Below are 144179 nucleotides of genomic sequence, written 5' to 3'. Positions count from 1 at the left end.
ACAAGCACTAAGAGTGAACTAAATAACAGCTTTTAAAATAATAATAATAATAATTAAAAAGCATATATTTTTCAGGAACCATTAAGAAAGTTCAGGTACCAGTTGCGGAAGTACAGATTACAAAATTAACGATAGTAAACGACATTAAAAATGTGTAAGTATTAGAAATCGGCCAATTTGGAGACGTGATTGTTCACAGAGGCTTAGGTGTAAAGGGAAGGAAGACGGCGGTCATCTGAACGGGTCCTAAAGACGAAACTCTTTCATGTATCCTTTTTATCCTCTTGCTAACGGCAGCTGTGTGAAGGAGCGTTGCTTGTGAACGGGGCTTAAGAGTCCAAAGCTTCTTCCGCTACATTCACAATCTCGTCGGGTAAGACCGCCACGAGGTGACGGGCTACCACTTTAGTATCCTGAGGTGTAAGTGGTCGAAGTTTTTTTTTTCCGCCATGAAAATGGTAGAAATATCCGAGAGAGTTAAAATCACATCATAATAACTCAGCAAAATTATCACAAGTTCCAAGAGTAACCAGATTATCGTCGATGCAATAAAATCTACACATAAGCACAAAGCTGTAGCTAAAATCCAGGAGTGAAGCAGTTCAGTTCAGTTCAGTTAGCAATGGTCTCTGGCAGCATGCAGCGGATCCACCGCTTTAACTGCCTAAGTGAAGTAATGCCCTCAGGCGATGGAATGTGTGGGATAAGATGGATACATCCCGACTTATAGGCGAACCAACACGACCACTCTCAGTACGCAAGTGGAAAAAGACAAAAATCAAACATCTGGCAAGCCGTTCGAGCTACTGATTAAGAAAAAACAGTAAAGCAATTATAGTGGCATAATCGAAGACAAGCGTGATGTAAAGTTGAAGGAATGCGGACACAAGGAGATCGAATGTGAATTGAATGGCACAGAAGGAGCGTAGTCAAACAACAAATGCAGGTAAGCATTATACGTTTCGTAATAAAGTCCAAGTATTTAAAACTTTTAAAACACCGGGTTAATTTCCAAGCTTCAACATTAGATATAGTCAGTAAGTCTTTGATAATTAAAACAGAGTGAGTTGAAAAACACAATAGTAACAAGATACAAATTCGTGCTGTAAGTGAGCGCAGTCAGTTCAAGACCTCAATGAATAAAGTGCACAATAAATCTGTGTATTGGTGGGAGATTAAAATGAACGAACAATCAGGCAAAGTCTCTATCTTTGCAGAGGCACAGTCTACAATACACAAAAAATTAAACTCAAAGTCTCCATCTTTGCAAAGATTGAAAAATACACAACAAAATATGAAAAGTTGACAAAGTCTCTATCTTTGTAAGCACATTACACTATATACAAAATAAATCTTCATCAAAGTCTCTCTCTTTGCAGAGGCACAGTAATTAAGATATAATGTCTCTTGCATTTTAATTAATGTGAACAGTTCGAAGTAAAAATATAATTTAAAAACAAATTTTTTTACTCCATGTTAAGTAAAAACCCGTGGTTATGAAATACAGTTCGAAGAACACAGCACAGGATGTAAATCACTGGTGTTAAAAAGTCATTTGGCTTTGACGAATGTCAAAGTCCATGAAGATGAGAAAAGTAGCCTATTGGCTAAGTCCATAACATGTCAAAGTACGAGTAGATACACGTAGGTTAAAATCAAATCTTTGTAGTATCAGTAAAATCACATGAAAATCTTAAATCTTGACCAATTGGGGTTGTGAAAAATTCCGCCGGACCTTTTGGCCGCATTTTCCACTGTAGGATCGTAGTCAGTTAACTGTTTAAGATGGCTATATCTAGAATACTTATATTTGTTAAAGAAAGTGTGGCAGGTGGACAAAATTTGGTCGTCAATGAATTTAATCTTCAAATCTTTGTGTATTTGTAAATTTCAAATAAACCAAAGTGCATCAGCAATTTCTCTGAGACTCTTGTTTCGAAAAATCTGAAGTTTTCTACAATACGTTTTAAAGACTGTCAGCATAGAACAGAGCAGAACGGGTTAAGATAATGAATATTCTCTTCTCGACTTTAATACATAATTTAGATTTCCTGCCAATAAGCGGTAGAAGTGAGATATTAGTAGCAATTGCTTTATGAAGAGCTTTCATAGTATGTTTTTTGAAAAGTAATTGGGAATCTAATTCAACTCCAATATATTTGGTGCTAGAAACAATAGATACAGGTTGTCCATTACTTTAATATTAATTTCGACTGGAGTGAATTTTGTACGTCTTCTGAAAAGGAGGATCTTACTTTTAGAAGAGTTTATTTTCAATTTCCAGGTGTTCAGATAATGCGTGATATGATTGACAGCAAATTCAAGTTTTTCAATAACAAGTTGTTGTTTGAGAGATTTTGGCCAAAAGTGCGGTATCATCTGCATATTTAAAGATTCTAGAGACAGGGACAGGCATGTCACTGATATAAATGCAAAAACGACTAGGAGCGAGAACTCTGCTTTGAGGGACGCCACTTTTCATGACTTTTCTTGAAGGAAAGGTGTTATTTATTTTGACTTGAAAGGTTCTATGCTTGAGGTAACTTTTGATGAGCTTAATGAATTTAGTGGGAAATCGAGCAAGGTGTACATTGAAGAGCAAGCTCTCATGCCACATCTTGTCGAAAGCCTTTTCAAGATCTAAAAAACAACTGGCTACGGTATTTTTCTTAGTAAAAGCATCTGCAATAAATTCAGTCATATTGTTGCGTGCGTACGGGTTCGTTATGAAATGAATGCACAAGTCTGATGAAAAAGGAACAAAAATTTATTATTATCACAACAAAAATGCTTACATTTTCTCAAATTATCATGTAGTATTACAATATCTCACAGTAGTTATCTTTTAACTACTCAAATGTCCAATAGAACTTAATTCAAAACAGCTAAAGAACGCTAATCCGGGAATTCGCTATAATCGACAAGAGCAGTTTTCTAAACAACAACAAACTAAGCAACTACTACAAACTGAGATGTTTTCCTCCTTTTATAACATTTTAAAATCACGCGCTAGAATTTTCCAGTACTTTCTCGAAATCAAAAAGAGATATTTATTTATTTAATGCACGCGCTCTTGTATTTTCAATTTTCCGGCTTAGCTTTCTTTTAATATTCGTCACGCGCTGCACTTCGCGAGAAATAAAACCATTTAATTTATAATTGAACTAACATTAGCTTTTTAAATACCAAATTCGTAACACTGCCCCCTTCCCAAGGACTGCAGTTCCCGGGCAGTACAATTCCTGGACAGGAAGCTAAACTTACAACTGTGGCATAAATGCATTAATAAGCATTACATTACAATAATAAACAACATGAACAATAAATGCAATAAATAAAACAAATCAAATGCTATCAAATACAAATCAAATACTAAATGCAAATACAAATCAAATACTAAATGCAAATCAAATACTAAATACAAATCAAATCAAATACACATTTAAAAACAAAATGGACCATGGTCTTATACTATTTACAATTATTTACATTATGTACTATGGCCATAGTAATCAGCTAACCTGTCGTAAGAGTTCGAAGACTCACGGATCCGAACAACGACGTCATTCGTGTTCAGCACTGTATATGGACCATCCGAAGGTGACTGTAATTTAGGACTCAGTCCTTTTCGTTGAATCGGGTTCCACAACCACACCTTGTCTCCTTTGTTGGATCTATGCCTAGTAGCTCTTGTGTCACATCTGGTCTTCATTTTCTCCGTCGCCAAGTTGACTCGCTTTCGTGCAGAACGGTGCATCCCCTCAAACCGGGCCTGGGCATCTTGGATGTGTTCCTCAGGCGATGAAGGCGCATCCGTAGGGCGACTAAACAGGCGGTCACAAGGCAGACGAAGGTCTCGACCGAAGAGCTTCTGGGATGGAGAATAGCTGGCAGTCTTGCGTTTCTTTTCGACCCTGGTATGATTTCGGCAGCTTCCCGAGCTCGATCTTTCGGACAAGGCGTCGACATTTCCAGGCGAGGATCCCTTTTGAGGATGGATAGTCATGCCATCAGACGCTGAAAGCAGCTTATTGTTTTTGAAATCTAAGGAAAAATTGTATTTCCTTAAAAAGTCCAATCCGAGTATGCACGGATCTGTAATATCCGCCACATATGCCGTGTGATGGTAGGCGGCCCTTCCAAACGTGATGTTTACGTTTAACTTCCCAGTTATGTCGATCTTGTCACCAGACGCAGTCTGAAGGGTAACACAGGATGGCTTCCAAATAAGTTTATCTTTAAACTGTTCAGCTAAATCTTTCCTAATGATGGTAACATTAGCTCCTGTGTCAATGATCATATTGCAAGGAACTCCATCGATATTCCCATTGATGGACAGTCCGTTATTGTTGCCACTCACTATAGAGATCTTAAGCGCTTTAAAACAGTGTTTTTCATTATCTGGCAACCTCCGTTCCTTGATATGGTCATTAATTTGTTTCCTGCGTCGTTGCTCAGAAATTGTCTCAATTTTCGTACCCTGGGGTGTTCTGCAATTCTTTCGTACGTGGCCTTCAGCTCCACAGTTCCAGTACTTTGGTTTCTTGTCAGCCCTTTTCCTTCCCGTGGCATTTAATTGTCTGTTTAAATCGTATGCCTTATTTTCCGTGCTCTGGGGAGTTCTGCAGTTCCTTCGTAGGTGGCCTTCAACACCGCAATTCCAGCACTTTAGGGTCGGTTTCGTTTCACCACTATTCCGTCTTAAAGCATTCACTGGTCTTGTCAACTCATCCGTTTTATTATCCGTTCCCTGGGTTGTTCTGCAATGCCGTCGTAGGTGACCTTCAGAACCACATCTCCAACATCTTACAGCCACTTTGTTCTCACTGCTACTCCGTATCAAAGCATCGACTTGTGTGGATAAATCATCTAAACGAGCCATCAATTGGTCCCCTGGGTCGTGGATTCACACAGCTCTGACTGGGTAGCGATCTCTAAGAGTTGCTTGCTGGGCTGCCTCCAATTTCACGGCGTACAATAGAGCGCTTTTTACATCCTTTACATCTGCTATTCGTAGAGCCTTCTGTATTTCGGGATCCCGGATTCCATCGATGAAATATTGCAGGGACAGGATTTCCCTTGTTTCTGTCGGGCACTCCGAAAAGGCGTGATGTGACAGCCTTTCAACATCCGTGGCGAGCTCCTGAAGTGTTTCGGTGAGCTTCTGTTGACGGAATTTTAATTGGAGCCTGCTGTAATCTTTTAAACATTTCTCCCCGAAGCGCAGCTCCAAGGCGCCGGACAGAGCTTCAAAATCTAACCTTTTGTTTTCGGGAAGAGTCTGAAGGATATCCGCTGCGTCGGCTCTTAAAGAAGCGGCGAGATGACAGGCCTTAGCTTGGGAATCCCATCCATTCGCATCCTCAACGATAGAAAATTGTGTTTTATACACCTGCCAGGAGGTCTTTCCATCATATGTAGATAACTTCAGAGAGGGACGAGCAGGCATGGGTAGAAATTTAAAGCCATCACTATTGTTCCCTACCGTCGCTACGAATTTTTTAAAAATATCCACTTCTTTGGCTACTGCAGAAACCCTATCATCAATTTGTTGTTCGATTTGGTGTTGGACAGCACAAACTCTTCCTTCAATTCGTTCCTCCACAGCAGAAACTCTCCCTTCTATTTGTTCTTTAACGGAGAAGACTCTTTCTTCAATTTCTCCAACCTTACTTTCGACAGAGTCTATTCTACCTTCTATAGCCTTGAATTTGTTTTCTATTACTCAGGTAATTTCTCTTTTCATTTCTTCTTGACCTGCTTTCATCTCGTCTTTAATAGATTTCATCTCGTCTTTAACGGATTCCTGTCCCACTTTCGTTTCTTCCTGTCCCGCTTCAATCTTTTCCTGATTAGATTTCATTTCCTCTTTCATTTCTTCTTGACATGTTTTCATTTCCTCTTTAAATGCAGCAAAGGCTGATATCAGCTGTCTTAACTGCTCTTCCATCGCTCTTGTGATTGGCATTCAAATCCCACTTCTGACACCAAAAATTGTTGCGTGCGTACGGGTTCGTTATAAAATGAATGCACAAGTCCGATGAAAAAGGAACAAAAATTTATTATTATCACAACAAAAATGCTTAAATTTTCTCAAATTATCATGTAGTATTACAATATCTCACAGTAGTTATCTTTTAACTACTCAAATGTCCAATAGAACTTAATTCAAAACAGCTAAAGAACGCTAATCCGGGAATTCGCTATAATCGACAAGAGCAGTTTTCTAAACAACAACAAACTAAGCAACTACTACAAACTGAGATGTTTTCCTCCTTTTATAACATTTTAAAATCACGCGCTAGAATTTTCCAGTACTTTCTCGAAATCAAAAAGAGATATTTACTTATTTAATGCACGCGCTCTTGTATTTTCAATTTTCCGGCTTAGCTTTCTTTTAATATTCGTCACGCGCTGCACTGCGCGAGAAAGAAAACCATTTAATTTATAATTGAACTAACATTAGCTTTTTAAGTACCAAATTCGTAACAATATATAAAAGTTGATGAACAGTGCTATTTACTGGTCTAAATACAAATTGCTCATTTTCAATAATGCATAGAACAGAACAGAACTCTTTTTATTCTCAGTCTCTTTTGGGAACACGTTAATTTTTTTTTTTTTCCAATACTAGGCAAGAAGCTGGTTGGACGACAGGAATTTGGTTCCTTGGGATTTTTACCCGGTTTGAGAAAGGTGATATTGCTAGCATGCTTCCATTGCTGTAGATAATAGGTGTTGCGGCAAAGCCAGCAAACTATTAAAAATAACATTAACCTTTTGTGAATGGCATCACTTACGTTTTTGTACTCATAAATGTTTTTGCTTGTTCTATACCTTATTTTTATGTTAGAAAATAAATAATCATAAAATACTATCTCCTAATATCTGGTGCCTAAAAATCCATTTACGAAACAGGAACTTATACTTCCTACTGTTGGATTATTCTTGCTGAATTATTCTACTTCCGACGTTAAAACTTAGTTTTGTTTTTTGTTCTTTTCTACTACTCGGGCAATGGCGCCAACCGGTGAAGGTGTAGACAAAATGTCACAAATGAAACGAAAGCGGAAAGCCGTGCGAAGTAATGTTTTTCGCTTTTCTACTGAAATTGATACTTTGAACGGTGATTTCTCAATTGAGAAATTTGAATATATTTGTAACCGCTTAATAACTGCTTTAAATGATATGAAACTAATAACGAAATTCACAACTTCCTTTCTGACGATGAATATGAAAGTGATAATTTGCACTGTGAAAACTACATAGATACTGGTGAATCTACAACTTTCAAAGCACGAAAATGTATTCAGAACAAATTATCACCAACTGCAAATAATGTTACTGCTTCGAATATGGATACGAATGATTTGGCGATGACATTTGGCGACCCTTCTATTACAGCGCCTGTGACTCAATCATATACAGTTAAATTGCCAACAATTAATTTACAATCATTTACAGGAGACATTTGACAGTGGCAATGATTTTGGGAACAGTTTAAATCTTCTATAGATGTCAATCCCTTTCTTTCTTTTATTGATAAACATGTTTTCCTCAGAGGTTATTTAGACGGTAAAGCTAAACGCATGTTGATGAAATTAGTGTAATAGAAGACACCTATGAAACAACAAACAATTTTTGGTGGAAAGATACGGAAATAAAGATCGAATTATCCAGTCACAACTTAGATTACTTAGAACATTTAAATGTTATTCAAGACCCATCTCCTACGCATCTAAATTATCTTTATTAAGAAGGTAACAGAAGAATTCAAGCTGTAACTGCTCTGGGTGAAAATATTGAAGCATAGGTAGAATCCTAGTGCCAAAAATTATTCGTGCATTCCCCAATGATATTTTTTGCCGCTGGATTATCTATGCCAAGCGTAAAAAACTAAACGAAGGTAATTTAATTTTACTACATTGATGCAGTTCTTGACAGAAGAAGTGAAAGCTGTAGTTTCAGCACAAAGAGTTAATGGTACGTCTTTTTCTGATCACACCGTTAAGTGCAATGTAGAAAATTATGATATCAATTTTAAAACAGTAAACAAATGTAAGAAAATTTCGCCATTTTGTTCATTTTGTGCTACACAGGACATTGGCCTCAATATTGTGAAACTCTTACAACCTATGATACTCGTGTTCAGAAACTTAAAACTTCAAATCGCTGTTTTCTGATTACTAACCGTGGTCATAGAGTTTCAAACTGCGCAAGAAAAAATACTGCACTAAGCACTAAATGCAAGAAAAGGCATCGTGTTTCTACTCGTCCTTCTGTTGAAAACAATCAACTGCGGATAACTAACAGTGCTGTTAATCACATAACCTTTCCTAAAACAATTTTCACACATTTGCAAACTGCTCGTGTGTATGTTACTGGCCCCACAAGCATTAATAAATTAACACGCTGCATTTTAGATGGTGGTAGCCAAGCAAGTTTTGTTCACACAAACCTCATTGAAAACCGTAAGCTTCAAGTTGCCAGTTCTGCCTCACTTTCAGTTCAAGCATTTGAATCTTTTATTTCACAGCAACAACGTAGATATGTTCAACTGTCAGTTTCAAGTTTGTAGAGCAACCAAGCATTTTCAATCTCCGCATTTCAAAGCTCCAATTCCTATACTACACATCCTACTACTCCACCAGAAATAGTTCACTTTGCTCAGAAGAAAAGATTGAGAACTGCTGATCCACCGGATGACTCTTCACTGCCCATAGAAATACTTATTGGTGGTGATCATTATTGGCAAATTGTTTCCGGAGAAGCTCCAATCAAGCTTTCAAAATTTTTTGTTATGGCACCATCAGTGTTTGGATGGGTTCTCAAGAACAAAGAACGAATACTACAATCGCTGAGAAGACTTCTGTCCATCGAGTTTGTGTGCAAGTTAAAACTGATTGTTTAAATGATCAATTACATCGCTTCTGAGAATTAGACTCCATAGGGATACACGATGCGCAGAAACGAAGAATGACTACTCGCGATGAAGGAATTTTATCACAATTTCACAAAACTTACAACATTGAAGACAATCGAAGAACTGTGTCTCTGCCTAGAAAACCATTGGTCACACCTTTGCCTAAAAACAAAATTGTAGCGAAAAACAGATTTTATTCTCTTCAAAAAAGACTTGAATCTAGTGATGCGTTAAAGACACAATATGATAAATGCTTGCTGAATTACATTGAACAAAAGCATGTTTAAGTTTGTTCCATAGATGAATCCATTAAGAAGCCAGTATATTACCTTCCTCATCATGCTGTAAGAAAGAAAATGCAATCTGAAACCCAGTGGAGAATTGTGTTTAACGCTTCCTCGCATGCTCCAAGAATGACTTCACTGAACGACACCTTGGAAGCTGGCCCGAATCTTCTTCCTGAAACTATTGTTTGTCTACTAAGATTTCGATTACATGAATTCACTGTTACATGTGATGGTAAGCTAGCTTTCTTACAGTTCTCACTACATAAAAAAGATAGGGACGTCAGAAAATTTTTGTGGTGCAAATTAAAATCTGATTCCTCTCAACCAACTAGTTTTACAGATGAAATAACTGTTTACAGATTTACTCGTTTACCATTTGGCCTTACTTGCAGTCCGTTTTTACTCTGTGCTGCCACACGAGAATTGGCTGCAAAACATATCGCAGAATTTCCAGTTGTTGCACCAATGATAGATAAACATCTCTATATGGATGACTTTCTTGCTAGTATGGAAACTGAATCACGCATTATAATGCTATATCACGAGATCAAGAATTTAATGGCTCTAATGAAATTGCCTATGGAAAAATGGGCTGCATACTCTTTGAAACTCAAAGATGTACTACGAACACATGAAGAATCTCACAAAACAAAAACAACTGTCTTAGGTATTGGCTGGAATACAAATTCTGATACTTTGAAGAATGCATTCAAGACTTCTCCAGGTGTTTCTACAGACAAACCACTTACAAAGAGATGGTTACTCCACTGCATTGCAATATTTTATGATACCTTAGGACTTTTTTCACTGTTTACTATTCTTGGGAAAATCCTATTCCATACATGGATTTTTGGAATCAAGTGGGATGAATTACTACCTGCTAATTTATCAAATTTATGGATGCAGCTGTAAAAGAACTTGATGAGATTAGCTCCCTTCAAATTCCTCCATGCATTGGCATTTCATCACATGTTCATTTTGCTATTCTTGTGCTTTGTGACGCATCTGAACGTGCCTATGGTTCAGTTCTGTACATTGTTACCTTTAAAGGTGACTAATCGAATGTAAATTTAGTGTGTAGTCGCAACAAACTACCTCCTATAAAGAAAGTTACCCCTTACCTCGTTTGGAGCTCCTGCCGTCCCTGATGGGAGCACGATTGTTGCAATATTTCTGTGCTAAAACAAACATCTGTTCGTCAAATGCAACATTGTGGAGTGATTCTCAAGTTGTCTTAGGGTGGATAAGCAGTGACCACAACAAGTGGAAAACTTTTGTTAGCAAAAGACTAATAGAAATTATTTCCTATACTAATCCTTCACAACGGAAACATTGCCCTGGCAAAGTCAATCCAGCTGACAAACCTCGAGGTGTTTCACCATCAACACTAAAAAACCTGGAAATTTGGTGGAACGGCCCTCCATGGTTAGTCAAATCTCCAGATTATTGGCCTCTTTCTGATATTATTTCTAAAAATTACAGTCATAACTTATAAGCAAAGAAAGAAAACGTTCAGACACTTCACATCGTATTTACTCAACCAATCATAAAGGCTAGAAACTACAGTTCTTGCTTTCAATTGTTACGTGTAACATCTTGGATTGTTCACTTTATTCCCAACTGTAGGAAACAAGAAAAGTTAGTGAGTGAGTTACATGCCACAGAACTAAATCAAGCCCGTATTTATTGGATACAGACCGTTCAGAAAGAATCTTTTCCTTCAGAATATGAAGCTCTGTTTACAGGAAAATCACTCCTTAAGAAATCAAGGATAAAAAAAATTAACCCTTTTTTCAAGAACAATGTGATACTTCTTGGTGGTCGACTACAATTTTCTGATTTATCTCATGCTGAAACACATCCCATATTATTGGAAGGTTCTCATCATTTTACAAGCCTACTGATATGCCAAACACATTTACGAATGCATCATCTCAGTGTTCGGATTGTACATTCTCAGCTTCGTTCAGAATATTGGATATTAAGAGCAAGGCAAGCCAATAAAAGGGTGATAAAGACTTGCCCTCCATGTAAAGTACTGAAACAAAAGAGAAGTGAACAGATAGATGCTCCATTACCAGCTGAGCGAATTCAAATATCATCTCCTTTCAAAACTACCGGAATTGATTTTGCTGGACCACTCTACGTAAAAAATAATAACTCCGTTAAAAAAGCTTACATTGTCATCTTTATATGTGCTAAAACTCGAGCTATCCACTTAGAATTAGTTTCCGATCTGCGTACTGACGTCTTCCTACTTGCATTACAACGTTTTGTCTCTAGACGTTCATTTCCTCATACAGTGTACACCGATAATGCCACAACTTTCTGCGCTGCGGACAAAGAGCTGAAATTATTCTACGATACTATATCCTCTGCCAAGGCACAACAGTTTTATACCCACCACAACATCAAATGGAAATTCATCCCCCCCACGAGCGGCTTGGTGGGGAGGATGGTGGGAAAAAATGATAAACACAATTAAGCGACGCCTTCGGAAAATATTAGGTAAGGCTCTTTTGGATGACGCTGATTTGATCACTTTATTATGTGATATTGATGCCACTCTGAACAGTAGACCCATTGTCCATGAATACGGGATAAAATATGACTCTGAGGAAGCTTCAAAACCCTCGCACTTCTTCATAGGAAAGTAATTAACTACTATTCCTTCCAGCCCCACAAATCCTGAAAAAAAATTAAATCGTATGTGGAAGAATCGTCATCATTTGATGGGAAAAGATGGTAAAAGGAATATCTGATGGATTTGCGTACATTTCATCAAGTGCGGAATCCATCTGAAACAAATAAAATACGGAAACAAATAAAATCCGGATCCATTGTGCTACCACAAGATGTTAGACCTCGCCACGCCTGGAAAAAGGCCCGTGTTGAATAGCTAATCCTTGCCCGCGACTAGAAAGTCCGTACTTGTGTTCTGCGTACAATGGACTTATTCAATGGTTCTGCGTACAATGGACATTACGTGACCTGTGCAACTGGTCATCCCCCGGGATGTTGACCAGGGTGGGGAGTATGTTGTGGCAAAGCCAGCGAACTATTAAAAATAACATTACCCTTTTGTGAATGACATCACTTACGTTCTTGTATTAATAAATATTTTTTTCTTGTTCTGTACTTCTTATGTTAGGAAATAAAGAGGCATGAAATACTATCTCCTAACAATAGGTAAGGCACATGCAGGCGTTAATGATATTAGTAATCAAAACAATGTAATTAATAGAAAGAGCTTTGAGAACTTGATTTGAAATACCATCAAAGTCAGGGAATTTTCTAGGTTTAAGTCTTTTGATAATATTTTAAATTTCAGTTGTAGAAGTAAGATTCATATGTACAGTGCCGGTGTCTTCAGAAAGATAAAAATTAAAGTTGTAAACCTCTCCCTTCTTCCACTGTCACTAATGCTGTAATTTTTGAAGGTGTTTTCCAGATGGGAAGCCAAGACTTCAGATATAGCTTTTTCGGAGTATATTAGACCATTAGGAGTGTTAAGTGGGCCGATGTTGTAATCTTTATTTTTACGTAAGGCTTTAGAAATTTTCCACACCGTGGTATGGTAAATATGTATTATGTCTAAAAGATCATCCCAAGTTTCAGAGCTATAATCATTTAAAAGAGTGTGTATCTCTCTTTTTCTTTCTGTTAAGTATTGTTTTAAGAGTAGGATCTGCTGTACGACGCTAAAGTTTAGCAGTTCTGTTTTTATCTTTTAATTTTTTCAATGATACAATTAGGATGTTTTTTTTTTCTTGAATTCTTCCAACCAGGTAGATTTCTCAAGGGCATTGTGGATTTTGGTATTAATCCTACTGATCTGTTCTTCAATATGGGAGATGTCAGATAAAGCAGGATGAGCAGGAATGTTTCCTAAGTAATAAGTAAATATACACCAGTCTGTGACTTTTTAAGAGGTAAAGATTGTTCAAATCCATAATAAGTAAATTTGACAAGAAGATAATCAGATTGTAATTGGTGGATAACTTGTAAATAAGAAGTTTGTTGAACATTTTTAGTAAGAATGATATCAAGAATTTCACCCGTACCTGTATAATGATATCTAGTGGGATGATTAGAACCAATAATTTTAATATCATTAGTAAGAGAAAAATTATACTGGAAGTTTCCATTGTTGTTAGTTCTGCGAGAATTCCAGTGAGGATGCTTACAGTTAAAATCCCCAGCAACAATAACAGGGTGAGGGACATTAATGAATCCAAGTAGATCATTATAATAATATTGCATGAATGATTGTAAGCAGCAATTAAAACAAGAGGATCATTTGTACGAGAATGTATAATAATTGCAGTATTCTCAATGGTAGTATGACTAGTGAGAATATAAGGAGTAGTCTGGAGGTGGTTCTTGGCAAGAATAAGAGAACCGCCTCCGCATTTATGATGTCTATCAGAGCGATAAGTTTTATAGCCCTGTATCCTGAATTTATCGCTGGGATTCAAGTGTTTCGTTCACAAGAGAAATGTCGATATCATGATGTTTTAGAAAATTCAGTAACCTAAGATTTTTATATCTAATACCATTACCATTGAAGTAAGCAATATTTAAACTACTTGGTGAAGTTATTTGGATATTAGTATAATTATTGTAAGGTCTAAAATCAATAATTTAAGTTTAATAGCAGTTCAAAGGCTTTGAAACCAACTTGTAGTTTTTCTATTAGAGATTTACTTTTAATAAATCGTTCGAATAGTGATTTTCCCTTTTCGAAGAGATTTTTGAGCTACGAAATGAACTCCCGGGCGGAGCTACTCTGTTGGATCTTGAGTATTGCTATTCTGGGTGAGGCTTTTGGTGGATACAGTAGAAAATTTTCAATGTTGTTGATCGGTGGTTTTTTCCATCTTCGATTTTCTTTTTCTGCATCCTTTTGTGCTTTAAGTTGCTTAATATTGTCTGGATGCTTCTCACATCCACAATGTGAAGAAATATGAGGCCCGCCGCATAGACAGCACTTGCCCGGCAAATATCTATCTTTTTTACACGCAAAAGTGGTATGTTCTCTCCGTATTTTAGGCAACGCGTAGGGTGATCACAATGAGCCTTGCTGTATCCATAACGCTGGCAATTATAGCACTGCTTTGGTCTAGGGGTGTTATTAAATCTTGAGATTGTTGCACCTAAATCAAGTATGTCTTTGATTTTATAGATGCTTTAGCCAGCTAAGTTACGTTCCGTTTCAATGACAAAAGTCGGTAATTTGACTATTTCTCAATCAACCTTTTGGTAATTTGACGAATTAAAACAACAGGAATTTTATTAGCAATTAATTCTTCTTTAATGTCCTCAATTTTGGTGAGAGCCGGAAGTTGTTTTATAACAACTGTAATGGTTTTTTCTGCTGGTAACGGGAAAGCATAGTAAGATATATACTTTTTCGCCAACATAGTCAGTGGTTTTTCTGTAATCATCATATATCTTCAGTTTTATATGGATGTCTCCTCCCTTTTTTGAACGCAATCCATTTGCAGCGTGAACTCTTTTATTTTGTCCCAAATGAGCTTCCACTCCTGCAATCCAGAAATAATGATTTGTGGAATTCGCTTTAAAGTTTTATATGGTTTAGCAGAACCCTCTTGTGGTAATTCTTGGGAGTTTTGCAAACTTATAATATTAGTGTCCATATCATCGTCAACAGTAAGGTTAGCATATTTATTTTTAACAGAAGTAACTGAACCAGAATTACTTAAAGTTCTTTTGTGAACTGTTTTAGAGACTTTCCAGACTTCGTTAGAAGTAGAAGGTACACTATTAGGATAATTCATAATGGAATTGTTTAAATATGGATTACTCAAGTTAGGATGAGTATTTGCATTATCAGGATTATTCATATTAGAATTATTTGGACATGGGTTTGTACAGTTGCGCGCTTCCAACCTGCACGCAACAAAGTGGTGACTGCAGAAAACTGGAAACTAGACGGAGTCTTGAGAAGGGTTTAAGTCCCTTTTTAGTCAACTTTAGAAATTACAATTGCGTGCTCTTGACGCTCACAAACTACGCCGACCCGGTGGTAAAATAAAAATAAGAAACTATAAAGATAATAACGAGTGACTAACTACGAGGCTCTCTAAACGTAACTAACCTCACCGCGTTTTACAATACCGCTGATACTTCAGCAAACTCTGAATATCACGTTGAATGATTAACAATTGGCCGAGGCAAGCACACAGGCCGAAACGCGTGGTTCTTCAATTTCTAACTAGCCACCTCCACACTCGTGAAGCAAGAAAGCACACTTCGAACTCGTTTCCTTTCTATTTAACTCAGAATACTTCCCCTGATAATTTGAATCCTTGCGCGTTCTACTAAAATTTACATACTCTGGCATTGGCAGTTCCAGGGGAAAGTAAGGCTTGACAGGAAAGATAGTTTAAGCTTAAAATAAATGTTAGTTAAAATAAATATAAACCCTACATTTGCCGCTGCCAGAATTTGGAAAACTTGGAAGCAGGTCCTACAAACGACCTGTTGTAAAATTTCTACAATTCTGAACTAACTTTTAAGAGCCTCCTTTACGTAAAAACTTATGTCACAAAAGGTATACTAAATTTCCGTAGATACTTATTTAACTCTCTCTTCTTACAGCAACTTTTCCTGGACTTCAGAAATCAATCTTGTTCTTTTCCTTCCAGCATCTGGAAGGAATAAGTATCAGTATCTTTCTAAATACATTATAATTTACACTTTCTTGACACTGAATAAAGTTTTGTTCGTTTTATTTTTCTTAATTACTGCTTACTTCACATTCATTCTAGTATTCAAACATGAATTTAATTTTACCCTGGCTCTCCAACATGTGTGGTGTCAAACGGGAATATTCGTGTTTTAGTATTGCAACACTTCCCCTAACCACAATGATTTGTTAGAATTCAAAGACCAAATAGACACACCTTACTCGACATTCTAAAACTCGATGAGCTATTTTAACGTTCTTAAAATTCAAGTGTAGGTGGAGAACCCTACGAAACACATTTATCCTGACTTCCCCCTCATTCATCTTTAGACATGCAGGCTTTCGCTCTAAAGCATGATTTTATCTGCTGTTTAATACTTAAACTTTAATTCATTTCTTTCGAGTATTTACTTTTAGCATCTAAAATTTTATGCTTCTAGACTAAATTCTACTTTTACATAACTTTCAAGTATTTATGTATATTTACAAAATTCTAATATACATGATTTTTACAATTTGCCATAAAATGAATAAGAGAAAAATAAATTTTTACTTCACGTATTTTTCGCCAAGCTGGCGGCACTGAAACTAAAGTTCTCATTAATACAAGAATACGAAGTTATTTTACTTTCGGCCCAATTTTGGCTTTAACATAACAGAATTAGTCTTTCGACCAACAGGAACTGCTTGTTCTTAGATTTTATACTTAAAGAAAATAATACTTTTTGCCTTAGCTAAATAAAGTAAAACAAAACTAAGTCTCAACCGAAACATAGAACTTCGTATTTATGCATAGCATTTCGGAACAAAAGAAAAAAAAAATTATAGAAGATTTTAACTTATCTTTGAGTTTTCGATGATTGGAACTCCGTCATTCTTTTCTGGCAGAACGTTTCCCACGTTATAGGTTTCATGGACGTCAATCTTCTCCTTAATGACCTCAGAGTGTCGTCCACATTAATTTTTCGTTTTCGTCCTCTGCATGCTGGCCTCTTGGCGTAGTAGTCGTCGGGTTGCTGTCTTTTTCGTTTTTCCCCTGGACGGCTGGTCTTGGTGTCCTCCGGTCTGGAGTCATTCTTGAATATCTTCTGTTGGTGCTGGTCTTTTCGTTCCTGCTGCTGTCTTTTAATTTTCGGGAACTGCGGCCTTATTTGCAACTGACTCTCTGGCCCTGGGAGCGTTCTCCTTGATGTATAATTTCTACTGCGATACGTTGTAGGTGGTGTTTTCCTATTTACCAAGGTTTCTTTACGCGGTGGCTTTGCATTCTTGTTTTTCTTAAATGCTGGAGTCTGAAAGCTTTCGTTTTTTCTTTTCGGTACCGTCGCCTGGGTTGTAGAAGGGCTAGCTCTCTCTTCAGTTCTCTGCTTCTTGGGTGGTGGAACGGGTGACGTTATTTCTGGAACTTCTACTTCTTTTACGCTGGAGTTCTGCAAGAAACTTTTAAGGATTTCAAAATCATTTTGATTATAGTATTTTTTCATCTGGTCGGGACTTGCTTTACAGATTTCCCCTCACTCGTTCTTAAGGTACAATACGACTCCTTTGATTTCCTGAATTACACAGGGGACTTCCAATTTTGGAGCTAACTTTGCAGTAAAATTGTCTGGGGCACTTGATAAAGAAAATTTCCGTTTCAACACTTTATCCCCAACTTTAAAACCTGCTTCACGGCGTTTTCTATCGTAATATATTTTTTGCCTATTTCTTGCCGTATCTGAGCTTTTAAGAGCCTGGTCAATAAGTTTTTGCACATCTTTCTGTTTAAATTCTTGCTCTCTTTGTTGCACAAAGAATAATTTATCTAAAGGCGTAATTAACTTTCGGCCTAAAAATAATTCTGCTGGGGTTTTCCCCGTAGTATCGTGATTCGCCGTTCTTAAAGCATAAGTTAACTCATTTATGTCGCCATCCCAGCGCTTGTGATGTGTGCTAACGTAACTGAATTATTTTTATAATGTTTTTATTAACTATTTCTGCTATGTTTGCCTGTGGTCTATACGGAACCATTTTGATATGGCGTATGCCAAGTCCAGTGCATATGTTTTCAAATATTTGACTAATGAATTGTTTACCGTTATCGCTAATGACATTTATCGGTGCACCGTATTTTAAAATGTATCTGTATAAGAATGCATCTGCGATTGTTTTGGCTGACGCGCGTTTAAGTGGAACAATTTCTGTCCATTTGGAAAAATTATCTACAATTACTAAAAGAAAACGATTTTTATTTAACTCACTCTGGGGGAAGGGACCAAGAACATCTATGCCTAAAATTTCATTCGGAAATGTAGCGCAAATGTTATTTAAGTACCCGGCTGGGCTGTAATTAATATCATTTATTAACTGACATTGATTGCAGGACCTGACATACGCAGTTACTATTTTGTATAATTGCGGGAAATATACCGCTTCGCGTACCCTTTTTAAAGTCTTTCTGACCCCTAAATGACCCGCTGTTTTCGCGTCGTGTACTTCCTTCAAAATGCTTAATCGAAGCGAGGCTGGGATGACTGGTTTGTACTCGAGATTTTCGTTTGTTAATTTCGTATAAAATAATAAATTATCTATTATTTCATAGTTTCCTACTCTATTTCTTATCGCATCGATATCTGTATGTTCAAAGCTTTCGGGGTCTTTCAAATATGCATAGATACTTCCAAATTCAGGATCAGCTTTCAGTTCAGCGATAATTGTATCTCTAGAATCTAAAATTTTTGAAGTCCACACAGCACATTTAAGTTCATTACCTTCATCGTCCAGTTTTATAGGAGAAAGTGCGTTAGCTACATTGTTTTCCTTACCCGGTTTATATTTTATTATTAGATTATATTCTTGGAGTTTTAAAGCCCATCTTATTAACCTGGGCGTTAGGTTTTTCCCCGAGTAAAGTCTACCAACAGCCGCATGATCCGAAAAGACTGTTACTGGCGCTTTGCGAAATAAACTCGAAATTTGTGTACAGCCATTAATACGGCTAATGTTTCTCTCTCTGTAGCTGTATAATTCCTTTGTGTATGATTCAACATTTTACTAAAAAATGCCAAAGGATGGCTATTTTGCATAAGAACCGCACCCACCGCATAGTCCGACGCATCTGCTGCAATTTCCAGATTTTCGTCCCCCTCCGGGAATTTCAAAACAGGGGCATTGATGAGCGCTTCTTTTAATCTTTCAAATGCGGTATTTGCTTCCGCTGTCCACATGAATATACTTTTCTTTCTTTTAATTACTAACAGGACTTCAACAATATTAGCGAAATCTTTTAAGAATGACCGATAATAAGAACATAACCCAAGGAAAGAAGAAAGTTTCTTGGCGGTGTTGGGAGGTGGGAAATTCTTGATTACATTTATTTTTGAATCTTGAGTTTCTATACCCTTTTGCGAAATTTTATAACCGAGATATTTAAGTTCTTTAGTTGCGAACTTGCATTTTGAGGCGTTAATTGTAAGACCGGCCTCTTTTAATAATTTAAACCCTTTTTCTAGATCTTTAATATGTTGTTCCAACGTACTACTCGTTATAATTATATCATCTAGATAGATTAAAGTCGATTTTCCTAGGACAGGCTTTAGAACAATGTCCATAGCTCTCTGGAATGTTGATGGGTCCCCACACAACCCAAAGAGCATGCGTAAAAATGCATAAGTGCCCGATTTTGTTATAAACGCGGTTTTATGTATGTCTTCGGGTCTCATAGCTATTTGATAGTAGCCAGACGTTAAGTCCAAAGTAGTCATGTATCTAGTAGATTTAATGTTTCTAATAATTTCCTCTATAACCGGCAAAGGGTAAACTGGGAATTTAGTAATACTATTCAGTTTTCTGTAATCGATAGCAAACGTCCAAGCCCTTTTATCCGAAGGAGGAAACTCGTTCTTTTTCCTACATAGTACGACTACATAGTGGACTCGCGTACTCACTATTTATGGGCGTTATTATTTTGTTCTTTAACATTTCCTGAATATGTTCTTCGATGATTAGGTCTTTTTGTTTATCATAACGATACGGTTTAGTCCTACAAGGTTTTTCGGCAGTTAACTGTATCTGATGCGTAACTATTAGACAGCTACCAGGCCTTTCTGAAAACAAGTTTGAAAAATTACTCACCACTTGCTGGATGGCTTGACTTTCATGGTCATTCAAATGGCTAAGGTAAACTTGCGGTTGTTCCACAGGTTCCACTACCCTCTGGTTCATCTCCAGCACAATAGAACTGTCCTGAAAATTCAATTTGGCCCTCGCGGCTCTTAAAAACTCTATACCTAAAATAAGAGGATTTTGCAAATGTTTTACTACAAAAATTAATACTTTGAGGCTTTCCTCTTTTACCTGTATATTTAATGATATTTTTACGATGCAGTGACAGGTTTTTCCTTGCGCCGCTATAATTTCTGTGTTTTTGTTTTTAAATAATCGTAACCTATAAAAATTCTTTTTGAAGAATGTCTCGCTCATAAAATTACCTTCTGCTCCTGTATCGATGAGGGCTTCTACTGGTACATCGTCAACCAGGACTTGTATAATTGGTAGATGTGAGTTCTTTACAATGACCGTATTTAAGTGTCTTTTTGAGGGATTTTTAAAACTTCCGGAGTCTGGACCCTCGCTTTCACAGGCCCCTGTACTCGTTTAAAGCTTTCCTTTCAACTTCTGCCTTCTGGGTCCGCGGACGTTTGTTTTCAAATTTCCTTTTTGGGCTTGACCTTCGATGTTCGATGAGTTAGCTTGATAGCTCTTTCCCCCATAAGAGCGTTTTGTATTTCTGGTCTGCTCATTTGAAGATTGCCTTCGGGTACTTTGAGAATACGATGCCCCTCTAGCTTTTTCCGCTATTCTGCGATTTTGAAAGTTAACCGCCAATTCGAAGAGCTCCTGCAATGTGCTTGGGTTTCTAATTTCGAAGTAGTCTTGAACAGCAGGTAACAATCTTGGTAAGATTATTTCAATAATCTCCGCGTCGGGTTTCTTCCCATACAGCATATCCGTCAGCTTAATTTTTCGCAGAATAAAGTCCGTTAATTTTTCTATATCCCGTTAATAGAAACTATATAGTTCGGCTTCTAGCCTTGCTCGATCTTTCACTATGAAGAAGGCCTTTAATAACGATTTTTTGAAATTTTCAAATGTATATGTCTGGCCTCCAAATTCCCCTAATAAAAATTTGCCTATATTCTTCCACCATAGCGCGGCCTGTCCTCTTATTGCAGATGTGGCGATGACAACTTTTTGTCTTTCAGGCACAGTTTAGAGTTGAAAGTGATTGTCTAGGCTTTCTAGAAATATCGCCACCGAATTTTTTCCGTCGAAATTGACGTTTGGCTTGATTGACGCTCTCAACGTCTGGACCAGGTATCCAAATCCTTCCAATTGGCTTGCCATTTCTTGTTGTTGTCTCGCGGCTTCCATCCGATTTTCGGGCATTTCAGTTCGACAAGTGTTCGGGCGCCAATAATGGAATTGTTTAAATATGGATTACTCAAGTTAGGATGAGTATTTGCATTATCAGGATTATTCATATTAGAATTATTTGAACATGTGTTTGTACATTTGCGCGCTTGCAACCTGCACGCAACAAAGTGGTGACTGAAGAAAACTGGAAATTAGACGGAGTCTTGAGAAGGGTTTAAGTCCCTTTTTATTCAACTTTAGAAATTACAATTGCGTGCTCTTGACGCTCACAAACTACGCCGACCCGGTGGTAAAATAAAAATAAGAAACTATAAAGATAATAACGAGTGACTAACTACGAGGCTCTCTAAACGTAACTAACCTCACCGCGTTTTACAATACCGCTGATACTTCAGCAAACTCTGAATATCACGTTGAAAGATTAACAATTGGCCGAGGCAAGCACACAGGCCGAAACGCGTGGTTCTTCAATTTCTAACTAGCCACCTCCACAATCGTGAAGCAAGAAAGCACACTTCGAACTCGTTTCCTTTCTATTTAACTGAGAATACTTCCGCTGCGAATTTGAATCCTTGCGCGTTCTACTAAAATTTACATACTCTGGCATTAGCAGTTCCAGGGGAAAGTAAGGCTTGACAGGAAAGGTAGTTTAAACTTAAAATAATGTTAGTAAAAATAAATATAAACCCTACAGGTTGCTCAGATTAGTATCCGATTTAGCCTTTTCAAATTGCATTTTTAAGTGCGAAACAGTAAGATCATTCCCTTCTAATTTTAAGATACGTTCTGTTAATCTAACAATTGCTTCATCTAACCAAGGAGCTATGTCAGGGGTAACCTGCACCTCTCCATTCAGAATTCTATTTTTAGATAGATAAAATTTTCATAAACCTGCCTAACCTCCTCTAGTGTGTCATTTTTGAGGAAATATTCAAATTTGTCCCTATATATGACATAATCAAAATCATTCATCATAGAAAAATATCCTTATCGTAAATAAAGGCAACAGGGCATTGTCTATCATGAAATCAAATGAAAATCAAAGCAAACTTACCGAACGATGCTATGAAAAACTCAGGGCAAGTCGCGTTAAAAAGACGACCAACTCGAAGCAAATCCAAAGCCCAATCGATGAGTTGAAAACTCCGATCTGGACGTGATTAAAAAGCAAACAGCTCAAAGCAAATACAATATTTAAGTAGAACAGCAAAACTTCAGGAGCGAAGGAAAACACGTCTTATCAGCTCAATGCGCAGTTAAGAAGTCGGAGTGAAGCGTCAGATCTCCAGTGAAACGGTGTAGCACCAGGGTGCCTGGGTTAACGTGTACCCTACCCCTTGTTGAACAAGTAAGTTCTTTCGAATAATGTCCGAGAAATAACTAAGCAGAAAACTACGAACTAAAAGACACAAATTAAGTAAGATTTAGAAAAAAATAATTTAGGCAAATACTCTAATAACTGCAGTTCAGGAAAGCCATCGAACTGGTGAACAAGAAGTAATGATTACTCCGGAATTTAGTCTCTTGTTGCAGATACTATAAGTTTCTGGACAACTTGTAGGCTGGAACTCGCTTTTTCAAGGAAGTTGGTGCTCTGATACAGTTTACAGTCTAATAGGGTTTTGAAGAATTCCTGAAATTAAGAACCAAAAATCCATGAGATTATATCCTCTAGAGATCTAGTGGGGACTCTGGGCTTCCCCTGAACTTTATCGCTGTAGCGAGGTCTTCTGCGCCGGCTGATCGTCCTCCTTGACGTGCTCTGGAAAATTAGCAATCGATTGTTCAGGAACCGAGGGTCGCTGCGCCTCTGCCTCCTCTGTTCGTATCTTGCTTTGCAAACTGCACAATCATGAAAGCTACTGACATGTTCCCCCCTGCAAAAAACGCAGCGGAGCTTGTCCTCTGGTTTCTTTGGGCATACATTACTGTGATGTGGGCCACCAAACTTGACACATCTTTCCGAGTTATTACACAGGTCTTGAGATTGCCCGTACGCCTGACAACGAAAACTCGGAGTGAAGCATACAAGGCTTCTCTCTATATAGGCCTTGGTTAGGATCCACGAGAACCAATCAGAAACTTCGTGGAGACTGCTGACGTGTAGAGGCCGTTGCTGAACTATAATAAGAATGCACTGAAAAATTATAGCCAGTGCCTGCATGTTTCAATGACGTTGCGGATTTGGCATGACGTATCAGCAGAGGGGATGTTCTGCGTCAAAAGACAAAATTGAACATGAAACCGAATAACATCACACACAAGGGTAAACATGTGGCTGATGTAGCAACTGCAGGATAATCTTAATGACAATGCGTAATAACGTCAACAATTTGTAAACTGAATGCAACACGCCACAGATCCACGTAGTTGAATACGTAGCAATCCCGCTTGCTCCTCTACGAGTTCTTCTCTCCCTCCCCCGTGCGCCACAGAAATGCAGCGCCACATGGCCCTAAACCTGTATGTTTCCACTACTAATATTCAATACAGTGAGAACAATTTAAAAGAATACTCAGATGAAATAGAGAAATATACCTAATATTACAAAATAAAAGATGATTGGTTATTTTACTAAAAATAATGCTAACTGCTGATTTGCGTAAGACGTAGATGGTGATACAATATTTTCGTGTATAAAATAAATTGATAATCAATGTACGTAATTCTAAACCATACCGTGTTAAAAAAATAAAATACAACTGATCAGCTGATTATAGTTTGTTTAATTTTGGTTGTACCTAGAAAATATTTTCTACCAAGGTCTGTTTTCGTTATAAGCCGTGTTTGGAAATGTTAATTTTCCATCACTAGACAATTACTTCAGCTACGAAATAACAACTTCATGTTTTTACATTGCCTAGGTAAAAGAATCAACAAAAAATATAAACATTCTTTCCGTTTCCTGGTCTCTTATCTGAAAATTATAAAGATGATTCCTGAAGGCGCGCTTTGAAATGAGCAATAGTTCCTATTACATTGCCAGCTTAAATGGGAAGAATTGCCAGACCCGGATTTAGACTTGATAAGTTCCTAAGCTATTTGAGATATGGGGCACTTTATAAGTTCGTTATACTATATTTTAATTTTTTGAGGGCCCCCAAGAATGTGGGGACCTTAAGCTATAAATTGTGTAACTTATACGTAAATGCTGCACTGGGAATTGAATTTCTTTTTCTGGTCTTTTTAAGGTTAACTTTGTTTTTATTCATCCTGATACAGTCCCACTCTGGTGAGAGCGTTAATAGGCATTGATCATAAATTAGGCCATAAATATCCAGTTTTCATTTTCGCCGTATTCTGGGTCGGGAAACACAAAGCAACGAGTCTGTCTTTCAGATTTGATATTTCAGATTTCAGATTTATACTATATTTTAATTTTTTGAGGGCCCCCATGAAAGTGGGGACCTTAAGCTATAAATTGTGTAACTTATACGTAAATGCTGCACTGGGAATTGAATTTCTTTTTCTGGTCTTTTTAAGGTTAACTTTGTTTTTATTCATCCTGATACAGTCCCACTCTGGTGAGAGCGTTAATAGGCATTGATCATAAATTAGGCCATAAATATCCAGTTTTCATTTTCGCCGTATTCTGGGTCGGGAAACACAAAGCAACGAGTCTGTCTTTCAGATTTGAAGATCTATCCCTTTCAGGGGCGCAATGTTATGAATTTTTAAAAGTTATGAAAAAGTAAGCATGATGACATGTAGTGGTCCTATAGACAACATAAATGAGTTTAAATTTTTTTTTTCGTCCATCTTTATGGAAAGGGGTACCTGTTTCGCCTTGAATCCAGCGCCCGTCTAGAGCATTTAAGACTAAACATTTGCTTATTTATCTTTACTTTTCTGGAAAGTATATGGACGTAAACCAAATTACAGATTATACTAGTAAATTACTGAACAACTAATGAAGTAAGTAATATTTGCACAAACACGCATTTTTAATTATAAATAAAAAATTTAAAACAGGAAAGAAAACTTTGAGACAAAAAGTAACTAATAATGCACTAAATTACTTACATAAAAATATTTTTAAAAATTATGTTAAAAACTAAGAAAATTATATGTAAAAATAAAATAAATTTAGATGCATACAATCATTGTACTATGAATAGAAGCGTGAGAAAAGCGGCCGTTAAGAGAAGCAGAATAAAAACGCAACTGTGAGTGTTCTTCAGTGTGCTCTGTGTCTCTGTAAAATATAAGAAATGTTTTCCCTCTCTCAAAAGCCCAATAAATCCCCATCTTTGAAGCCACTCAAACGAAGATAAGGTGCAAATGTTTACAGCAGTGATCCGAAAGCAATAAACACAACTGCAAAAAATCTCGCGACTGCGTCATCTGATTCTTTCTTCCATGTCTCAGAGGGGCGGTGGTTTCATACTGAAACCGCAATGAAAACATTCAAAATTAAAGGTTTCCATTACTTTTTTGGGAACTAAGGACATTTCATTACTCATTGATGACTGCTTATAAAATATATTGTGGAAAAATTAAAAATTTTGGGGTTTTTTGTTTTTAAAATGGGTCAAAAGGAATAGTGTGCAAACCAAGCTATTTTTGAATGATTCGTATCAATTAATGGATGCCCAGAAAGGTTTGGTGCTGCCATCTGTTATCAGCTTTAAGAAGTAATTTAATTTTAGCAGCGGCTTTGAGAAAATGAAACCAAATTTTCTAAATTAAAAAAAAAAAAAAAAAAAATGTTGAAAATGCGGTTTCAAGGCGAAACCACCACCCCTGAAAGGGCTATATCATATTTAACCCCTCTACGTTTGTCTTGTTTCGGATGCCTGACGATACTTCTCAAATAGACCAGGCTTTCTCGGAAGAAACGGGAAAGTGGTTAGTTATAACATCTCACTTATCCATCTCACACGTCCACTCATTCATTTGGATGAATGCCAAAAGTTTCGATCAGTTTGGTGTCTCGAAGGGACAGATAAAAAATAGAGGACGCTAAAGATTTGACTATCTTTCTAACTCTCATATATATCACTTGGAACTGCTTTGTAATCAATGAATTAAGTTGTTGGATCGAAGAAGATGCTTAATGATTACATGAAAGGCAGTTTTGACCCACAGTGTACCGTAGAAGCCCAAATCAGCTTTCTGCAGCTACATGAAGACTTCAGTTTGCTACACTTCATGCTAGAAAACCTATGATTTGTGTACCATTCCGTTCGTATTCTATATAAACACACTAAAGATGGCGTCATAATCATGCTCAGTAAAGCGTAAAGCAATCTTTCTGGATTACAATTTACTTGTGAGTGCAAATATAGCCTGAATTTTGATTATAGATGCTTTACCATCTACTGAAAAAGAAGTACATACACCTCACCTGATTTTGCTTATGAAAAATCATATATTCTTAAAGGCGTTTGTCGTTTCATGTTTTGGGGGTGGGGTCATCAAAACGGTAACATCGATTTGTATATTTTTTATAGAAATTTTATTTATATTCTCCGTGTTCTTACAAATGTTAGGAATTATTGTTTAATTGCCGTCTGTCACGCAGCCTGGGAAATGCTGTCGTGAGACGCTCAAATGAACTATCGGTATTGGCCATTCTCAATAGATGCATAAGTTGCAAGCGTTTCGCCATTTGAACAACAAAATCATTCTTTTTTTATTCTGTAATATATAAAACTGAAATTTTCTGCAGTGAATAAACTGAATTTTTAGTAACAGAACACAACTATTTGGATCAGGCCTTTGAACTATATGTATAGGATTGCTGTTTAGGATTGCGTTTGGCATAGCTGTTGGATTGCTATTGTTTTTGCTTATGGTTGACAGTTCTTCGAATCCAACAACTCTGTATCAGTATGCTCGGGAACAGAAAGTGTCACTCGAATATATTGGCCAGCTTTATCACCAGAACTGAACCCGAATGAGCAGGAATAGATGCCTGCCCGATGAATTATACTTTGCCAAATGATCTTTTGAAATAATCTACGATTTGAAAAGTGAACTTTCGAATGACTGATGTGTAGTATTTCAAAACGTGATTAACAGTAGGTAAATGTAGGGTTTCCATTTTATCAGAGCTTATCTTATAGTAAAATATAGAAAGATTTAGTGCAGAGCAGATGAAACGATTTTTCCATTGTTTTTAAGTTCGCATTAATGATAACTTTCGAAATTAATTAACTAACAAACATGGTAAATTATTTGCATGTAAAATAAAGTTTTTCTTTAAATTGTTTCGAATTCTTTTTAAACACGTAAAATTTAAATTTTAATTCTGTCAATAACCTTTATTCCGAGTAGCAGTGTACAAATAGTTAAACACGACAATGAATATATTATGTTACTGAAATAAATGTTTACAGCCTATGTTTATATTATCTTATACTTTTTGCTATCATTTTTTTTTTATTTGGTGTTTTTTTTTTTTTTTTTTTTTGTGTGTGTGTGTGTGTCAGTTAACCATTTATTCTGATGTTTAAAAAGCGAAACAATGTTATTTTGTCCCTGCATAAGTCTTTTTATCCCTCAGCAGTAGTACACAAACCCAACACGTTGACACCTCAGATATTTTAAATGCTTTGATGTCACATTATGCTAAAACTACCTGAACATTTTGTGAAGTAAATCACTTTACTCTTGAAGAATAGTGAGGCCGACTAAATACACCTTTCCTATTTTTTATGTATCTTTTTTACACTGACAGATTCTCATTAAGAAAGATAAAACGAATGATAGATTGCAATTTTATGCTGAAACAAATAGGAAACATTCACTGAGAAGAGAGAGGCAGATCATTTATTTCCTTACAACATCAGTTCTCACTTAAGTTCATAAAAATCAATACTTACTCTGATTAATGCCTTTCCTTAAGATATATTATTAAGCACGCACGAAAAATAGATGCATTTGGATTTATGCAACTTGTTTACCCTAGTATTTTTAGAATGAAAATAAGTAAAACGTAGGAGGAGAGAAACAATGAGATAAATGCTGAAAGTTTAAATATATGGAGTATGTAAAAACATGTAAAAACTATATATAATTTTTTTCAAGTTGTTAACCCATGATAAGATAAAGGATTCCTTTTGGAAGGCTCCAGAGGCTATAGAACTTTTGGTACAAAATTCCTACTGTCATCTATCATTACTGAGATATAAATTCTGTGACTTCACACCAGATAATTATTTAAAGTAGGGGTTCTCAACTCTATGCCCGCTGATAGAATGGCGCTCGCCGATCGTGCCCGCCGCTGTGTGACCACAATAAAAAGTTTTGACCAACACGGATACCAGCACAAAGCATAATGCAACCGATCTCTTTTTTTTTCCCTCGCGCATTCGCAAACCTAATTTCCCATACTTAAAATCCAAAATGAAATGAACTGATTCATCTTGAGAACAGAGTTGCCAAACTGGGAGATAAAACATTAGTAATTTAATAGCTTTTAACACGCTGTATAAAAATAAGGCTACATCTCAACAAAAAGAATATTACAACTCGGAGTCTTACATCCGGTGTGGAACTTGAATGCAGCTGGTTTGGGCGATACTTCAGAAGCCTTAGGGAGACAAACAATGAGACTTACATTTGTATTTTTATAAAGAATTTGTATACTCTCTAGATTTTGTATGCATTACATAATAATTACTTTAAAAAAGAAAAAAATATTAATACAAGAAAATAATATTAAACTTTACTTTTTAAATTAAATATTTATTTGTAAATTATTTGTATGTAACTCTATCCAACTGTAAATTCACCTTCAAAATGCCAATGGTACCGCCGTCGAACAGTTATTTTAGAATATGCTCTTAGAGACTAAATGGCTGGGAACCCCTAATTTAGATATTGCCTTTAAATGTTTTATATGTTTATTTATTTGGGAACTAATTCCTGAGGGAAGAAAGTGTCTCCCTTGCAATTTGTGTGATCTGTAGAAAAGTTTTCTACAGTAACAATAATGCTTTTATTTTTTTAATTTTTTTCCTTTAAACTGAGCCAGTGTGGGGAAAAAAAGAGATTTTTTTCAATTGTAAAATATTACCAGTTGCTCAAATTTACAGAATTTCATGTTTGTAAAAAATGTATTTTTTGTTTTCAGTTGTAAAAAAAATATGAGTTGTTGAAATTAAATTGAATGCTTTTACAACTGGAATGTAGAAAATTTCAGTTTTTCTCTTTTAATTATTATTAAAAAATAATTAGTTGTAAAAAATTATGCAGCTTGTTTGTTTTTCTACTTAACTACTTCAGGATATCATGCAATCAATTATTTGAAAGCATAAGTTGCTAAAGCTGAATTCATTAGGGGGAAAGGCTACAAAAGCTAAAGATATTTTCAGCAAATGTGAATTGGAAGAAAAGGGAAATTTGTTTCACGATTGTCTATTTTTTTATCTTCGCAGACTGGAATCATTGGCCTGTAGATAAATACTGAAAAATACATGCAACTTATGGTATATTTCATTAAAATTGCAAATTAATTTTGTATTATTTCTACTTTGAAATTTGAAACATACAATTACTTAAAGTTACTTAACACTTACCAAAATATATTTACATATATTAAAAGGAATTATCACTGATATCGTTAATAGTAATTGAATTACATAATTAATAAATTTCCTAAAAATAGTCAAATAATAATTCTTTGCTGTATTCTGTTTTATTCATCCAAACGTTATGATGTAAAATTTGAATTAAAATTTAGTGGACTGATTAGAAATATAATTAAGCATGAAATGTAGGAGCTGAAGAAATGCGAAAAGATGAAACTATGCAGTTTTATAACTTATCCGAAGTTTTGATTTTGCTAACAAACATTTAGTAAATATAATGACAATGCATTTTTTTTTTTTTTTTTTTTTGCTTCTTTGTCAAAAAGCCTTCCTTACCTTTTGTTTAATAAACCTTGCTAAAAGTTCAATGGTTCAATAGGATTTATAGATGCAAATGAAGCTTATGAGGGTATGTATTTGCTTTTTGGTTAAATTATGTAATTTCGTCTTAAACATGAAAATAGCTTTTCAGCCGAGGTTAATGAGTTTTATTTTTTGCTTTATTATAATTTTTAACTCTTCATATTATTAGTTTTACTAAAGCAATATTTCGTTTTCCATAAAGTAATTGTTTACTATTTCGCTATTGACCAAAGAGCATTAATGTCTAATTACAGGAATTGATTCATAAGTATAACAAAATATTTCTTATTAGATAATTTGATAATTTGTTATTGCTTTGGCGAAGCTTCTTATTAGATAACCTTCTTATTAGAAGCTTCTTATTAGATAATTTGTTATTGCTTTGGTGAACTGATATTTCCTTTCAAAAAAAAAAAAAAAAAAAAAAAAAAAAAAAAAAAACATTTATTATAGAATTCTTCAAAAAGTGTATTCAAAAGTGTCTAATTTTTTTAAAGAGTTTAAAACACTGAAAAAAGAGTAACTAAACTGTAATACAACGAGACTCTTTCACGCATGTTTCTTGAATTCGGAACTGTTGCCCTTTTATCTTTCGTCTTTAATGCCATAAATGCATAAAAATTTCAATACTTTATTAATTAGAACATACCATTTTCGTTAAATAATATACGGATTAAAATCTATTAAGAAGTGCTCTTCCAGAAAGTACAATGAACGTAATCGCAAATAAAATGTAAGATAATTTAAATGAAACAGCAGTCAGTTATTAATTCTAGAACCACTGAATAGGTCAGATAGACAATTTCTAAATTTAATATCTTTATAGTTCTGGTACTATTTTAATCTTCAATATGAATTTGATTTCCCTAAAATAATTCAAATATGCTATTTATAAAATTTGAGAAAGTATATATGCTTCGGGTCGCGTTTTCAAATATTTACAACCTCGACAGTGGTTTACTTCACCTCTCTATAAATGCTACTTTGAAAACCTGAAAAAAAATTAATATTATGCTTAGTATTTTTAATAGTAGGATAAAGTAAAATGAATTAAAGAAACGGACATTGCTCGCCATCCAAAATGCAACACCATGAATGATGTATCATAGCCTTATTTTCTGTACAAATGATGTAAGATTACAAGGATGACTTTATTATCAAAATAGTAAACTCATTCGATTTACGGAAAAGAAAAAATACTTAGGCTATTTCGCGCATGCTATAGGTAACATTAAAAAAACTTACAAGAAAAGCTGCTTTTGTTATTTGGATAAAAACAAACATTTTTAAACTTACGTATCTTACATCTATTGGTTAGATACCTCCTTTTTAACGGTTATTGATGCATAGGTTAACAGAGACAAAAACAAAATTCTAAAGAATAATAAAATACTGTTAATCAAATTATTTAAGTGCATAATTATCCAGCATGGCTTACTAAACACATAACAATATTTGGAAAAAGAGTAGTGAATAAAAGCGAAGATTAGCTTAATAACACAAGTACACGTTTTTTGGGGTAGTTTCAAAGCACTTTTCACATACACCTACACTTCTGCTTCTAGCGAATAAACTTTTTATAGGAAGTCGATAAAACTATGCTTAGGACAAAATAATAAAGCTTTTTGCGATATGATGGAACTCTTTGATATTTTTTTGTCTTTTTTAATTTCGTTCTTTTGTGCTTGTTTTTATTAAGACATACCTTTCAGTTTTACGAAAATGATAATGATAATAATAATAATTTATTTATTAAATACGCCATGAAAGAATGCTATATATCATACCTCAAGCAATGTTCCGATTCTTCTTTACTTCTAACCTATTTTTAGAGTAATTTTAACGTTGTTACATTTTGTTTTTTTGCACACGTATCTCTTTGCAAACCACAAAACTTGCCATGCCATAACTGATTTTTTTACACGCTTGAGGAAAAAAAAAAAAAAAAAAAAAAACGTGAATTCAAAACCACTTACTCTGATTTCATAGGCAATGTTTTCATTTTATCTAATATCTAATTTCAAGTAATAATAATTTGAATGATAATTTATGCAGGAGAGGAAAAAAGACTTTTGTTAAATTATAGCACATCATTAGATTGCAAATTTGAAATGCACGATGTAATTTACCTCTTAGTATTCTAATAATATATAGTTCTTTGCATTAACTGTTTTGCAGTCTATATAGAACTTTTAATTGAGCTTTCACAAAGTTGACCATACAGTAAAGACATCGAATTTTCATGTGTTCTACACGCATGTGGGTAGCTAGACATAGTTTCCACGTGGTTCCGGGGTTCTTTACATTCGTGTTTGGTTGTTTTTTCTAGATGCGTTAGGAATTAAATATGGTAAATAGGAGGAAGATAATATGAGTCGTGCACTTTATTCAATGAAAAATGGTGACATGTGCGTATATGAGGCTGCCAGAACATTTGATATTCCAAAGGTAACGTTGCAGAAATATTTAAAGAAAACAAATAGTTTTGCAGTGAACTATAAAAAATTATAGGTAGCACGGGTGATGAAAGGCAGCCCGAAGAAATGGGCCAAGAAACTAATTTAGCATGTTTTTAAACTGCAGGAATTTTTACTTATTCCTGCATACTGATAATACTGCGACACTTGCGCACTCTTGCTTTCGAGATCGCAAAACCTTCTGGAACAAATTCTTACCGGTTTAGTCCAGAATGTTCCCGAACACAAGCCGAAAGCTATACAAACCGTGCTGGTCTGCAGTGAGGAAGCGTGTCTCTCATCAAGAGTGTGTGTGCCTTGTCTAGCGAGCTTATAGTCATTGAGCGAGTGTCTAGAAGTCTACCGCCGAGTTGGCCGTCGAGTGCACCGAGAGAGTCATTTAGTGCATCGTAAATTAGTGCATCGTCGAGTTTTGTCTTAGACTGTGATGAGTCGAGAGCTATATTCTTGTGTATCGTCGAGTGCATCATGTGGAGAGTCTTGAGAGTACGTGGAGTTCCGAGAACAACCAAACAGAGTTGGGAGCTGTACTCGGGTGCTTTGCAGTAAAGCTGTCTCCACCGTGATAGCCTGATAACCTGGAAGTTGTGTCGCTGATTGTATCAGCGTGTTTATAGTAGTTCATCGACGACTGTAAAACGTGTTTTGGAGCTGTCCTGACAATATTGGCTAAATAAAGTGTGTTTCGATATTTCATCAAGTAGTGTCGTCATTATTCACTCCAAATCCACACGAACCCCGTACGAACGTGAAGGAAGACTATAACGTAACCACTGGTGTCAGAAAAAGGAAAAACTTAACAGTATATTTCTCAAAAAAGGGAAGGTCTCTGGTCTGCCGCTTCAGTCAAGAGAAAATAATAGCTGGTAAGAAGTGATATTACATTATCCTTTTATAAGAAGACATTCTCGCACAAGCCTAACTACGTTTACTAGTGGACTGTCACATGACATGCAGGCTCGAGAGAGAGAAAATCTGTTGCAGGCATCTGTAGAATGTAATCAGAATCGCTTCCACCTGATGCATCAACATTGTTATCAAAAGTGAAAGATTTCTTTGAGTGAAATCTCTTCGATTTATCTCTTCGATCTCTTCTATTCAGAAAGAGACCTTCGATCTTTTCTATTCAGAAAGAGACAAATGGAAACGCACTGAGACTCTTGATGAAGCATGGGTCTAAACAAACGACTACATCAAGAAAATGTCTCTTTGTTATCGAAAACGAAAGGAAAGAGTATAATCCGGTAAGACAAAGTTTCAATAAAGGGTTACTGACTGTCGCAGGTTTCTCTTACAGTGAGAAATTAAAAATAGGAAGAGTCAGGGAAAAGTGTTCAAATCAAATTAACGTACTATCAAGATAATATTTATATCCGATATTTAGAGAATAGATTCAATTGTTTCATCCCAGTGTGTTTCAAAGAGTGAAACTTCATGAAGCCAAAGCGGCAATTCATATTTAAAAAAGTGCCACTGCATTCCTTGAAAAAAATTGAAGACGGTCAGAGGTATCGCATGTATGCTTTTTGAATGAGTTCTTGCGAAGTCCTCTGATTTTTCACCAGTAGACTATTGTGCCTATGGACTCTTGAAAAGAGCTATTTCTAAGCGCAAACTCACCAAGGCTGCTGGATTCTGGAAATTAGTGGAAGAGTAATGGAAACCAATACTCCTGGAAATTTTATGAAAAGCACTTCTATCAGTGAAATTCCAGTGTAGACTTACAGTATAGAACGCGGCTACATTAAAAAAGGGAATTTTTACATTTTATACATTAATTACACAGGCACGAAATCGTTCTAATAATGTGCAACCACACTCTGTATATTTTATTAATACAGCAAGCACATCTATATTTTGGCAAATTTTAAGAAAAAGATGATCTTGCGTAATAAGATGTAGGGATTTATATTTATTTTAACTAACAAGTAAAAGTTGAAACTTTTCTATTAGCCTTCATTCCTCTAATTGTCAGTGCCAAAATATTTAAATGTTGTAGCGCACGTGAAGGAATGAAAAGTTTTACTTTGAAGGCTCTAGCCGCCACCTCTGCCGTAGGTACGTTCGCTTATTGCTGGTTTAAGTGGCTTAATTGAATTTATTTACTCCCTGTAGTCTAGTTCTATCGTTTGTTAATATCTTCAAATTTTTAGTTTCGTTACCTGATTTTTCAGTCACCACTCAAGCAGAGGCGAAGTTTGTTAGCGCCGAGTTGACGCATTTTAAATTTTCAAAGATTTAATAAAGGGTACTTTAACCCTTCTTTTCTGTAATTTCCTGCTACTCCAGTTTCATTCAGCTCATATAAAAGTTTATAAACTGGACTATACAAAGAAATGTTTTAAAAGAAATGATTGCCAACAGATATTTTTAAGAATGATCTAGGCCAGGGAATGGAAGCATATTCTACGTCATAATTTTTAGCGACATCTGTTATTAAACTGTTTTACCAACTCATTGCCCTGTGTTCTATCATGTGATTTTATCCAACACATACTGAAATGGCAGTGAGGCTGGCTCACATCATAAGTAATTAAGAAATTGTTGACATGACAAAAGGACACATCAGCGCCCTTATCGATTGCCACTCGGACCCACTGACCGATGAAGATCTTCTTTGAGATGACAAAGTCTGCAAGTGAGGAAGAAAACGAAGAGGAATATGAAGAAGAAACTGAAAAACGGGGCCTTACCCTGAAGAATCAGCAACAATTGTGCAACATGGCAAGAGCGATGCAACAATTTGCACAAGACATTGACGACAATATGGTTCGAGCTGTCGAGTTCAACAATCGCGTTGACGGGGTTATGCCTTGTATATTGAATTTTGAAGGAAAAGAAAAAAACAAAGACAACTACCCATCACCATGTTTCTCTCCAAGGTACAGCGCCTCCAGCAGAAGAGTCTCGGAGTTAACCTATGCCAATGCCAATGATTTGCAAATTTCGGAGTGCTTATGGTTCAAAACCATGTACCTCCACATCAGAATTACTAAAAGTGAGCAGAAATAGGAAAAATTTTGCATAAGTAACTTACTTGATGCTCAATAGAGGGAGCCACAGGCGCGAGAAAGTTTAGAGATAGGAATAAGAACTTAAAACTTAAACATCATAAATTTTTTTATAAGTTTTTTGTACTTTTATATTTTATACTTTTTCTGGTTTTTATAATATTTTATACACGATACAAAACACTAAAGCAAAAAGCAGATAGGAAAGAGTTTACGATTAATAGGCTCATTGGCATGTGGCGTGTGTTGGTTAGTGCAAATAACATAAGGGAACGCCGTGAAAATATTCATAGGCAGATTAAAACCCGCGGGAGATACGATTCTAAGCGAACAGATTGATAACTTTGCTTGAAGATCTTGTTAGCCGGTGCTGGATGTAGAATAAGCAATTATATGGCAGCTCGTCGATGAGACGTCCTTCCTTCATGGCGCGGGAGCTGGAAATGAAGTTGAGAGGGCGTGTCTTGCCCTTTTCGATGGTGGGTAGAACTAGACCGTCAATCTCGGAATGCCTGCTATTGTTAGCTGGGCGAGTTCAATATACGCAGGTGAGAGGAATAGAAAGGAAAGGTTCCGGAATGTTTTCCAACGGAAATAATTAGATAGTGGAATAGCTTTCACTGATATGCTCACTGACTTATTCCCGAACCGCGGAAGGAGTTTCACTGCTTATTTTTATGCTCCATGTTTTATTGAACATTTTGTTTAAGGACAGATTAATTTTGATCAATTTATGAAACAAAAAAAATATTTCGTAGAGAAATACGTGTTTGCAATATAAAATTATATGCTTATTTAAAATTTGCTTAAAGGCATAGCGTTTTGGCGAAATTACATAATTTTGTTTATTCCAACGAAATTTAATATTTATCAGAACTCTTATTACGGTAAAGTAACAGAGTATTACATGAAGTTACAATACGTAACTGTAAAGGTTTTATTTACTTAAGGTATTGTAGAAAATTGTAACTTTAAAAAAAAGGGGCAGACAATCAGTAAGAATAATAAATAATACACTTACTAACGAAACGCTACCTACCCTCACAAAGCAGGAGCCCTTTCATAGTAGGCGCTCAATCCCGGAACGACTCAAATTCCATATACTCAAAATCCCTTTTCCTTTCTCCTCTTAGCTCATCCCTACTTTCACGTACCATACCTTCAAATCTTGTACTCTTCCAGTAAACAATAGAATTCGTTCCGAGATTGAGCGCCTACTGGTGGGTAGATGCCGGAGTTAACCTAAAGCTTCTACGAGTCAAGTGAAAGCCTCTCCTCCGCCACCAACACAACACTCTTCGCCTCTTAGAAAGCAATGTTGATTAATGTTTATTACTGTATAAGGTTCTGTAATTAACCTTATTAATTGGCAATGCCACGTTTAAGTAAATACGTATACTGTTGTAATTCTTGTCTTAAATGTGTAAAATATAAATACTGTTTACATATTTAAAACCATTCTTGTACCCGCATACACGAAAATCTACTTCGCGGTGTTTCAGCTTTCGCGGAAGGTTCTGGTCCCCATTAACCGCGAAAAACGACGGGATCACTGTATTTCCTTCCAGTCAAATATTATTTTTTCCGTCAGTCGTGCATATTCCATTGCGCATGAACGTAGAAAATGCGCGCGCCCCGAACAATAGCGATTTTCGCTTCTGGCGATAAATGTTTACGTCTTGAAAACGAGTTCCTCCAACACTGCGGGGCACAACAGTATGTAAAAGATGTGTCTTTCATGATTTTGATTGTAAGTACTTTTTTCGTTTCTATTTCAATCGAGAAATAAAGGTTTTAATGCCCTTAACTTGGCAGTCTTGATTTTCGCAATTGTCTGTGACATTATAATCTTCCTTCAGTTCCATAAAGGTATTAAACATTCACTTTTTTAATAATATTAATCACTTTGCATTACTGAAATTTGACTTTACTAAGCAGTCTTATATAAATATGACTTTACTAGGCAGTCTTAATTATTTTTCATTACTTGTAATCGCATATAAGAATCACGAATACCAGGAAATCTACGAAGGTGGAATGTCCAGTTAATACTGATATCTGCATAATAATAAGATGATGATGACGACGATGGGAAAAGGAGAAATAATAATAATTGTATTAATAATAATAACCAGCAATAATAATAATTATATTAATCTTAATACTTCGAAGATTTGCACTGTATTTTTATTATGATTAAAAAACAACATGAATCTACTAAATGTGTAGCAAATCGTACATCTGAGAGATATTCTGGAATGATTTTAACATAAGTAATTTGTACATAGCTGTTAGTGAATAAATGATTAAGCAACAGATCTCCTGTAAAAGTGAAGCAGATAGCTGTTTGTAAAGTTTACAAGATTGTTTTGAAGATCATAATTTATTATTGGGAATGTATTATTTTTATTTATTATTTTGCATCTGTAAGTAATGTATATTTTAATACACATATCTATTTAACGAAGTTATGTATTTCTGTTTTTAATCGCAGAATACACTCCCCATGGATTGAGTGAAACATCTGTAGCATAACTAATTGAAGGAAGGAAGTATGAATGGAGTATAACATCATTAATATTAATAATTTTCAAAATAACAACAGCACTAATAATAGTACTACTTTTCACAGCCGAAGATGCAAATGGAAAAGTATTCTAACTCTAGGATAACGTCTAGAATTTAACCTGAGCGATACTGATTTTACTTTAAAATATTAAGCTTGTTTCATTGATATTTTTTTCACACTCTGAGCAATATCACACATATGTACATAATTTTTTCTTGCTTTTTTTAATTAAAAACTTAAACAATTCTCCATGTATCACAGGGGGCATACAGAAAATAATATGAAATACAATATAAAAAATAAACAAAGGATTTTTTTAATCTTATGAAGGATTGCAATAATTTACAATGCATTTACAAATAAAGTGCAAGATACTTCTCTCGGAAATAAACTGAAGAATATCAGGAGGCTAGTTAATTATTATATTTTTAAGTTTTTTTCACTTTCAAATTTGTCAAATTTGGAATATAGAAGAAGCACATGTTTAGCATTTTCCTCGCCATCGACGCAGCAATGACAAAAAATATGGGGACCTAACGTAATTCTGCTTAGATAAATTACAATGTTTGCATGGCCAGTAAGGAACTGAATCATTTTATAACTTGTAAAAAATTATGACATGAAATCTCATTTAGACGGAAAGGAAAATTCTCTTAGTTAAGCTTCTTTTATTTGAACTAATGTATTCATGATCCTAAAATTCCACAATACTTTCATACATGTCCTTCTTAAAAAAGGATTTAGGGATGTTGACAAAAATTTAAATCTTGCGCTTGGTGGCAGTCTTTGCAAGAAAATCAGCCCCTTCATTCCCAGCAACACCGTATGTCCATTAACAATGTAAAAGTAACCGAAATGTTTTTATTCTTTTAGATTTTGAAGTTGTCTTTGAACATGGACGGCTATGTTATTAAAAGAAGAAATACATTTTCGAGTGTCCAAGGAATCGGTACGAATGAGATAGTATGAAGTAATACTAGTTTATTCCGTGATACATTTAATGGCGAAGTTTAAACACAAACGTTCTCCTATGAAAATCGCCATCTCGAATTTCTACTTTGAAAATATTCAAATTCAAGACCATTTCTGAAAATAACAAATGCAAAAACAACTTTGCTATCAATTTTATTTCCATCAGTATCGAAAGTTACTGGGAAATCATTTGCGATATTGTCGCTAAATTGAATGACATTGACAGCATTTCTTTCTAAGGGATGAGGAAGAAAAGATAGAGACAAAACACAATCAAACCCGCAGACAGAAGAAGCAGAGAAATTTTCCCTAAAGGCAATATTATGAAGAAAGACAATGTCGACTGGCGGAAAACCAGAAATTGCATAAACAGACGCATTACATATAGTAAGATATCCGCAAATGAAGTGCAAAAGTATCTGCCTTTGAATGCATCACAGATATTTACAAGTTGTCTTCTTACGCGCCATTCTCCAAACTCTAGAGCGGTATGTTAAGAAGGGTTCAGTTTCTTGCTCACAGATGAGCAAATGTACGTTGAATTAATACCGTATGGGTTACAGAATTGCAGTGCGTTGAATTAATACCGTATATGTTGAGTGGAACGCATACGGTATTGGTTCAAAGTACTGTAACTATGTAATTTACCATATTACCTGATATGTAAGTTAAACGTCGCTTTCAGGAAAATTTACAGTCAAGAAAAAGCCCCATCGAGAAATAACTGAAATGCATAAAAAGGTTTTGCTTTTCAATGTTCATGAATCTGGTTTTATCAGTATTAACTTCCAATATAAAACATTTTCACCTATCGGAAGCAAGGTTTACTCTTATATGTGAAATAAGGTAGCAGGATAATCTCTAATCTAAAAATACACCAAGATAGCTCATAGTTCGTTCTTACAAGTTACCCGTACATCCAGAAGGAAAGTAAAACCGATAATACTCTCCTGGAAAACCTCCTTCGCTCCTTGATTCCAAAACGTTAACTGACTTTCAAGGGATCACTATTCCTTCGCTAAATCCGGGTTAGGGAATTCCTCTTTAGTAGGCAACAAAAGGCGACCATATTTCCAACCTGGTGAAAGAAGTTTTATCCCTGGAGCCATTGACGTAACCTTGGAGTGTGAAACAAGAATAATTGTGAACTTGTTGCAAAAGCATTTCTCCTCTGTTATGAAAGAGGCACGTTTGCATTCAGAATCAGGTCCCCCTGGGCTAAACCACACAAGGAAAATCTATGCAACCTTGTTACAATACATTTTTCACTTTTGAATACCTGTAACAAATCAGCTTTCCAATTGAGATTTTATGTATTTTTTGCACCAGAAAATTGCCTGAAAGTTTCCTTCACAAAACCTCGATTTAATACATATTTCTTATTAAACTTATTAAAGGTTATTTATTGATAGGTTTTTTATATCTAAAATTATTATTTTCTTCTTGGCGTAAGTTATTGTAGTCAATAAATTATCTCTAATTAATTAAACTTGATATCAATTATTCCAAATTTCGACTAAGCGGCTATTATGTTCTTTAATTAAGGTTGTTTGTTATTCATTTGTTTATTGGTTTTTATTGCAATTAAGTTTTAAAGTCTGCTTTTTTTTTTTCAATTTTTGTCTCTTAGCTCGGCCGGAGATACATTTCTATTACATTAAGTTGCGGAGGATTAATGTCATTTAAAAATACTAAATATTGTTGTCTTCATTTGAAATTTTTACAACTTATGCACAAAAATTGTGGCTTTCTATTAAACCGATTTTTATTACGTTAAGTATATCAGGAGTTACGCAAATTTAAGTGATTAACTTCATCAGATTTGACTAATTTCTTGCTGGCTCAAAATTGTCACAATTTTAAGTTTTTTTTCCTTTAAGGTGACCTTACTTCCTTTTCTGTCTGAGAGGTGGCTTTGAGCGGGGAAAAGGAGTTGCTGGTTATTTCGTGGTTTACTTTGGTAAGTAGCTTAGGTGTGGTTGAAGTATGTTGAACTAGTGATCGGAGAAATGTGATTTTTTTATGCTGTTTTATTCTTGGCGTTAATGAATTTTTTTCCTCCCTGATTTTGGCGATGTTGCGGGAATATGGTGTCTACTTAGTTTAAAATGGGGAGTGCACGCTTCTAAGAGATCTCGTTTTACACATTTTTGATCTGCTCATCTTCTGCTGACGGATATTTAGCATGCTTGCTCACTTTCGGTTACAAAACCGTCAAAAACCAAAAATTACAAGCAACGATATATTTATGTTAGATTCTAATGACCTTCTTAACTGCAATAGCTATCGCTTGTCTCTTATGAGAAATAAATCTTTTTCTTCGTCTTTACGTTTCTATAAAACCACCTCGTTCTAAAGAAAAAACTAGCTTTTCTGTCGCCATGCTTCGGCCTGCAGTCTGTGAAGTTTTTGCCATTATTGTAATAGCTGTTTCCTTAGCAGAGTAATAATTCTCCAGAGATTGTTTCCAGACATCATGCCGGATAACAACGCAGCCGGTTGCCGTATCCTTGGGCTACAGATATCGAGAGTGTGAATGTTGTTAGCTGCTGCCTTTGAGGATTGAATCTACTTTGCTTCCTCGGTTTGCCTCAACATATAAGGATCTTTTGGGTGCTTCTACGTTCCTTCAGTAACGCTTGAATTTGCCGTCATCTAGTGATACTGCTACCCACCTCAGCTAAGTTTTGTTTTGTTTCTTTATTTAACAAATTAAGATTCAAATAATTCCATAGTATAATTAATATGCGTAAGATCGTCATACTAAAAACAAATTGTTTAGGGAATGCGACTTGTGTCGAAAAATGAGTTAAAAAGGTTATTTTTATTTACATTCTGTACAAGAAAGGTAATACATTATTTTTTCTTTTCCTCCTTTGGAAAGAATCAAACATTTTTTAAAAAGTAGTAGTACTGCGATCCAGTGTGTTGAGCCCTTGTTATCCGAGGCAATATATTAATATAATTATCATTTCACTACTTTTCTTATATGGATTTTATATAAAAATATATAATATTAAGGTATGTTTGGTTTGCTAAATAACATCAATCTGTAATCTTAAAAGTAATAGTTCAGTAAATAGTCTTTTAACTAAAGTGATTATATGCTACGATTGATTTTATAATTTGTATAATTAGTTGAAAAATAGGTAGAAGGTTTTAAAAGATTTTTACAAGGAGGAATTCTGGGGCTTAATATGTTTATGGTTAATATGTTTATTTCCTGATTCCCGAGAGTGGGTAACTCTTGTAAACAAACAATTTCATTGATATCTAATAATAAATAACTTGAATTTAGATTTACTGCAGTATTTGTTGGACTTAAATTTTTGTTTAATGTGACACATTATCTCTTAATATCCCGGGTAGTTTACGTTAAAAAACAATGCAATCACATAATTTTTTTTAAATTTGGAATTCGTGATTTTTTTTCCTGCTGTCTTTCCGATTATTATTTAAATTGGTAAAAGGTTTTATTCCGGCTTTTGGAATTTATAAACTTTGAAGCTTAATGGACACCTTGATGATATAACATTGTTAATTCTTAAATTTAAATTTCGCGATTTAATAATTTCTAGTCGCCAACCTCGTAATTTTTGTACCAACGAATTTTGGGTACCATCGTTTTCCGCTACGGAACATAAGACATACGTAAATACTAAATAATTAAATACTAAAAAATACTAAATTAAAATGCATACTGAATATTATAAAATGCAATACGGTATATATTTTGAAGCACTATTTACAAATGTTTCCTTGATTTCTTGCAAAATTTTGTTACTCAAATTCATGATCTATGGATTATAGGTAACAAGCTTATGGAAAAGTAATTTATTTAAGGAATGAAAAAGCTTTAATTTTTCGAATAATATACTCTTTACCAATAAATCTCTGAAGTTCTATATGATTTTGAGAATTAATATTATTTTCAACAGACTATCGTTCAGAATCATGTTTCACTTTTTAGCACAGTAATAATATTTGAAAAAATTTACTAATTTTTTAAAACCAGAAGCTTCAGAAATTTCAGAGACACCACATATCCAACAGTGTTTGACATACTCTAATTGAAAAATTTTTCAGACATCTTCATTTTTTCCGAAGAAAAGAATTTTTAACCAACTAAAGAATGAAAGTAGAGTTGTTTTCAATTATGGATTAGAGAAGAGGAGGAACCACGCTCTTGCCTCTATAATTAAATTGTTCGTCTTATAAAGTAAAAATTTGATGAAATCAATGGGGTAATTTTTTCATGTATTAAAATTGAAATTAAAGTAATTATAGAAAAATTTATCTCTTGTGCCACTTTGGACAAAAATATGTTTTTCAAAGTACCTTTCTTTGTTAGAAATTAATTTTTTCCGCTGTAAAAATTGGAATCTGAATAACTTAAAAAGGAAATTTTACTCTGAATAATGTACTGTAATGATTTTTTTTTATTATTAAGTGGCATTTCCTTAATTTACCTAAACAGAGAAATCTTAATTTCGAATTCACTCAAAAATATCTTTTAGAGTATTTATTCCCTTTGTGCTTGACGCTGCTTTATGAAATATATCATGCTTAACGTGCGAAATTAAATGGAACTTAAATGTTAGATACATTTTTCACATTAATTAAAAATAAGTTATAAATTTGAATGAAATTATATTTGCGACGTTTTGTTGTTACAGGAAAATCAATCTTTGAGACTCTGGATTTGTTCAGCAAGTAGGTATGCGTCTAAATATGATTTTTAATTCTGGCAGAAAATAGTTACCATAACATACAAGACATATATTTAATAGTCTCACACCGTTAGGGGATCAGCATGATCCTCTGAATTGGTTGGTCGTTTATGCCGACAGTATCAGCATAAACGACCAGCCAATTCAGAGAAACAGTAATACACTTTTTACAGATGGCTCCAAAACTGAGAACGGCACGGGCAGCACCTTCTGTAGACTGGAAAATGGAGATGTAACATTCGAGTGGAAAAGGAAACTAGGCTTGAACAACTCGGTATACCAAGCAGAGCTTCTAGCTATCAGTGCTGCAATTAGATATGCGAACACATGTCAACAGGATGAATTCTCCATAATCAGTGATTCTGAATTAAGTCTGGCGGCTATCGCAAGTCAAAACAGCCGGAGTCCTTTAGTATACCGAATTCAGAAACAACTTCTGACAATGCCCATTTCGCAAAGACCCACTTTAAAATGGGTTCCCTCTCACACAGGGATTGAAGGCAATGAAGCCGTGGACCTACTGGCCAAGCAGACAGCCAACTGCATGGATATATTAGAAAGACCAACTAAACTTTCGTGGTCTCATATTAAGCGAACAACTTTGACAAGTCTGCTACAAAATTGGCAAAGTAGATGGACAGAGGAAGAGGTAGGATGAAGGACATTTCGCTTACTGCCAAAAGTTAACATGGAAATAAAGACTCACTGTGCTAGCCTAACACAGTTCTTGACAGGTCATGGACCATTCCTAGTATACCTGAACAGATTCAACTTAGGGATACTCCTTTCTGCGAATGCGAAGAGAAAGGCGACACGAAACATTATTACTTCCATTATGTACATACATAAACCTGGCACTTGAAGAAACCAGCGGACTTTTCCTGGGCAATGTGGACGTCTAACACACTCAAAAACAGAATAGCCCTTGATAAAATAGAGAAAATCTCAAGACACTGCCTAAGCAGAAACAACCGTGAATAAAATTATGTTTCAAATGTTCAGAACTTAAAGCAGATAACGAGAATAACGCTTAGTACCTGCAGTTATCAATATGTAAAAACTGTTATTAGTATGTAATATTCAACCTTATTATTTTGGAATCTTCCCCGCCGTGATGGTATATAATTCCATTTGGTTCATGTCCGTAGTCGGAAGCCATCATAGCGGTGCACTCACTCACTCACCGTTAGAGAATCCACTAATTCACGGAGAACTCCGTGAAACTGGCACGGATGAGGGCAAAATCCTACTTCCATCTATAAAAGTAGCTAAGATCATCGCAGTAGACACTCGCAACCATGTTTGTTAGCCATGTATTTAATCTAGATTATACGGAAATCCTGAAGATAACTCACAACAAGAAATTTTTATGTCATGTTAGCAGGAACGTGAATTGTGGGATGCCATTTGGCCTCAGGAATATCGTACATTGCGTTGTATCTAAGTCTAAAAAGGAGAAAATATGAATTTGAACAGTAAAATCAAGTTTATGAATTGAAATACAGCGTTTCTGATTTTTTTTCAAAATCCTCACCTATTTAATATGTAATAACCCAATTATAAAAAGTGATAAGAGAAGTAAACAATAAAGTAGTTTAAGAGAGAAACTGTATATTTTTTGTTAAAAAGCAAAGTGAAATATTTAGGAACATCGTTATTAAGTGTGTGCATCAAAAATACAATACTTTGACAGCCAGCAGTAATTTATAATGTTATCAACTTGCCTTCCCTACGAAAAGCAGCCATTTAGGGTGGGAAAAAAATCTTAGAATATTTTTTAAAATACTTCCCTTTCAGAAAGTACAGAAAACGTTATTTTTTATATGTTGAAAACCAATTGGAAATAAGTTTTTAGTGACAGCTCTACCTTTAAGCAAATGTCTACAATCTATTTGAAAAGCACTTTTCCATGGGAATAAAGAATTTTCGAATTACATGCTGCATATCAAAAGTAAACTAAAAAAAAAAATGTTTATTTTGTTTTAAAGCAATTTTGACTTATTAATATTTATTTTTACTTAAGTATGAAATGAAGTATTATTTGTTTAGCTGAAGTGTAATTTCATGAGGAAATAAATCTTACCTTTTGTACGAATTTATTTCTCCGCGTAATACGTGCAGTTATAAATGAAACTGAGTTTCAAACTTTTATCATTGTATCACTTGATATTCTATAAGCAATTTAAATTATTATGATTAAATATGATTTATTAAGACTTATATTATATATCACAAATAATATACTCTAATATACTCTTACTCATTTAATCAAAATGTATTTAAGATATAAAAAAATCTTAATGTAAGATATATCTCTATAAGCTCACTTTCCATTATATGAAAACTGCCCTATACTCCCTGCTCTTTTATATGTATCCACCGGAATATGTTAATAAAATGAGTTTAAAATAGTAGTAAGAAAACTAGTAAACCGAATAAAGATTGTTATTGCTATGAACTGAAAACAAATTCCCGTGTTATATACGATGAGAACAGTAATTCTCTGAACCAGTGAGTTTTTCTTTTGTTAATGGATTGCTTTTGTTCGCTTTATTTATGCATGTAATTTTTAATGTTTATTTACACATGTAACCTTTAATGTTCTAGTTAACTTACTTCTGTAAGCCCCGTGTAGTACATATGTGGTGCACGGGGAGTCTGTATGTTCTCAAAGGAAAAAAAAAAAAAAAAAAAAAAAATGGATATTAAGAACAGTTCGTGAAATTTACTGAGCGAGGTGCTAGTATAAGCGCTACTTGGAATTGTAAATAATTATAATTTTTTATTCTTCCTCCAGAAGTAGAATTAAATCTGTATTAATTTTGTTCTATAGAGATGAAGTATGTAAAAAAAATTAAACTCCCCTTCCTCTTTGTTGTTTTGTTTCTGCTGGATTCTGAGACAATAGTCATATAGTAGGCTTGAAGGTTAAACTGAGGTAAGTTCATAGACAAGTTTTTGCTCTTTCAAGGTGAAACATTTCTTTTGCCGACTTCGAGACAGTGATGAATCTTATGTATCTGTTCAAACGAAGTCAACGACGTCGGTGTCACCACTGCTGGTGTACCTTTGTCAAGTAGAGCACACATTGTCGTATAGTAACGATGGGCGAAATTAGTGTAGATTAAGCAAATATTAGTCTATTCTAACAATCATCCATTCTCTTTTGCACTTTTTTATGAAATTAACTACTAAATACAGTTATTATTAACTATTATTTACAGCGAACAATAATTACTAATGAAATGAAGGATTTACTTACTTTGAAGGATTTTAAATGTTTCATGAAGTCGAGAATTTAGGATTTTTGTGATGAACACTTTCAAGAAATGAACACACTTTTTTCTTGCTCATTAATTTATAAACGTCTGTGAAATTGCTAAGATATTTCTTTTTATTAGTTCACTTCTCTAATTAGATATGTGTGAATTCTTTGCGATACAAAGAAAGCATGCAAAGGATATCTTCCAAAAGAAAAAAATACCTCTCCTTGAGGACGTTTTGCGGAAACATGGCTAGTTATCATGCACATATAACTGAAAAAGACCCATCAGTGGCAAAGCTCTAAACCACGCTGAAAACTGGTTGTTCGGTCCGGGGCTCGAATCCTGGTGAACTGACTGACTGCATGGGCGTTTCCATGGTTATCCAAAAGTGTAACGTGCATATGAGCCATCTCCCGTAGAAAGTTCTCTACGAAGACATCGCTCCCTTTGGCAGATAGCAAGCGCTATTTGCCAAAGGGACCTCCTGAGCAAGCGGCTTCTTACAGGCCGATTTGTTTATTACCCACTTTGGGTAAAGTTCTCGATAAATTGATTAACAATAGGCTTGTTTATTTTCTTGGTAGCAATAATCTACTAAATGCAAATCAATATGGATTTACGCCAGGAAAAGATACTATCTCGGCAATTAATAACATTATTGACACTATAAGAATTATTAAGATAAAGAATTTACATACTACTTTGATTGCAATCGACATTAGCAATGCCTTTAATAGCTTATGGTGGCCCAGCATCAAATCAAGACTTCTAGATTTAAAATGTCCTCAAAACCTCTTCAATATTATTAATAGTTATCTAAATAATAGGAAAATTATTTACAGAAGAAATAATATAAATATTGAGAAATATTATAATAAAGGTGCTCCTCGGGGTTCTGTTTTAGGCCCTACACTTTGGAACCTGGTGGCTGATACTGCCATACAATTGAAATTTGAAAAGGATGTATTTTTGCAGGCTTATGCTGACGATTTTATGTTGGTGATTTCTGGAAGTAATAGATTAATTATAGAAGAAAAAGCAAGGAATGCTCTAGATAAACTTAATAACTGGTGTAAAGTAAATAAGCTGGATATTAGCCAAGATAAAATGGCTATGATAACAATCCCAAAAGGCTCAAAATTAATCAGATTACCTTTATTGACGTGGAATGGAAAAAGAATCCGCAGTGAAAAAACACTTAAATACTTAGCTATAATTTTGTATACAAATTTAAGTTGGTTGCCACATTTAATTAAATTGAAAGAAAAAAAATTTTAAGATTATGAATAAGATGAATAGATTATTATGCATGGATTCTTTTAAAAGTAAAAGTATTTTAAAAGAGTTATACAATAGAGGAATTGAACGAATAATCTTGTATGGCACACCCGTTTGGTGGACTGGAACGGAAAGGGTGAGAAATAAATTGCTACAGATTCAGAGGGTTGCAATGCTACCCATTACGGGATGCTACAGAACAGTCTCTACCACCAGCCTACAGGTCTTAGCTGGGGTTACGCCTATAGACTTAGTAGCTGAAGCTGAAACGCTGATTTATAAAGCTGTTCATATGAAGAAGAATATAGATTATTGTGACCTGAAGATTTCTAATAGAGAAATTGATCCTTAGAAAAGTTTTATTTTCATCCGGCACAATTTAAAGAGGTTACCTGGAAGACACTTCTTCCAACTGGTGTTGGTTTGGAATTATTCTCTGATGGCTCCGTGATTGATAAAAATGTTGGAGCAGCATTTGTTGCTTTTGCAAATAATAAATTTGTATATAAATCTAAATTAAGATTGAATAATAATTCAACTATTTTTGATGCAGAACTTATTGCCTTTGAATACGCCATAAGATGGGCTAATGAGGAAGAAAATGAGAAATATATTACAAATTGGGAGATTTCGGTGTTCACAGATTCCCAGAGCATCCTTAGAGCTCTTAATTCTAGAAAATGTTTATCTGCAAAAGTAGATAAAGTCAGAAATTATATTCACAATATTAATTCAAAAATGAAATTACATATAAATTGGATAAAAGGACATTCGAATATTTATGGAAATGAAGCAGCAGATTGTGCTGCTAAGGAAGCATGCTATAATACAGATATTGATATCACGGTTCCTTTATCTCTTAATTATATTAAGAGTGTACTACATGACAAGATTCTCCACACATGGCAACAAAGATGGCATTATGACAAAACTGGACGAAAGGTTTATAAAATATTTCCTGTTGTCAAAGAGCAAAGATTAAGTTACAATAGATTGCTAAATCAATTGATAACAGGACATGGCCAATTTCCAGAATATATAAAAAGGTTTCATGGGAAAGATATTCATTGCCGATGTGGTCAGGATGCATCTGGAGCATCTAATGGACATTACATTTGGGACTGTGCCTTAACGAAGGAAATTAGGGGAGAATATTTTCGAAATATATCTATAAATAATGAAAAATATCTGTATAGCAATAATAAAGCTAAATTAGGACTTATAAAAATTATTACCAATTTGAATAATTATGTATATTTCGATCCTTTTGTTTAATTGCTTAAATTTTTGAGTTAGGTTAGCAGTTGTCTTGAGTTCAATTGAGTCATCTTATGTTAAGAAATAGGTGGTTTCTATTCTGAATGAAGGTCGAGATGACCCGTTGGCGGCGCCGACACATCTCCAGCGGAGGATGAGTTTTTGGATAAGTAGTCCTTATTCTGTTGTAGTGTTTATCCAGTTATCTTTCAGTTTGTTTCTTTTAAATTGCCGGTTGTGACAATTTTGGCGGTACGGCTTATTTTCTTAGATTAGATTAGATTAGATTGGCAGATAGCCCTTTGGTCTTGCCGTTCTAGTGCGCCGTCTGTGATCAGAAGTGTGAACTCATTGTTCTTTGGTCTGCTCCGATAGATACGTCAGTGGTGATATTTGCTATAGATATCACCATTTAAGTTTTTTATTGAAACCACCATTGATGTGTTATCACCATTGAAGTGTGGATTTTTTTTTTTTTTTACTGATCCTGCTGAATGAAGATAGAACTCCTATACTTCGGAGACGTAACTTGATGCCTAAACAGATCACGTGGGAAATAGCTGTCTGAAGCAAGCGACTTTAGCGAAATCTTTCTTCAGTCGACCTGGCATGTCCCATAGCTTTCTCACAAGAGCCTTTATTTGGTAGATACGATATTTTGGAAGAGACAGCTCACATAGTACAGCGAGCAAGCCCATTTTGAGCTCTCGTTTGTGGTTGAGAAACCTCGCTCAGTTATCTTCTGATTCCCCTTTAGGCTATGGTGCGAAGCATGAGCATTTAGTCAGGAACGCTGTGAAGCAATTGGTTGCTTGGACATTGCTGCCCGCGCGTGGGACCCAGTTATTTGTCTAAATAAGAAAGGGTGCCAAAGAGAAGCACTTTCCAATCAAAAAATCTTACTTCCAGTTTATTGTTTGGAACTTCATCGCAACACAGCTGGCGAAAATATTCATAATCTCAATAAAATTCAATTTTAATATCATCATTGAAAAATATACACCCAGAAAGCGTCCCATGCAATGCTTTAACTGCCAAGAGTTTGGCCATTCTCAGACTAAATGTTTCAAACAAGTAAAATGTGTCAAATGGGCAACGACAGATGCAATACTTGTACCTTTCAAAAATAATCAGAAGCCCAAGTGTCGATTCTGTTCGAAGAGCACGTCAGTTCTTATCGTGGGTGTAAGATTTACAAGAAAAGATTTGAAAAAACAGAAGATGTTAAATTTATCCCCCCCCCAACCACAGCAGACGATTTTACTTCTACACTTCCCAAAACCTCTTCAGAAAACAATAAATCCTTCCGAACTCCTAAATTGAAATACAGTGCTGCACTGCAAAATTATATTAATCCCGAAGATCAACTTAAAGATATCTTTCAAATTTTTCAAGACCCCAAAGTTTTTTGACTCATTAATACTGTCACTGATATAGCACAAAAAAATTCGTAGCTCACGTAGTACCACGCAAAAAATTTTATTAGCATTTAAAACAGCAGAAATTATGTTGAAATTTACTGAACAAAATCAAGTTTATTTCCTTCATTTCTTCATACGTTCAGATTTTCACTTTTAATAGTTAGTAGCATTTTCGATGTACTTTGAATACGAGGCTCGTGAAATCTCTGCTCTTTTCGATTGGCCGGACTACAACAATCTTTAACAACTGACAATCTTTAACCACTGCAAAAACAATTTATTTTGGATACGTTACAACATCAATTTTGCTTTATTTAATGCATTTTGTATTTACCTAGATTATGCCATACTTCAATTACTCAGGTTCTTCAAAATTTGCTTATCCTAACTACCAACAGATGGCGTCTCAATAACTGACTTCTTATACAATAGTTTCTGCCACGTTCATTAGATGGCGCCACATCTCTCTTCACTATGGAAGATTAGCAAGCAACTAAAGAATTTTCCACTTTTATTTAAAGTGGACTTTATTTTTCACTACGACGTTCCCCCCGTAGGGGCATCAATTGTGGATTAGAGTCCCTAGTGCCGAAGACTCGTCATCACCGCAATTCATCAGCAGCACTTTCATACTAGGATCATCAACACAGCAGCGTTTGCTGGTGCGGTATCAGCAAGTTGTGTTTTGGCCATACCGGTCGCGTTGCGACATTTTTATTTCACGGTACAAAGCAGTTGCACTTTGATCTCTTCAGCTATGTATTTTAACGGTATTTTTTGCAACTGGAGGTGCCTGTGAAGTTCGTTGTTCTTTTTCACTGATGCTGAGGACAGAACTCGTGAACTCAGACAGGTAGTTTGATGGCTCAGCCTATCTCGTAATAAATAGCTGTCGATATCATTCATTGCTTTGCTTGCAAAAGTCTTCAAAATCAAGAAATAAGTTTCTGTTAAATTCGTGTTTCTGTTATGTACTTTTTACTAATTTTCTAAATTTCTTATTAGCCAAACTAATATAATGTGATTTGTTTACTGCTATTAACTAAATAGAGTCCACAGACGACTGCGAGGTTTTGTTTTACTAGAAAAACTAATTGATTCAAATTATTTTTCTAAAAATCAGAAACCATAAATTTACAATACTTAAGATATCCATACAAAGGAATCTAATAATATAATCCGATAATGCAGTCCACTTAAGAATAAATATTTAAACAATTGTAGGTCAGCTACATTTAAGACACCGAATTCCAAGATGTCGACATGGTGATGTTTCCAAAATGACGAAAACGCGTTGCAAATGGTAATGAATAAATGCGAATTAATTACGAGAAAATATCTAGCGTGAACATGAATGCTGATTTATATAATTTATAGTCACCATCATATTTATGGAAACCGCGAGCCAAAGAAAATCAGAGTATGAGAGTAATCGTATGTTTGATCTAGAAAGAATGTTATATTTTCTTCATGCTCCTCTGAAAAAGTAGGCAAAGAGGTTGCAAGACTCATATTCATGATAGTAGTTTTCTTAGCCATTCTGAACCTAATTTATTATATCTTAGTTCCACTATAAATTACTATTGTTACAGATTATTACTGATTCAATTAAATAGTACATTCATAAATACGCTCTTATAAATCTTATCAATATTTTTTAAATGCATTGATACAAGTTATTATATACTCATTATGATATACATTTAGTAATAATTTCTTAAATATTGACCAAATTTTGCCCTGACTCATTTAGATATTCATTGATATCTGTATTATGCACTGATATTATTATTTTCACATAGCTATTTTTTATCATTATCATACTATGTACCAGAAAACAGTGTCATATGAAATTATATTTATCTTACACATATGCAATTTTCAACTTAATATTCTTTTATAATTGATATATGATTGATATCAGACATAATCACCAAATTTTAAAATATTTATCCTTATTATCATTTAAGTAATCATCAATATTCAGTTGCTGGAATCACATGTGTCGTCGAGAATTATTATGCCCACGTACAACATGGTTCTGAAGCCGAAATCATTTCTATCCTTTTTAACAAGAGCAAAAGCTAATTTTTTTTTTTTTTTTTTCACGGCACTATTATGTTTGTTGAGGTGTACACCATTAGGTGGGGTTGTAACGTGACAATCTATCTAAATATACATACTTAGAAGTCTTTAATCAATTTACTCGTGCCCAGAATGGTCCAAATTACCTTATCATGGGGTAGTACATTTCCAGACTATGTAGTATGCAATTTAGTATACAGATGATTACCAGACATTCGGGATTGGCCCTATCAACCCGTTCTTAACTATGTACGATGTTGTGGTTTTAGCGGGAAACTGAAGAAGAATTTGAAATAAATGATTGAAAATGTAAAGAGGAAAAAAAAAATAGAAACTTTTACTGAGATTTAGGTATTTTAGGTTAGATTCAAGTCATGTTTGCAAACTTTTAAAATATTTTCATTAATGTAATTATTTACGTTCGCATTCTCTATATCTTTAACACAGACATACAGAAAAAAAAAACCTTCTACATTTTAGTATTCAGAACATTTATATTGAATGAATTCTTTGCTTCTGTTTCTTTATAATAATTATCCGCTTCCGTCATTAACTTATTCTTTAGTGTGGCATGGATTGTTCCTCCATTCTAAACCTTAAATATACACAAACATTAGCAAATTATATACAGAGCGTAATTTTCATTATCCACCAAACGTTTCCTGCCTTTACTTAAAAAAAATCCTCGCTTTATAATTATTTAGAACTTTCAATAGTTCCTTGTGACATGATATTAACGGATGGCAACTGTATTATTTATTTAAGCCGTTTTTAAAACGCGCTCTAAGCAGGCTTGGCTGTATCAGAAGTAAATTGAAGAAAATCGTCTTTCAAAGAAAGTGTTTCAGTCGAATTGTAAATAGTACTTTATTTTAAAACGTCTTTCACACATCCAGTACCACTGTTTTTAGATGAAAAACACTGGTTTCTCGAAACTTTCCAGTCCATCAGTGTCCTGAATTTATTATTGTAACTCTGACTGAAACGTTTTACTAAGCAAAATACACTGGGTCTTCCAAAAGTTAAAAATTAAATATAAATTAACAATTTCCGAACGTATAGTTGAGTAGTTAAAAACTGCTGTGAAAGCAAGTGGCAATATGCAAATATCGTATGTTGCAACCAGTCACGACTGATTATCCGAACATATATTAATTAGGCAGTCGTTTAAGGCCCCGGTATTCTGAAAGATTTGAAAAGGTTCCTTTAAATGTAGATGCGAAGTATTTACTATAACTTTCTCAGGATACATTTTGATGATGTTCTTGTTTCTGTGGTTAACAGAAGATAAATAACAGATAGAGAGCGCTTGCTTGCTGTCAGCTACATCGAACCGGGACAATCAACCAAAGATTATTCAATGTTAATCAAATATGAATCAGTTTCAATCAAAGACATTAATTATTCGTAGTCTCGAATGTGGAAATAATTCCAAACGAGTCAAACAACAACCAACGGTTACTAGCTTTATGAAGATAGGTATGCGGCTATAAATGCCAAGCAGAATCCACAAGCGTGCTCCACATTGTTACATAGTTGGAGCGTCATATGGTAAGCCACTATCGGTAATGTGTGCTGAAGGCTTCACATGAGGAGACTTTTCTCTAGAGTATCAATTGTTTGTGTTTTACGAAACGACCAATCCAGAGGACAAGATTAAAATGGTGTCTTCGATATTTCAAATGACTGAGTTCGGCACAGACGATTCTTGATCTATCCTGGAATCAGATGATGGACGTGTAAAAGAACTATGCTTTTGGAATAAGTTCCTGAGTTTCAACAAACGGCACATGTTCCGTGGTCTCATCAGAATAGCGAAGACTGGAATTTCAATGGGAAATCGCACCCATGTGCACATTTTTAAAGACGGTTGTGTGATGGATGCGTTTATGGGGATTTAACCTTCCATTCCACTTTAGAACTTCACACTGTAACAGTCTGTGCGAATTTCGCCTTATTACTCTAATCTTAACCTGATTTAAATTGTTTGGGACACCTCCGGGGGTATTGTTTCTGCCTCCTTTATCTTCTCCAGCTATACTCAGACAGTAAAAAGCTGCGTTAATTCATGAATGACCATTGCTAGAATTTGCGGTGATTTATTAATCCAGTGAAAGCAGGGACAGTAGCTGTAAGGTTCGTGTGAAGGTCCGAGGTGGACATTCACCTTATTACCGTAAGTTTTGTTTGTTTGGTTTTAACATTAAACATGAAATTTATATTACCAAATGCGATATCATAATATAATTTACAAAAAATTAAATTTGCATTCCATTTGTACTCATAATGCTTGTTTACTTTTACGGATAAACACATTTGATACATTCATATGGAATTTTATTTTTAATATATATTTACTTTTCGACTTTTTCTGATTTCACAACCTAATGCTTATTTATTTGAAAGCCGAGTTTATAGTCGTTTTGGTACTGAGAAGACAGAATGTAACTATTAGATACATTATGTGATGGAATTCTAAAAACTGATAGAACTGTATCAATAAATTAAGGCGATAATAACGAAATATTCTATGAGGTACATAGTTAAATGTTTATTAGTTCATGTAGGACTGGAGAAATAGATAAAGCTGAATCAGTTTTACCATCCTAACTTCCTCCTTATGAATGGCTTTACTAGTTCCGTTATGGAATCGCACGAATTTTATATCAGAATAGGTTACTTTACACCCTCGTAATAATAAAAATCAAAGAAATTTTTTAAAAAAATCTGTGTTTGACGCTATGAAAAATATAAACGAAATGAAGACAGAAGAGAAAATAGCAAATTAAATCATAAATTTTATAAAATAACAAACTTGTGTTAGCTTAGATTTTAAACAAGACTCAGGTCTTGAATTTTGTCTACGCCAAACACAAATTGTCGCTTTAAAAATGTTATGAATGCAATTAGCAAAAAATGCTAGGAAGGTCAAAGTAGTATAATTTTCTCTAGTTTCAAACCCGGGATAGAAGCACTTCAGTATGAAATTAACTATTAAACATAAACGTACGTAGATGTAGAATACAATTTTACCGATTTCGAGGGCGATCTGACGCAGGTCACTCTTCTTCATCAGAAGCTGCAGAATATATTTATTTGACTAAGGCTTTACAAAATATATTTTATAATTTACAAAATATCTGTTTATTATGAGCCATGAGAAAGATGTGTAAATTTAAAATGCCGGATATCCTTAAATTTATTTTGCGAATGTAGCCTGAATTCCCATAGTAGAGCATAAGTAAATTCATAGAATTCAAAAATTTTGGAATCAGTTACGTAATAAAATGAGTTGCTTAGCTTAATAAAAGAGAAATCCAAGAGTTTAAACTAAAAAAACTCTTAGATGCATTAATTCATAAATTTGTTTCAGGAGTTTCATTTCCATCTCAAATATTTTACTGTATATATAAAATGTACGTTATGGTATGCATATGGAGAATGTCTAAATTGTACTTTTTTCCTGCTTTGAAGATTTGCATTCGTAAGCCGTTTGAGCGAGTGGTAGGAGAAAATAGTAAAATTGTGGTATAAATATTCTCAGATTCAGCAAGCCCGTATTATAGTGCAATGAATCTCTAACTCGACTGAGATAACATATGCAAATGGTCATAACAGAGTGATCATCATGCTTTTACCCTCATTAGTGAGACTGCCCTCATGATCCGACTGCACTGATATAGTGCTTTCGTTCACAAAACGTGCCACCGAGACGACTATCGTGAACATAACGGTTGTTAGAGAGTGCTAAAATCGTGCAAAATAACCATTCATTTAGATAATATTATGTGGTGATGTGCTAATCTAAATAATGTGCAATTCTGTACATAATTCATGTGCACTGGACCGAGTGACATATCATATACAGCTCGTATACTGACGATAATGCGATTTAATGATAGCCTAGATTTAACTTGACCCATCGCTTAAAGCGTAGAATAATGCGAATCTTAGACAAGCTCAAATTCAGTTGGAACAACCCAGTGGAATTCCAGGGAGAATTGTAGGCTTATAAAATTTCTGGAATAAATTATCTTGCATTTAATTTGTCTCTTCAATAATCAGACATTTTCTAATATTCGATAAGATGTACAAATGTTAAATTTAAATTAGCTCCTGCGCGATCATTTGCAAGTGAAATTTGAGTTTATAAACTAAGAAAAGATGAATAGCAAATAATAACAGTTAAAGTAATCTGTAAATGGACATATTTTAATAAAAGCAACTAATAAAGCATGAACGATACACATGGAGAAATGGAGATGTTCAAAATCTTTCCAGTTCAACTGATGGTTACATTAATAAGATACTAAGCTTCCGTAGAATTTTCAAAGATACCTCATTAGGAGAACTAAAAATGCTATTAAAACAGGAGCCTTCTGTATGTATTCTCATTTGAAATGTAAGAAAAGCATATTTCTTCTGAAAACCGAACGTATATCAGTAAGATAAAAAAATATGCAACTCCAAATTGCTAACTTTAATTTGACTTAAACCTTGTATTCTAAACTGCGTCACTTAATAAACTAACCACATCTGCATTACCGTAAAATCTTGTCGAATCGCCTTTCAAAAGTAACCCCCCCCCCGAAAAAGAGAGAGAGAGATTTCGATTTCACATACAGGCTCTGCTGAAGTGCTCATTCTTTTTTCTAATCTCTCTTAATTGGCTAGCTCGTGTCTCGTCGACTCACTATATTGTTCATTATATTGTTGCAAAATGCGATAAGTGTATATAGAATTGTGCCATGCATGTCGCACCCAATGAGATGTGAAGAACGAAAATATTCCTAAGAAATTATTTTTCAAAAAAATAAAATTATATGTCTTAATATTTACAAATTATTCAAAGACTGAAAAATCTGCTTCTCTACTATATAATACCACCTGTAAACATCGGTGATTAGAATTATTTGTGTAACTTCTGGCCCTCATTCATAAATCGTTATGCATATATATATATAGAGAGAGAGAGAGAGAGAGAGAGAGAAAGAGAGAGAGGGAGGTGGAAAAAAAAAGGAAAGTTAAAATTAGCTAAAGCCTTAAAGTACTTTTGATGCAGCTAATTCCTAAGTTGACATGTAAACCAAGTTATAACAATTACATTAAACGAAAGCAGTTAAATTTTACGCGAAATAACCTACTGAAAATATTACAAAATTTTATAAAACCTATACAACAAAATCAAAACTGGTAAAAAAAAACCTACTTAAATACTATTTATATATATATATAATTCATGCAGAATAAAAGAAAAAGTTACTTGAATCTCATTTGAATCATAAAACTTCTACACGAAAATGTATACAAATTAGAATTATGAGAAATGTATACAGATTTGTGTAATTTTGATAATGGATTTGTTTCAAAATGTTACGAGAATTAAGATTATGAAAGTGTAATTTACTTTATTTACGATATTGATTTTCACATTTTGATAATCGTTGAAATATTCGCGATTTATTTCCACTTATGTTCCATGCGAGTTTTATTTTATTATTTCACATATTAATTTATATGCAAATTAGGTACAAGAGGAATACTACTATTTCTGGAACATTTTATCTTTCCTTAAAGAACTGATTGTTAAATTTGTAAAGTGGATGTGAGAACGCGCAGTAAACCATTAATAAAGAAACAAACAAATGTTATGCTTCTGAAATACCGATTGTTTAGTATATTGTGGATTACGATGCTTGTATTGTGATATTAGTGCGTATGTTTATATTTATATTGCGATATAAATGCATGTTTCAGAACCAGATTCAAATATTTCAGCAATAATGGTTTTGTTATAAGAGTGAAATGCTAACAATAATTAATTAGTAATATAAGAGAAATAAAAATTATTGAGCAAAATATAACATGAATACGAAGAAGCATTACTCAGTTGTATATAATGTAAAAAGCTAACTGTCTTCAGACTTATGCTGTTACTAAAAAATGGGCCTATTTCAGAGTCTTTAGTCTGTCAAATAGCTCTTTGACAGTGAAAATTCCTTTTTTCCTTTCTTAAATTCTTAATCGTTTCGACACGACAATTAGCCAGAAATTAATTAATTTCCATTCACTAGTATTTTCAAAAAAATTTTAACAGACGATTTCACTCAAATAAGAACTCCACAGAATACATCCCTCAAGAATTCCGAGTCCCATCCACTACCATAAATTACTTCACCCAAGTCTTACCGACTGATATTATTCAAAGCCCCCGTTGCCGCTAAGAATCTTTCGGAAACACTATACTTCTGAGTCAGACGCGAAGAGAACACTTTGCCCACACCCCACTAGAAAGAACGTAAGTTAATTAATACTTTTTCTGGCCCTTATATCTTCATGTGCATTCACTTTTCTTATTATATTTTTTATTTTTGATTTGTTTTTGCAAAGTCTGCATTATTTATCTTATATTTTATAATTTTCTAATGTTTATTTCAATTACTTTGAATTCTATTTCATAATGACAATTTCCAAAGTTTAATTTTTACAAATACTATTGAACTCAATTGCATAAACAAGAGGGTGTCGGGTGTCGACACCCTCTTGTTTATGCAATTGAGTTTTGCATAAACAAGAGGGTGTACTTGCATAAACAAGAGGGTGTCAATTGCATAAACAAGAGGGTGTCGGGGGACGGTTACTCAAGCTTTATAGAAATTTACTGCAGAAATTGCTTTTTCACTCAAAATTGAATTGGCTAAAGTGCTTAATAGGAATAAGTTCTTTGAATAGCACCATTGGCTCATCATCCCTTCTATTCACGGAAATATTTGGCCTGTCTTGAATTGCCGGTTTGGCTTAGCCTTATTGCTAGAATAAAGACGAAACACCTTCGTATTTATTTATTAATTATTGTTCATTGAACGGGAGTTGGTTTGTCCCCCTTGAAAAGTCAACTAATTTCCGATTAATGACAATGATTACATGCATTTAATTTAATTCTTGCCTTTAATTTATTCCTTTTACAATTGAAATTTTGTTATTCATGATTTAATTCCAGTCCCCGTTACAACGTTTTTAACATTTTACTTTCAAGTTACTTCAAAACATCTTTCACAATATAACTTACTAGTATGGATTCACTCTTTTAAGATAATCCTACTATAATTAAACTTAGGAGATAAATATAATCAATTTATCAATATTTTTTAGTAAATAAATTATTATTAACTTACTTTGCAGCAATTGCGGAAGTAGTAGTAACTTGTTTTTGAACTATATGAATTTAAGATCATACAATATATATATATATATAATATTGTAATATTTTATTATTTAAACAAATAATTATATTTACTATCCTTTGATATTGGAGTGGCAACGCCATATTTGTATTACGTAACCGTTGCTCAGCAACGTCAGAGATTGTTTAAAATTGTTATTCTGAAAGTTTTACCGGCTAGTAGATGTATGAAAAATTTGTAACTAAAAGATTGTATTCAAATTATTTATCTCCGTAAACTAAAAATAAAATTTATGTTTTACTAAAATCATCTGTTATTTTGATAAACCTGCAAAATGCGTTATAATATATGCATGCAATAATAATTTAGGCATGTTGACGTAAATGCATGATTACAGAGTTAATCAGCCATGATTGCTGCATAAAGATGTAGCTGCAATAGTGGTTGAATATTTAGCGTTACAGTACAGCATCATGTACAGAATTGTCTACTTTTCTGATACGAGCATTGTATATGTTGTGTTTTATTTGTAGTATCAGCTTTATTATGTCAGTGTGTACTTTTCTGATACGAGCAGTGTATATGGTGTGTTTTATTTGTAGTATCAGTTTTACTATGTTAGTGTGTTGTTCAGTATTATAGTAATATATTGTATAATATTTTTTTAAAGTAATGTGCGGAATTATAGTAAGTGTATAATAGTAAGTCAGTGTGATGTATAACTGCAGGCTTGAAATTCCAATGTTAGTCTTAAATTTTACTGTTTTTGTTTTACCTTTACCAGTTTTGTATCAATGCAGCTTTGTATTCTAAGTATTTTTTTTTTTTTTTATCTATGCTATCAGGAATGTCATATGTATTCAAGGTAGTCCTTTGTATTCCCTATCTAGATGTGACTCTGTAATCTTTTTTTTTAAATTTAGACTTAATAAATGTCTGCAGGGCGGACATCATACTGCAAGGGCTTGTTCCCGGTCAGTAGTTCTCCTTAGCAGTGTAAAAGTAAAAAAAAAAAAAAAAAAAAGTGGTTGAATAGTTGGTAAAATATTATTGATTATATAATATACACTTAAATTCCGTGTGCATTCTTTTCTTGAATAATACAATTGCATTTTTCAACATTGCAATATATTTGAAGTAGAAATGGAAAATGGTAATATGTTAGTAGACCAGTAAGCGATAGCATAAATGCATAAATTCCAAAACGGATGTCACTGAAGGTAGAGTTCTAGATTATTTCCATTGGCTTAAAAATGTTTTGATTTAAAATTTCAATAGTATATCGATTGAAGCATTACGTAAGTATACGCGTCATTCACGCTGTAGTAACAATCGTACGACAAAGATTAAATTTGAAATAACACAACTTAGAAATAATTATTACAAGCAAGTTACTATTTTTAGTATATAATAAGGAAATAATGAAAATAAGCAGGAAACTTAAGGAACTATTAAAATTGAAGTTAGGATTTTATTTTACGTATTCTTTATCGTATATGCATACACTTTAGATACTTTAAGAATGCCCACTTTAGATAAAAGTGATAACAAATCTATTATTTCCTGGTAGTTTATCGTACAGAAAGAAATATTTGTAATTCAGATTTGTTTTTATTTTTTTGGATTATCCTGAACATCGTCACTGCCAGGGCTGTGTATCAAATATAGATGAAGAAGCAATGTTTTTGTAATTTTTGAACATCAGTAATGTTTTTAAAAAAACAACACAAATTGCGCTCTTAAATTATTGCAAATGGAATATTCTATTAATAATTCAGAGGGTAAATGCCATTATGTGTGGTTCTGAGAGGTTTAGTGACAGTTAGTTTACCTACTGATAAAACTGAATGACAATATACAATATCGTCGAATTCGAGGTACATAGGAAACAGAACAAGACTTCTATATCTCTTTTCGAAATAAAAGATCGCTGATAAGAAATAAAAGATAAAAGATGCTCGGGGTTTATATTACATAAAATGATGGAAACGTTCATTGTAAAGCCGATAAAAGAAATCATTAAACCACATTCCTAAAATAAATTAGATAAAAATACGTTAATGAAGATTAATCGGACGCACCATAACAGCGCTCCCTTGATGTCCTAATAACACTTAATTGCATAATGACATGGCTTTAAAGAAAACTACCATCAAAATTTACGGCACCTTATGTACATACTTAAAGCCATAACTAGTTTCCATAGAAAATATATTGTTACATTATTTATTATTTGACATTAAAATTATCCTTTGAAATCTCTGAGACTTAAGCATGTATTTTTATTTCAGCAAAGCACTAATTTGCATGTAATATGTATGATATTTGATGTTAAATCTCCAAATATTGTTAAGCTCACTTATATCAGCATTCATGTCTAATTTTACCATGTCATTAATTGTATTTAATAATATTTTAATCTCATGGTAATTAGATTTCTACCTTCTTATCTTGATTACTGAAAAGACTGAATTGTATGATTTAACGAAAATATTTCTGAAATGATAAACATTTGTGAAACATTTAAGACTATGAATACTATTAATATTGACTTATACGTCTTATAATTAACTAATATCATTTTAATTGCTTAGTCCAGTGACATTGAGCAAATTCATACTGCTTCCTTTGCTAATATAATGAAAACTTCTAAGCAATTGAAAATATTTCATGCATGAATTACCTGCAAGGAAAAAAAGCCAGATTTACAAATATGGATTTGAAAGGAATTCCGTAATTATTATATTGTCTGAGTTGTAAGATAATTATCTGATATCAATGGTTTGACTTCTCATAATTATGTATTTCGGAAAAAATCAGATTAACGCATATGTTGCCAGTGGTCTGTGATCTATCGAACAGAAAAGTTTCAGTCTTTGAAGAGGGAGATGTTTAAGTGTGTCAATGAAAAATATGCAAATTTCAAAAGAATTGTTGAAAATTATATCAGTTGTAATATGCTGTACCAAATATTCGTCGCAAATATTTACAATTTTGTCATCTAAGGGCATGGAATTTCTATCAAAACTCTTAGAATCTATTGTGAATTAAAGATTTCTGCTAATTGGCACGCAGGTTTTTACAACCACATGCTTTTAAATTTTGAAGTAATTTGCCTTTGTATCTTCACTGCGGTATTATTTAATTGAAATGGAACACATTTTTAGATTTTCATTTACATTATCAGGTTCCGCGTTCCTCCTTACTTGCTTAGGGAACATTGACTGTCCTGACTCGGAACAGGGAGCTTACTAAAGCTATGTTCAATAAATTTGGGAAGTAGACAATACACACAGAAAGGGTATACGAAACCCTTTATTTTTCTCTCTTTACAATGATTTCCGGACTTCGGAATACAGAGACCAACCACTCGTGGTCTGAACGTAAGAATATAAAAATATTAACTAAACTCTAACTAAACTAACTTTGGATTAGGCAAACAAGTGCCTAACTTCAAGATTGGCCGTAAATTGACAAGAAGCCTTGCTTGGCAAAAAGCCACAACTTAAGTACTTGGCGTTAGCAAGACAAATTTGCATAAATAAGTTAAAGCTTTTAATTCTGGCCGGAAGTAGAAAATAAGAAGTGATAGTAAAGATTTAACATAAAATAAACGTTAGTAAAACTTAAGATCCTTACAACATTATATTTAGATATCTATATTTACCTTAAGTTTAGAAAGTACTATTCTCACCAACAGTATTATCCAGTCAAGCTCACCTATTCGAAGGATGATACAGTTCCTAATATTCAGTGATGTGTAGATATAAGAAAGCATTAGCAAGTACAGGTGTAGGTACAGGTATGAGTTGGCCTGACACCAGAATTTTACCATAGGTTGCACTGTTATAGTCTCACCGCAGTAACTGTGATTCCCCGATTTAGAAGGAGAACACGCTAGGGGCAGTCCAAGGATCTCCCAACCTTCTTCCCTTACCATTAACCGCTCGAGAGGACGTTCGGCTCACCGTGAGTATTCCCTTGCCGTACAGATGTTATACACTTACAAATATCCGTCTCTTGTCTGGGATCCGAACACCAGCCATTTGCACGGAGTTAGCGTCCCTAACTGCTGTACCACCAGGCCGTCATTCGCGAGTGCGAACATAAGTTTGAAAATTGAATTTTCAGTGAATGATTGTTAGTTTAGGTAAAATTATTTGGATATAACCAAAGTGCACGGGAGCTGTCTGCCTAAGGAGGTGGATGCCTTCGTGTAGAATTTTTGAAGGGAATCTGGCTCGTATTCACTGTAAGCCACGAAAAACAACCTTGCAGCCAGCGCTTTTGCCAAGCCACAATTTCATAACACCCTAATGAATAACATTATTCTCATTGCTAAACTTTAGATTTTAGCCACATGGATTTGCCTGTTTGCAAGATGACTATTTAACGAAATGCTAAAATAAACCAACTCATCAATTGTAAGTAATAGCGCTAACATCGGACAATAAGCTTTAATTCACTAACGCTGACAGTTATTTAAAATTCTTTTATGAATTATACCGTATTGCTGTACAATTATACGGTATTCTTAGGTATATAAGTTGTACCTTTCTTTTTGCTTAACTGAAGTGGAAAAAATCTTCATTGCTCGAAAATCACAGCTTATCTCCATTCAGTTATTTTCAGTACAAATTTGAATCGTGCGAACAGTTTACAGCGTAAACAGAACTTTCTCATTCGCGTACAAAAAACATTTTGTGCCAACTGAAGATACTTGCTCCTTTCCGACAGAATACCCTCTTCTTTTCGCTTGCTCTTTGAAGTTCATTTTTCTGCTTTTTCCACTGTTGGATTCATCCATATCAAAATGGCATGTTGCAGTTTGGTTCCCGTTTTCCTTAGAGAGTCGAGTAACTTGTATTTTAAGATGTGCTTCGTAGCTAAGATGTTTTCCGTTATTTTAAATGAAACGACTCACAACTACAATGGTAGTGTCCTATGTAACGTTCACTCAAGAACAATGATTTTATATCCATTCGTTAAGAACGTACTGTTATGCTGTACACAATGGTGTGTTGCCACATGTTTGTATGCATCTATTTATCATCATTAACGCTTGTAAGCTGCACCTCTGAATTTCATTTGTTCTTTTATGAAAGCAAGTGCGTCTTTTATACGAGAGAATACGGTATTCTGGTGAATCAGATGTAACAGCAGACATATACGACATTTAAAATTATCAATAATCTGTTGCTTAAAATAAACCTGTCAGTCATAGCATGATTCTTTGGCTTAATTTTAGTACAATGGCAATTAAAATGTTTGAAATAATGTGATAATGGTTAGAGTGTGACACAGAATAACAAACGGACAAATTTGATTTTTTAATAGTGTCGAATTTCTGTGTTGGTGTAGAACGGCGTAAATCTTCGATTTGTAAAATAAACTACTATCGGCCCATGAATAATTTGCAGTGTTGTTCTGTCAAGAATCTTGCGATGCTAAGTTCAACTACAAACTGGAAAATCCAAGCTTCGAATCATAAAGTAAATATTGTTGATTTGCGGACTTATTTGACTTCGAAAAACCTAATATCTTTAAATGGCTCACGAACTATTAAATATGGTGATCACTTGTATATGGTCGACTGGATCTCGTGTCTGTACCCAATCGCCGTTTAAATGGAGGAAAATATAAGGAACTGTCGCATTATTCCATTCATATTTTTGTGATATTAACAGTGACATATCAAGCAAGCAAGTGGAAGATTTATGGCTCGAAATTCAATGAGGGCATTTTGCTTTACGGACAGATCATGCTTCTTTCCTTTGTCTAAAAAGAGTACACATACTACGTAATATTCTATCTTTTAAATATTTTGAATAAAATTTATCTTTGTAAAGAAAATTCAGAATGAACGAAAGGGCTAAACTTATATCTATCTATGCATTTCGGAACTTTAAATACCTCGCAAGAGAGAAATATATAAAACGAATTCAATTATAAATTCATAAAATGAACTAATTCGTAATAAACTTTTGATGTTTAATCCTTTGTACTGAGCAATAAAATTACCGAAGATTTAATAAATAAAGTTAAAAAAATTATTTTTTTTTTTAAATAGAAACGATTGATCAGCTAAGCATTTTCTCAGGTAATAAATAGACTTAATAAATCTGGAATCATTCTTCTGACTTCATATCCGACAGAGATATGAAGATATAATTTAGATGCATGAAAATAATTTATAACTATCTAATTATTGAATAAATTAAGCTTTTTCTGACATAAAGCTCCCACGAATTACTTTTAGACTTTATAATTATGTTATAAGTTCTCTAAACGAAGCTTAAATTTCTGGTACTAAATTTAAATGTAAATAAAATGTGAATAGCAAAAAGTCGGCAAATTTCGGAATAAAAAATTTAACTAACATGAAGAACAAAATTTAGGCAGTACTTAAATTAAATTAAATAAATAATTAAAATAAAAAGAAGAGAAAATAAATATTAAAACGCTTATTGCTCACTTGCTGTTTGCAGTGCATGTATTAAAAATTACAATATATATATATATATATATATATATATATATACATATTCCCGGAATTTCAAATCCTACAATGTACCCCATCTCATACTATCCAAAAAGAAATGTTTCGTAATGAATGCAGGCTTAAGTCACTTGAGCAAAAGTTCCTTTGCCGAAGCTTAATATCGGCTTACGAGAGATATACAAACAGAGAAATCCACGAACGAACTCTATGCATTTACATTTGTTGATTTAGTTGCTGCTTCTGTTTTCGCTGAGAGCATAAGATGATTACAATGGATGCCGATTACCTCTCCTAGAAAAATAAGAACTGAAGAGACATCGGTTTGTTCTTTGCTTTGCTATCAAAGGGCAACGTTCAACAAAAACATCAGATATCACAGGATTTCCATCTAGAAGTAAAATAATACACGCGTATTCGCTAAAGTTTTTAAAAGTATCTCTTGGAATATTTTAAGAAATATTAATAAATGCATTTATGTTATTAAAGATGAGCATAACAAGCTTATTATAATACAGATGTGGAAGACGTTACTTCAAATAATGAAAACAGCGAAAAACACTTGTTTGGATATATTATTAAACAAGAATATTTACAATGTTTTTCCTAACAAAATGTATAGGGGAAAAGCTTAAGTACAATGAAACCTAATTGTTTACACAGATACAATGTAGTGAAATAGAAAAATAAGAAGAACGTTCCGTATTTCCTCCGCAGTGTTACGTTAGAATGTTTTACAAGTATTCGCATAATTTTCCCTATCTTCTATTCTAAATATTTTTTCCCTTCGAGACCTAATTTTTTTAAAATTGTGCTTTCTTGACTGTCTATATATTTATTCTTTGTATTCAATTACTACTTGCATTTTGTGTTACTTTATTTCTCCGTGCATTTATTATTTGAAACGTATTTTCTGCAGATATTCTGTTTAGCTACCCGAACGTATCAGGCGTTCTCACATTTGAGAAATGTTCTAAACATGTGATTTCACCTTACTTCTGTTATTTACATTGCAGCTCATTTTTGCCTTATCTACTGCTGAGGTGTTTGAATTTCCAAAATTTGAGAATTTGTTCGCTTGAGGTTACAAGGAGGAACCTTTGGAGCTTACAAGGTAAAACGAGATATGTTCGGCTTAGTTACCGCCTGGTTTCCATCCCATATCCGCTCAATATCCGTCAGATATTGTAATCTTAATATTACTATGCATTCTTAGTAGAATGTAGATTTCCTTTAAAGAATTATGTCGTAATAGTTACCAATACAGTCCATGCCTATGGTTCTTTTGCGTAGAACATAAAAAAACTGATGCATGAAAATGTGGTTTCAGGGTAAGTTGACGAGCGATGATGTGTTAATATAAGATACCAAACTGTGCTTATCATACTGCAAAAAATACGATGATAAAAAATTACAAAATATTAGGTTAGTATTTATGGTGAATACTATGAACCGTCTCTTTTAATAAGAATTAGCGTGGAGGAATCTCTGAAGAAATCTGCTGTATATTCATGTTTTCGATTAAGAAAACATAAATTGCACCTTGGGCCATAGGTCTCCGATCAAGACAAACTAATATCCTGCAGCATGTGCTGAATTCAGAAAGTTAATCCGCGACTTACTCTCGGATTAAGAGTACTCTTAAAAAAAATCAGTACTTTAAACTTTTGATCCTTATTTCCAGTTTCATCTTAACTATTGAAATCGGCATTTTGGACCACGAGGGAATTCTTTCAGACGCCCTTAGCAATGCTTCCCACACTTAACTGCACTTAATTATTCGCTATAATCAAATCTTCTTCAGTTGGGCTGTTACATTAAAGATGCATTTAATTTCATCTTGTTAAATTTTCCACAAAATTTATCTCCAAACATGATTGCTGTTAACTGCATTAAAGCATCCATTACATACATTTGAATGACAGATTTTATAAAAGCTCTAAATCATGCTACAAATTTAAATCAATACATGCCGTAAAAATGCATAATAAAATAATAATTATAAAATTATTTATTATTATTAATATTATTTTCCAACATATTTATAATTGGATTTAGTTAGATTCATTAACGTAACTTAAATCATTGCACTCTTCCGAATAACAGTTTCACTTTCAGATTAATTTAATTTTGTTTTCGCTTTTTCCAAAAAACTAGTAGATCCAGCAGATATGATACGTAACATCATACTTCATACAACTATTATATTAGAAGTATACCTCCTGGAGAGGAACGAATTCTAGTAAAGAAATTTGTAATAGATGAATAGCAGAAACTCGGACTCTATTCCCTTGAATATTACTGATTACAAATGAGCCGCAATAGGTGAGTATATCACATGTACTTTGCCTAAATTAAATAATGCATTTCAATTCAAGAGAGCTAAACTATTAATAGTAGATGAGAAATTAAAACTGCTCTTTATTTCTTTCAAGAACAGTCTGATTAGGTATTTCATATGAAATTTAATACGATGAGTTTAGTAGCCTTTCGGTTTGGTGGTAGGGAAGTGGCTGTCATAATCTTGGACTCAGATTCGAAACCTGAAAACATCATAGATATAACAGATATGTCAAAAATTTGTACGGCTGGACAGAAGAGTCAAATGCAAAAGGTAATCAGTCAGGATGACGTTAGATGTTGACATTTCCATCAACCATCAGTCAGTGCAGAGTTTCGGAGACATGTCAGTCATGTCGACAGAAAATTTTGTCGGATTGCATCCCAGGAGTGAACATATCAGTGTCAAAGAATGTTTCAGAGATCTGTTTCTACTACTCGAAAAATGTGCTCGTATTGGAGTGGTATTAGTGAAAGAGCACAAGGCGAGGAAATGGTTAAGCTTATTTACGTCGGAAAATGAGTTCCTTCAGGAAAAGCCTCGAACTGTGCTTGCTAGTATTGTGCAGTTTGAAATGCTATAGAATGACAAACCATCACAGCCAAGGTAGGACTGCAGCTGCACTGAGTAGGAAGCAATCAACTGTAATCGACAGGAAAGGAGCGATCATTCCTCAAGACAACGCCCGGAGAAAACGACCAAGGATGCAGAGCTGGGGCAGAGGTGAAGCACGTGAGGTACTTGCCTAAGGTGAACAATTAGAAGGGATATCAAATTAGGTACAAAAGTTTTTAATTAATTAAAATAACATTAAACTTTAAAATTTGGAATAAACCAGTGAAAATAAGAAATGCTTTCTTTTATAAACTTTTCAGTTGAATTTATGATAATTTTTTTCGAAAGAGGTGACGTTTCAGAGTAATAAATGTAATATTTTCGAGCATTGAAATTTATTTTTGGAAACAGCAAATTGAAGTTGTTGTAACGAACTCGGAAAATAATTAATAAAAATAGAAATCCCGAAATATCTCTCTTGATGGGATGATTTCTGAATCTGCGGATTCAGATAGTATGGAAATAGAAGAGTGTTTAGAAGTTCTCAGGCGTCTTACCTCCACGAAAAACTAAAAAACAACACTAAAAGAACAAAAACCAATCATAACGGCCACCCTCGTGTCATGGAACTGTCGCGGTTTCCACCGAAATTTGCTCGACATCAAAGCTATAGTCAATGCTTATCATCCTGTGTGCTTAGCAATACAAGAAACAAATCTGAAACCAGAATAAGAAGCAAACCTTCGGAGGTTTTCTTTCGTCAGGAAGGATAACCTTGCAGGTGAGCGTGCCAGTGGAGGTGTAGGTCACCTCACCTCACTGAACTATCCATCAAATGCACGTTCTTCGACGACATTCCTCCAAGTTGTAGCTACTCAAGCAAATTTTGATATTTTTGTTTCAGTCGTTTCTTTGTATTTGCCTCCAAATGAGCACATTGATCACCAAGATTTAGATGGTCTTATAGAGTAGTCTGGGCTCTTTATCATAATAAAAGATTTTAACCCCCATGTTCTGCTCGAAGACAACGAAGATAAATTGAGCAGATGATTGAAGATCATAGTCTTTGTCTCCTGAATAATGGACAGTACACTTGCTTCCATAAGCCTTCAAGGACTTTCCACTTCCTTGACCTTGCCATCTGTTCACCATCTCTTTTGCTATTTTGCACTTTTAGTGTGGGACATGATCTTTACAACAGCGATCATTATCCCATTTTTGCATTTCCTGCACGAAGAGGAGCAAACCCCATGTCGAGTTCCCTTCGGTTCATACTTGATAGGGCAGACAGGGAACTCTTCTCTTCCACTGCAGAGCTCCCAGAGCATATACTAGTAGAAGATGTGCAAATCGATGACGCAGTTGAAGCAGTTACTAATACTATTATTCAGGCAGCTATGCTCTCCATACCTAGAACATCAGGAAAAATGATAAATTATTCGAAACCATGGTGGAATCGTGACAACAATGAAGCAGTGAAAAAGCAGAAAAAAAGCCTGGAGAATTGTTCGCAGATATTCTACTTTGCAAAACCTTATAGCATTTAAAAATGCCAAAGCAAGTGCACGAAAAGTAAAAAGACAAAGCCAGAGGGACTCCTGGATTTCATATGTGTCGTCAATAACATCTTCTACGTCAAGTAAGCAGGTTTTGGGAAAGAGTTAAAAATGCATGCGGAATATATAAATACCACTCACTTTCCTTTTTTGGAAAAAGATGGTCGAGTGATTAGCTCCATAGATAGAAATTGCAATTACTATTGGTGAGACAAAGGCTGCCGTTTCTTCCAGCAGAAATTATTCACCTGCATTTCTTTCTATCAAGCAACGCTTTGAGAGAAATCCCATCGCTTTCAACTCTTCCAAATTTGAGCTTTATAATAGAGATTTTACTGACCTAGAGTTAAAGAGAGCTTTGTTTCAGACTCATAAATCTTGTCCGGGTCATGATGGTGTGTATTACGAAATGCTGAAGCATTTGTTTTATAAGTCACTGCTCTTCTCACACTTTACAATAGGATGTGGAAGGAGCGAACTTTTTCCAGTGCATGGAGGAAAGCTGTTGTGATTCCCATTGTTAAACCAGGCAAAGACCAGAAGAAACCCGCGAACTATCGGCCAATTGCTCTTAGTAGTTGCGTATACAAACTGTTTGAAAAAATGATAAACAGCCGCTTAGTATACTTCTTCTAGAAGAATAATATAATTTCGCCTTATCAAAGCGGCTTTCGAAAGGGAAGAACAGCGCTAGATAACATGCTTCTTTTGGAGACATCTATTCGTAAAGCTTTTGTAAGAAAAAATCACCCTGTCTCAATTTTCTTTGACATAGAGAAAGCTTATGATAACGCATGGAGATACGGTATATTTCATGATTTTCATGATAGTAGTTTGCGTGGCAACCTACCATTTTTCATTCAGAATTTTTTGGAAGCTAAAATCTTTCAAGTAAGGATTGGCTCTGTTTTGTAAGAAGTTTTCAAAAAGGAAGAGGGTGTGCCTCAAGGCTGTGTGCTTAGTGTAACCCTGTTCAGCATAAAAATAAATTCTGTATTAAAACAACTTCCTCCCACCATTTCAGGATCTTTATATGTTGATGATCTACAAATTAGCTGTCGAGGTGCAGGTATGAGACGTGTTGAAAGGCAGCTCCAGATCTCTTTAAACAGGATCCAGGATTCGGCAAACAAACAAGGATTTACGTTTTCGAAACAGAAGACTGTGTGTGCACTTTTGTAGAGAGCGAGTTCTCCATTCTGTGCCTGAATTATATCTCAATGGGTCAGTGATTCCAGTTGCATCTGAAGTTAAATTTTTAGGGGTGGTGTTCGACCGAAAATTGACTGTACTTCGTCATGTAATAAACTAGAGAAAATAGTGTGTAAAAACTTTTAATATTTTAAAAGTCTTGGCGAACACCCTCTGGGGTGCAGAGCGTTGCTTTATGCTTCGCATTTACAGAGCTCTTGTTCGCTCTAGACTGGACTACGGCTAAGTTGTTCACGGATCTTCTCGGTCTTCAATGTTGTTAAAACTAGATCTTGTTCATCATCAGGCTGTACGGATTTGTTCTGGAGCCTTCAGGACGTCTCCTGTCCAGAGCCTTTATGTTGACTGTTACGAACCATCACTCCATTGACTTCTTGATATTTTCCACAGTTACGTCAAAACAACCACTAATGAGAGCATCTACAGACAAATTTTTGCTGAGCACAGGCATAGTTACAGGAGTTATCTTTCCATATATACGGATGCATCTAAGTCAACTTGTCATGTTTGGATGTCATTTATAATTGGTGACCACATGGAGGGCAGACGTTTACATGACGCTTCCTCGGACTTAACCTACGAACTCACTGCCATATATTATGCGCTTTTATACATCTTAACTGAGAATCCTGTGATAGTGGATGTACTCAAGTTGATGTACTCATGTTGAATATTAAATTAACAATTCGTGGATATGAAATTCTTTACTGCTGGGTTCTCGGACATACAGGAATAAAGGGTAATGAGTTGGCAGACATCGCGGCGAAATCTGCTGTTTAACTGTCTGGCCGCCTTATGCCTTTGAGAGATATCAGTCGTGTCATTAAACAAAGGATATTATAAAAGTGGCAGCAACTTTGGGGCTTCCAATCTTGTAGCAAGTTAAGAACGGTGAAACCTAAAATAGAGCTTTGGGATTGTATTAGAAATCGTAAGGAGGAAATTCTTTTGACTCGGCTTAGAATAGGTTACAATAAAGCGACGCATAGCTATCTACTAAAAGCTGAGAATGAGCCTGTTTGTCCAAATTGTACTGTTTATCTGTCAGTCCATCACATTTTAATTGAGTGTCAATATTTTAATAGTCTTCGTCAGAAGTATTTTAATAGCTGTGACCTGCCCTGCCTCTCGACCGTTTAATCGGAAGAGAGGTCAATACTAATTTGTTTCAGTATCTGAAAGAAATAGGTCTCTATTATTTAATTTGATTTTATCTCGAAATTTTATGTTAGAATTGTATTTCTATATATTTTAATGTATCATATATGTTATGATTTTAAATCCATACTGCATATATCATTATCTGAATCTTAATCAAATTTGCATCCCACCGTTTCATTATCTTACTACTTGCCTCGATTTTATAAGTGTGCTGTTGTGTTTAAATCGTTTTCTATGTCTAGCATATATACAATAAATCCTGTGTTTGGCGTATATGACTTTTAGAGTTTTTGAGACATAAGTCTTTTACCCTTCCACCTAAGTAAGAATGATTACAAGTGGATTGTACCGTTGTCCGATTTTTAGGACAGGCTGTATTGATCAAACATAGAATACTTAAGAGAGAAACTGTTATGTAAAATCGAAGAGGGTTTTTACTTCAGAGAAAATATTTAAAAAAAACAACGTTCATGCATGAGTTATATAAATAGAAAATTTTGTTACAGTAAAATTTAAATTGCCAATCTACAAGATCTGAGCTGTAAAATATCATAATAACTGAAGATTTTCGATTAAAAATTAATTAAAATACTATTCTTTTACATGCAATGCAATACAACGAGCTGAATAAATAAAATATGCATTTTAATTTAAAAGTTTTAAAATTAATCTAAAGCGTACAGAACATGAATTGTGTCATAAACTATTCCACGAGTTTTATTACTTTCCGAACAGTCGAAATTCGAAACAGGATTTTACGTAACATGCATTGTTGAATACGATAAATAAACAATACTGATGCTCTGAAAGCGAACTTTATTCTAACATCAGTAAAGAATAGCTAAAATTTCAAAACAGATAACAAAATTCGTCAAATATTTACATAAAGGAATATGAAACCTCAAAGCGGAGATACATCGTGTTTCAAAATATATTTAAAATGTCTCAAAGTTCCCTTCTGTATGCAACGTACACATGCAGAATGTAATTCAAAAAAACGTATTTCCTACAAATATTTTCATTACATGCAAATTTCAATTTCTGATACTGATACCTTGTTTGTATTTAGGCAATTTAATACTGCAGTTTATCCATATATTATAAATAATCACTGTGAAGCGCAACTCAAATTCAAATGATTTATTCAATCCAAAAAAATAATATTTGAAATTATCCTTAATTTTATTAATATATTGTGTAAAATATACAGTGTTTTCCGAATGTGTTCGTGGCCCACCAGCGGCCGAGCAGTAAAGTCGCTGAACGCTGATGGTTCGGTCCGAGGTTCGAATCCCGCGAACGGGCTGGCTGCATGGGCGTTTTCGTGGTTTTCCCCATGTGTAACGTGTATACGTAGTTTCCCTTAGACACGAAGTCCTCCACGAAGGCATCCTCCCGTTAGGCAGATAGCCCTAGTGTGCTTTGCCATAATTAAATACACCAACACACAAACGTGTTCGTACAGTTTAAGATTTCGTAAAAAAAAAAAAAAAGCTGTGTAACCCGGAAATGAGCCCGAATATAAAGCCTAATACTTTTCATAACATCTCAATGTGATTTTGAATAAAATCAAACTTTTTAATTTTTAATACTGACTTATTTTCTTTTTCTAAAATTCAAACTATAAGGATACATAAATAAAACACTCCCCAAAATTGATCGTACTCGGAAACATTTTCGTAAAATTTCATAAATCAAATTATCCTCTACGATTTGTTCTTATTTGTGCATTTTGGTGATTTTTATAAAATTCTTTGGTTTTGTGTTTTGCTCGCTTACTTCGATATACTTTATTTAATGTCTAAAAATGTTTCTTATTCATAAGGAATCGATATACAACATTCGAAAATGAATCATTTTTTATCATAAGGATGGAAATTCGATTCAGGATATCGCTAAATTACTAAATTTATCGCATTCTACGGTGCAGTATAGCATAAAATGCTCTAAAAAGAAAAATCGGATACAAAATAAAATGAAGAGGCTGTCCAGCAATGAGGATTCGGCGTGGCTTTAAACGTGATCAAATATTTATAGTTAGAAAATCTATGAAAAATACACATTTGAGTGTTGTTAAGATTTCCACATAATTTACTGAAACCTTTTCTACTTCAATTTAACTTAAAAGTGTTCGATGAGTGCTCAGATCATGTGGATTATGTGGGAGCTCTGCTGGAAGAAAATGTTTTGGAAGTACAAAGTATAAGAAAGCTTAGGCTTTTTTTCCTCAATAATCAATGGTATATAAGTCCAAAGCGTATTGGCATCATGTTTTATTTGCAAATGAAAGCAAATTTAACATTTTTGGTTCTGATGGGCGTATACGTGTATAGAGAAAAAAATGAGGAGCTTTATCCGAAGACCTTGGTTGCAACAGTAAAGCATGCCGGTGAAGGTGTTCTAGTGTGAGGGTGCGTGTCAGAGTATCAATATTAAATAATTTAGTATTTATTGAAGGCACAATGATCTATGATCTTTATTTAAATATTTTAAAAGATAATTTAAAATTATCCACCCAAAACTTGGATACTGTAAGCAATTAAGACACAATAACACGCCGAATAAATACTAATTCAGAATTCAAACAAAAATCAGCGTTATATTTACAAAATTTTCACAGGACTAGTTTCGATGGTTTTACCGAACCACCATCCTCAGCTGCAAAACCGCAAAATTTTTGTTGTTTGACTTCTGAATTAGTACTGTAAGCAACTTTATTTTTTACCAGGATGACTATCCTAAGCACACGGCCCTGAAAGTTCCTCTTTCGGGTGACTATAATTGTCAAGAAGTTCCGAAAATACACCCTCAGTAACCAGAAACCCAACAGAACACATTTGGAGCGAATTAGAAATTACAGTACAATAGAACACATTTGGAGCGAATTAAAGGTTACAGTACAAAGACACAGCATTAAAACAAAATCCGAAATAAAAACAGTAATGATGGAACAATGGAGGAGCTTAGATGCGTATACTACAAAAAAGCTGGTTAACTCTATGCCCAGACGCTGTCATATATACTTCAGGCTATACAACAAAATACCAAACTGACAGAAATACTACTATATTTACTAATATTTTGCAGATTTATTTAAAGCGTATGAAAACTTTTATGTAACTTTTTTTATTATTGATTTCCAATAATAAGCTTCAATATGTTCATAAAATAATTAATGTAGTTTTACTAAGAAAAAAAATTATAGATATTATTAAAAATGTTTGATTCTAAAATATTAATTTTTACGAATGAATAAAGCAATATTTTACTGAAACTCGTAAGATTAAGAACAATTTTGTGAAATATAGTAAATTTTAAACCGAAAATATAGGACTCCGAAGAAGCCCGTGACGACGATTGTAATCGAAGAATATTTTTAATTTATCAAAACCAAGCAGTGCAACTGTGAAGTTTTTAATTCATTCAAAATAGAAAGTTATAGAAAAATATATATGTGCCTACTTTTTAGTCCTACCAATCCTGGTGAGTCAGCAGAACACTTAACATGCTTTAACAGCTGCTGGATTGATCCATAGAATTCATGCTTGGAATACTGCTTAGAAGGTCTGGTTAAGGTTTTCTTAATATCTTCACTATTAATAAAATAACGATATTCGAAGGAAGTCTTCACTTTATGGAAACCTGTAAAGAATCTATTCTATTAAGAGGTATTCTGAACAAGTAAACCAAGGGATCAGAATGCTGATCATTATACCACAAGAATACATAGAAAGAATTTCTAAATTATTTGCAACATTTATCTTAACATGATATTTAACGAACTGCATATGTAAAATAAACTAAGTACGTACCTCAAATAATTGTCTTCATTCGCTTTACCTTCTTTTATGGATTGTGATACAACTTTTAATTTCATATTAATATTTAAGGGAATGCTATTTTGCAATTAATATGTCTAAATTGAGAAATAATGATGTTATAAGTTAGGAGATATCAATAAGAGAATAAGTTATAAGTTATCAATTGATTTCACAGTTTTAAACTAAACTCAGTGGCGCAATAGCTCTAGTGGACCACGGCCTGCAAAGCCCCGAAATCTGCTTTCTTGACCTTGGACCCCTGAGTGCATCAGCACTCATCTATTTTTCGTTAGACTCAGGGACTATCCCGTGTGTTCTGTTTGTGACTCTGGTTAACCCACGAAAGGGAAATTTTAAATGCTTGTTTTGAACTTAACATATTTCACAAATATAAGAAGGCAGGACAGCTAAGACAGGTTGGCCACTCAAAGATTGGGGGTCTGAAAGTAAGATATTTACTTCCAATCTTTATTTATTTTCTGTTTTGTAATTTATAGAGAATACTTGAAATAGATAAATGAAAATGGATGCCATGATGCCCAGTAAACGAGTAAAGCTCATTTAGGTTTTAACATTAGTGAAAGATCAGTTACTCAGAGAATACTGGTAAGTTTAGTGTTATAGAGTTAGAAAAGAATAAAACCGCTGTTTTATGCGATCGGATAAGAAACGCTCGCTCACTGAAGTGAATTGTTTCTCTTTTAACTCACAGCTCACTAATAATAATTTTAATGAAAAAGAACTAGAACTAGGTTCAATCAAGAGCTGTTAGCAACAATCGAGGAATGTGTGGAAGGAATCGAACGAACAGCGGTATTGCAACCAGTTAGCAATGTTGGAGCGATGAGAAAAAAGAAACGAACAAGCCATGGGATTAGAAAAATCGACTTAATCACACTCCCAGAATTGATTTCTTTCAACTGTAATTTTGAGATTTCCTAAAATCTACGTAGAACTAACAATACAATTCGGGAAAATATGGTTGCAAAAAGTTGAGAAGTGATAAAAATTAAACTCAGTTTTAACATCTATAAACATTCTTATCTTCCCTAAAATGAGAATCGAACTTTCCCGGCTTCGTTCTTTTTTTCCTGAATCAGACTGCAGATCTTTATTTCTGGAAATCTTTCAACAAGAGCTATCTATAAACTGTAAAACAGCTATAACTCCGTTTTCTGGAATCCGAGTAAATTCGCTCAGTAAAGTGAATCGGTTTTTTTTTTTAAATTGGTTCTGGAGCGTATCATCTAACTCCAGCCAGTGTATGTCCTGTTGACTGTATGATACGGAACCTAATCATCATTGGATCATTCCACGATCTCGCTGGAAGAGGACCTAAGCTTTCTGATACAAGTCTTTCACTGGAATAGAAAAACTCAATGAATTTTACGCTCTGCTGAACATTATACGTAGCTCTTAATATTTCCACAGAATGTTCTATATCCTGTAAATAAATAAATAAAAATTAACTGAAATAATTGAAAATTGGGAAGTTATGAATTTTTCAAATTTAGTATTTCAGTCGTCATTCTGTTACTAAAGTGCCAAAACGCACGTTCTTGTAAATAAATAGCAAATGTTTTAAACTGGAAAAAACCATGCCGTTGTAAAATTAAAAATTTAGCTTTAATTTGGTCTAAATATAAAAACTCTATCTATTTCCAAAACGACCAGACACAGCTTCTCATTCAGAAGCTTAAATTTATAATTTTTCAGCAAAAGTATCATTCAGAAAACATTATTTTGCACCTGAAGAATGTTCTGTGTTGATAGTTTGCATCTGTGTCAATGGCCCTCGAGATCAGTATGCTCTATTCAAAATTATGAGCTAAAGTAAGGTTATGTTTTAGACTACTTATAAATCCGAAGTTCCATTGCATGATTTTTCAAAGCTTATATTTTGTAAACTCATATGTAATTAAAATGGAGAAAGTCTTAAGTGTTAAAGAAATTCAAGAATGAGATTTAAAAGTAACACATATGTTTAGAAAATAACATATACTATTGCGAAGAGTTTTGTATGAGTATACTAATGGCGCTATTTTAGAATGATTTGCTTACTGTTACACGGATTCCTAATGTACGAACAAGGTCCTTCTTTTTCCTAATAATCGGAACAAATGTAATAACTAACTGAAACACGTTTTCTACTTCATTTTCTTCATTTTTCTTCAATATAAATAATTTTACGAATCCAGAGTTGCAAAACACATTTTATAACAGTGAATATTCATTATTTCACACATTTACTGAGAAGCGAAAAATATCCCAACTACAACAGTCTTAGTGTAGCAATGTTTCCATCGAAACATAAAATGAACATCAAGGAAAATATTCGCTATAGACATCTGGCTGACTATATCAATGAAACAGAATGAGCTAAGTTTAATAATTACATTACAAGCAACTCCGCTGGAGCTCAAGTAAATTATTATGGAACAGTTAATCAGTGTACATCAAAATGAGTTCCATGTGATGCCAAGTATCGGTCGATTCATTTGCATATCTTAGTACGTAACGCCAACACTACGAGGCTGGAGATCATAACTGAAGAAAGAAGACGTGATATTATAATTTAATTTGCGTAGGAACGATTCTAAGGAAACTCTGGGACAACATTCGTTTCAGATAAGTATTGATTTTTCGTTCAATATTTGTTTACGACACTACCACAGAGACAGGGGATGGCAAAGAATATTAAATTTTGTGCGTATTGACGTCAAAATTGAGAGGCATGATCCATTTACTGCGGGCAATGAAACTAAGCAGTACACTTCTGAAAACTATTTAATTTAAACTGGTATTAAATACTTGGCCGTTTGAGACAAAGAAATTTTGTGCAGTCGCGAATTTCATTATCTCAATGTGATAACTATAAATTTATTTTTTATACCTATAGAAATAAAACATTAGCGAAATTTACACATGTTATAAAATGAAATAAAAAAATAACGTTATGCTATTTGAAAAACTATGAAGCTGAAATGACAATACAAATTGTAAAAGTTACTTTAAAACTTTCTGCTTGGAAATTAAGTTTATATCACTTTTTCTTGTATTTTTCTCCTGGTTTCCGTACAAAAATTACACTACACTGGCCACCGTAAATGCAACACCCTGAAGGAAGCATACAAATAACATGAAATTTACAACATCCATTAGCGGAGGTGAGATATGCAAATGATTAGAATTTCAGCGCAGACGCACGTATTTAAGACTTGGAGTTTTCGACGATTTCAAGTTCGGCAATTGCGTTTTTTTTTTTTTTTCCTTTTTTTTTTTTTTTTTAAATGATCAATTATGCCTCGTAGTAAACAGCGATCATCGTTTGATCAAGTATTCGAGTTCGACAGAGGAAGGATGGTGGCCTACCGAGAGTGTGGATAATCTTTCAGGGAAATCGGTAGTCATGTTGGACGAAGCCAAACAACTGTAATGCGGATATGTGACCGTTGGATGCAGGAGGGTATGACGGACCGACGTGTTCTATCGCATCCACCTCAGTGCACCACTTCACGTGATGACAGGAACATTGTGCGCATGGCAGTGACGGATCGCTCAGTCACATCACGAACCATAGCACAGCACATTCAGTCTGTACCGCATCATCCAGTGTCTGCGCGTACCATTCAACGCCATTTACAGCAGAGTGATCTGTCCGCAAGACGTCCAATGTTTCGTGTACCCTAGACGCAGAACCACAGACGTCTCCGCCACCAATGGTGTAATGAAAGAAGGATGCGGGCGGCAGAATGGAATGAAATCGTCTTTACTGACGAGTCACGCTTCTGTCTGCAACACCACAATGGTCGGATTCGAGTCTGGAGACACAGTGGAGAGAAGATGCTGAACAGCTGCATTATGCACCTCCACACTGGTCCTGCACCGGGTATTATGATATGGGGCGGTATTGGATATCACTCTCGCACTCCTCTAATACGCATTGCCAGCGCTTCATCTCCGAGGTGTTGGGGCCAGTTGTCCTTCCTTACCTTCAGGGATTGCTCACGGCCATATTTCAACAGGATAATGCTCGACCTCACGTGGCACGCATTGTCAAAGGGTTCTTCGTCAATCGCCAGATTGAATAGCTTCCCTGGCCGGCTAGCTATCCGGATCTTTCGCCGATAGTAAACATGTGGTCCATGGATGCTGAACGATTGACCCAGATTACATCCCAAGCTGCCACACCAGATCAACTTTGGCAACGTGTGGAAGCTGCTTGTTTTGCTGTACTCTAAGAACACATCCAAAGTCTCTTTCAATGACGAGACGTGTGGCAGCGGTGGTCTCCAACAATGGCGGTTCTCTGGCTATTGATTCTGGAAGGAACCACACTTCACAGAAGTCGATAAATTTAATCATTTGATACTTGGTCAACATGTTATCTACTAAATAAATTTTGCTGTGATATCTCTTGTATTTTTTGGTGTTGCAATTTGGGTGGCCAGCAGTGTAGTTCTCATACAACCGTTTCTCATTTCTCGTTCAAGCACCACAAGCAGTATATCATTTGTATGATGATTATGAATGTATTAGAAAGCAATTTAGATGAGAACAATTAATTTGCTCATATCGCATATGCTAGTTACGATACTGATGCAAAAATTATTTACTTTTATTTAGTATAAAAGCTGATTATTTCTTTACTTAGTACTATGTTTTGTTCTTATAAGGGAGTGCGTCCTTTTTTTCCTGCATTCCCAGCTTTGGAAAATATCATAAATCTAAATAGAAATTAGATTTACTACTACATCATCAACCTTGAAAATAAACTTACTTTTTGCTTTTCTTCTAAGGAATCCTCTCCTGAAAAAGTTGATCAATTTAGTGTTAAAGCGTTTCCTTCTAATATGGCATTTTGAAACATTACATTTTCAAAAGTAATTGTTATATGCAAATAATTGATGAATTATCAATTTTCATTCCTTCCACGCCTGTATAAGTACTATGAGCAATTGTTGGATACAGGTCACATATGGATTTCGATGACGGCAGTTCTGATTGATTCAGACTTTCTTTTGCGTTTACTTGTTAAAGCATATATTTCAGACGCATCGCCATGCCAGCAACATTGGTAGACCTTAGGGGGAACACACCAATGCTGCTGTGAGGAACAATGATACAGAAATGCTGCAAAAGGTGTGAGCTAAACTTAGATAATGTTTAGGAGTTTTTTGTGTGACCAAAGGGATACGTTAGTAACTTGCGATGAAACTTCAGTAATCTTACGATTATTTTGATATATCCATAACATTGCATATCTATTTTTTGTTTATAAATACAATGTTTTGGAAGTAAAAAAAAATCATTTATTTATTCTATTACTAATTAGAGATTAGAGAAATAAATGATTTACCAATTTTTACGTAGTTACTTAATATCTGCATGATTTAGTCATAATGTGAGTAATATACTGAAAATATCTCAGCTCAAATTTAAAAAAAAAAAATACCCGTTGAATTCGATATTTTTTTTAATATTTTTCTTTTTTCATATTTTAAAACTTTCATTTTATCCAATATCAAGATATCGAAAATATTTAGCATAAAAAATATATATATTCATTGATAACAAAATAATTAGAAATTGCTTAAACATCATTATTGGCTTTCAAAGCAGTAATAATATTTCCTCATTATTGTAGAAAGAATTATTTATATGAAAAATCAAGATAATTCAAAATTTCGCTTTATTATTCCATTCTAAATAAAGAAATATTTTCTCTGCCATAAGAAACTTCCGCAGAGAACAGCAGAACTTCTAATGCAGATATATAAAAAACGATAATTTCTCGGTTTACATTAACTCAGTAAAATATGTCCACAATTCTCACTTTTATCTTATACAATCAAAATTTATTTTGTATGCGTTTAAATACACAGAGTAGAAAGCACTACTGCTGTAAAAATAATTCTAAAGTGATATATATCCTGATTTCTACGAGATAAATAGCTGCTGGAAAGAAATAGTTTCAGACATTTTACATCTAATTTCAAATTTAGAGAGCACTTGCATAAAATATGCATTTTAACTAAAAGACGATACAAATTTGATACAAATTTTCATTCGGAATAATAAAAAATCTTTCCATTTCAAAAATAACACTGAGAATTTTTAAGCATTGCCATATACAAATTATGTATGCAGAAGCATTGAGATATATTTGTACTTTAAATAACTGCAGACATTCATTTAAAATGAAAGCTTAACTACTCAGAAAGATCTTTTTTTATCCGCAAGCACATTACTAATTGTGTGATTTCATCTTAACGAAGAAAATGACGTGAGCCGTAATTAAAAATTCTCTCTGGACGTTGCTGAAGCAGTTTGGCGGAAAAGTTGTTGTCGTGAGATAAGCCTATATTGATGAACCGATTCTTAAGGGATAAGAAAAATTAATGAATCATGTGGTTCTTTAGACGCAGTTAGTTTATCTGCTTTCAAGGAGAGTGATATAAGTCTTAAATTTTATTGATGGCAATTTTACAAAAAAACTGCTGTTGATTTTTATGTCGCAATGTATTACGAATATGGCGAAAAGAGCAAATTATTTTTATAGCCGAAGGTATTTCTTAATGTGCAAGAGAAAAGAGAAAGATGTTCTTACCAGAAAAATGTAATTTAGAGAATTTTAAGCACATTATTTAGCAAATAATATTCGTATGTATGTACATATGTGCGTATCAATGCATGTATGCATGCATATATGTATATATATGCATGTATGTATATATATGCATATATGTATATATATGCATGTATGCATGTATATATATATATATATGGGACCGGTACTTACTATTCTTGGTGTCTGTGAATTTACTTCAGAGATGGCTGTCTAGGGTCTGTCAATAAATTAGTCCGATTTTTAAGTAACTGAATTTTTAATGAAAACACGAATATTTATTGTACACTATGAAATGATTGCATTAGTAGAGGGAAATAAATTGAATAAATTTTTAATGAAAACACGAATATTTATTGTACACTATGAAATGATTGCATTAGTAGAGGGAAATAAATTGATATTATTTACAGATGTAGAGAAGTTACTGTCTTTTACACAGAACATCGTGTCATGGAAGCATCTTTGAGTATCCGGACATAATCCCGACAGCCGAAATCCCGACAAGCCAGAATCCCGACAGGGTCGAAATCCCGACAAACCAAAATCCCGACAGGGTCGAAATCCCGACAAGCCAAAATCCCGACAGGGTCGAAATCCCGACTGTCCAATATCCCGACAGGGTCAAAATACCGATACGGGCGAAATCCCAATAAGGCCTAATGACCCCTTAACATACTTCCACAGCTGCAACTAGTATATGCTTTGATGACTAGCAAACCTGAAGAAAATTACAAAAGATTATTCCAAGATTTAATTGATTTCGCTGAAGAAAATCATATTGAACTGAGGCCATCTAGAATCATTAGTGATCTAGAAAAGGCTGCTATAAATGCTCCGCGCACTCAGAATGCTGTCGAGGATTGACACAGAAGATGGGACACCTTAATTGGATGGGCCCATGTCGGCGTTTATAACATCATAGAAGGATTTCAAAAAGAACAGGAGCATGTGGAATGCCAAGTTGAATGCATTCTTCGCGAAGAACAACAACCAAGACGTAGGAAGGTAGATGATGACAGAGAAAGGAGAATTATGACTGTTGTGGACGATCTTGATAATCAACCTGTGATGGAATATCTTCGTGCTATCGCTCACAATGTTTCACTGTAAATATGTCGTTTGCATGTGTAAGTGATGTTTTCTTTTTCTTAATAAAAAGAATTTTATAAATCTACATTTAAAATTTTAACGGTCATTTCAATTTGTTAAAAATTGTTTTAAGTAATGACATAATTTTTATGATTTTTTGATTTAAACTTTTAATTAGTAATATGTAATAGTTAGTTAAAAATTGTATTTTATTAAGCTAAATTGAGTGTTTATATTTAGATATTAACTTGTCGGGATTTTGCACAGTCGGGATTTTGACCCTGTCGGGATTCTGGACACTCGGGATTCTGACACTGTCGGGATTCTGGACACTCGGGATTCTGACACTGTCGGGATTCTGGCTTGTCGGGATTTTGACTCTGTCGGGATTTCGACCGTGTCGGGACTTTGGGTTGTCGTGATTTCGGCCCTGTCGGGGTTTTGGACAGTCGGGATTCTGGCTTTTCGGGATTTCGGCTGTCGGGATTATGACCCAGACCCGCGTCTTTGACCTTAATAGTGGCATGGTCTGCCTCTTTTCGCCAGAAAAACAAGGTTCTTACCTACAGCTTGCAGTGTCATCTGACTGCTGTTGACGATGAAGTCCTACACACACACACACACACATCTATATATATATATATATATATATGTATGTATGCATGCATATGGAAGTATCTGTATATTCAATGGCAATTAACCAATTAGCCGCTGGTGTTGCGTTGACGCAACGGTCAAAATCAATGCGTATATAAATATAGCTACCTAAGATATTTTATACCAGCAGATGATTTTGTGTAGGGAATATTATGAAGATTATTTCTCTAAAAAAATATTTGCCTTCAACAATCATTTTGTTTATAATAATTAATCTCATACTTTAAGCAAGATTTAATCAAAATTTTCGACCAGGTATTTTTGCTGAAAATATTTAACGAGGAATCGCCGTCTTTATGAGTGATCTATTTTTAGTCAAGGTCACCGTTTATCAGAGCATTACATCAGTCAGATGTATATATTTTTGTTGGGAAGGAAGGAAAAACAGGTGTTGCGTTGACGCAACGTCAGCAGGAAATGGGTAGTCAATCTCCTTTTTCACTCATTCCTTTCGATGTTCTGGTTTATGTTCTGGTTGTTTAAAAATGCCTAGAATGAGGTATCCTTACATTAGAAGAAGCCCTTCAAAGATTTTTTTGATGAAGAAACTGATATTGTTGTTATTCCCCCAGAAATTGCAGAGGAAGAAAGGAATGGCAATGTTTTAAACAATAATAATGATATTTTACAAAATGAAACTGCTGGGAAAGTTGAAATTCACGTAAAAAGTACGTTTCAGCCTTCTAAAAGCAGTTATAGTCATACTAAAAAGTTTAAAAAGCAGAAGACTGAAATCTTGAAGTGGATAAAAAAGGAACTGTTTGTTATGTCTCAGGAAGAACATGAAGAAAGAGAGAGAAGACAAATTATAAAAGACAAAACACAAGGTAAAACTAGTGCACAGATTTTCGATTTTCTTTTTGGTTTAGACATTTACTCTATTCTCGTTGAACAGACAAATATATACGCCCAGCAAAAAAAAAAAAAAAAAAAAAAAAAAAAAAAAAAAAAAAAAAGACCCAGAATTTATTGCATCTGAAGCCTATATGAGAAGATTTATTGGAATATTATTGCTTACAGGATATCATTCTTTACCTCAAGAAAGAATGTATTGCTCTTTTGATAAGGACATTTCTGTTCCTGTTGTACGAGAATTGATACCACGTTTGCAATACAGGAATATGAAGCAGAATTTACATTTGACAATAGTCAAATTGACAATACTGATAAACTATATGAGGTGAAACCGTATCTAAACTTACTAAATATCACCACTTTGTACTACTTAAGTCTCTTTTAGATTTCAGACGCGAGAATGCATTATTCCTTTTGCAAACTCCTATTGAGAGTGTAGAATTAGCCAGAAATAGATCAGCAACAGGAAGACCGAGTATATTCAGCATTCAAAAACAACTGCATGGTGATAGTAGACATTTTATTGTAAAGTCCATTGATAACAAAAGACTTTGTTGTAAAGAGTACCATAGCCAGACTGTTTATAGATGCAAAGTAATGTAGCTTTACATCATGATTGTAATTAAGCTTTTCATGCTTGAATCCTTCAAATGAAATAATCTGTATTTGTAAAAGAAATAAAATGTATATTTTAATATTAAATTAATTACAAGTAAAGTGATTTGTAGATTTATAAAACGTTATACAGGTAAAAAGTAATCCTGCACTGCACTTAAAAGAAACATCACACGAGTACAATCGTACTCACTAAACATTCGTAGTCTTATTCCGCTGACGTTGCGCGAACGTTGCGTGACGTTGCGTGACGTTTTTCCACAGGTAAGAGCATTTTTTTAATTTTCAATGCTTAATTTAATATTTGTTATTATTTTCATGAGAAAAGAAACATTCCTTGTAGTTTTGGCGGTTAATGGGTTAAAACAAAAACGAAAGTCAAAAAGAGTAAAAAACAGAAAATATTTATAAAATATAATACGTAACTGAAATTAAAACGCGCAGATAGTTGCAGTAACGTAAAGTAGTTAATAAATAATTAAAATTGCTTGAACTGCCTATATTAAAATGTTTAGCGTCTCCAGCCAATGACATAAATTGCAGTCCAGATCTTTCCCGATTCTATTCCTTGTTTCATTACTATTTTCTTCTACAGTTGGCGCAACTTTTGCTTGAGCTTTACTCTTTCCGCTGAATTCTTTACAAATACAGTTGTCGTTCTTTCCCCTTTTGCATTTTTTTAAATTCTGAAAAAAAAAAAAAAAAAAAAAAAAGGATTTTTATCTGAAAGCACTTAAATCAATCAAAAAGGACTGCATTTCCCAAATTTTAAATTTCATTTTCGAGAATTCCTTTTCTAATTAAAAAAAGCATCTTCTTTTTAAGCACGAAATTAAAGCGCATTTCTTTTCAAATAACGGCTCATTATTTTATTTGCCTTTGAAAATATTACAAATATTAATTTAAAAGGCTGGAAACATTTCTAAATGATTTATGAATAAAAAATAAAGTTTTTCATGTCGAATAAAATCAAAATCTGATCGAAATTCATGGAACGTAATCACAACGAATACAAAAAGGATGACAGAAATTAAATTTTAACTAAAGTAAAATTCCATTCGTGTTTGCAGACAACTATAAAAGTCTGGCAAAAGAAATTAGAGTAATTTATTTCGCTTTGCCTTAAATATTAGGCATGTAATTAGAGCAGATTTTGTTTCTAGGAAAATCTATGATAATAATTCATAATACACCAGAAATTCAAATAAACAAAAGAATGGATTTATTTGAGTCGTAAAATAATAAATTTAGCAATCATAAATTATCATATATACTATTTGTAATCATAAAATTAACTGTTCAGAAATACTGTGCCACACTGTGCTTCATCGCTAAGAAAAATGGAAAGTTTCCAATGCAAATCATAATTAAAGATAGATTCATATGCTTTGAGAGTCATTATACATTTCGATGATGATAACCTGAGAAAGCTTTGGGGGAACAACCAGGCCGGCAGTGGGCATATAAAGAGTTAAAAATGATGTACTGAAATATTTTAGAATGAAAACATACAATTTACTATTTTGCTGATTTTTGATAAATAAAGTTAAAAGACAAGTAGTTGATAATACAAAATCAAAAAATGTAAATCGTCTTATTAAAAAATTAGCATTGATATGATGAACAGAGAAAAGTCTGAAGAATAATTAATGAAAACTTTTAACACTCTATTAAGAATTTAAAAAAAATATGCTGCTTTCTAAAACTTTGTGATTACATTCTTGATTTTTGCGTGGCATTAGTCAGAAGAAAGCGTTGTATAATTTAAAAAAAGTAAAAATAAAGCACTTTATGAGTATAATATATGATTGGTAAACTGTTAATTGATTGATAAATATATTTTAGTTGATTATTTTAATAAGCAGAATGGTAAATACTTTTAATATATTCCTTTTTAGTATATTTTAATATATATATTTAAGTATATTTTAAAAATATAATTCTTGTTTTCGTATATATTTCTACTTTTTTAAACATTTCCCGTTTTACCTCCTTTAAAAACTTCTAAATAAAGTTTTCTTTTCTTTTTTTTTTTTTTTTTTTTTTTTTTTTTTTTATTGTTCATCGTTTTCTTACATGAGAGATTTAAGAATATTTTAGGACTTGGATTCGTTAAAGCAAAGGGGTCAGTTTATCCTTTAAGAATTTGAAATAATGAGTACTCAAAATTAAAGGGAATTTTAAATATCTCTAAGTCTTTAAAATAATAAGAAAATTATTTAAGATAAAGAAATGAATAAAAAAAGTATTGCGTAAAAAAAGATTTTAATTGAATGTGATATGGACTTATGAATGTATAAATTGTATGTAAAATATTCATATAATATGTTTTATATATATGAATTTAGTGCAAACATATACGTGCTTACGGGTTCATAATAAACAACACCACAAGTCTAAAACAGTTCATAACAGTTCTAGAACTTTCCACAAAAATACTCATACAGCTCATCACATACCACAGAGTAAAAACAATAGCTACATTTCAAACCACTAAGAATGTTAAACACAACGCAATGCAAAGTGCATCTAAACAGCAATGCTCATAGGCAGATATCTAAATACACCGAACACACGCTGAACTAAACAGCAACTGATGCTCTCTCTCCGGTCTCATATAGTTTTCCCTGCTTCGAAGAAATCTCTAGTACCTTTTATTTCTTGAAATTACTGGAAGGCATAAGAGGAACGGATACGGTTACAGTTACATATAAGATCAATTACAATAACCGTTACAATTACATAGGACATAGGGACCAGATCCAAATTGCCAAATTTGACGACATTAGACAAGAAATTTTGTCACCAAAAACCATTGCTAGTTTGACGATAATTTAGCGAGATAACCATTTACTCAATGTTAAATAGACTTGCCCCCCTTGCAGTCTTATTTTTCCGGCATAGCATTGTTTCTTTCAGTCCCTACATGCTACACTTTTCTGAAATACAAAATAATTATTTTTAGTAAAAGTATTACAGACAATCTTAACTAAATTAAAAAAATATCATCCCTGTTAGGAATTATAGTAAAGATTTTGAATAATTTAAAAGCAAATGTCAAAATTCATCCACGGCAGTTCGCAGGTGACCCGAGAGACCGCCTGTTTAAGTGTTATTTACGTCTGTTCTTTGGTACATAAAGCACTATTATATAGTTTTCTCCTCTTATGTTTATTTTAATCATATTATCATGCCAACAATTCATTTTGGATTCTAATGCACTTCGCATAATTCTAATGCATAATTCTAATGCACTTCGCATAATTCTAATGCATAATTCTAATGCACTTCGTTTGAAATACAAGTTAGAATATTAAGTATTATAATGTCTACGGTTGTTTTAGAAATTTACGACAGGAAATATTCGCAAGTAACTTATCAGCGTTTTAAGAGATTTTCAAGATTCAGCGAGATAGTTTATTTATATATCAAACACACAAAGGTTCAAAGTTTAACAAAATGTAAAACAAAGTAAGGTTTAAAAATTATTTCGCTTATCGCTCGATTCATGTTGAGTATTAAGCAGCATTTTAAGGAACAATTACAAAACAGAATTATATCCAAACGTATATTTAGGTACCTCCTTATTATTATAGAAGGTAATAGAAACTTTAAAATACTAATTTTGAAAGTTGAACTTCATAGATAAATAAGCATATATGTTTAGCAAATAGTAATAGCCACGAAAATGATATTAGTCTTAAATTTATTTAAGAAAATTTTCTTTTAAAACAAACAAAACGGGAATGTCGCAAATGTTATTTTATTACACAACAACCCAGTCTCTGATCGCATAGTAATTAAATTTTAATAGAGGACACTATTCAAAGTCTCATTTTTGAAAAAAATACCATTATTTCTTTAATGTATAAAGTTTTTGTTAGTTGAGAGCCTTCTTTAATAAAAACAAAATAATCTCTGAAAATATCTTTAATATGCACCTATTGTACCTTGAGCTCTAATTAATAACAAACCAATTGTTTCATTTTCATTAAAAGAGAATTAATATGAATATCAAACTATTTTTAATTATTACTGCTTGTCTTAATTTTATGATTTAAGATTATACGTTTAATTATATCTTTAAGATTATTTCCCTTTTTCCTAGTTTTATTTCAACACGGCGCTTAAATAAAGAAAATAAAAGATATTTTTCCCCTTATCAATTATTAGCAATTAAAAACATGGTATATTCTCTTAAAAGTAATTGATAATAATAAGGAATGTTCTTGCTGAGAAAGGTTTAGGAAATGCATTTTTCTGAATTATTTTTATTCCTTATTCTTATTGAACACACATAAATACGCGTGGGACATCACATATAAAAGGCACATGTATTAGATTACTATTTTACTGTATATACTTCTGGCAACTATCTGTCATTAACGTAGCCTCAAAAATTTACTTTCAAAAGCAGCTATTCTGATTAAGAAGTTTTCGATTTACATCTATCTACTTTTTATTTATTTGACTAGTAGCCAGAAATAATTTTAAACTTTAAAGCTCTTATGCCATTTCTATATTCTCTGACTCGTGATACATTAAAAACGCTTCTCTCCCCCAATCCTCCGGTATAAATATAAATTTCTCAGTCATCAGAATATCAGAGGGTTTCTTTATCGTAATTTGGTTGCTTTAATCTTTAATGTTTGTATGCGTTTAATGGCATCATTTTATATCAGAAACATTCCCAATAATTAAATAATTGAACTACTGAGCCACAATACCGAAATGAAAATAGAATATTATATTGCATTATTATTAAATTACTTTTCTTACTGAGTATTATTGAATTACGTATTTACTTTAACTCACCAGTAAATATTTCTTCAGTACACAATGCTTAACAAACCCATTAAACAATTGGCGCGTTCATACAGTGGTTTGGTACTTTTTAGAACTCATTTTTTCGAATATGCATTATTAAGTCTAGGTTATACTGTTACTACATTCTGAACATCTGGGCTCTAAAACAATAAATTTCGACGTTACAAATCACTTCAGGAAGCTGAAGAAATAAGCTCAACTGCATAATCTGGACGTCTTCTTTGCTAGAAACAGCATGATAAGAATGGAAGAAGAATTTTTAATTCCTTGTACGAAAAAAAAACTTAACCGTACTTGTAAAAAAGTACGGTAATCCTAAAAATTTCAGGTATTGTATGAACGAAAATATCCATTACAACCGCTCTCGAAACCATTTGAACGATGTTTTTGCTGGGCATCTGTACGTACGAGCAGAACAAAGGTCAGTTGTTGCAGAAAAGGTTTGTAAAAATCGATTCAGAAAAGAGTTTATCTTGACATCTGTACGCACGTGTTTATGTCTCTCGCATAACACAAGAACGAGTAGCCGTACAGCGTTCAAATTTTGTATTTGTGACTGCTATAATATGTAGTTGTGCATCTCCTTTTTTTGGTTGCATTCGTATATATATATATACAGATAGATGGATAAATATAGATATAGATAGACAAATTTCCACTCTCTTAGCCGGCTCGATGAGCTTAGTTTTTTTATTCTTATACGTTGGTAAAATGTGCATTTTGTGTTTTAAAAGTGATTGAATTATATGTTTTTTATTTTCAGTTTAAGGTTTTTATGCCTTTGGTTAATCTGCATGGAATAGCTGTAGAATTATCAACAATTTAAAATTTTAAGTGGTGGGTTAAGACCAACGAACCGCCATTTGTTTACATTTGAATCTCATCAGAGAGTGAATTAAGTCAGTTTCTGAACTTTAAATGTTTTTTTCTGCTGAATGGGACCAAAAGGAAATGTTCTGTTTTATGCATCGAAAAATTGGTCTTCTTGCAAGCTGACCGAATTGCTTGTTTATGCGTCTAATTGTATTGTAAAAAATATTTTTTAACTGTTTTAATCGCATTTGGTGTTTTATGTTTTTCTGTATTTTACAATTTTTAATGAGAACGTTTTGAGTTTTTATGTACTTTTGAAATTCCAGGAAATAAGTTTAAATAATATGCATAAAAATTTTGTATAATTTAATAAGCCATACAAGGAAATCATATTGTGTTCAGAATAGATTTTCTAAAGTATGTATTTCGCCGTCTGCCAATCAGAAAAGCATTTTTTTGTGAGTAACGGTTTTCTAATAAAAACAATCAACAAAATGATTTTCACTCAAGTTTTCTGAAAGCAAATTTTCTGCGGACATTTGACACTTCAATCGTATGTTTGCTGTTTTTTTCTCTGGATTATAAGGGAAGTAGTAGGTGTAGTCTCCGCTTTCAATTTGTTTGTAGAATTCAGGATAATTCCCATTCTACATGAAAACATTTTTGGTATAGTTTGCTCTCATTTTTTGAATCCATGACAAAAGAGCCAAGGCAAGCTATTAACTAAATAGAAAATTATGTCAAAAAGAAGATGCCTTTTTTTAAAAGCAAACGGAAATGTCACAGAATTAAAAGAAATAATGTCAATCGTCATTTGATAGAATTCTCGAAATTTGTTAAAAACCATTAGACCTAAAGTTTTGTATTTATATACATTGCTAATTAACTTATTTTATTTCTTTACTCTGACTGTAATCAGTGTTAGGACAGTAACCTGAGTAATTTAAAATATAATCTTCTAAAACTTCTTTCATTTTTCTAAGGATATTTATAACATGTATTCCTTCTTTAATGTTAGGAAAGCTGCATTATCCCAAAATACAAACCAGTTCCTTAAGTCATATAAATTTCTTTAGGAAATATATATTTTATAACCGTATTTATACAAGGAAAGAAAAAATATATATTTTCTTATTTATATGTATTATTACAGTTTTCTTCTTTATTTTTCTTCTTCATATACATTTTAACAGTTTCTTGAATTGTATATTTTATTGTTGAATTAAAAGAAATAATGTCAACCGATTTTACATCCTAACATATGTAAACGACCCTGTCACTATAAATTTTTTCCGAAATATTAAATATTCTACCCTTGTTTCAGATCTGAAAAGTTTTCTTCAAACAAGGTACTTAAAATGCATGAGAAAAAGGCTGCATTTCATTTCTGGTTAGTTTTGGATTTAGTATACCATGTTACAGAATTTTCAACTTAATTTATGTTGCGTAACTAACATTATTCCTAAATTATTTTTTTATTTATTTAAATGATTATTTTAACGCAAAATACTCGTATATACAAAATACTTAAATATGAAATACTGAGCTAGAAACATACATATCAATCACGTACAAAGATCATGTAACACTTGAAAAATTTTGAAAGAAGCTGTTCGTTTATCAATAGAAAACTAAATTACAAATTAACACTTTGACTGTTCTTTCAGAAGGTGGTGTAATTACTCATATTCAGTAATTGAAATATTGTGCAAATTATCATCCACGCTAAGCTAAAAAGCATCTCCTCAACTATTTAAGCATATTAAACGCAAAAGTCAAATGAAACTGAACATTAAACCGATTTTTACAAAAAGCTTAACAAAATTATAGTCATTAACTTCAAAAAAAAAAAAAAAAGGAAGAAATATTAATTACGAAAAACAAGCATTGAAAATTGAAGAATGAATTAAGATCTTCTGAATTAAGATATATAGTTGAAGTACAAAAGGTAGGAGGAAACATGAGAAGTTTCATTGAATTTCATTAGAAAAAGGTGAGATTAGTTTTATAAATACAGCTTAAAATTTTATATTTAATTTGGAATTTACATAAGTAATATTTCCTTAATATATATGACAAGGTCACATTGAATTAATTATTCACTACGTTATGGCAATATTTAGATATTTGCATCAGATTCCTTTGGTGACAGTTTCATTTTTTCGCCAACTTGTGTTGTAAGGTGAGGAACAGATTTCATCAGAGTCAGACAAATAGCGTCTTCACTTCTGTTTGCCTGGGTAGCTGAAGGTATTTTGCGATTGGTTGCCTTCTGACGCTGGATCTTTTTTTCCATTGGCGGCAAAACTTAACTGTGGAACTTTATAGAAGGCGGTATTTTTTGTCCACGGGGAGGGAGGAGACTGTGAAGCTGCGAGATGGAGATGCTGCATAGAGAAAGACAGTAAGAGTGGGGTAAAATGCAAACTTTTGGGAGTTTATCGTGCAAGCTTTCTTTGGTCTCCCAGTGTGTATGAAGGAAGCGAGTTTCTTTCTCCTTGATGTTGCAGCTGCAAAATTTAGGCTAATCTCCTTTTTTCCCGGGCTTGGCATTTTCGCCTGGCATCCCGATGAAGAGTACCTGCATATGTTTGAGCTGAAATACACCAAGTCTTCGAAGGGCTGTGTGGAAGAATTGATCTATCCTTTTTTTGTTCTGAGTGAGGAGGCCTCATATCGTCATGTGACATACCGGATTAAAAAAAAAGGGAATATCTCTTCAGTATTGTTAGTATCCAATAAAGCAAGAATTAAATCTGTTTTCACGTGTTTGTCACTCTCTCGTCACGGCGGGCTATAGACCTGGATCTTGTACTGGGGTAATTTGCCACTATATTCCTGTTTATCATAATATGTGACATATACGTTTGCCACCACAACCAATGAAACAATCATTACCACAATATATATATATATATATATATATATATATTGATTTTCAACCTTCCATATCTTTATCAAAATAGAAATCTTGAGAACTAAAATAATTATCAGAAAAAGAAGAAGAAAATCATTTGTATATTTGGTTGCGTCTATTGGCTTTTGAAAACCACAGACTCCAATTTACGTCAAAGAAAAACTTTAGTTTTAATCTATTATTTCTATTCGACACAGTTTTAATCCACGGAACACATTTTCACACACACAGTATCTTATTAAAAGTCAAGTAAAACGACGAACAAACACAGAAAGAAAATTTTAATTATCCATTGCTTTTACATCTTTAGTACAGGAATATCAAACAAAAATCTTTTTAAAATCAGTAAAAAGTCACTATGTTCGTTTATTAGAAAATGATGTGTCTCATGTTTACTAAATATAAGAAAGTCTAAAAATACAGAAATATTAGTACAACTGCAAGGGCTGCACTAAACGTTCCGTAGCAAAGATTTCAAAGCTTATAAACAACATCTCCACTTACAAGTACTATTCAGTACTTGACTTAAAAAATGCTTATTGGCAAATTAAACTTCCCGATCACTTGCAGGATGTGTTAACATTTACTACACCTTTTGGATCCTTCGCTAATAAAAGGCTAGTTTTTGGCTTAAAGACTGCCGCCAGTACTTTTCAAGCTTTAGTGGATACGCTTATTGATGAACTAAAAATGGACAGCATCGTATGTGTGCATGCATATCAGGATGATATTGTAATAGGTGCTTCTGACTTTGATGATATGATGACTAAGTTGACTGCAGTATTAAAACTATCTAAGTATAACATAACACTGTCTCCTACAAAATGTGTCTTTTTCGAAACAGCTATGTATTATTTAGGATTTCACATCTCTCATAACTTAATTAAACCCATTTCAACTAATATTGTTAAGATCACTAACTTTCAACCACCTAAGACTGTCCGCCAGGTCAGAAAATTTCTAGGCCTTTGTGGTTTCTATAGGCATCTCATACAAAATTATGCCCAACTTACTGATATTTTGACACAATTGACCAGTAAGAAGAATAAATTTAAATGGACTGATGCTCATAGCGTTGCATTTGAGAAATTTCAGCATATATTCTTTTCTGAACCTTTTGTTATCTTACCACAATGGGACAAGGAATTTATACTGAATACTGATGAGTGGTCATGCTATTTCGGGAGTTCTTCTGCAGGAACACAACAATGAATTGCATCCTGTGTCATATTATAGTCGAACATTGTCACCATCTGAAAGAAAATACCCAGCTATAAAATTGGAACTTTATGCCATTTATCGGTCTGTTACTGCTTTCAAATCATATTTATATAATCGAAAGTTTACAATTTTGAATGATAGTAAACCTCTGTTGCATTATCAAAAATCTGCGTTACCTGCTGACAACACGACTAGGTGGCTTATGGAGTTAAGTGAATATACTTTTGAATTTAAGCATATTCCTGGAAAATTAAATTATCTAGCTGATTATATGTCACGTATGCAAGATCCTGATCATAATCAGCCAGTGTTGGCTGAAAACTCTGAAGATAACTCAGTTATTCTTTCGTTTGTTGAAACAAACCTTGAACGACCCCAAGTGAATGCCCTAGTGTCTTGTGGAGATCCTGCTCATGAAATTTCTGAGTCAACGTTTCTTGCTGAGCAAAGTTCGGATCCTTTTACTTCAGAAATTATCACAATTTTGAAAAATCCTTCCTTGCTTAATGCTGCAAAGGTACATAATTTCTTCAGTAATGAGTCAAGCAAGCTTCTTAATTTCAAACAAACAAAATAATGCTGAGTTAATTGTTGTTCTACAAGCATTGAAATCTAAAGTGTTAGAAATTTCCCATATATCCCATCTTGGGGTGCAAAAGACTTATGAGATTTTATCGAAACGTTACTTTTGGAAGGGCATGTATAATGACACAAAGAACGTTGTCCTCTCGCGTCATTTATGCAACAAATATAAGTCGTTCACTCCTAAACAAGCACCATATAAAGCCATCAGAATACCTAAGAACCCAAATGATTTTATTTCCATGGATATTGTCGGTCCTATAAGGAATTGTGGCTATGTTCTTACTGTTTTAGATCATTTTTCTAAGCATCTTGCTTTATATCCACTTAAAATTCTTACTGCTGAAACTATTACAGGGCATTTATTATAATATATATCTGTACATGGACGACCGGAAATGATCTTGACTAATTTGAGCACACAATTCACTTCATTAGTGTTTGAATCAATTCCAAAATCATTAGGTATTAAATTATCTCATTGTACTCCTCAGAGACCGGAATGCAATAGTTAATACTTCAATCAAAACTTCTTTACTTACCCTTCATGAAAAAGGTGTTTCATTTCAAAATGCATTGTTAATCCATCAGAATATTTACAATGGTACTATTCATCCTGCAACAGGCTATTCTCCTAATATTTTGCATTTTGGAAGAAACTTATCTTTAATTTTTGATACATTTCATCCTGATCCAAGGCCAGCTCAATTGGATAAATCCCATTATTTGTGTGATCTTCTAACACAGCTGAAATTAACTTATGAACATGTCTATGAGACGCTTGAGCGAAACCAAGTAGAACAAAATACTCTTCAACTGAAAAATGCCAAATTAAGATCATTCAGTATTGATGACGTAGTGTATCTGAAATCTAAGGATACATTTAAACCCAGATCTTCTGGACCATTTTGTATTGTTTCAAAATCAAGTGATGTAAACTACACTATTCGAGCACTTGACAATGAGTTTGCTCAACCATTCAAAATTCACATCAATCGCCTTCCTTTAGCTCCAAAACGATTCTCTCACTTAGTTCAAAAATCTACCTCCTGCTCCTCAAGTTACACATCAGTATAATCTAAGAAAAAGACAGCACGTTTAAATTTTCTTCTCGTCTTAACATAGTAGTGTATTGGAGAATGTTGATATATATGAAAAGTTATGTATTGTTAAGTAGTATGTTTATATCTAATTGTACCAAATTTATTCTGTTGCGCCTCTTTTGTTGAATTCTTATGATTGTGCAGGTATAATCATTAGAGTTTAAGGCGTGATCACCCTTAAATATCAATTATAGATTCAACAACATTGTGCCTAACATATTTAAAATGATTAAAGGTGTTTTATTTTTCAAAATCTCTCTGTACGATGTGATTATAGTTGTCTTATAATATTTTGTCATCATAAATGCTATTTATTAAGTGTAACTAGGAGTATGTAAAAATTGCAGTTTTGCTTTATCATAAAGAATGTTTTCTTATTTTATTATAACGGTTCTCTAATCTTTAGTCACCATGAGATTTTATACGCCCTACTTTTATCTTGAAACTGTATGTGTTATACTACATATTTATAGCATTAAACATGTTTTGCATAAAAAGTTAGTATGTGAATTTTGTTTTTTGTATAGCATGAGAAGTATTGTACATCATAATATATTTAATTTGGTCCAATGGTTCGATGCATATTAGTTTTATTCTAAGGGTTTGTGCAGCTCCCTTTTAGGTTCTAATTCAGAATGTTGGTAATATCTAGCTGCATTGCAGTAGCATGAAATAATATATGTTAAACTATATTAAATGGTGCTACTAAATTACTATAGCATGATATTCTATTACTGTGCCTTTGAGGACTCACTGTTAATGCATTTACCACCACAACTGTCTTATGTCTTGCAAGTTAACTTTGTTTACACATGATATTTCTGTGTTTGTGTATCCATATATCCTCTTAAATGCTGAATTCTGTGAAAATAGAACAGAATATAGGTTATGAACTATATGAACAATATTCAAATTGTTTGACATCTCGACTACTTTTGTGGACTGTGTACTTATTTAACGCATACTTATTATCAATTATGTGCCTAGTTCTTCAATATTTTGGACAAATTATGCGAATGTGCAATGATTATATCACTTATTACTGAGTACACGTGTTAGAGACTGTGCCTGAATACTCAGTACGGTAATTATATTAAATTTATAGACTTTTTGATATTATGGACTCTAATATTTTTCATGGACTTTTAAAATGAATGCTTCGATTACTGTGCGTGATGCACAGAAGACTATCAATTGAACTTTAATCATCTGTGCCAACAGTATAAAATTGGATTCTTTGCACAATTATCCATATACTTTGGTGTCAAACGATAGCAATTTAACCAAGTGATCTCCATGTTTTAATATGTTAGAAATTGTATGTTTATTTATAGCGCATCTGATTATGTTATTTGTCTGTCATTTGTATACTAAGTACTTTTATTTATTATGTAAATAGCAATTTGTGTGTAATATATATATTTTCAACCAGCACTTTCACATGAATTGGCATGAGGCTCCCTCTTAACACTAGGAATGTTCTTCGTGCACATGGGAATTTTTTTTTTTTTTACCTTTTTTTTTTTTTTTTTTTTTCAAAATCAGGGGTGGATATGTGACGAGGTCACATTGAATTAATTATTTACTACGTTATGGGAATATTTAGATATTTGCACCAGATTCCTTTGGTGACAGTTTCATTTTTTCGCCAACTTGTGTTGTAAGGTGAGGAACAGATTTCATCAGACAACTGTTGTAAGCGGAGGAAAGTATTGCATCAGACAACTGTTGTAAGCGGAGGAAAGTATTGCCTCAGACAAATAGCGTCTTCACTTCTGTTTGCCTGGGTAGCTGAAGGTATTTTGCGATTGGTTGCCTTCTGACGCTGGATCTTTTTTTTCATTGGCGGCAAAACCTAACTGTGGAACTTTATAGAAGGCGGTATTTTTTGTCCACGGGGAGGGAGGAGAAGGAGGATATTGTGAAGGTGCGAGATGGAGATGCTGCATAGAGAAAGACAGTGAGAGTGGGATAAAATGCAAACTTTGGGGAGTCTATCGTGCAAGCTTTCTTTGGTCTCCCAGTGTGTATGAAGGAAGCGAGTTTCTTTCTCCTTGATGTTGTAGCTGCAAAGTTTAAGCTAATCTCCTTTTTTCCCGGACCTGGCATTTTCGTCCGGCATCCCGATGAAGAGTACGTGCATGTGTTTGAGCTGAAATACACCAAGTCTTCGAAGGGCTGTGTGGAAGAATTGATCTATCTTTTTTTTGTTCTGAGTGAGGAGGCCTCATATCGTCATGTGACATACCGGATTAAAAAAAAGGGAATATCTCTTCAGTATTGTTAGTATCCAATAAAGCAAGAATTAAATCTGTTTTCACGTGTTTGTCACTCTCTCGTCACGGCGGGCTATAGACCTTTATCTTGTCCTGGGGTAAGTTGCCACTATATCCCTGGTTATCATAACATGTGACATAAACGTTTGCCACCACAACCAATGAAACAATCATTACCACAATATATATATATTATATATATATGTCATAATTGTCATAATAAAAGCACAAGAAAAAGGAAAAAGACGGAACACTGTCGATGCGTGATTAGATCCATATTGAAGAAGAATTTTGATTGCGTAGTATTTAAAGAACTTGGCAGTCGAGGCAGTTTTTATTCCATTTTTATTTCCAGTTGATATTTGTGGCCACAATCACTTTGGCACTCTAGTCGTGCCTTTCCACAGAAGATTTACATTTTAGATATTTTTGAGATAGAAAGCAAGCCAGCGAAATTACATCTTAGCACAGTAGCGAGCAAAAGCTGAAGTGCATAGTTATGCAAGATGGATTCACGCGAAGAGAAAAGTTTTGGTTTTCAAGGACAGTTTCAGTTCCCAATGGTAACGTCATCAGAGCTGCGTCGATCATAGAGTGATCTAGAAATGACGCAATGCAAAGAAGTTATTACGATTTTAGAATAGAGAGGAAGAATTAATGTTTATAGTTTAATCTATAATTTTGATTCATATATTTTTATCTTACATATTCCCCCCTTCAAAAAGAAAAAAGGCGTAGCGACAGTGAAGCCTTTTTAAAGAGAAAGAGTTAAAGCACTAGCAAATGTAAAGAAAAAAAACAAAACACATAAGTCATCAAATTTTTGTTCTGTAAAGTATAATTTATAAAGATCAATTTTTTTAATAAATTTTTTAACTTTTAGAGTCCTATTGAATTTTTCAGCATTTCAGTGCAAAAGTCTTTTTGTTTGAGAATTCACATAAACATAATTCTTCAGGGAAGGTTCTTGTTATTACAGAATATCACAAAATAAAACTTTTACTTAATGATTACTTATAAATATTTATGATATTAATTTTCATACTGATAAATTATAATTTAACATCATAAATAATAGGATTAAAATTTTCAGAATTTATGGTTTCACCGTTATCATCTTTCATTTATAATTCCTGATTTTACCAAACTGGAAGCCTCGCAATACTTCTAAACAAACATATCCATCAATAGGGCTGTCCTCTTGAGCTAACGAGTGTGTTCTCTGCACTGGTGGCCCAGGGTGCCTAGGCAATTACTTAAAAAGACCTCCGTTCCTCGCATTAAGGTAACTGGCCTTTGAGAACTGCACTAATACATTCCATAATAAAAATATATAATAATAATAATAATAATAATATAAAAATTTTACATGCATTCATAAAATGAGAGCCTCCAACATTATCTTGCATGAAGAGGGTAAAAGGAAAAACTGGTACAGAGGTAATTACAGGCCTCTGTTGAAGGAACCAATACACCCTCATCATACTATACTTAACACACAATAACCCATAAATTTTAACATGCATTTACCATAATTTTATATTACGTATCTGTAATAATTTCACTTATTTTTTACACCTACTTCATTTTTAGAATAATTATAAAATTCGTATTGAAAATTCTCAACAAAATTTCAAAACATAAAAACTTATCTTAATATCCTTCCCTATGAATAATTTAAATAGCTTAAATTTCGTTACTTAATTTGCTCACACATAATTATGAAAAATTAATGAACAAGAATTTCAGATTTTCTCAAAACAAATTGCAGAAATTTTAACCAAAGTTGAAATGAAAACTATTGAATCCGCAACACATTAAATAATTTAGTTCCTGAGCTAGATTCACACGAATGTAATAATTTTTGACCTGTTGAAAAAGCAGAAGTGCAAATAATTTTCTGTCGCACATACTTGCACCACAGCAGAAAAATTATCTGTTATTTTTTAAACACTGAAAAAACAAATTTGATGATTCACTTCTTTCACATTATCTTGGAGTTATCACAAAACGATGATTTGAAGAGCTGAATTAAATTTTCCATTGAGGTTTCAGGCTGCAGGAAACTATCCTTACCGGCTTAATTGTCATATTAAAAGCACAAAGGAAAAACGGAACACTGTCGATGCGTGATTAGATCCATATTGAAGAAGAATTTTGATTGCGTAGTATTTAAAGAACTTGGCAGTCGAGGCAGTTTTTATTCCATTTTTATTTCCAGTTGATATTTGTGGCCACAATCACTTTGGCACTCTAGTCGTGCCTTTCCACAGAAGATTTACATTTTAGATATTTTTGAGATAGAAAGCAAGCCAGCGAAATTACATCTTAGCACAGTAGCGAGCAAAAGCTGAAGTGCATAGTTATGCAAGATGGATTCACGCGAAGAGAAAAGTTTTGGTTTTCAAGGACAGTTTCAGTTCCCAATGGTAACGTCATCAGAGCTGCGCCGATCATAGAGTGATCTAGAAATGACGCAATGCAAAGAAGTTATTACGATTTTAGAATAGAGAGGAAGAAGTAATGTTTATAGTTTAATCTATAATTTTGATTCATATATTTTTATCTTACATATATATATATATATATATATATTTGATTTTCAACCTTCCATATCTTTATCAAAATAGAAATCTTGAGAACTAAAATAATTATCAGAAAAACAAGAAGAAAATCATTTGTATATTAGGTTACGTCTATTGGCTTTTGAAAACCACAGACTCCAATTTACGTCAAAGAAAAACTTTAGTTTTAATCTATTATTTCTATTCGACACAGGTTTAATCCACTAACACATTTTCATACACACAGTATCTTATTCAAAGTCAAGTAAAATGACGAACAAACAGAAAAAGAAAATTTTAATTATCCATTACTTTTACATCTTTAGTACAGGAATATCTAACAAAAATATTTTTAAAATCAGTAAAAAGTCACTATGTTCGTTTATTAGAAAATTATGTGTCTCATGTTTACTAAATGTAAGAAAGTCTAAAAATACAGAAATATTAGTACAACTGCAAGGGCTGCACTAAACGTTCCGTAGGAAATTGCTTGTCTGTAACAGTGAGTGGTAATTGAAATCAGCAAAAGCACTGGCTTACAAAGTGCCAGTCGTTTCTAGAACTGACTAAAGACACTGAGAAGGGAATAGGGTGGAAATTTGAGTACTTCTTTTCCTCTTCGCTCCAGATACTCCATCTCAGCGATTTTAAGAGCTTTAAAAAGTCTTCAGACTTGGATATTTTGTCAAAGTTATCTACCTCTTACATCCTCATAATTGTTTCCTCAGAGTGTCATTTTAACGATTTATCGTCAGAACTCATATAAATTGAATTTTCTGAATTTAATTTTTGACCTTACTTGCATTCTAAGTGGTAGCTCAGTTTAAGAGGTTGCAAATGGAGATTTTATATATCTTGTTTCAGATATTATTTTTCATAGAAAAAACGTGTTTGTCATGTACAGTTCTATAAATTGAAAACTTACTTTTATTGTTAAAACAGATGTGTGCCTGTTTGCAAAACATTACTAGTATGGCAATATTTGTCAGTCGGCCGCAGTGATTAGTGATAGTGGGAGTAAATAAACATTTATAATGATTACATTTTCATAAAACATTGCGATAAAAGACGAAAATAATCTTTACTAATCTTTAATTTTCACAAACTTTGCGAAAACGCTAAACTAATAAATTCTGTTAAACTTTGACTTAACATTTTCTTAAATCAAATTGATTGAAATCAATTTTGATTGATTTCGATCAATTTAATCAATCAATCAATTGATTGATCAAATTGACTTAACATTTTCTTAAATCAGTCTTTGTGTGTTATAGTTTTGATTTCTATCAGGTATTACTGTTTAATTATCGTATTTGTATTTACACCAGTTTTGTATTTAACATCAATTTGATTAAGTACATGTAAAAATACAGTAAACCTAGGAATTCACGAAACTGTGGTTATCTGTTTTAAATTTCAAATTATGCTTACAGTATATTTTAGAAATAGATACAAATATTTGTGTATTTCTTACAATCATTTTCCATCGAAATATGAAAATCTTTAAAAGATATAAAATGTTTAAAAATATAAAAACACGTCCAAACCTCTGTAACAGAAACAAGCATTATGTTATCTTATTTTAAACACACGCAAGGATTTGAGGTTATCTATAAATGCAATGACTTTTATTAACTACAAGAATTCAATAAAAACGTTATATTAAACTTCTGAAGAATCTGTCATTTTAACCACGTCGCTGTTTTTCTCTAGAAAGACTCGTCGATGTGGAAAATGTCTTTAAGCGTCACTAACGGCACATACACGTCGATGTTAAATGTAGCTTCGATCGTTACCGAGAAACAAACATCGCTTCGTGTTTGCGAACTCTCCGAATGCTTCGAAAATGCGAAGAAGTGATTGATCACTTCATTGATAATTTATTTTCTCTATAGCGGGGTTGCATCAGGATCACACACAAAAAATGTTCATTTAAAAGGACAAGGAGAAAGCACTTCCAGTTCTTTTTCAGCTGGCATGGCAATGGAAGTACTTCTGATTTGGAAGCATACATATAGAAGACCATCTTTGTTAATGGTCCCGTAAGAGATCCAGTATTCTCTCTAGAGATGACTTCACAATCTAAAACTTTTTGTATAGTTCCTTTCACAATAAGCCTTATTTCATTGCAAAGTCCCACAAATAGATTTAGATTTCATGGAAGCATAACTTTAAATCCAAATTTAAAATTCAGACAATGATGTGGTATTTCAGAAGACGTCAAGGTCAATCTAGCTAATACGTGTCTTGTTTATCTTTATCATAAAAAATAACTGAGTAAGCACTGCAGTGTGTTAAAACGTGACCTGGAGATCTGGAGAGAATTTCTTCATAAAATTTCAAAATGTCTCTATTCGGACATAAAATTCCTCTGGCCATGTCTGGTAAGAAGAAATCATTGCTGCAACCAGATATTTCTACTTCTATCGATCTGTTCACCACATAAAAATGAAATTTCAATAATGTCTTCTTCCAATTTTTCACATTTTCTGCTTCCAAAAATGTCTCTACAATACTTTAATTTAAGCTAAAATTAAATTAAAATATATGTTACATAAAATCGTCTAATTTGGAAAAATAATAATTGGTTATATTCTAAAATAGTTTTCTGTTAGTATGAATAAGTATAAACCTCTGTGGGATGCAAAAGTAAAATAATGTTACAAAGTGTGATTGCCATTTATAAATACTGCCTTATTTGGAAAGCATAAGGAGCATTTATTAAATTAATAGTAAAAGCAAGATATATTGGTAACTAATTATTACGCAGCCAGTCCTAATTACTATTAATTAACTATTTAATATATTAAATTCACTGCATTTTAGATATCCTAATTATTTTGTGTTTACTCCATGTGGAATAATCATTTATAATATTTTTTAAAATATTCTGGAAATTTGTACCGTACAATTTTAATAAATAAAACTAACTTAAGCATGTCGTTTGAGAGAATACTTCGTCAAAATCTCATACATTTGGCACATCCAGATAAAAAGATTATATTAGAGATTAAGTGCATCTTTCCCTACGTTTGCACTAAGCCAATCGATGCAGTCTACTTATTCGTCTTATCACCTTCTCCTTACGTCGACTACCCAGCTAAATAGATTATAAATGATCCGGTAAAAATATGTCATATATGTCCAAAGAGGCCATTCCAATTAGACACTATTGTTAGTTCCAATGGCAACTTGTCGCGATAATATGATGCAATCGAATGAAATGGTGCTTGGGATTTCATTACGATTACACTATATTTCGGTGCAGAAAAGTCTTTCTGTTCTGAGTTAAAACTATAGGATCCGTGTTTCATTCGTGATTATTAAATATGCAAGAAATGTTTTATTCTCAAACATTCAGTGGTTGTTCAATTTCCTAGATTACATAACTGAACAAGTTAATTTTCAAGTTTTTTAAACTCACATTTTGAGATTTTTTTTGTCTACAGCACGTATAGGTTATATACCCATTTGGCAAATGTTGAATCAGGTAAAAAACGTAAAACGTATCAGGATAAAACCATAAAAATGCAGTGTGTTTGTAAAGAACACAGAATTTTGAATCTAATGATTAGAAGGTTTTGGCAGTGAGAAGAAAAACCTACGTTTCACAAATTAAAAAAAAAGCTTGATGTGGACACAACATGCCTTCCTTGCACAAATTACACATATTTTTTGTTGTACTTAGCTCAAACTTATTTCATGCAACTATTTTAATTTAATTACACTATCCGTCAAAGCAAGTTGAAAATGACATAAAAATTGCAAATGGTGAAATTAAATATTTCAGTTAGTTTTTCTTGTACGGTAGTCGAACGTACTGCACTTTTTCTTCATAACGAACATAGAACTTTCCCAAATGAAAGTATAGAAATCTAGAGATCACATTTTGTTATATTTCGTTATTTGTCCATATTTGTTTTTAATTTGACATTACCAAAACATGAATAATTAAACTTAAAATACATCTTTAATCGGAAGTATATGACTATGATCAACGACTACTAGTTTAAAATAGAATTAAGTTTATGAAGAGTCGGTGGAATTTCATGTTCATATTTCACGTAGGAACTATAATCAGTAGAGGTGAAATATAATTTTTATAGGACTGAAATATGATCTCTGTTTCTCCTTTATCAATACACGCGCAAATCTGAACGAGAGGAGCTTGCGAAACAATACAAGAAGAAAACAAGTCATAACTTCTTACAAATGTAATTAAGTACTATTACGTAAAAACCAACTTTTATAAGAGCTTGAAATATTCTTGAAATTTAGGATGTTTCTTTCCAGTCTTGCTGCACAACATTTGTGTCACATTTGAGTAGCATTTTCTTTAAGTATAATTTAGGCCATGGGTTTTGAAATCATTGGGAATTATTTTTATGAGCATATTCTTTAACAAGCTGGTTAATTCGTTTCCTTCCCGTTTGGCCATAGTGAGTTTTAACCCAGGAAAAATCATTGTTAAATTGTGCATTTGATCCGCTCATGCAACTGATGATTTTAGTCAATTTTAGATTGAGTGTGGAAGCCTAAGTGTCTTTCACAAATGAGTAAAAAAAAAGATGATGATATATTATAGATTATTTTGCTAATTAGTTTAATTAAGAGTTACAGTCCACTGAAATAGCCGGACAAACAACTAATAAACATTATTTTCTTCTCATTTCCATTTTTTTTAAGATTACAATTGCCAAATTCCTTTAAAATGAACAAAAATAAATTGAATAAAGTAACAGTGGTCTTTAAAATAATAGAAAAAATATTCGAATGAAGAATTAGTTAATAATGTTAAAAATAGTACTCTATAAGGTCCCACTTTCCTGGCGTGCCTTCGTAGTGTAATTAGTGGTTCTGCACGCTGGGCCGGTATTCCAGAGGTCCATGGATCGATTTCCGGAGGCGGTTGCTAATTTTTAATTTTTCCGGCTTCCAAAAATATACCTAATGTCTCTACAGTGGCGCCCGAACTAAAAGGGTTGAGGAGGATGACTCTCCACAACCAGGATTTGGCGGTTGGGTTACTTAAAATCCCCAATCGCCCTTTAAAAGGGGGAGTATATAAGGTATTTCTCCCACTTTCCTAGCGTGCCTTCGTGGTGTAGTGGTTCTGCACGCTGGGCCGGTATTCCAGAGGTACGTGGTTCGATTCCCGACGAAGGCGGTTGTTAATTTTGCAACTTTTCTGCTTCCAAAAATATACCTAATGTCTCTACAACTCTATATTTTACTTTGATGTCTAAACCAATACGAACTCGTCTGGAAAGAATAAACAGAGCGGAGACATTAGAAACTAAGATACGAAAATAGTTTAAAAATAAAAAGTCCGCTTGCCAAACTCTCGGTATTTTCATGCTAAACTAATCTACAAAAACGTACGTTGCCTTTATGTATATTCATGAGACTATTCGAGGCGATTCATACTACTTTTATGATCTGTTATCTATGTAGTTGGCTTTTCCTGTCTTTGTTAAAGCTACTCCCTGTTTTTAAAATAACATCGAAGCTGCAGTAAATCATAGGAAAAGAATTATTTCTCTTTAAATTTTAACCTTAACTCAACTCATTCAGAATAATATTCTTTGCCTTAAAATTAACTAATAAATTATTTATTTTAAGAAATGAAATAACTGAACTTTAAAAATAATAATTGCAGCTAGGCAACATCTGTTTTAGCCCTGAAATTATAGTTAGAAATATCGTCATTATTTTTTATGAACAGTCAAATTTACTCTATACATGATTTATGTATATCTAGAAAACTAATATGTTGTATATAATTCCAGCAAAAATACAGTGAAAAATAATGAATTTATTGCATCTAAGTTTACAAGAAAGGAATAAAAGAAAAAAAGGTTAGTTACAAAATTGTATACCAACATTTGGTTACTATGAACTAACCTCCATGGAATTATGTAATAAATGGTAATTTCCAGTTGTTAAGTACTTCTACACTGCGTGTACTAATTGGCATTTATAACACATCAAATTGAGAAAATCAAATTTAAGAAATTATTCCTACAAGGCAAGCATTGTTATACGCATGTTTCTGCAATATTTGCATAAAATATCCCTGTTCAAATATTGCTATATAGCGATGAGGTGCTAATCCTAAGCTTCCCTCATACGATTTTCCTCAGACTTGCAGAAGAAATTAATGGCACATCTTTCGGTGTTACTCAAATTTTTAAACTGCAAACTATCCTATCTTGGGCGCTATTAACCATCCGGGAGGAAGAATGAATCCCTCACAATACATTCCCCTATTGGCAGATTTAAATTCTCAGATATTTGAGTGAGCCAAAGTACTATAGTCTTGGAATACGTCCTTTTTTCAGTATAAAGTCCAAAGACAGTAGTCAAAGTTCATCAATTAAATCTTCAGCACATACGGCAAAAACTTGGATAAATACAGTATGACAGGCACTATCAAATAAGAAATTCATCTATAAAATATTTATGTCATAACAATGTTGAAAATATGTTTATTCGTAATCAATGCATTTTGAGATAACGATCATGGTAACTAAATGATATACTACATATCTGCTTTGTGAGATTCATTTTGCTTCGTAGCGAAGCTAGTTTCCAGCTGTTTTAGACGTTATGATAGTTAACGGAGCCGGACATAGATTGTTGGGTTCGGATTCGAATTCCGATGAAATCAATTTGTATAATGCCTGTGCAGAATGGAAGAGGGGAAAATGTTTCCAAATTTTTGGGGCAAGGGAAGATGAAGAGACCTTGACTTCATACCAAGGGGAATTTAAGTGAAACGTATGGAATTTGGGAAAGCTTCACCATGTAGACGTCTTTGACCTTTAGTAAAGACAGATGCATCATTTCTGAACATTTGCGAGGTTATTTTTAGTGCTCATATGTCCAAGAATGGGGATTAGTAATAGAAAGCTAATTTTAATAACTTTTCTATTTTTTGTACGTCGACTCACAATTGATTTGTATTCGATATATCATACCCAGTGAACTGAAGACGAAAAAAGCGTCTACATTCTAGAACTTTTCATTCTCAAGTGAAAGGAGTAGGTACAGATTTTTATTTGAAGTATTTGATATTCTTTTCTAAGAATGATACATTTATTCAGATTTTTTTAGATAAAATGCGAAACAAATTGAAAGTAGTCAAGTGACATGTCTGAGATTTCCTGCTATTTATGATGAAGAAACATGATTAAATATACCTAAAAATAAAATGCAAACAGATTAATGTTTTTGTCAAGAAACGTAGATCTATCTCAAATATCCCATCTTAATTAAGAAACTTAACAGGAATACTGAGAAAATTAAAAGTAAAAGCTTTACTAATGCTATTGATGAAAATCTTTCGTAATTAATTGATGAGCCAAGATAGTCTCATTTATTTATTGATTTCATTTCTGTGTAGAATTGTCCTTAATCTTAGCAATACCTAGTTTTGAATCTTTATTGTCCATACCGTAAGCATATCTTATAAGCACATATTCCATATTAGCATTTCCTTCAGCTTGAACAACTGCATTCTTTTTAACATTTCTGTTTCTAAAATTTTCATCTCGACTAGAACAATCTAAGGACAAGCAGCCATTATCTTTCACGAAATATATAAGTAGAAATTTCAAATAATGTGTTACGGAAACATTAAACTTAATATACTCTTCTATCAATAGGACCATACATTACCTTTATTTTTAAGACTACAGCACAGAGTAGAAAATAAAATACAAGTGTGGTATAAAACATACTGAAAATTAACTTATTTATTAAACAAAAATAAACAAAAATATTGCTTGTAAAGCTTGAATTTACAGATTTACGTTTAGGAAAGCACAAATGCAATTAATAATGGTTTAAAAGCTTTAGGAAAGCATAAATGAAAGAAATGCATTTGAAAAGTTATGGTATAAATTTATCAGAATGTTTTTTTTTTAAATCATCTGGTTTCCGGTATAAAGCAGACTATAAAAATTAGCTTCCGGCTGTAATGCATAATTCAGTTTCTTTGACTGAATTCTTCAGGTATTTCCAAAGTAGAAAATAAAACTCAATATAAAAAGCAAACTCTAATTCCATATAGAAATTCGGTATTTTTACCTTTTAACCAGTTCAAAGAAAAATTCCAAATTAAGCAGAAAATCAAGAATAAAATTAATCTTTTCATGCTTTTAGAAATTTAGCATTTGTAGGTTTAAATTTAAAGTAGCAAATTTAGGGTACTTTAACCGGCGAAAACTCTATGAGCAAACGGTTTACAGAATGGGAAATGGATTTAACGTACAACTAAGTTCAAAGTTTCAAAAATCCTGAGAAATGAAAGATTATAAACATGTTTCACAAATATGCATTTCAGAGTTTATAGTAAAGGCCTGAAATGGTAAATTATTTTAAAATTCCCACTAACAGCAGAAATTTATAGCAAAATTTAGAATATTCATATAGTGCTACAGGGAAAATATTACCTCATTAACCAATATTTTTAGGAGTTTATGTATTTATTTTTAGCATAAAATTATAAATCTAGTCATTTGCACTTAAACTTAACTAAAGTGAAACATGCAAATTATTCTGTCGCATTTTGTTCAGCAATCGAAGTTTGTTCTATCACCAAATGCCTCTTGTTTCCATACTTATATTCCATACTCTCCAAAAATTAAGTCCCACTTTTATATTAACATTACACCTTACATCTGTCCCCTTATTCTTATCTTATTTTAATACTTTGATGAGAATATTCTTCCTAGTTCTCCTTCCTAGTTTATTACATGGCATAAATATTATCCCCCAAAGGAAGTTGAAGTATCAGAGGGTATAAATATTAGCACCAGAGATTAAAGCACTCATCTGCTTTCTTGAAAAAAAAATGAAGTATTTATCACCCAGTCAAACTCGTCAACCCCAGAGTATAAGGCCCTTCCAAATTAAATTTAAATAAAACTTGGGATTGAAAAGTTCTAGAATGTAGACTTTTTTTTCCGTCTTCAGTGCACTAGGTGTGATATATCGAATACAAATAATTCATCGTATCATTGAATACATAATCCATCGTATCACTGAACCTTTTAATATCGTATGCTTTCAAATAATCCACGTGTTTACGTCAGTATCGTTCGCTTCATTTTATTGTTGCAAACAGCGTAAATTTCTTTTGTTTTTCTTCCTTTTGAACTTTATGTGTGGCAACAAGATAATTGATTTGATAGAATTGTGTTTGTGACAGCCATGTAGAATGACTCTCTTATTTTGTATCAATTATTTCGCATCGCTGACATCTTATTTATAATTAGTGTAGTGAAATAAAAGTGAAGGAATACAGTCCATTTGTTTATTGATTATTGTTTGTGAAACATACTAAGTAAATAACATTTATTATTGGTCAAAAGTCTAGCCGGAGAGCTAGTGAAGATAGTGACTGTTCTAAGTGTATTCTAACAACGCAAATATGCATATAGTTTTTGAAAAATTACTCCACTTTGTGAAGTAAGTGAATTTTGAACAATTTGTTTAATTTGTTGTTAAATTTTAAGAACAATGTTGTAATACAGCATAGAATTCGATTTCATTTTAATAATAGTGTTAAGTGATTTAAGAACAATTTCCGTTTTTGAATTGATCAATTATGAGTGAACTTATAACTTTTAAAACAAAAAGAACGGTTTTACGCAGAAGCGTTACTAATTATGTAAAGAAAATTGAAACTATTTTAACTGTAGATGAAATTAATTTAATAGAACTAGAGGAATGTGTCGAATTATTGATAAAAAAAAAGAAATTGAGTTAAGGAAGCTTGATTCTGAAATCGGAAGTTTAATTACAGATACTAAAGAATTAGAAAACGAAATAGATAATGTTCAGGAGTACACAGATAAAATTTATTTGTGGAAAATTAAAGGTGAAAAAATATTAAAAAATCAAAACAGTAAAAATAATTCTAATAGTGTAATTTCAGAACAGGTTCTTGACAATATTAAATTACATAAGTTAACATTACCGAATTTTGGTGGTAATATTACAGAATGGATAGCTTTTAAAGATCTTTTCAGTGCATGTGTAAGAAATAATACAAATTTATCTAATGCTAAAAAATTGCAGTATTTGAAGGCTTCGTTGAAAGGTGAAGCATATCGCATTATTCAAACCATTCAATTTCGGATTGTAATTTTGAAATAGCATGGAATCTGTTAGACGAAAGATATTCAAATAAGAGAGAACAAATTTTTGCATATATAAAACGTTTTCTAAGCTTAGCAACTATTCAAAATGAATCAGCATTTGCTATTTTAAGTTTAGTTGACAACATTAATGAAGTAATTGGTTCTTTAGAAGTATTGAATCAAACCATTGATAATTTTGGTAACACTTTAATGACTTATTTAATTTTGCAAAAATTAGACCCTTCTACAAAATTATGGTGGGAACGTCAGTTAAAATGTAATGATATTCCAAAACTTACGACTTTAATTGAATTCCTAAAAAACTATGCAAGAACACTTCAAAATAGCAAATCAACAAGTAATAAGGTACCTAAATCTGTGTTTCAAGATAAGAATAATGTTCTGGTTGCTACTTTGGGTTGTGGTTATTGTAAAGAAGATCATAGTTTAGCCAAATGTTCGAAATTTCTAAACTTATCGGTTCAGCAAAGGATAGAATTTGTAAACTCTAATCGTTACTGTTTTAATTGTTTATCTAATATGCACTTGCTCAAAAAATACAAGATTTTTAAATACATGTAAACATTGCTTTAAGAAGCATCACAGTATTTTGCACATTGTAAATAATTCAAAGAAAAAAACTCAGTTAAACAGTATATCTCCGCCTACGCAATCTATCCCTAAAAGAGATGAATTAATGAGTCCTAAACATGTTTCAGCCACAGTTTGTGCCTCTCATTATGATTCGAATGCAAAAGGTAATCAAACCAGTCACATTTTATTGTGTACTGCTTTAATAAAAGTTCAAAATTCTGAACAACAGTTTGTTTATGTGATGTGCAGATGTTTATGTGACACTGGATCTCACAGATCATTTATTTCAAAGAATTGTGTGAAGAAATTAGGATTACGAGTGAAAGATAATTCCATTTCTGTATCCTGTCTAGGAGAATTTAATACTATAAGTAATGGGGAAAGTCGATTTAGTATTCACTTCTCATTTTAAAAGTGATATTCGTGTTTCAACATCAACGTTTGTAGTGGACAAGGTGACAGATAACATTCCCTATTTATCTTTGCCATCAATCATCTTCGATAACTTCAGTGATTTACAATAAGCTGATCCATTATTTTACAAGTCACAACCAGTTGACATTTTATTTGGAGTAAATGTATTTCTGCATTTAATGACGGGAGAAATTGTCAAACGTGGTCCTGATCTACCATTTGCTCTAAATTCGAGGTTGGGATGGATAATTTCGGGTACTACAAATTTTGAGCCAGTATATGTAAATCATTTGAATACAAACACAGATGAGTTAGTAAATTCTTTCTGGGAGTTAGAAAAGTTTCCAAATGTACAACCTTTAACAAATGAAGAAAAACTTTGTGAAGAACATTTTAAAAACTCGCATTTTAGAGACATATCAGGTCGTTATTCAGTTGCATTACCATTCAAATATAATAAAGATATTCTAGGTGACTCCCGTGAAATGGCGTACAGAAGGTTTCAATACTTGGAGAAGAAATCTATGAATCTATCTGTTATCTATGAAAGAAATTTACAACCAGTATATTCAGTTTATGAAAGAGTACTTTTCACTAGAACACGTAGAATTAGTTCCAGACACAGATTATGAAGTAGAGAATAAACACGATTATATCCCACATCACTTCGTGTTGAAGGACTCTAGCTTAGCAACAAAATTGAGAGTTGTTTTCGATGCGAGCGCTAAAATAACCACAGGTGTTTCTTTAAATGATACGCTAATGATAGGCCCATGAATACAAGATGACTTAATTTGTATTTTACTAAGATTTAGACTTCATAACATTGCAATAACCGCTGATATTAAAATGATGTACAGACAGATAAAGGTTCATGAAAAAGATAGAGATTTTCAGAGAATATTATAAAGCCTATAGAATATTATATAGCCCGTATAAACAAATACAAGTTTGTCGTTTGGGAAAACAGTTACATATGGAACTGCAGCTGCTCCATATCTTGCAACAAAAGTTTTGAGTCAGTTATCGATTGATGAAGGATTGAACTTTCCAAAGGCAAAGAATATAGTTTTAAGAGATTTTTATGTTGATGATATGTTAATTGGTGTAAAAGATAGTTCGGAAGGTATTGCATTGATAGACGAATTTCAACAACTGCTAGAAAGTGGTGGCTTTGAGCTTCAGAAATGGTCGACAAGAGAACCGTCATTGTTAAAAACCTCTGGCTTAACAAACACAGATAGTGACAATATTCATCGTGTAATGGAAGACAAAACATTGAAAGTTCTGGGATTGGAATGGCATCCGGACAATGATGAATTCAAATGTAATGTCGGTGTAATAGAGTATCAAAGTATTCCGACTAAAAGGATTATTTTGTCATTCGGTAGCAAAACTATTCGATCCATTGTGGTGGATAGCTCCGTTTGTAATTTTCGCTAAAATGATCCTTCAGCAATTGTGGAAATTAAAATTATCATAGGATGATCCTGTAACAGAACAGATTGATGGAAATTGGAGAAATCTATGTAAAGAAGTTAAACTTTTGAATTCTATAAATATACCTAGGAAAATTCTGCTACCTGATTATTTTCGATGTGAACTTCACGGATTTTGTGATGCGTCTGAAAGAGGTTATGCAGCAGTTATTTATATCAAAACTTGCAATAATTCTGACATTAATGTTAAACTCGTAACAGCTAAAACTCGTGTAACACCATTAAAATCTATTACGATTCCAAGACTGGAATTATGTGCAGCAGTGTTATTGGCACGCTTGATTCAGTCTGTAAAAGCTGCATTAGTTATAAATTTTAATTTAGTGCAAGCTTGGAGTGATTCACAAATCGTGTTGTCATGGCTAAGGTCAGATCCTAAAAAATGGCAAGTATTTGTATCCAATAGAGTTTCTGAAATACAATCCATCTTACCACCTGAGAACTGGAGTCATGTTGATGGAAAAGAAAATCCAGCTGATTGTGCTTCGCGTGGGTTATTTCCTGCAGAACTATTATCTCATCAATTGTGGTGGAATGGTCCTTCTTCGTTAAAGTGCAGTAAGATTGCCTTGTCTAAAAATATTCTTATAGATGAAGAGGCATTACCAGATGCACGTAAAACAATCTCATTTGTAGTTTCTGATCCTGTACAGGAACTTGCTATTATATCAAATATATCTTCATTTCCAAAGTTACAACGCATATTTGCTTGGATATTAAGATTCATATCGAATTCTAAAGTAGCGTATCTAGAAAGAAATACGTCTTTTTTATCTAGTAATAGAATTCGAGCTGCAACTTTCTGTATTGTCCGAGTAAGACAGCGATTTCACTTTTTTAAAGAAATTCAATGTTTGGAGTTGGGAAAGGACTTACCTACGAACAGCAACCTCCTTAGCTTGTGTCCAATTTTAGATGATAACAAAGTGTTACGGATAGGAGGAAGACTGAAAAACGCGCAACTATCAGAAAATGAAAAACATCCAATCTTATTACCTTCAAAACACAATCTGACAGAAATCATAATTAGACACTTTCATGTCAAATATCTGCATGCAGCACCGGAACTTCTATCTTTAACTAGACAACAATTTTGGATCATAGCTGCTAGATCTGCTATCCGAAAAGTAGTAAGATCTTGTATCACGTGTTGCAAACTCAGAGCTAAAACTGCAAGTCAAATAATGGCTGATCTACCGGAATCTAGAGTAACACAATCGCGACCATTTCATCGAACTGGAATAGATTTTTCTGGACCGTTCATGATTAAACATCGTGCAGGACGTGGACAAAATCATTTAAATATTACGTATGCTTATTTGTGTGTTTTGTAATCAAGGCAGTACATCTTGAAGTGGTAGAAGATTTGTCAACAAAGGCATTTTTAAGTGCATTGAAACGATTTATTGCAAGAAGAGGGAAACCATTTGAGATTTACAGTGACTGCGGTACTAACTTTAAAGGTGCAGAAAAAGAAATCAGAAAATGTTTTTTGCAATGTAAGCAAAATCAAGAAATTCACAAATTTTTGTCTTTAGAGGAAATAAAATGGATATTCAACCCGCCATCATCTCCCCATTTTGGTGGACTATGGGAATCGGCAGTAAAGTCAATGAAATTACATCTAAAAAGGACTGTTGGTGATACTGTGCTGACCTATCCGGAATTTCAGACCGTGATAGCGCAGGTTGATTCTTGTCTCAACTCTAGGCCATTGTGTCCAACATCAGCTGATCCAAATGATTTAACTGCATTAACACCTTGTCATTTCCTAATAGGAACGTCTTTAACTGTCATACCTGAACCAGACCTAAATTATAGTTCCTTCAATCACCTTGACAGATGGCATGTGAGACAGTTTATTTTTCAGCACTTCTGGAAAAGATGGAGTCGAGAATACCTGTCTCAGCTTCAACAAAGACCTAAATGGCAAAAACTTCAAAACAATTTAGAAGTCAATGACTTAATCCTCATCAAAGAAGACAACCTTCCGCCTCTTAAATGGAGGTTAGGGAGAATAATTGCTGTTCATCCGGGCTCAGATCAAAGAGTCAGAGTTGCTAGTATTAAAACTGGTTATGGTGTCATAAAACGGCCAGTCGTGAAATTGTATCCTCTTCCTATTCAGACTAAAAACTATGAACTGCTTCACATATAATATTTTTATTATTTTTTTATGTTTATCTTTTATTACAGACTAAGAAGTTTCAAAATGCTCCAACTGTTGAAATTCCCTGGGATTTCAACGAGGGCCAGAATGTTTCTGTGAGTATCGTTTGCTTCATTTTATTGTTGCAAATAGCGTAAATTTCTTTTGTTTTTTTTCCTTTAGTTTTGAACTTTATGTGTGGCAACAAGATAATTGATTTGATAGAATTGTGTTTGTGACAGCCATGTAGAATGGCTCGCTTATTTTGTATCAATTATTTCGCATCGCTGACATCTTATTTATAATTAGTGTAGTGAAATAAAAGTGAAGGAATACAGTCTATTTGTTGATTGATTATTGTTTGTGAAACATACTAAGTAAAGAACAACACGTATCATTGAATATTTTAAATAATTTCACCCCTTTTTAAATAATTCACCTTATTATTGTGTACAGTTTGGGTGCGGAAGAGCGACATAAAATCAAAATTCATTGAATACAAATAATCCATCGTATCATTGAACCTTTTAATACCATATACTTCCATATAATCCATCGTATCATTGAACGTTTTAAATAATTTCACCTCTTTTTAAATAGTAATTCACCGTATTACTTAGTACAGCGGAAGAGCGGTATAAATTCAAAATTTGTTGATTATCGGAAACGCAGACTGGTGAACGGTATATACCTGGTGAACGATGGACGTATGTGGTTACAAAGGACAAGGCCTCGATCTATCTTTTGACTTGCATACTTTTCGAGAAATTTACTGTTCGCAGGACAGAAAGAACCAAATATAGCAATGGGAAAATGAGAAGAAAATTTACCTTGCAGTTTTGTGTTGGCGAATGAATTGTGATTATTAGTCAGAATAGTTTCATCATGTGTTACTAGTAATGCCAAATGAAATGCAGTTTCTTTCAAGCACAACTTCTTAAATAACTTTCAATATTACATTTATTTCCAGTAAGTTCAATTGTTTATTTTGTTCTCCGTGAAGTGTTTTAATATCCACTTCAAAAATGCTTAATTTTCAATTTGTTTTACACCATATAATAGTATCCTCATTATACTCCTAAATCAATTTATTTTAGCGAAAATATCATGTTTCTATCTAAAGCCTTATAAGGTCATCCCTATCTTTATCCCTATATCTATCCCCCTTTTAGAAACTGGGAATTAAATAGTCAGCAGTGTTATTTATCACAGCTTAGCATCATTATGATTACGTATAAATCATCTGTTCCGTAAATTGTCACTTTCTTGTGTCTGCTGATTCTACTGTGAGCGAAGTTGAATCTTCGTACCTGCGCTGTGCCGAAAAACTGGTTTTTAACCCTCCTAAAATGTGTACTGTCTGTTGCATCTGTCTTTGTAGTACAGACCCCAGTGTTAACGGAGGTATTAGGGTTCTTGACCTTAAAGGCTCCGTTCACACGATGGCTTTTCTATCGTAAGAGGTACAACACGAGCTTCGCTGTTAGACAATCATATCTAGCTCTATCTCAAAAGCTGGTTTAAGGATTTTGCCTAAATGTTGGGACTTTTCAACTTTACGTCAATTTCGTATCAATTTTTATGTTACTACCAATCATAGTAATTCAGACGAACAGGCATAATGACTTTTATGACCTAAGCCATAAACCTTTTCGATTGAAAAGCCCATATCTAAAAGAAACCCAAGGTAAACATCGATTCATATCGCACATTCTATTCTTTTCTTCGAGTATATGATTGAGTTCTGAAGTTAAATTTCACATTCCATTGCCAAATGATTTCTTTGATTTTGCGTTGCTTAAACAGGCTCTCAACACAGGCTCAAATAGACATAGGCGCCTACAGCCCATTACATTAAATCTGACATAATGAATAAAAGATGTCGAGTTGCAGTTTTGCATCGCAGACAGTGACTCAGAGCCATAGTGTCCCAGTCAGCATTGAAAGACGAATATACTCGTTTTGGCATAAAAACTTTGCTCAAAGTGCTATGATGTATTTGCTAATACAACCGAAAAATAGTTTTCTGTATCATGTGATGAAAAAGAAAAATATGCCAAATATTCCAGTTCAACGAAAAGATATAAATTTTAATACACATGTAATATCCCAAAACTTAAAGGAACATTCTAATTCATAAAATTTTAGAAAATATAGTTCGAATGACTCCAAACCTCTTATTACCTAGTCTTTCAAAAAAGCATAATTTACTAATTTTATTTTTATACTTTATTTATTGTAGACATGAACCTCACCTTTTAATGTCTAAAATAATTTTCCCTCAAATTCTGCTGTGGAATTTCTTGCAAATGTATTTGGCGCTTCTTCACATCTAAACTGCTCTAACACTTAGGTTTATTAAGGAATAGTTAATTTAAATTAACAAAGGTAATTTGCGTGCTACTTTCTTTTTCTAAACATTTGAGCTTAGCATCCTATTTGTAGGACTGCAATTTTACCTCAATGAAGCCCATTCTGTGAATATCAGGGTAGTCAGAAAAGTAAAGCTGAGTACGTAGGTGTAAAAAGAACCGCAGTTCAGGTCATTAATTTACACTCATGTACATAAATTAAGGATAATGCAAAATCAGGCAGAGGAAGAGTTAGAAGCAAAACAAATTTGACTTATTTGTAAAGCTTATTTATTAAACAAAAGGTAAAGAGCAAAAAAAGATGCTACATGTTTGATATTATTAAAAAAATTAGCGATTTTTTCCTCGCTCGAGCAAATTACAAAAAGCAGCTATTTACAAAAAACCCATATTACATGGTTGGTATGATTGTTAATGCATTGTATGTCTCCCAGACGTTGCAATAAACTCCGTACAACGCCTAGGCATGCTGAGTATCAAATTATCGATCTGATCAAGGGGGATATTACACCACTCAAAAAGAAATGCTCTCCGAAGTTCCGGTAGACATGTACGAGGAGGTTGACGGGCTGCAACTCGTCGGCCAAGCATGTCCCACACGTGCTCTTCTGGATTCAAGTCCAGTGAGAATGCTGGCCAGTCCATACGTGTGATATCCTCCGATTGAAGGCATTCGCTTACGATGTTTGCACGATGAGGACGGGCGTTGTCATCCATGAACACAAATTGTGCTCCCATGCCGCCCGGAAACAAACGTACATTTTTTTCCAGAATGACGTCCCAATAGATTTGGTTTGTCATGGTTCCAATTTGAACATGCACGTCAGTTCTGAAACCCCGAATAATTCCACCCCAAACGAGCACTCCTGCACCACCGTAACGGTGTCGTTCAATGATGTTTTCTTGGTGGTAACGGGTACCTGGAGCTCTCTTTATGAACATCCGTCGAGAATCAGACTGCAAGCTAAACCTGGACTCGTCTAAAACATCACACAAGCCAACTGTTGCGGTGTCCACAATGCATGCTCTCTACTCCAGGCTAACCGCAGGCGACAGTGAGTTCCAGTAAGTGGAAAGCATCTGACAGGTCTATGAGCATATAGACCAATCTGCCCTAGGCGTCTGTACACGGTCTGCCTTGAAATTTTCGTACCAGTGGCTGAAGTGAGCTGACGAGACAGGTCTGAGGCTGTGCTCCGCCTGTTCTAGCTTATTGTGTTGAAAAGTTAACTGTAAAGGTTAAACAAAAACAAACAAATAAAATTAGTAGTGCAATAAGAAATATAAAAAAAATAATAGTAAAATATATTCAATATGAACCAAATTTCAATTCAATATTAAAAGTTAATGTTCTTCAACTGGTAAAAGACAGTTTCCTCACTAGAATTTCTAGATTCAACTTAACACGCGTTTTGTCTTTTCCTGAACCTTTTCCTGAATTTTACATTTAAAACCTATAATTATGTCCTGATATTCCTGCGCGGAAATAACTTCTGTTTCCAACTCCTGTTCCCTAACTATAAGTTTTTCAATCTCAGAATCGTATTGTTTTAACAACTGCGATTTTTCAAGTAACGTTTCGAGAAATTCTTTTAATTTCTCTTCCGAGGATTCACCCTCTTCTAACAATGCAGATTCTATTTTACTGATCAACTTAGTAGTTAAGCTACGTGTAACCGTACGCAACTTGTTTGCCTTAGTCATAGCCTCCCTTTTAACATTAAATTATATCAACTATAATAATCAACAATTTTTTGTTCAACAATTCTATTCAAAACTGGAAAAATGAAAAAGGGCCTACCTCGAATTTCTTCGCATTAAATGCCATCTTTTCAATCATGAACTCACTAATTTTCATGAATTCATTAATTTTCTTCCTCCATTCTTCATCTCCACTAATCAGAAGGTTGCATGTTCAAATCACGTCTGGGTCCTCAGAAAAAAAAAATCTATGTATCCGAATGATTGCTTGTTGTTCTTGCGTGTTCATTGATCTATTACACCAAGATATTTTACTGCACATTTATTTACAAGCCGTATGCCACCTGGTATGTTTACAAGCGTTGTGCCTCCTGGCATGCATATGGGGCCCACCAGCGGCCGAGCGGTAAAGTCGTTGAACACTGGTAGTTCGGTCCGAGGTTCGAATCCCGCAAACGGGCTGGCTGCACGGGTGTTTTTGTGGTTTTCCCCATGTGTAACGTGTATACGAGCCAGTCTCCCTTAGAAAGTCCTCCACGAAGGCATCCCTCCCCTTAGGCAGATAGCGCTCGAGGCTTTGCCGTAATTAAATAACCTAACCTAACCTAACCTAACGTGGCATGCATATGATACACATATTCTGCCACCTGGCATGTAAATTGATACATCATACTAATTTTCTGCCACCTGGCAGGTACGATGCAATTATATCAATTAGCGGTAATACGCCCGACATTTTTGGCGTGACTGCTCCCTTAACGTTCTATAACGCAACTAAGTCTTTTGTGCGGTGCGCCCTCTGGGTACAAATCACCGCAATCACTGAGGAGGCCAAAACACTTTGTTTTCTGTCTCCATAGCCTTCTTGAATAATTATTTTGACGTGTTAATATTGATGCTAAATTGTCAAATGCACGTAAAAGATTTTGATTGTTCAGTGTTGATGTTAACTCGTCGAGCGCATGGATTAAATTAAAATTATTGACTGGTCAATGAATTTGCTCAGATTGTTTTTAATTACTCCAGGTTTCGAAAACATTAGTTATAAACGTAAACATTGATCAGCTGAGTGCATTTATGTCGCTCACGTTTGCTAAATCATATTAAGGAAGATATTATTGAATAGTTGATACTAAAAATAAGATCTAAAGTGATAACCAATGAAAACTAACGAAATCAGTACCTTGAGCTTTTTCATACGATACCTTAAAACTAACATCAAAATAATTTACAGAATGCAAATCGCAAAATTGCAGATGAGATAAGATAAGAAAGGATGGACAAGAGTTAAGCTATTGGCGCCATCTATTGATAAAACGAGAATTAAAACATAATTTCCTTAAAGGCTGAAGGCAAAAATCGATACATCGTCACTAAATACTTACATCGATGGTGTCATTAAACTCTTAAAAGAAGGATCATAAAATCTGGTCCCTAAAGACCCTTCACGTTCGGACCTCTCTAAAATAAAAACTGCGATCAAATCTTCAAAAACCCCTTTCGACCAATTTGGAACAGTCGCTTATCCCAGTTGTTGCGAATTGTGCCAGATTATATGCTCTTCTCAAAATTCATAAAAATGGTATTCCTTTCCGCCCTATGGTATTAAATTTAAGCACTGCCTCGTAAGTGTTAGCTAAATATTTAGATTCCAGATTTCCAACTCTTTTAGATAAAAACATCTACACATAAAAATTCACCAGACTACGTGAATTTCATTCCCTTGCAGCGAAATTGAAGAGCTAATTTTCCTCAATCAACTCTATTTGAAACAAACACATTTTGTTTTCCAAAATTAGTATTACAAGCAAACTGTGGGATTAGCCATGGGAAGCTCCTCAGTCCCATCCTGGCTGATATCTACATGCATTATTATGAATCAAAATTATTTGGAACTTTAAACTTCCCGGTATGGTTCCGCTACGTAGACGATAATTTTACACTCTTTGACGGTGATAAAGATGTATAAATAAAGTTCTTTCATCAATGAATTCCATTGATCCTGCTATTAAATTAACTTTTGAACTAGAGACATGCAATTCTCTTCTTTTCCTCGACATTTTGGTCACACTTAACATATCCATCCAACTTCAGTACTACGATTTACCGGAAACCTTCATCGGTTTGCCTTCCACCACACTTCAAATCATGTCATCTGACTAAACAAATGTTAACTTCATTTCATTCGTATTTCCGTCCACTTCAAGTTTGCTCCTCCAAATTGATCAAGAACCAAATTATTTAAAATGAGTAGCAATTGACAGGAGCTTTTCACCCGACTTTATTAATCAAGCAGTTAAAAAATTCTTATCTGAACACGCCAAAAGGCACACTCGTGCTTTAGGAGATTATAATAACCCTTTCGTCTGCCGTGGGAAGATTACTTCTCACCTACATGATCCTGGGAAATACATCTGTGGGAAGAGCAAAACCCACTATAATATATTGGCTTTGGTATTATAACATTGGGAACTATTATTGTGCTGCCATCTGTATTCAATTGATTGAAAACATAATTACCACATTTGTTTTGAAAGTTCGAACGCGTTGTGTGAGATCTGTTCCACTGAGACACCTGTTTTGATTTGACATTTGCATTGCTATACGATTCTGCTACAAATTTAAGTAAAACACTGTTTTTATTATAATAACGTCATCTTATTTTGTATATTTCTGCAAGAACTATCTAATATTGAATAATAAATAATGGGTGGAAACTGAAAATGCTATTGCATTGTGTATAAAAGCCACGTGGAATATGTATGTTGGAAAAATTAGAATATTTGTTAAAATACATTTGAAAATATCATTCAATCCTACTGAGAAAGAAAAGGATTATTTTGGCATGATTTTGACCAAGGAAATGTTACAGAATATTGTTGACGAAACTCATTCAAAGCAGCCTAAGAAAAGGAAGAGATTGGGTCATACCACAAATGACATTATCCTGAACTGGAAAGAAACCACATCAGAAAAATTGAAAGCATGGGTAGGTATGCATATACTTATGGTTAAACATCAATTGCCTGAACTGAAAAACTACTGCAGCACAGACCGTATTCTCAATGTTCAATCAGTAGCAAGAATAATAATCGCAAAGAGGTTCAAAAAAGTAACTGAAATTTTACATGTAAACGACAACAGCACAAATCCATGTGGGCAACTTGGTCATGATAAACTCGATAAAGTCAGACCAATCCTCTCACAGCTCAATGATTCCATACCTAAAGTCTACGAACCTTCGTCAACATTATGAATAGATGAATGTATGATAGCTTTCAAAGGGAGAACTTCATTGCAGCAGTATATGCCAATGAAGCCTACAAAAAAAGGTTACAAGGTGTGGTGTTTAGCAGACTCTAAGACTGGATATATTCAAAAATTTGAAATTTATTGTGGAAAAGAAACTTCTGATAATAAGGGTAAAATATTGAGCTTAGGGGAAATAAACTAAACTAACGGAAGATGTGAAACAGACAGGTCATCTTATAGCCTATGATAACTATTTGCCATCTTTTAGGCTTGCAAAAAGTCTACTTATAAGTGGTCTGTTTTCTGTGGGGACTGTGAGGCTGCAAAGGAAGGATCTTCCACCAATACTGAAGGCTAATAACAAACTACAAAGAGGGGAATCAGTGTTCCTAACTAAGAAAGGTGTTGCTGCAATAAAGTGGATGGTCAAAAAGGCTGTTATATTGTTGACTAATGCACATTTTTTCAGCGATTATTACATCTGTAAATCATACAAAAAAGGATGGTACCAAAACAGAAGTACCTTGCCCTAAACCTGTTGCCGTATGTAACGATATCATGGGAGGGGTTGATTGCTTTGATCAAAGAAAAGAAAGGTAACAAATAGGAAGAAGATCTGTAGAATGGTGGCATCGTATTTTTTATTTTCTTGTTGATCTTCGCATCGTAAATAGTTTTATACTGTGGCAAGAAAACAAGAGAAACAGAAGTTTAGACCAGCTAACATTCCGTATAGCATTAGCTCGTCAACTAATAGACGGATATTTTTTCGAAAACAGAAAGGCCGTCCTGCTAGATTCCAAGCAAAAAGGTGTGCAGTTCCGTATAAACTACGCTTAGTCAGTGTGGGTAATCATATACCAAAGATGGTTTCCAATTATAGACGATGTAAGAAATGTAGCACAAAGGCCCAAGAAAAGAGGGCCCTGCTATATGTGTGCAGTATCTAAAGTAGCCTTGTGCATCGCAACATGTTTCTCAATCTTTTCACGGCAAATAACCGGCTTTAAATTGAACTTTCTCTATGGCCATAAAAGGTCCCGTGGGAAGTATACTTCCCACCCCTAGAATTTAAATGTAAACAAAAAATTTGGCAAAATAAATTATATTTCCTCAAATGCTATTGTTTAGTTGATAATAAAACATAAAAGAACGGGAGAAATTCAAAAGAGAAATAAATGGCCCACGAAAGGGATAATTGTGTTGCGATTCCTTTCTTTCCATCAATTAGCTATAAAATTGCACGTATTTTGCAGAGATTTAACTTTCGGGTCCTTTATTGTCTTATCAATAAAACTCCGAGTTCCAGACTCAAGTTCTCTATTCCGGATACAAATTCCTAGGGTATTTACATGATTCTTTGTCAGTGTGATGTAAATTGCATTGGCCAAACTAAGAGAGCCTTAAATTTCGCATTAAGGAACATGAGGCATATATTAGGAAAAAGGAAACACAGAAGTCCTCTTTTGCCCATAATTGTTAGCCCGAAAATAACACTTTCATTTTTTTCTAGCCGAAATTATTTTAAAAACATCTTACATTGGTGAATGAGATTTTGTAGAGGCCTTTCACATTAAAAAAAAAACTTTCTGTTCGAGTTAACGACCTTAATTCCAATTCATTTTTACTTTCAGCGTTTAAGGAAATTATGTTTTAGTTCTAGTTTCATCAATGGATGGCGCCAGTAGCTTAACTCTTCTCCAGCCTTTCTTGTCTTATCTGATCTAATCACAATATCTTATCTCGTTCATTTGCGCTTTGGCAGCTTAGGGTGATGGTTCGGTAAAACCATCGTAACTAGTCCTGTGAAAATTTGAAAATAGAACGCTGATTTTTGTTGTTTGAATTCTAAATTAATATTACTTGTTTTCAGAAATAAAAGTTTTAAAACCAAGTTTCCATTTTAAATTTTACAAATTACCTTACAAATATTCGCTATCCACAGCTTTAATGCAGAGAATAACTAAATTAAACATTTTGATATTTTCCAGTATTTTTCAGTATTGAGGTAGTATTTTTGAGTGTTGCAGTTCACATAAGCTTTATGAATAAACATGCTAGGGGAGAAAGAATATTAACCAAACACATGGGACCTTTTTACCACTCTAAGTAAAAACAAATTTTATAGGTGAAAATATCCAGAGCAAATTCAGATATCTTCAATAATTTACATCCACAATATAAATAGTATAGGTAATATGAAAGATGTATGGGAACAGTTAACGCTTTTAAAATGTGAGCAAAGATAAGTTGAAGGCTTGAATAGAACATTAATTTTCTCTAATATAAGCTATTGTTGACTTCTTCTAATGTAAGATATTCGCTGCCAAATGAATAGCATCTTTGCTAAATAAGTGCTACTAAATGAAATTTACCCTTACATGTTTTTTACATGTTTTTTCGCTTCCATTTCGTTTGCAAATTTTTTTAAAGAAGTTTCGACCCTCACAGTTCAAATTTATAATGAATTAAATTCTTCGATTCGAAACAAGAATAGCTACTGTTTCGAATACTAAGACCCATTAATGCATTTTTTCCTCAGCAAATATCGTAATTAATTTTGTTAAGTACAATGCCTAATAACTGATGCTCAAAAATTTCTTGCAAATATTTCCTGAAGTGCGTCATTTTGTGGATTTATTTCTACTACTCATTATTTTGATTCAAATTTAAACTAATTACTTAAAGATTCAGTTTCAGAAGAGTTGATGCTGTTATAATATAATCAGACGAGTTTTGAAGAAATGCCAATCAAATCAACGTTTCAAGGATCATTCAGAAATATTTTGAAGAATAATAGCAATTTGATACTCTTCTTGGATCCAATTAAGTTTAATATTTATTCCTTCTTAATTCTGGATATTTGACTGTATTTTCAATTCATTATCTTACGAAAGGCAGCATATTTAGAATATAGAAAACAAAAGAAATATCATTTTATCAACAAAACTCACTAACAATGTATAATAAAGAAATTCTTTTATGTCTTATTATAATGGAGAAAAGAAATAATAATAAATAGCATCTTCAGAAAACTATTTCTAAAATGAAAAATTTTCAAAGTTAAATAAAAAGTAGGTTATTGTATTTCATAAATATTAAATATATTTATTAGAAAATTGTATTAACTTATTCCGATTAATTACGATAAGCTGGTACATGCTTAACAGCTTAAAGAACATTGGTGGATACATTCTAGCAATTTTAAGTTTCAATATAATTTTCAGAAAAACAATTTTTGAACCGTAAACATTACTCCCAATTCACAACAGCACAGAGTCTTATGCACGAGAAAAGAAATTCAAGAACGTAATATCACAAACATATACGCTTTTTCAGAAAAAGCAGCATTAAAATGTGATACTTTTAATTTAAACTAAATACGCGTAAAGCGATTACAGAGTGAATGAAATGATTATAAATGGAAGTCCATAAGACTCATCACTGGGTAGAAATTGCACATTGAATCTTCAAATTAGTAAGTGGTGTTGCTTCGATATGAAAGTAGAGTGCAACATTTGATGATTCGAATACGAAAGGGGAGTTGACATCGATGATTTATTAACAAATTTTCCTTATTTTTGTGCAAACAAATATTAGGCACTACATTCTCCTTTTATATTTTAATGAAAAACATCAACAAGGTATATCACATTAATAAAGAAACACCGCAATGGCGCTGCAGCTGTTACATCACGCAAACACATAGAATAATCTCTTTCCGGTACAAGAAAGGTTTCTCACTGAAACCTGCTAACAGTACACCAGATTTATACATCGATAATAAATGTTCAAATAAATGTAAATCAATATAATACATAACAATATAAATGCAAATCAATACTGAAAATTGCATTGCAAATTATTACGATATGGGGTAACCAATACGAAACGCAAACTTTAACTTTCAAATGTGTAGATCAATCGTATTGGGCTTTCATAAAGTCCTTAAGCCTTACGAATCAAAAAGGAAAGCACACACCCTTCTCTACCTTCATAAAGTTTTTCTATAATTTCAATAGGCCATAATAATTTTGATTTCGTCGATTCCTCCAGCAATATAATCTCACTCTTTTTAATATCGCTTTCAGGAGATTCAGAAAACTTTGTGCAAACTGCAATTCTAGGAGATAATTCTCCTTCCACTTTTTTCCATATGTGTTTCAAAAAGTTAGTTTGATACAGGTTTCTCCTAGTTAAATTCTCCCTGTTAAAAAGGTAAATTACTGAAAATGTCGGTGAAAAGTGCAGAATAAGAAATGTTGTCCTGCCCTTGCAAAAAGAAATGAACAGGTGTGAGAGCTTGTGGCTCTTCATTGTGAACATGCACAAAACGTCTGTGATTCAAAACTAGCTTAAGATCTGAAGAAATAGTCATCATTTCTTCAAAGTCAACAGCAGCCTTTCCCAGAAATTTTCTTACAGGTACTTTGATGCTTTTCATGAGCCTTTAATAAAACCTACCCCACCAAGGCGGGTGAGGCGCAGTTTATTACTACGTTATGTCCTTTATTGACATGAGTGACTTTATCATTTTTAATGATTTGATGAATTTCAATTACTGCAAATTCTAACAGATTTTCATCAGTGTCTTTGAAGCTCTTAGCATTGTCAAAATTATAACTTACAATATCTTCTCCTAGAAAACTAACCCTCCGTTAACAAACCATTTAACTAGTGCAGCTATTCTAAGTACTTATCAAACAAGCATATTTCCTTAAATCTAAAATAAATTTAGAATTTCATACCAAACATTTATTTCGCACTCTTATTTTAAACTCCGTTTATATCTCCCAGCTGAAAACGGGGTTTGCGTCATTAGGTTAAGTCAAAGTTTAAGTCATTAGGTTTTAAGTTCTCCTTCCAAGTTGGCTAGAAATCAGGTGGGTGGCTTAATTGCAGTGGATCGCTCTAGGAAAACTGATTCGCATCTATATTTGTTGTGGAAACTCCTCTGGACAGGATGCCCGCAGCATTATCTTTTCTAGGTTGATGATTCCAATAATTGGTATCTAACAAAGATTGAGTATTTTCTATCTCGTTTTTACGAAAGTTTTTGTATGTACTGGATTTGTCCTTTAATCCCAAATAATGTAATAATCAAATCTGCTCAACAATAATTAGATGTATTAAATTTGAACAACGTTTGACCATTAAAGGAGCTACACATCTTTTATAACAAAGAAAACTAAAGCTTATTCTCTACTCTGCTGATATAGCTTAAAAATACATCATTGTTTCATAGGTTAAGAAAACAGATGAAAAAAGAATGCATTTCAAATGAAATAAATTTACAATTCAAACTTGAAAAAAAAAAAAAAAAATGATCTAGGAATGACGCTATCTTTTAAATGTTTAACTTCACCGCACCACACCTGCTACTTGTGATCCAGTGAGGTTGGAAGTTTGTTTGATCAGATCATAATTCCCTACTTCTTGAGGAATGCTTTTCAGCTCTATGGTGAAATGTCAAAGAATTACGATAATAAATCTTTTAGAAGCAGTTCTGTTTTTGTTAAACTTTTATAGATCTTTTACGTTGAAAGAAATACTGTCCGAATCGGGATCTCAAAGTAGACCCAGTACCTTGGATGATAAATCAAGGCCTTGCGTTCGAGCTCCTTTCCTCATCGATGTCAAACTCCTTTCCACAGTTCTGGAAGATTCATGTAATCATTTTTCCATTTTCTTAATATCATGCTTTAGAGACACTAGGTATTTTTGGAAGCAGGAGATGAGAAAAATAGCAACGCCTTTGCTGGGAATCGAACCAAGGACATCTGGAATACGCGCTCAACGTGCAGACCATCACACCACGAAGGCACGCCAAGAAGGCGGGAGAAACACCTTATAATGCTATATTTTTTTAAGAATTTCCGCACTCTTAGTCATAATCTTGAAATCCGCTTGCATATCTTCAGCGCCTAAAATTAAATCGTCTATTTAAAAGCTTCCTGACAATAACGTGTAAGTATCGGGGAACGAATTTAAGCTTTCAAAACCTTTTGTCAAATTCCAATAAATATCTGAGCTATTAACAAGGAAATATCATTATCCCCGAGCACTTGACTATATCTACAGGTTAAAGGAATTCCTTGCCCTCCATTTTTGCTCTGACACTCTCATTCGACAAATTTATTGCAGTTCTCTAAATTTCATCTGTCTCCAAAGCCTGTATTACTACTTCATTACTTTCAAAAATATTTTACAATCTCACTCCACTTCGAGACACTTTTGCAATCAAAGATCCTTTGCAATAACAATACCTGAGATTTACGACCAACAAATTCTGTCCTAACACACCTCAGTAAGCACTTTCCTAAAATTTAAACAACTGAGTTCAAAACAGTAGGTTGAATTTCTATTTCCTTAGGTTTTTCTTCTCGATTCGGAATAGATTTAGGTTTACTCAAATTTTCAAATTTAAAACAAATAGCCTTGGCATATCTGCCAGAGTATAAGGAAAACTGATAGACATTTTTTCAAAAAACATTTTGTGTTATAACATAAAAAAACATCCGTTTCCCTTAATTCGTTTATTCCTTTTTTGCTGCACAGTTATATTTTTACATATAATCTTACAGTGACATTCACCGAAAAATAAACAAACATGCGAAGTTTTAACCATCAGCCCCGCGAATGGGCTGGCTGCATGGGTGTTTTCGTGGTTTTTCTCATGTGTAACGTGTATACGAGCCAGTTTCCCTTAAAAAGTTCTCCACGAAGGCATCCCTCCCTTAAGACAGATAACCCTCGAGTGCTTTGCTGTAATCTAATAAACCAAACCAAACCAAACTTTTAATCATCAGCTCCGATGCAGTTGTGTCTTGATGCTGATTGCTAGGACTCGAAGAAAAATTTCTTATATTTTTTCTAAAATTATTTTCTTTGTGTTGGTTGTAACAAAAATTATTACAAGACGAAAAATTATTAGAATGGACATGGAACTTTTTTCTCTTGCACTGATTGCATTATGCAAAAATTTCACTTCCCTTAAATCAGACAATTATTTATATTTTAATTAGAAAATTCATGTATCAAGTCTCCTTACATATTTTTGTAATATTAAATTAGTATTATTGCATATGTCTTCAGTTTGACATTCAATTCCTGTAAGCATCTAAGTTGAGATTTGGCTTCAAAATAAAGATTTTGAAATGCCTGAATGTTAGAAGCGTTTTTAAAAAAGTATACAGATGTATTTAATAAATTTGAAAAAATCGAGCACTTATTAAAATGCGTGCGTCTTTGACCAAATGTTTTGGAAAATGATTTAATAGCTTTTCAAAAGTGTTCTGGAGTGAATGAACAAAATCTAATTGGAGAATAATAAGAAAACATACTACCGTTTTCAGAAAAAAAAAAGTACAAATATTAGCAGCAAATTCTAATCCTGCGAAAACAAAACAATTTCTTACTTGCAAATAAATTCTTACTTTCTAACTATCAAAGCAAAACAATCAGTAAATTCTTAAAATTAAAGTTCCAAATTTTTATTTGAAGATCAACGACTTCAAATAACTTTAATAATCACATATTCTATTCAAAAAAATATTCAGGAAAATAATTTATTCACCCTACCATACGATTCGAAGCTCGGCATTTCCGGCGATTTCACCTATTGCTTCGATTTTTTAAAGGAGACTGCACTTTATGTTTCGAATCTGAAAGGGGTGTTGATATCAGCGATCTATTAACAAACTGGTTTTACTTTGGCATGAGCAAATTTGGAAATGTTGAAGAAAGGAGTAGTAATGATTCCTAATCTCATCTTGGGATTCATTCTGCCAGCACTTCCTTAATTATTGCTCCAGATCTGCTATATTTTGAGGTTCCAGAATCTGGCAGCCTGTCATGTTCAATTGGTGAAATGCCTAGTGAATTTGTTGGCCAAGGAACAGTATCACAGCTTTCCCTTGAAGACCCTTGATTCCGCCGCTGAGTACTTTGCAGCAACCATTGTTGCTAGGATCTTCGCACAATAGTGTCCGTGTGGTGCTGTGTCCGTAAGGTGCTATTGTTCAGTATGAATAGTGCGCTTCACATATTCATATAATGCAATTACTTTCGAAGTCGTCGAATTGTCTATAATAGCTTTGACAGCGAAGCAAGCGCATTATTGGTTGTGTCTACCGGGAAGTGCAGCGTCGACGACGAGAAAAGATAAACCGCCCGCCATTGTTATCTGTTTCATACGGTGCTACTGAAGCAGTAGAAATGCGAGATATGATCGAAGTTAACATTGGCTTGTCAGTTTAATTGTTTTCACACTCAGTAGCAAACAATTTGTGTACGAAACTTCAAGAAGAACAGATTATTTCTAAGAGAGCTTAATTTTCTTTCTGTAAAAAGTGTATACAGGAAGCAAGGAGTAACTTCAATGCATTTGTAAGATGTAGTTATAAAAAGTCCATACTGACACTGGGAAAAAGCAAATTCGTTGTCTTAGATCTGTCACTTGTTTTTCATCAAAGTTTGGCCTTTGAATCCAAAACCAATCTTAGTTTGTCTATTACGTCAACGTTTTAAGCTACAGGATACTTTCTCTTTGTCTCAAAACACAATATGCATATAAAGGAAAACGTACCAAATACGTACGTTAGTTTTGCAGCAGATCTAAACCATGTGATTTCAAACTTGTTACCACAGAGCTATTTGGCGGCTACTTTAGCACAATAGTGGCAGCTCGTTCATTACCATTGCAGATGCGGTGACCTCAGCTCCAGGCAATTATGGACGTCATGTATTTGTTTCAGTAATGGAGAGTTTAGTTGTTGGTTCTGGATTGCATAAATCAAGAACTGTGTGCCCATGATGATGTGAATTGTGTTTGTTTGGAGATTAGGAGAGATGTCATGCTGGAAAGAATTTCTGCCATCTCGGCCTGGTATATACTGTTATTTTGATGAAGATGGCCTTGTAACGTTGAATTATGATTTAAAGGTGATACAATGATGTAGTGCATCCGATGGGTTTTCTCAATGTGTAGGCTGTTTATTTGGTTTTCGGTGGTTGGGTCTTGATCCAGTGAAGGTTGCTAAGGGTTCTTCCCAGGTGTTTGTCAAATTTTCTAGGTTTTTCTTCATAATCTTGGGGGTTGAAGGCGACATCATTAAAAGTCATTAAAAGTTGCAGTTTTCTTTGTTTGGAGAACTATAGTTGGTATAGTCATCGCTTCAACATGAATGTAAAGAGAACTCCATCGAGTTTCTGTAAAGCTATCTGATGTGAAAGCTTTTGCTATATTTTAAAAGAAAATGATTTGGACTGAGTGTGCTGAGGTTTCTGGCTGTCATGGGGAACTCTCAGAAAGCAGCGCCATAAGTTATGATCTTATTTATTACTCTTCGGAGAATCATCTTCATTATGTGGCTCCACGTGTAATTTCTAATCGACTTGAACTGCCGTACTATTTTTGCTGTACTTTTTTTTCATTTTTTTTATGCGAGGAATCCAAGTAAATATTGGTCGATGTCCTAAATATTTTATTGTATTCATGCATTTGATTCTATTGTTGTCTATTTTTAGCTTCAGGTTCCTAGTAATGGTGCTGCCTGTTTTATTAACTATGAGGGCCTGAAATTTTATATGGGAGATGTGGAGTTTGATACAGTCTGCTGCAGAGATCATTTAATATGTCTAGGTTTTCTGTGCAATTTTCTTATAGCTGATGTCTTGTTGAAACATTGACAACAAAGACAACGCCATCGGCCAAGGGGAATACTATTGCGTAATGCGGTAACTAATAAACTATGTTTCTACTGAAATTGACGTTCCAGAAGTCCCAATTCTTTCCTTGGAAGTCCTTGGAAGCACCCTCTGGTAACGGTATTACTAGATGAGTATATTACTTATTATGTAGATTAACAATTGCACAACTAATGGTTACTCAGTTTTTAAGGGGTTTGATATTGAAGATTTATATAAATAACGTACAAACTAGGCTTTTTATACTAAAAATTACATTTATTATTATTATTTAGTTCTATGTTATTACCTTATAATTAACCTGTATGATTCTCCACTGTGTAATTTTAAGTTGCAGTTAAAACTGATGAATCTTAAAAACTAGTAAGCGAATAATCGCTTGAGTTCGTGAGACAATAAATTAACTTGGAAAGGGTTAAAAGACCCTTTATTATTTAAATAAGATTTAACAGAACCCCGCCTTCAAACAATAAAGCCGACTCTTGAGCTTGAACTTAAGAGACTAAGAATTAAACTAAACTAATCTTAACTAAAGAGAAATAGCCGAAGCTATCAAAATTCTAACAGTTTCGGCCCCTTAACGTTAATTGACTGCCAAGCTATCAAGGGCCTAAAATGCGGCCGAGCGTAGTAATAGCTTACGAGACAGTAGCCTAAAAAGGCGGACGCGTGCAGCTAGAATATCTGGTATCTCTCTCACTGAGACAGTAGAACATTGCGGTTAAATATCTCTCACATTAACATTCAGACGTGATTCTAAAAGTACGTTCTGGCCGGAAGTGTAAGTTGAAATTAAGAATAGATAGGAAAGGAAGTTTAACTCAAAATTTAACTGTTAATAAAATGAACATAGTCCTTAGAAACCTAGATACAATAAACATGTGGCGCAAAACTATTTATAAATTTTTCGCATGATTACAGTTTAAAATACAACAAATCACCGTAATCTAGTTGCCTATGTGTTTATTCTTCCATATTTCGCTAACTATCACAAAGGAGATCATATTCTTTCATAAAGAAATATATTTGCACCAACAGCTTCAAACATGATTTCTAGAATCTCATCAACTAAGTTACAATTAATTATTTAAAACTTTCACTTTCAGGAGTTTTATTATTTAAAATTTGTATAGGTCCCTTATTTAAGTTCTGACTGAAATCACTTTAAAAACGCATTACAAATAATTAGCACATAAACTGTTTTATTAATAAAAATAATTAGTAAATAAAAGTAAAAAATAAAGAATTTAAATGTCGTTTTATTCTGTAAAACTAAAAGCAATAATCATTTTAAATAATTGGGTATAAACATCCCTAATTGTACTCGGTTATTTATTTGATAAATGTGCATGACCAGAAAAGTGTTGAAGTATTATATGATGTTGTATTTTCATATGTTTTAGTATATAGGTATTTTAAATCTTTTAATACTTTGTTACCATTCTGAGCTTTAGAAGACAATAAATAAAGAATGTAATATAATTTAGAAAAATTTCTAATCCAAGGACATTATGCATTGTTGCTTTGTTCTGAAATATTTATTACGCACTTTATCAGTGCTCGAACCGTTTTTCAGCAATGAAATAATGTATTTGTAAGTTAAAGAACGAAAGACTGTGAATCGATCAAAACTCCATTTGCTAGTCTGAGAACATAGAAAAATATCGCAAGAAAAAGCGTTTTCCTTTGTAGTTGCCATCTCCATATGTTATCAGTCATATCTTTAGATGCGCCTTTGATATATATGCGATATTTTATGCACTAGTCCTCGTATACACGAAATGTCATAAATTATCAGTTGTTATACATACATCAGTCCTCTACTGCGTTACTGTATTATTCATACTTTCTACTGAATGCCACATTTCTATTATTGCTGTTCTAACTTTCCATGTATTGGAGCTTGCAAAATCTTTAATAGGAATATCTGCAAAGACGCCAGGTTTGAAACGTACGAAATAGATGTTTATAATTTAGTGATATCGCTATCTTTCCTAAAGAATTCTTTTATAGTATTTTGATCCAGTTTATGCAAAATAATTTTGAGAACATTAATTCATATTCCTACCACATTCGCATGGAAATATACGAATAAATCTGCTACATCGGGTTTGTGATTAATATTTATAGGCAAAGACTTATCACAAACTGCCGCTCTGTTACATTAAAGTTTTAAACTGCTCGCGACTTGTAAAAATTCTGCACATTATCTTCGGAAATTATCAGCCTTATTATACACGCACTTTCATGTGTGTTATGACTGATAAATAAGCAGTTGCACATCGATAAACACCGATATACACAGGCAGCTGCGGTTTTTAGTTTATGTAATTTCTTTTATTAATTAGCTGCGTTCATACAAAGCCTCATATTTAAAAGTACCGAATATTTTCTTCTTTGGATGTGGGATATACTCAAATAATTATTAACACGACTTGAAGGTAACGAAGGCAATTGTTCCTTAATTGCAGAAGCATGCAAATGCTGCTTTAAACACAAGTAATTACCAATTTCTTTAGGGATAGAATAAACTTCCTTTCTTCTGCATTGACTTGTAAAAACGTTTTTACTGTTTTCATTTTTATCCAACGCGGTAATTGAACATAACAATGTCTGCTATTTCAGAAATAAATTAATTTAAATTTGGAAATTCTTAACATATTAATCCTTGTTTTCTTTGAAATATTATATTTTTCAGGAGAAGGGAACGTGGAGACTCGACTGATCCCAAACTCTGGATCTCCAGTTACTAGTTGGATGCCCAGTTGCATTTACGTCACGACAGCTGGCACAATAAACTCGATAATCCCTTTTGTGCTTTGTACGTAAAAGGGGACAACGGTGATGCTCAAGATTCAATAGAATTAATCCAAGCAATAGCTGATTATAGTTCATTACCTTTTTAGTTCGTGCCACAATGTAAGGATATCTGGTTATTTGGGGCAGAAAACTTGAAACATCAACTATATGATTATGGAATTCGAACCACGTATCTGAAGGTTGCTAGAAGGATGTGCTACCATTTGCATAGTGGGAGGATGCCCGAAGAAATGCAGCAATTCCAAACCGCATGGATCTTAGAATTATAAACACCTTTTTTTATAACAACATTTTAAAGCATTAATGTCTTTTCTTCACTCGAAAATGCAAATTTTTAAAGAAGAAAAACACTGAAATAAGATACAGTGTTTAAATACTTAAAATTCTCAGAGAATAGCCATGCAATTACCAATGTCTATAAAATGCAACACATTGAATATTTAACTTGGATAATGAAACATTAAATTCAATTGCGACTCTGAATAGCAAATAAAGCCTAATAGAAACTATTCCCTAATTAGAAAGCACCTATTTTAGTAATGCATTGTTAAGGAAAGAATAGTGTCCTAATTTGAAAGAGTTTCTTATGAACTCTTAACTGCTTTATTTTCTGCCTGTTTGTCAATGCAGGGATTAGTAAGGATTAAGAAGGGAGAGAATGTAACAACGAATTTTCACTCTTTTAGAAAATTTAATACGGGCGACAAAAGAGACAGCTACGTAGCTTAATCTGAAACGGGCCATGATGCGGGTGAAATGTGCGTAATTTAGTCACACAAAAAGATTTCAATGTAAGAAATTCAATAAATTCAAATAAAACATAACATAATTACTATATTTATATTTTAATAAGTAGAATATTCAAATATAAAAAACCGGTTTACATGTTTCGTTGCTTTAAACAGATCCATGTAATTATGTTTTATTGAGTAAACAAACCTTTTTGAAATTGTCAGCAGAAGTGTTAGTTTCTCTTTACATTAGATTTTTTGTTAACAATGATTTCGGATTTAGTTCCAAAATTTACTATATTAATTAGAATATTCATTATAACTTTAAATTTCAATTTTGTAATTAATTAATTATTATTTGGGCATACTGCTTTAACAATATTTATTTCTATTACGTAGATGATGATAGACTTACAGTAAATTTTACCATCGCTTAGAAGTAGTTTTAACTTATACTATGTCAGATTTCAAAATGTAACAATTTGATCCGTATTTATGTACGTTTTAGGAGTTCAATTAAAATTATTTTTTGAAAAAACACACACTGAGCAAAATCAATTATAAAAGGGGGAAAAACTTTCAAATTGTTTATTAAGACTTTTTCACATTTTTTAGCAGTTTTTAATTTCAGTAAACGTATACCTGCAAATAAACGTATTAATATTTAACTGTTGGATATAAGCATAAATAAGACTTGATTTGAAATTTTATCTGAATGACAAGGAAAATCTTCAGATGTAAGTATTTTAGTTCTCTACACGTTTCTATTTTGTAAAATGTGTTCAATCAAATTTAATGTGAAAATAAACCACAGAATAAGCTCTAAAATGTCATTTTCAATAGCCATATTAACGACCTTTTATTTAATTAATCTTATTAAAAAGTAAAATATGAAAGTAAATGATATGTTTACATGCAAACACATTTTTGTAGGAGGTTAAATAACCCGGAGCCTTGGACAAAATCTTTTTTTTTTTTTTTTAAGCACGGCAACATTTTATTGTTGAACTACCTTCAAAATGATGAAGAAATAAAATATACACATCCTGCCTACTAAGCATACACGGCTTCAGCCTTCATCAGCCTGACTGCTGGAGACATCTTTAATCTACGATGCAGTGAAATGGAATATGCTACACAATAGGCATATTATTTTTTAGGGGTTATTTCGACTGATGCACTGGATCTCATGCTGTGCGCGGGATAATTAAAAATAAGTTAGCCATTTTTTTTCTAGGCAAAGAGGAGAAGATGTGACGATTGTGCGACAATGTGTGTGATGTATTCTGACATACAACGTGTTGAAAGAGAGTGTTCTAGATTAGCGTTAACGGGATGAAGAAGGTAGATCTAATGCAACCAGAACGGATCATGTTCATAGAATGTCATCGAAGAGCTACGGATACCTCATCGAAAAAAAACTTTCGAGAATATTATATATTAAATAATAGTCAAGTGGTCTTCTGCTAAAAGGAAGGCTACGCCACACACACATCGTGCCAGATAGGAACACATCACGCGGATCACGCACGATCGTTACAATCGGATCATCGAACAATCGTTACAATCTCTAAGCCTTCCAAGCATGGAACTTCCAAGCTCTCGTATTCCAAGCATGGAATGGATGCGTTCATGTCCTATTTTACCATCGCTCAGTGGTAGTTTCAACTTATACTATGTAAAATTTCCAGTTGTTTTTATCATCATTTTAGGGGACGACACATCCTTTATGAATCCTTCTTGTTCTCGTTAACAAACATCCTCTATCTCTCTCGTCTTCCATATTACGCTATTGAAATATCTGGAAAAGTCTCCAGCTCAAACTAAATAACAATTAAAATCAATTGATCGTCATGAAGTAGGCCGATACATCTTCATATTTTTGCTTCATCTCATGCATTCTTCTCTCATCACAGCATAACTTCTATATCAGTCTTCCATCAGGTCCATAACTTTTTATACTGTTTTTCGCCTTTGCCTATACTCGTCAGAACACCTAAGTAAGCTTTCTTCTTTCTTCCGCTTCGTTTCTCTATTCCTGTTTTCCTTTTCTGTTTTCCTCATTATTTAATTTTTGATCTAATTATTAAGAAGTAAAACTGAGTTTTCATGTAACCACGCTTCATGTAATCTTATATTAATTAAAGATTTTCTCAGTTCCTTTTATATTGCTTTTTCAAGAATCCTACTATCTGCAGAACTGCGTAGTTTGGGAAAGTCATCACTATACTTTGGCTTTTCTCTTCGTAGACTATTTCATGAACTTTGGTGTAAAGAAATAATCCTGATTCTTAAAATGCAGGACACAGCAACATCCCTTAATAAATACTTATTATTGGCGGAAGTTTCTTTCCCAAGAGCTTGTTTAAAAAGTGGATGCAGAGGACACACCTAAGAGCGGCTGCAAAAGTTTTTATCAGTGAACAATTTCTTTCCGCTAGAAGTGTAAAGATTAAAGAACATTTTGAAAATTTTAGAGTATTACTGGGACTCTGATTATGATTTTCTCTTCCATAAAGTGTGTCTACGAGTAGGTGTTTAGGATTAAAATTAACATTTACTTTCAAAATTGCGACAGAGAATTTACAGGTAAAATATATTTGAAATCAATTTGGAAAGTACTTCAAGCTTAAATTGAAATGTAGGGAAATAACTACCTGGCTGAAAAGCTCATGTCAGAGAATTTCGCAAAGTTATATTAATAAGAGGAAACTTTTGTTAGCAATAAAAGTGCAAAGGTCAAAGAACTTTCGCAACATTTATATTGCTCGCCGGTTTTTCAGCCAGTGAGAACTAAACTGAAGAAAATTTGCATAATTTTAATGATGATAGTAAATGTTTTCTGAGAATATCATAAGTTTGAAGAAATGTATATTACATCTCAATAATTTCGAAATATGGTAAGAAACATATATCCTGCACTCGTATTCCAATGGGGTATGTTCTAATTCAAGACCGTTTTTAGTATTTTACTAGGAGGAAATGCCCAAAGTGAAGCTTAAAATATTGGCTTCTTACCCTATTGCTCTGTTTATTTACAAATGTTCGAAGGCTATTCAAATTTAAACAATATTGAAAGCATTTTGTCAAATATTGAAAAATCGGCGGAAATATTTTTTCAGGAATATGTCGAATTTTGCAAAATTATTTTAAGCTGAATAGATAAGAAGGTTTTTTTTTTTTTTTTTTGCTTAGTTTTTATTCATCCGCTGTAAGAAATCTTTTTATGAATTTATGCTACTATATTGATATAGAGGGGAAAATTAATGCTTTTGATAATGTTATGATGATTTTTTATACACTGATGTTCATTCAATTTACTACACGCGACGGAACATTGAAATCCACACGAAATGTAGTAAAACACGATATGCAAATGATTAGTATTTCACGCGAGGAGGGAACATTCAGAAACATCGAGAAAGCATAAAGCATAATATTAAAAATTAAAATGTTGAACTTTTTAATTGGTAGCTGTGCTTATTCGTTGCCTTTTTGTAATTGAAATCGTATTATACCTAGTATTACTAGAATAATCGCATTATTCTCCATCGCAGAATTTGATTGTACAGTGTCACTGCTGTCTTTTCAGACAGTGCTCGAGATGGCAGACGTCTTCTTCGCATTCGTCTTGCTTCTAGGAATGTTATAGCCACATCACGTATCCAAACTGAGTTTGTGAAAAAGCACTACATATCTTCACGTATGGTGTGTTAAAGACAACAACTCTATTTAATATCAGCAAGGTTATAAGCACCTTCCTAAAGCGTGCCTTCGTAGTATAGTGGTTCTGCACGCTGGGCCGGTATTCCAGGGATCCGTGGTTCGATTCCCGTCGAAGGCGGTTGATAATGTTTCATCTTGTCTGCTTCCAAGAGATACCTAATGTCTCTACAAGGTGACATTTGCTTTGCCTTCCTTTGACGTTATAGCACATATACCAGCGCCTATAATGGTCAGTGACGTACCTGAATGCATCTGTTATGAGGTGCATTCAATAATGTGCACTGCAAAAAAAATTACAAATAAATAAAAAATAATTGACAGTTCTATATCTTCTATTCTACTGGGTTGATTGACAAAATTCAAATCGCGTTTTTATGTCTCGAAAGCGCGATTTAGGATATATATTAGATTTATATACGGCATTGTTCCAACATAGGTATTGTGGAAAAAAATCGAACTTTTTCTGAAATAACATACCAATATTTTTCTATTTTTCGATTCTACGACTCAAAGTATGCATAGATATTAAATTTTGTAAAATGTTGTGCGGAGTTTACGGAGAAATTTATCTTGGAGCAATGTTTTTCAGTCTGCGCTAAGACTAATTCGCTTGCCGAACTTCTTAATATTTGGCAACCAATTTTCCTTTCCGTTCCATTATGCCGGAGCGGAAAAAAGGCACCTCGTTCTACCTTTTTGCATTGCGCATGAGGGGAGAAACGTCCCATCGTTCCTACTTTCTAATAATTTTAGCAAAATGTCTAAACCACATTTGATGTTTTATCGCTTTCAACAAATATGCCACGTTTCAAAACGCGCCAACACAGGAATTCACGTATATCTTCAGAAATTATGAATGAAAAACTGTAATTTTTTGCAGGTATGCTTATAAATACGTCTTCTTTAAGAGGATGGTAAAATTTGTATAGATTATAATTCAAATTTGTTTTTGAAAAAATTATAAAAATTATTTAAAAATAGAAATTTTAAAAATGGATCATAAAAAAATGGGCGAATTTTATTTGGAATGAACCTGAATTTTGCAATGTGAAAGGCAGAATCAAATAAGTTTAATAAAAAAAGAGAGATTAATAAATATATACCAAACTCAATTGACATTGAGGGGCTAAAATTTTGAGAGCTAATTTTTTAAAAACTAATCGTACGATTTTTACAAAACGTGGCAGTCTAGCATAATTTGAGTTGTAGAATCGAAATATGTAAATAAATTGGTATGTTTTTTCAGAAAAGGTCCGATTTTGTGTCAAAATACCTATGTTAGA

The 144179-nt window shown here is 33.5% G+C and overlaps 1 long non-coding RNA gene across 1 annotated transcript; it reads left to right on the top strand.

Annotated features, from left to right (window-relative positions):
- Nucleotides 1-37394: 37394 nt before the first annotated feature.
- Nucleotides 37395-139960, top strand: LOC146997779 (uncharacterized). Its single transcript, XR_015040533.1, has 3 exons — nucleotides 37395-37475; nucleotides 118634-118702; nucleotides 138318-139960. It is a non-coding gene; the product is annotated as an uncharacterized LOC146997779 (long non-coding RNA).
- The last annotated feature ends 4219 nt before the right edge of the window (nucleotides 139961-144179 follow it).

This window comes from Stegodyphus dumicola, chromosome 4 (assembly GCF_044657685.1).
Source record: "Stegodyphus dumicola isolate Sdum_Otavi_A_Nest chromosome 4, ASM4465768v1".
Taxonomy (NCBI): Eukaryota; Metazoa; Arthropoda; class Arachnida; order Araneae; family Eresidae; genus Stegodyphus; species Stegodyphus dumicola.
This window is presented reverse-complemented; position numbering and strand designations above follow the sequence as displayed.